Source organism: Lynx canadensis, chromosome D1 (assembly GCF_007474595.2).
Source record: "Lynx canadensis isolate LIC74 chromosome D1, mLynCan4.pri.v2, whole genome shotgun sequence".
NCBI lineage: Eukaryota > Metazoa > Chordata > Mammalia > Carnivora > Felidae > Lynx > Lynx canadensis.
Genome location: NC_044312.2, coordinates 4,879,167 through 5,023,345, shown reverse-complemented (window position 1 = coordinate 5,023,345; position 144,179 = coordinate 4,879,167).

The following is a 144,179-nucleotide window of genomic DNA, read 5'->3' as shown; positions in this document are numbered from 1 at the left end:
GTGCTCTTCATTTACAGATTCTGGGGAGTGATGGGGATTAGCAAGAAGACTATGAAAACATTCACCATTTAGGATTAAAAAGAATCCTGGGATCCAGGAAGGTACCATGGTGAGAGCTTGTTGAACAGAGGGTGGGAGGAAGCAGAGGGTAATGAGTAATGAAGTACCTGAAGAACTTTAGTGGTGACCATAGATGGAGAGGCATAGATGGGAATAACTGGCCTGAGGATCCTGAGTGGAAATTGGGTGGAGAGTTTTATTAGAGGACTTTCTTTCAGTACGCTGTCAACAAGGTGCTAACAGAGCATTGCCTACATCTCAGATGTGTCAGGATGTGGATCGCTACTGTGAAGATGCTAGAAAATAGAAAGGAGATAAAGTATGTAATATTGGGGGAGATTATTTGCATAGCCCAAACACTGCATGTAACTGTTTCACAGGAGTTTGAACTGATGGCTGCTCTTTCTTGAGATACAGGTTTCAAAACAGAGAGAAAGGAAGGAAGGAAGGAAGGAAGGAAGGAAGGAAGGAAGGAAGGAAGGAAGGAAGGAAGGAAGGAAGAAAGAAAAGCTAAATGAAAGTTTGTGCCAAAACCTGCAAAGGTTTTTAAGATCCAGTATCATGCAGCCCCTAATCTCTGCTCTTACTATAATTGGGGTATACATTGGTAACAAGACAAAGATTTAAACCTTCCTGGTTTAGAAATCTCTAAGCACACAACCAACTGACTCAAAGGCCAAGAAGAAATCATAAGGAAATTATAAAATACTTACAACTGAGAGATAACAAAAAACTTTACAGTATAATTTCTGAACTGTAGCTAAATGAATACTAAAGGAAATTTACAACTTATAGGTTTATATGAAAAAAGAAGAAAAAATGGAAGTCAGTAAGCTAAGCATACAATTTGAGCAGTGAGAAAAATATCAACTAAAAAGGACAGGGAGAATTAAATAAAGAAGGTCAATAATTAATGAAAAAGAAAAAAAGTCCCGAACAGAGAAGACCAAGCTACCCAAGTCAATATACTGATAACCTTCATGAAACTTGTCTGACAAACCTCAGGTTAGAATAACTAAGAACAGAAAAGAAAAATGGAGAGAGAAATTACATAAATAATACCATAAATAAATAAATGTAAAAGATTTTTAACAATATTGCAATAAAAAGATTTAAAGAAATTTTAAAAGTCAACACTATGAAAGTCTTTATGTCATAAATTGTTAGACAAAATGAACACATTCTTAGAAAAATGTAAATTTCTAAAGTAGACTCAATATTTAGTAGGAAAAAAAAATTCTTATAGGACATTAAAGAAAACCAGTCATTCAAAAACTGTCCAAAAGGATTTACTATAAAGTTACACCAAACTCTCAAAATAAATTTAACTTACACAAGCCCTTTCTGAGATAAGAAAAACAAAATATTGTACACTATTGTAAGGCTGCTATGTCTAATAACAAAGTTAGTGAGTTACATGAAATATGAAAAAGGAAAGACCATCTCACTTATATATACAAGCACAACAATGCTAACAAAGTATCAATCAATTAAATATGAAACTATATTTTAAAAAGTATAGCTCCTCGGGGCGCCTGGGTGGCGCAGTCGGTTGGGCGTCCGACTTCAGCCAGGTCACGATCTCGCGGTCCGTGAGTTCGAGCCCCGCGTCGGGCTCTGGGCTGATGGCTCAGAGCCTGGAGCCTGTTTCCCATTCTGTGTATCCCTCTCTCTCTGCCCCTCCCCCGTTCATGCTCTGTCCTCTCTGTCCCAAAAATAAATAAACGTTGAAAAAAAAATTTAAAAATAAAAAAAATAAAAAGTATAGCTCCTCATGATTAATGTAAATTCATTCCAGGGATGCAACTGGTTCAACGCCAGAAAATGTTAATTAATTTAATTACATTAACAGATTAGAGAGGACAATTTATATAACTAGATGGTCTGCCTCCTAAGTGGAAAATGCAATTTCTACACAACTTTTTAAGCTAAAATTGCTCACTCTGGACTTGCTCACTCTTTTGTTCTTCCCTGAGCTGGAGTGTCGGCATGATGGTGACCCAAAGGAAGGCAAACCCACACAATGGAAGAAACCTTGATGTTAGAATGGTCTTCTGATGCCTGAACTGCCCACCCATCACTGTAATGTTTTATTTTGGTCTCTTGGAATAACTTCAAATATGCCCTAGTTAACACAGAGAGAGAAGGGCAACTGTATGAAAAGTAGATAAAATCTGACGGACACACTCTCTCTTCCCCATTACAAACGTGGGTACTGAGGAAGAGTAGTGGAAAGGAAATAAACATTAGAGTCATACCCAGTTTTGAATCCAAGAACTACTACATGCTAAAGGTACAACTTTGGGCATGTCAATTTCTCTGATCCTCAATCTCACCAGGATTAACAGGGTAAATGTCTCTCCCCCACACTGTGCAAGTTCTTTTTAGAATGTGAATAACAAAGAAGAGTAATCAGTGCTGCTCTTGGGAAGAAAGTTAGGAATTTAGGAACACTGATTTTTTTTTTTTTTTTTTTTTTTTTTTTTTGCTGAAAAGTTGCCAGATAAAATACGGGAAATCCAGTCAAATTTGAATTTTCAGATAAACAGTGAGTATTTTTTTAAAGTATAGTATGCCTTTTAGTTTTGTTGGTTGTTTCCTTTGCTGTGCAGAAGCTTTTTATCTTCATAAGGTCCCAGTAATTCACTTTTGCTTTTAATTCCCTTGCCTTTGGGGATGTGTCGAGTAAGAGATTGCTACGGCTGAGGTCAGAGAGGTCTTTTCCTGCTTTCTCCTCTAAGGTTCTGATGGTTTCCTGTCTCACATTTAGGTCCTTTATCCATTTTGAGTTTATTTTTGTAAATGGTGTGAGAAAGTGGTCTAGTTTCAACCTTCTGCATGTTGCTGTCCAGTTCTCCCAGCACCATTTGTTAAAGAGGCTGTCTTTTTTCCATTGGATGTTCTTTCCTGCTTTGTCAAAGATGAGTTGGCCATACGTTTGTGGGTCTAGTTCTGGGGTTTCTATTCTATTCCATTGGTCTGTGTGTCTGTTTTTGTGCCAATACCATGCTGTCTTGATGATGACAGCTTTGTAGTAGAGGCTAAAGTCTGGGATTGTGATGCCTCCTGCTTTGGTCTTCTTCTTCAAAATTCCTTTGGCTATTCGGGGCCTTTTGTGGTTCCATATGAATTTTAGGATTGCTTGTTCTAGTTTCGAGAAGAATGCTGGTGCAATTTTGATTGGGATTGCATTGAATGTGTAGATAGCTTTGGGTAGTATTGACATTTTGACAATATTTATTTTTCCAATCCATGAGCAGGGAATGTCTTTCCATTTCTTTAAATCTTCTTCAATTGCCTTCATAAGCTTTCTATAGTTTTCAGTGAAGAAATGGGCAGAAAACATGAATAGACACTTCTCTAAAGAAGACATCCAGATGGCCAACAGGCACATGAAAAGATGTTCAGCGTCGCTCCTTATCAGGGAAATACAAATCAAAACCACACTCAGGTATCACCTCACGCCAGTCAGAGTGGCCAAAATGAACAAATCAGGAGACTATAGATGCTGGAGAGGATGTGGAGAAACGGGAACCCTCTTGCACTGTTGGTGGGAATGCAAATTGGTGCAGCCGCTCTGGAAAGCAGTGTGGAGGTTCCTCAGAAAATTAAAAATAGACCTACCCTATGACCCAGCAATAGCACTGCTAGGAATCTACCCAAGGGATACAGGAGTACTGATGCATAGGGGCACTTGTACCCCAATGTTCATAGCAGCACTCTCAACAATAGCCAAATTATGGAAAGAGCCTAAATGTCCATCAACTGATGAATGGATAAAGAAATTGTGGTTTATATACACAATGGAATACTACGTGGCAATGAGAAAAAATGAAATATGGCCTTTTGTAGCAACGTGGATGGAACTGGAGAGTGTGATGCTAAGTGAAATAAGCCATACAGAGAAAGACAGATACCATATGGTTTCACTCTTATGTGGATCCTGAGAAACTTAACAGGAACCCATGGGGGAGGGGAAGGAAAAAAAAAAAAAAAAAAAAAAGGACGTTAGAGTGGGAGAGAGCCAAAGCATAAGAGACTGTTAAAAACTGAGAACAAACTGAGGGTTGATGGGGGGTGGGAGGGAGGGGCGGGTGGGTGATGGGTATTGAGGAGGGCACCTTTTGGGATGAGCACTGGGTGTTGTATGGAAACCAATTTGTCAATAAACTTCATATAAAAAAAAAAAAAATAAAAAATAAAATAAAAATTCAAAAAAAAAAAAAAAAAAAAAAAAGTATAGTATGTCTTAAGTATTGTATGGGAGAAAGTTAGACTAAAAAGCACATATTGTTTATCTGAAACTCAGTATTTTGTTATTTGTTCTGTTAACTACAAGCAATCATATCTGAAGGAGAGAAGAAAGTAGATTTCTTTGGACTGCCATGAACCATAACTAGAGACAGAACAGTAAGAAATGACTGATTTCCAGCCCCGGGGTGGGGGGTTGGGGGGGCTGGGGGGAATCACCCATTTGGCACCTGCAGCAAGCAAGTGGTCAGTCTACCCAAACAGACAAGAATGGACTCAACACAGTGCCAGGGACTCATGGCTTTGGCATGAGTGATGCACAGAATCACAGTCTGGAAGCTAGCATGCAAGCTTAAGAAAAATGAAAAAAAAAAAAAAGATGTTTGGGAGACATCCAAACATTTCCAAAATTCCTCCATCTGCTTCTGAACCCTGCTCTATGTTGGACAAAAAGGATACGTAGAGAGGAATAAGCAAAATCTTGTCTTCGTCAGAGTCTAGCATTTCACCTTTGTACTTCTGGGAAAACCCGTAAGGATGAGATGGGGACAGAGTATCTTTGCCAGAAAGACAGAGATAATAACGCTCATCTCTCAAAGTCATTGTAAAAATTAAGGCAAGGTAAAGGGTTTAAGGTCTTGGCTTAACATCAGGTCTGAGTATGGACCCCATCACCAACATCAGTACTATTACTCTCCTCTGTTCCTTGTTTTCCTTCTTCTTCCTTCCTGAGGCTCACCATGACCTCAAGTTGTCCTAGATTCAGGGCTTCAACATCTTCACCTTATTCCTGAGGTCAGACCTACCAGGTACTGTGCTTCTCTACCCTATGCACCAGAAGCAGCACTACCTCTTTCTTGCAAACAGCAGATATTTATTTAATTTACATTGTATGTCATGTACTTTGCTGGAGAGAGTGATCATGCAATGAACAAGACAAATGGGCCATCACAATAAAAACCGTGGCCCTCCAACTACTTACTTAAGAATAATTTGAAGACCACGTGAACATTCAGATTTCTGAGCTACACCCTCCAAACATTATTCCAAAGAAAAACCATTTAATGTTCTCTGAACTTTGGGAACTACTGACCTGAGTCCTTATCATACAGGTGCTAATAACGGTGATGTTGCTAACTGCTGATGAGGCTTACAGGTTTTACATTTTGGGGTCCACTGCATGGTGTGTTGCCTACCCCAAACGAAGAAATTTCAAGTAGTGGTAAATCAAACATCAATGACAGGCTGATAAGGCGATATTCCAAGAGGAGCTTGCATAGAACCCTCAACACTAGATCACAGAACCAGATGCCAACTCTACCTATGTGAGAACAAGAAGCTTGGGGAGGCACAGACCTAAAGCAATGCTCCTACTTTCTGGTCTCAGAATTTCTCTGCAATCACAAAAATTGTTGAGGACCCCAAATCTTTTGCTTGTGTGGTAAACGTACTTCAATTTAAAACTGAAAAATAATTTTTTTAAATTTGCTTGACACTAACAATAATGAACATATAATGTATTCAGACAATTTTTTTAAGTTCATTTTTTAATTTATTTTAAGAGAGAGCAAGACGGGAGGGGCAGAGAGAGAGGGAGAGAGAATCCCAAGCAGGCTCCATGCTGTCAGCACAGAAGCCAATGCTGGGCTTAAACTCACTAACCGTGAGATCATGACCTGAACCAAAGTCAAGAGTCAGACACTTAACCAACTGAGACACCCAGGTGCCCTTTTATGCAATATATTTTTATGAATAATTTTATCAAAGCAAAAAAAATACCGTGAGAAGAGAGATATTATTTTACAACAATAAAAGGATTATTAGAGAAGAGTAAAATTCTCATGTCTCTGTATACAGTCTGTTAGTATGTCACACTGGAAAGCTCCACTGTCCACTCATGAGAAAATGAGAAGGAGAAAAAGGGACACAATCGGTTAGTATGATTATTAACATGGTTAGTCTTGTAAGCTTCCTGAATGGGTTTCAGGAATCCTCAAGGTTCTGGGCCATGCTTTAAAGACCACTCACCTAAAGGATGAGGAATTGCCTAGGGATGGCCCCAATGCTTCCACCCAAGTGGTATGCTGTTTGGGAATCAAGATGAAGGTAAGAGAACAACTCTGACACAAAGGCCACCACTTTGCATTTCTCCCCAAGCCTGGTCTTCCTGTGAGTCTCTCTGCCTGCTTTTAGTGACCCTATTACATCCTCAAGGGCAGTTATGCTACTGAGCTTCTAAGACATGACTTGAAGCTGAAATGAACTTCCTGGTGGAAATTTTCCACTCAGAGCTCAAGCCTTGAGACAAAATAAAGAAGAAACTAATCTTCCCAGAACCCTTAAAGCTTCCTCATCTCCCAAGAATGGCCATAGACCCCCTTCAAAAAGGAGCCTTCTGCCTACCATCCATTCTCCAAAACCCACTCACTCTGTCACACTGTCTCTAAACACAGTCCACGGGCCCTTGATCACTTTTCTTCTTTTTTCTTCCCGCCTTTGACTGATGTTTGGTTCAATCTAGTTATTTGGCTCTATATTTGGCTTACTTCTACTCTGGATGCCGCATTTAGTGCCACTCCCTAGAAGCAGGTGACAGACCTACGTACTGGAAGCCCAGCTCAAGTCCAAGTCTTGCCCTTTTCTGCCCCTCCCTTCCCCTTGCCTGGGGAATTTTAATATAATTAGCATCGTGGCAGACTCTGAAGCTCAGAATGTCAGGAAATCACTTCACTCTGAAAAATAAATCAATAAATAAAATAAAACCAACCAGGAAATTCAGTACTGTTTTTAAACTTTCATCTCAACTTCCACAAAATATTTCTCTCCTTCAAAAATAGGCTTTGGATTCGCATTACATTTTGTCAAGTGTGTCTATTTCCTGTCCTCAAGCACAAGGTGGTTTTTGATGGTTGAATAGCCTCTTTCTAATTAAGTCAAAGTCCGCTTTCTTATAACTGCATGTGAGCAAGTGAGTGAGGACTGGATGAGGTGCAATAATCTGACTGTAGCAACATATTTTGATCTTGGCATCTAAAGCTGCATTAGAATCTCAGAGGTTCAGATACAATGACCTGATATGAGTACGACATGGTGCAACAACTGCTGTGGAAGCTGATTTTAATTAGACTGCACAAGTTAGGGAAGAAGATGCTCTGATTAGTGCAAAGTGCCACAGCATGTGGCATCTCTGTCTTATTTTTAACCAGTCATGACAGGTAGTTATTATATTTAAGTTTCAAATTTCCTCAATTCCTGTTATTGCTAGATCACATTTTAATAAAGTCTCTTGGGATGGGTTAGACAGGTGTGATCTAAAGAAATATTCCATGAAAACAAAAGAAGTGAAGCACATTTAGGCTTTGCATCCACATAGAAAATAGAAAAACAATAAAAAGAGCTACAAACTAACCTTACTTCCCCTGCTTTTTTGATCCTGCTTGGTCCCTGTACTTAAGGAACTTGGAGGGCAAAAGGGAGCCACTAGGGGTGGCTGCTGAGTGACTTGGCTTGGGGAGATCTTGAACAGATTCCTAAACAAAATAGCAGCCCCAAGGCTCCAGTTAGATGAATAGGGGATCCATCACTCCCCAGGAGCAGCCATCTCACAAGAGAGCTTTTCTCATGTCACTGACAGCATGGGGCATGGATAAGTTACAGGTTTGGTTACTTCAGCAAGCCAGGAGTCACTTGAAACCCAACAGTCAGTTGTATTTAGACTATATGAAGACTTATCAAGCAGGTTACCAACCCTCCTCTAACTACCCAACCATACTCAGACTTGGTATTAATTTCCTCTAAGTGAGCTATGACATATGGGATAGGAGACTAACTGGGATCATCAGTAAATTTAGAATTGGTACAAAGACCAATTTCAATTGGAATTTTCAAACACTATAGTGATTCAGGAGCTCTTGGTTTAAACCATATTCCCCCTGTTGATTTATTTTCCTAGAAAAGTAGTTGGAAAACCTTCTATGAACAAAAAACTTCTAAAATGATGTGATCAAATAGTAGTTGTTCTGTATATCTCCAAGCATGTATAAGCAAAGGCAGAGCCTGTAGAAGGATTTTGTTGGGAGAAAGAATGCTAGCTGTCTGTGAAGGGTTCCTTGTGAGTGAGTGAATCAGAGTGTGGTAGCCAGGCAGGGGCAGAGGAGGAGGACAAGAAGGGAAGAGAGAGAGAAAAAAAAAAAAAAAAAGAAGGGAAGAGAGAGAAAGGCAGAGTAGGGAGGCAGATGCACAAAGGCCAGGTCTTCAAGAAGAATCCACATCAGAAATGGGAAGGAGTATCAACATTAGGAACTTACATGTATAGGAACCAGACCAGAGGAGTAGTTGGCAGGTCACAGGTAAGTGTTTGCAGTCAAAAAAGAGGCAATTTGCCACAGAAGGAATTAGGACCCAGAGATAGGTGCTCCAGGATAGGGATGACTACGACAGCAACTGTAGGATAAATAGCGACAGTAGCCACTGTTTTCTCTTCAACTCAGACTCATTTCACAAAAATAGTACTGTTTAATTCCCATATAGCAAAGAATGATTTAAAAATACATAAAAAGATTTCTTTAGAAAAAACAAGCTTAGAAAACACAATATTTTATTCCAAAAAAGATAAAGTCTATCTTAGAACCATAAGAATGGCCAAGTAAGATAAAGATGACTCTCTTATGTCAGACCCACAGAGAGACAAATGGTGGATGGTATGCCCCAAGAGCATCACCATGCCATCTTTTCTTGGTCGGATGAAGTACTGGAGGAGCACAAGGAGGTCTACAGCACAGATGGATGGCCTGTGAGAAATTTTTGTAGAAAAGGGTTTCATAAACAGGATTTCCTGCATTTTTAACTTGACTCTTTTTTCTTATTTTGCTCTGATTATTTCATTTGATATCTGAACGTCTTTGCAGTGTTTTTTACTATGAGATTCTTCTGCTGTAATTTTATACTATTTTCTACATTCAAAGACCTAAGAAAGTCTCCAGTGCAAGTGAGAGAGAAATTGGTTTCATTACTTTTTTCTCACCCATCTTGTAAATCACCAGCATAGGTAATTTCAGTAATTTTCAGCTTAGCATGTACTTTCTCTCCATGTAATAGGATTAAATCCCAGCCTGTCATGCTGTCCTGTTATAGTTGATAAATGGAATTTTTTTTCTTTCACTATCTTTATTTGATTAAACACTACTTCCATTTCAGCTCTGACTCTGTTTTCCTTGCTGTCTCACAAGGGATTTTGCAACACATCCCTTTCTCACTGTTTGGGAAGCACAGCCTTACTTCTAGGATGTAGCATGCTACGGAACTCACCGCATTTCTGTGTGATATATATTTCTAGCATTTTTTTATTTATTTTTTTTTTTTTAATTTTTTTTTCAACGTTTATTTATTTTTTTGGGGACAGAGAGAGACAGAGCATGAACGGGGGAGGGGCAGAGAGAGAGGGAGACACAGAATCGGAAACAGGCTCCAGGCTCCGAGCCATCAGCCCAGAGCCCGACGCGGGGCTCGAACTCACGGACCGCGAGATCGTGACCTGGCTGAAGTCGGACGCTTAACCGACTGCGCCACCCAGGCGCCCCACTAGCATTTTTTTAAATTGGACAACTTTCTTATTTTTTATGATGAAAAAATGATTTTCAGAAAAAAGCATAAATGAGAAAAGGATTTATTTGGTGTCCTTAAATCAATTGGAAAGTTTTTAAATTGTGCCAATAAATCTTCCTTTCCTGCTGTTCAGTATCAATCAGCCTGGAAAACAATATATTTCATAAGAAGAAATTTTCAGATTGATCCCTGAGCTAAGGGTATATGAATTTTGTATAACCACACAGACACACACACGCTAATATATATGTATATGTATGTGTATGTATATATATATGTGTATATATATATATGTATGTATATATATATGTATACACATACATATATATATATATTAGCTATCCCAGAGTTACATTAATATATATCAAAGTTTAGATAGCCATTCAAATTAATTGGACCCTCTTTTAAGAACTAAAAATATGTCCCAGTTGGCAATGCTATTAGTGTGGATAACATTATTTCCAAAAAGTAAATAATGACTAAGCAGGTAAATAAAGAATCCTCAGCTTTAGACAGAAAAAACAGGACTGAGCTGAATTCCATTTCCCCTTTTTATGTTTCTCTTGACTCTTTTACACCTTTATAAAATGCTTTTGAAATACACTGTGGGATCAACAGATCTCTCTTGTTGACTATATCCTATTACCAGGCCCAAGTCTCATTTTGAAACCTATCCTTCCCAATATCACCCGCTCTGAACAGCTGAGAATGTGTATGTTACGACAAAGGGAAATTCCCCACATCTCTCTGCTCTACCCTATGCTGTTGTGACTTGCTCATATCCTAGAGACACTTAATATAAGGCTACATAAATTCAAGTGTTCTGGAAAGAGGAAAGAGAGGAAAATTCATGACTATTCTCCAATCTTTAAGTTACATAAGAAGACACTCATTTCTACACAAGTTTCTATTTCCATTAGCCATAAAACTTACCACAAAGTAGAAAAACTGGAAAAGAACTTATGGAGGTATAACCTCACCTTGTTCACCACAAGACTAGTAGAAGCCTTCATGAAAAGTCCTCTAAAATGTTCAAATATTCCTCCAAATAAAATCTGAATAGTCCATGGGGAAAGTCTAAGTTTTCTCATTGTTCCTTAAAGTGCTGAGGGCCTGCTTGTGTGTCCTCCCTCACAGTGGCTCTGCCCCCCTAGAAGCCAATGGCCCAAATCATTGCAAGGTCAACAATTAACAGTTTGGTTTTCTTTCCCTTGCATGGAAGTAATGGTTCCTACTGCTTTTTTCTGTGTGGCAAAAAAAAATATTAATTCATTTATAAACTCACTTATCAAATATTTATTAACATCCGCTATCTGTCAGACAATGTTCTAAACATTGTGTTGCTCTTGGAGAGACTTATGTTCTAGTGGAATATCTAAAGTAATAAACTCTTCCTTGTTTGCCCATGACTTTCCTAGTTTTAAAATTCAAAGTCCCATGTCCTAGGGATCCCCTCAAGTACTGGGTAAATCAAGCTGGTTGGTCACCCTAGAGAGAATCATGGAAAACACAGCTTAAAACTGGAAACATAACTCAGAAAGCCTTTTTAATCAATAGTTCAAGTTGGTTGTTATGGAAGAATCTTGTAAGTATTGGCATATATATTGGATTCCACAGATGGTGGACCTTATTCTCTAAGAAAAACTGGCTTCCTCTAAAAGATAACTTATTATCTGGCACTCAGGGTGGTATTGAGATAGAAGTTTAAATAAGAAACTTTGGGGTGCCTGGGTGGCCCCATTTAACCCAGTTAACCCACTTGGTTAAGCATCCAACTCTTGGTTTCAGCTCAGGTCATGATCTCATGGTTTTGTGAGTTCAAGCCCTGCATATGGCTCTGTGCTGACAGCCTGGAGCCTGCTTGGGATTCTCTCCCTCCCTCTCTCCCTGCCCCTCTTCTGCTCGCGCTCTCTCTCTCTCTCTCTCTCTCTCTCTCTCTCTCAAAAAAAATAAACTTAAGAAATAAAAATAATAATAATAAAAAAGAAACTTTGTCTTTTGGTTCTTCTGCTCCCCCATCTCTTCAGCACATGATGTTCTCATACCCTCCTCCTTCCCAAGGCCCCGCCATCTAAGCATGTAAGTCTACACACTATCCTAAGCATACGTTTCATGCCTCCAAGCCTTTGAACACAAAAGTCCGCTTCTTCCATATGGCATCCTGCTACCAACGTTTCTAGGCTCAGATCAGCCATTGCATTTTCAGTGATGCCTAAAAAATGTCCCCATTTCAGCCCAGTGAAAGGAGCACCTACCTGTGTTCTGTTTGTGTGGCAGTTTTTACTAGCCTTTAACAGAGTGTCGATCACACGTGAACATAATTACGTGTTTCTGGTATCTACCTTAGAATTTGTGTTCCATGAAGCAAGGAAAATATATCATTTATCTGTTTCTCCAGTAACTGATACAGAGAAAGTGTTTGATACATGCTTCTGGACTTTTCGTTTCTAGAAATGTGATAAGCTGAACGCTCTAGAAAGCACCTTTAAAAATACTGGATAGGGGCGCCTGGGTGGCGCAGTCGGTTAAGCGTCCGACTTCAGCCAGGTCACGATCTCGCGGTCTGTGAGTTCGAGCCCCGCGTCGGGCTCTGGGCTGATGGCTCGGAGCCTGGAGCCTGTTTCCGATTCTGTGTCTCCTTCTCTCTCTGTCCCTCCCCCGTTCATGCTCTGTCTCTCTCTGTCCCAAAAATAAATAAACGTTGGAAAAAAAATTAAAAAAAAATAAAATAAAAAATAAAAATACTGGATAAAATATTACAAACATTATTTTAAATTCACAATTCAGATGTCAAGAAAGCAAGAGAGGTCAGGAATTAAAAAGTAACAAATTGGGGTGTTAAGTGCAGACAAACATTGGAGCCACCCTGAGGAAGTTCCAGCCTCAGATACCAAGGAACATAGTTTGTAGTGGCAAGATGAGGAAGGAAAGTAAGCTTTGGTTTTGAGCAAGATTAGGAGTTGGAATTGATGTCTAGAAACTTTCTTACCCCTAGAGGTGGTGTAACTCCACTAAAGAGCAGACAATCTATAACAGCAACAGTTAATATCAGAGAAGTTTGTATATTCAGGGAAGGCAGTTAGTCATAAAAATAACATAAATAAAAGAAATAAAATTAAAAACAAAGAATGAATAAACAAACAAACAAATGGTCTCCCTGAGAAAATCATAGACTTGTTCTCACATGATTTCAAGTATGGATATATACACTACATCCGGTCTCCACGAACCCCTAAACCAATAAGTTAATAAAAAGAAACATTACTTTTCTTTTCCCATCTTTTCTGATCTCTCCCTCACTGACTCCACTTCTGTTCTGCCTTCTTTCCTATTGCCTGTACACATTAGCTGTGTGTCTCACTTTAATTCCTCTTAGGGTCTCTACTCTCCATCTTAAACACTCTTTCCCCATATATGTATACTGAAAAATTTAGTACTCAATCAAACCTTTGCTAAAATGTCAGTTTATCAAGGAGGTCTTCTCTGACCACCCAATTTAAAATATGCTCTCAAACTTCTTAATCTTGACTCACTTTTAACTGTGTTCCACAAGACTTAATATCTTCTAAGGAAAGGAGCCAAGTACTAATTTACTATTTTTCCTCTCCCCCACAGGAGATTGTTAAGTGGCAAGAAGTCAGGAACGTTTGTCATGTTTATTTACTAATATATCTCAGTCAACTGGAAAAGTGCCTTATGTATGGTAGGTTCTTGTTAAAGACATTTTAGTTGATGGGATAAGAGAACTGATGATAAACTGAGTCCAGCAGCACTCAATATAAACCTCTGAGCGATAAAATCTCAATTCTGACCATGTGACATTCACATAAATAAAGCCCCACTGAAGACAAGCTCAAAATAAAACATTACAAGCTACATCATCAAATTCAATGGACACAGCATCAGCCAAATGTTGAGACCACTGAGTACTTCAGATAATAGCATCACTGGATTCAACACTGCAAAACAAATATGGTTATTAATTGCAGATATAAAATTAGGTGTTAAAATGTTAAATAAATATGACAGCTGGAGGAAAAACAAATTGATATACTTATAAAAAACCTAAATGATGATATAGAAAGTGGATAAGAACAGCACCTAAAAAAGCAAAACAGAGACATAAAGAAGACAAAAATACACAAGAGGGTTACAAAGACATAATTGATATAACTAAAAAGCCTAGTATGTGACTAAATGTAATATTAAAAGGATGGGGCAGAGAAAATTTACAAAAAAAGTTTTTATAAAATTAACAATTATTAATTTTTTTCAATCTTGATAAAACCTCAGATTCATGTATCATGAAAAGTGCTAAGCAGGATTAATAGAATTAATCTACACATAGATCCATCGTGCTGATACTGTAGGACACTACTGACAGAAAGATTACAGAAACAACCTAAGAGAAATGTCAGATCACTTGCAGAGCCAAATTTAATGATGGTATTAGTTTCTCTTAATAGTAATAATAGGAACAAAAGACTGAATGTGTATCTTTACGTTATTAAAGTAATTGTCAACCTAGTGTCAAAATAGGAAAACTATAACATATCCAACAACAACAACAAACAACTAACTGCAAGCAAACTTTTTTTTAAATTTATTTATTTAGTTTGAGAGAGACAGAGACAGTGCACGTGGGGGATGGGCAGAGAGAGAATTCCAATCAGGCTTTGTGCCGGCAGCACAGAGCCCCATGAGGGGCTCCAACTTAATGAGCCTAGGAGATCCTGACCTGACCTGGAACCAGAGTGGGAAGCTCAACCAACTGAACCATTCAGGTGCCCTATAAAACAAACTCATTTTATAATGGGGTGCCTGGGTAGCTCAGTCAGTTAAGCCTCAGACTCTTGGTTTCAGCTGAGGTCATGATCTGGCAGTTCCTGAGTTGGAGTCCCACATCTGGCTGTGTGCTGACAGTGTGGAATCTACTTGGGATTCCCTCTCTCTTCTCTCTGCCCCTGCCCTACTTGCTCTCTCTGTGACTCCCAAAATAAATAAATAAACTTAAAAAACAATTTTTTTAAATGAATACTGAGGAGCTCCTGGGTGGCTCAGTTGGTTAAACCTCACACTTCAGCTCAGGTCATGATCTCACAGTTAGTAGGGACCTGATCTCATGGTTTGTGGGTTCAAACCCTGCCTCGGGTTCTTGCTGACAGCTCAGAGACTGGAGTCTTCTTTAGATTCTGTGTCTCCCTCTCTCTGCCCTTCCCCCCATGCTCTCTCTCTTTCAAAAACAATCAATACACATATAAAAAATTTTAATTAAAAAGTAAAATGAATACTGAAAACTACTGCCAGTGGTTTCTGAATAAACCTACCAAAGATATTATTAAAAAAAAAAAAAAAAGGAAATTGAATCTCGAAGTTAGACCTGAGTTACAAAACAAAATCATAAGCTAATCAACAGGTAAATATTTTTAAAAATTTTAACAACCCTGGGGCACCTGGGTGGCTCTGTTAGTTAAGCATCTGACTTCGGCTCAGGTCATGATCTCACAGTTTGTGAGTTCAAACCCCCACATGGAGCTCTGTGCTGACAGCTTGGAGCCTGGAGCCTGCTTCAGATTCTGTGTCTCCCTCTCTCTCTGCCCCTCCCCCGCTCTCATTCTGTCCCTGTCTCTCTCAAAAGTAAATAAAACGTTAAAAATTTTTTAAAAAGATTTTTAACAACCTTGACTTATATAAAATAAAAATTATTATAGGCTGATGTTGATGGCATACAAACAAGGCAGAACTGAAATTCTGGTATTAAAATTTTAGAAAACCTAGGATGATCTCAGTAAATTCAGAAAAGCAAATGCTAAAATTTAGTACTACTCATGAAAAAAAACTCTCAGCAAAATGGGAGTAGCTGGAAATTTTGTTAATCTGATGAAATGCAAACTTCTTAATATCTGTGTTCATTAATATTATACTGAATACAAATAACAAGGTTTCTGGAACAGATCATTATTTACTTTATAACAAATAATTGTACCCATTCCTATAACATCAATTCTTATCCCTGAGATGATGCAGTGAGAGCCTGATAATAAATCCTACACATAATGGGGTCTACTGCAGGCAAGTAATCACACAACTATGAACTTGGGCATTTATATGGGAGAGAGACAACCATCTCTCCTCCTCTGAAAGGAAGGGAGAAAACACTTTGCTCCTGGACAGGAACTTAGGTCCTTATTCTTATTCTCTGCAATGTAAATACATTCCTTTAGTAGAGAGGACCAAGGTCTTTGGCTTTATCACTAAAAGGAGGTCTCCAAGGTCCTGAATCTATCCCCCTCCCCCAGCAACCCCCCCCCCCCGCCCCGGAAAATAAACACATTCACCTGGGGAAGTGAATTTCTCCAGTCTCTCCTATCAAATAATTTATCAATTAACTTCTAAGGTGTATTCTTTTAGTCTAGATCCTAAATTTCAGTGAAATTTTCTCAAAAAGTTCTAATTGTGCCAAAACATAAAAAAATATTTTCTAAACAGCCCACAAAGCAATCAAAAACATGTGGGAGTTATATGCAGTAGTAAAATTTACAAGTAGTCTATGTAAAGTCACACACACACACACAAAGGGATATCCACTATCACTGCTTCTATTTAACACTGTATCACCCAGTGCAGTAATAAAAGTGGTAAAGCATTTTGAAGTGAAAAAGAAATTAAGTTATCACTAACAAAAATATTATCTACATAAAACAATTCAAGTAACTTTTAAAAAATTATTAGATTTTAAGAGATCAGCAAAGATGCTGGTCAATAACGTGAATTTACAAATTCAACTAAGTTCTTTCATGCAATAAACAATTACAAAGTGCATTTTATAAAGATATGATGACAATATCAATAGAAATATGAGGTAGACAAAAATATGCCTATTGAAAGATATTCAAGACCTTTATGTAGAAATATATGACATTGTACAGGAATATCTTTCTTAAGACCTAGGTAAATCAGAGATATAATATAGACATGAATTTTAAGATTTCTAATATAAAGATGTCAGTCTTCTGCATATTATTCTACAAGCCCAATGTAATTCCAATCAAGGCATCAACAGGCAATTTTACTGGAAATTATAAATGGTTTCTGAAAATCACATGTAAGAGAAAATGAACAAAATAACCAAGACAATTTAAAGAACTAGATGGTTGGGACTCCAATAAAGAATTAATATAGTTATAACAAGGAAGAGGTAATTGCTCCAGGGATAGACAAGAGAGCTGTCTACAAATCAGCATGGAAATGATCATCTATTTTATAAATACTCTTATAATAATTTACATATACTTATCGTTAAAACTAGATCCCTACCTCACAAACTAAATAAAACTGAATTCCAGGCATAATAACATTTAAATGTGAAAGCTGAAATTGCCAATAAAGAATGCAAGTAAATGTATTCAGCATCTTGCAACACAGAATTACTTAAATAAGACCCCAAAAGCACACACCATTAAAAAAATATATGGACAAGTTCAACTGAATTAAAATTAAAAACTTATACAGAGCAAAATATACTCTTGGAAAGCTCATTAGAGAAGTTACGTTTTAGTAGAAATTATATGCCATGCCCATGACCAAGAAAGGATGAAATTTAGGATTTGTAAGAAACTCTTTGAAGTAATAAGAAGGCAAACAACCCCACAAAAAATGTGAATGGCCAATACACAAGGAAAAACACAATAAACTGAAAAAAATTCAACATCACTATTAACTAGCAAAATACAACCTCACTATTAACTAGCAAAATATAAAATTAAAATAAATACAATTTAACAAACATTATATTCTCAATAATGAAAAATTTGAGTAATACCAACTATTGGGGAAGACAGAGAGGCTGGTATTGAAAAGTAAGTGTATGCAATCCAGTATCAAACTGCCACTTACTAGGTGAGTGACCTTGAACAAGTTATTTAATTTCTTTGTGCTTCATCTTCTTATACTTAAAATAAGGATAATAAGAATTAATAGTACCCAAACTAAGAATTAATAGTACCCAGTAAGACTGTTACAACCAAAGTGAGCTGATGTGTGCAAAACTAATTAGTACAATTTTAACACATAATGAGCAAATGATAAAGGTTATCTTGTCTAGAGTATAAATAGCTACAACCACATCAGAGTACCATTTGTCAATGTTTACTCAAATTAAAATGTACAAATTCAAAACACAGCATTTGACACCTAAGTATAGGTTTTAAAAATCTTATCACCTACCATCTTTAATTGATTTTGACAAGAGGCCCTCTGGCCGTTGTGTTTTTGACTTCCTGGTCCTCATTGTCACCCTTGTGGACATTTCAAACTAGCCAATGACTAGTCAATATTTACATGGAGTTACCATAAACTTGACTGAACAATGCTCATGGAATGATTACAAATAAAGCACAGAAAAGCAATCTCATTAAAATGAAGCAAAGATGGGTCCAGATCCTGCTATCTATGACAAATATGTGAAGAACCCATTTAATTTGTGAGCATGTCTGGGTTTCAGTTGAGGTTCTACTTTCTAGCTTTTTGTTTTTGTTTTTGCTTTTTTGTTGGTTTGTTTGTTTGTTTGTTTTTTAATCACGGAGAAGTCATTTCACTTCCCGTTAGCTGCACTGCCTCTTCCATTAAATGATAGGTTGGAAATGACTTTAGAAATCCTAAAAATCAATTCTCAAAGGCAGAAAAATGATCTTCTCATAAAGCCAATGGTTGTCAACTGAGCTGGGGAAGGACCGTCCATCAATGTGAATAACCTCAATGTTAACACCTTCAGTGACCTTCCCAAAGGTTCTACACAACAGTCCAGAGATACAGGTTTATCTCCAGGAGCTTGAGCCTTTTAAGGTGTCATTTTCCAATATGGAAAATGGCCTCCCAAGATTCAACAAATCAGCCTATCATGGAAAATGGAAAATTCCATTGCTCTAGTTCCCTTGTGTGTGACAAAGAAAAGAACATTCAAGAATTCTACTTCAAAGATCATCCCCTACAAAACTAGACATCTGGAAACTGAGCAAATGCCTTTCTTCCACAATGGCATAAGAAAAAAAGGTAATTATGAAGATCCTCACAGCAGGTTGTAGAATTTCTATTAGATATGGATACCACCATTAAAATGGCAGATTTAGAGAACACAGACACACAAAACTATCTAGACTCTGAGAAAGACTGTTTTCATACTATTTTGCTCAGATGAAAACTTTTCCATCCATAACAAGCTTTCAGTTTAGGAACTTAAATCGAAAGACAAGAGGGAGCTACAAGTAAAAGTATTCTCTACTGGGTTTATTTTTTAAACAGAAAGTTGTATTAAAAGTTAAGATTCTATTAAGTGACTAAGAACAGATACATTTATTTATTGAAAATAGGAGTGTTTTTTAGCCTTACCTTCTGGTAGCTATCTGGAGAAGTCACGTGACATAGATGATGCTTGATTCCTGCAACTGTCTAAAATTGAAGAACAAGTCACCTAGAAGAAAAATTAATGATTTATGTTTACATTGCATTGATTATATTTGCTATTCACTTATCCCAGTTCTCTCTGGGTTCTCCAACTCTCAACTCTGAAAGAAACTTCGCTGGGCAAGAAAATGTTGCCTCCTGCCTCCGTGAATATTAATGGTAAAGTGCAGGAACTGTGACCTAAGTCTTTCCAATCAAAGCACCCCGACAGTCACAACTTTTCTAGATAAATAATATGCTGTGGCACAGTGTTGGGGTGGCATTTCTCAGGTCAGGAAGGGCTTAATGAAAAAGGAAATTAGAGTACTGAACAACACCAAAGACTCATGTCAATGTTCCAAAATGTATTTCTTCATTCTATCTGCAGGGCCTAGCACAAAGTTGTTCAAGAATTCATTAACATGGGTCATTGGTCATCCTGATGGAATGTATGTTCTCCATCCTATTTTACCAGCTGAGAGGGAATTAGGGTATTTGGCTGCTACTAGGTAGCTGCATAACAACCTGAGCCTTTCAGGAGTCTAATGTGGTCTGAATTTTTCCCATTTCTTACACATAGAAAATGGGGGAAGCCCTTTACTTATTGGCCCCATCCTCAACTACTGCTCAGTTGGTGTCAAGTAATTGAGTATTATCTACATAAATTAAAAAGTCAGGTACAGGGTAGATAATTAAATAATCCAATATTCTGTTATTCCTGCATGGCACCAAATAAGGTCACTTTAAATCGCTTTTTAAAGATAATATAGCTTTGCTCATGCATTCCTGTCCTTAATAAAGAACATATATGAATTACATACACATTTTAAGATTCAACTTTGTGTGAGTACCGCCTAGGAACCAAAATAGGCATGATTCCCACCTTCATGGAGCACACAGACTCATCATTGTGAAAATGAGATTTGGGGGGAAAGAACAGGAGGAACCCGCTCACCTTTGAACCCGGAGGGCCACATGCCACATGACCCTAAGCACAAAATACAGTTTTGAGCTGCACGTGTTCCTAATATTATCATTTCATAAAGGTAGTCTGGTGTCACCTAAAATCTTTTTTGGCCAAGTTGGAACAGTGATTTTCAGGAGGAAAAAAAATCTTTCCATAATCCTTATGCCAAGAAATCAAAGCAAATGATTAGAAATTCTGTTTCCAAATAAACAAATAGGTATTTTTTTAAATCAAGAAGATAACATAGGTGACATGAAGAGTGAAACTAATAAGTATCTAAAGGATTTTTACTAAAAGCAGAAGACTTTTCTTCTTTTTTTCCTTTGTATCATGAACAACTCTGCATTCCAAGTGAAAGGATGCAAAGACAAGAAGAAAATTGGTAGAACACATCACTAAAGACTGTATATTTCAGCTCAAAGCAATTTTGGCTTCAGAGAGTGCAGAGAATACCAATGACGTCTTAATGTGCTCAGTCAAACAGAATTGGATAATACGAGCTGGTAGATTTTTCTGTCTCCTAAAATTCCTCTCTGTAGTCTGTAATAGATGCACAAAGCTTTTCACTTTATTAATTGTTTATTTACAACCGCATATTCCACTTCCAACAAATTTGATTTTTCCACAGGACAAAATATAGCCAGAATGTATCTTTCCTAATAAGTATATTTTGCAACATTATGAATGGATATATTTTACGTTTTAGATTAGATTAGCCTTTTCAATAAGGGGTAATAATTTGTAATTTTATTTTTTTTTATTATTTTTTTTTAATATATGAAATTTATTGTCAAATTGGTTTCCATACAACACCCAATAATTTGTAATTTTAAAATTCACTTCTGTTTTTCTTCTGGAAATAATTTATTTCCAAAGAACTTTGCAAAGCTTGTCTGTCTTATTTGACAGGATAAAGATCAAAATGAAATGGTATTTGTCATTCATATAATGTAGCCCAAAAAAGTGAAAACTGAAAAAATCGTAACACTATTTCTCAAGATTACAGGGAAGCAGAAACTGACACAATACCTCTAGAGAAATACTTGTCCCATGCTAAATTACTTTTGTTTGCTACTGTTGATTTATTACTAAAGAAAAAGAAAAAAAAACAGCTTGAAACATTGTTTATCTCATTTACTTTCTGAATTCACATCTAACTAAAATAGCCTTTTCAATACTTTCTTGCAAAAATTATGATCCCATGCAACTTAGCAGGCATTGTTATAGTTTAAAATATTAAAAAAAAAATTATTCTTTATAACTACAGTACATTGGTTTTTTAATGAATTACAACACACACAGGCACAGGGGGCAGATTAAGAAGGTGAAATCCTTGGGGCGCCTGGGTGGCGCAGTCGGTTAAGCGTCCGACTTCAGCCAGGTCACGATCTCGCGGTCCGTGAGTTCGAGCCCCGCGTCGGGCTCTGGGCTGATGGCTCAGAGCCTGGAGCCTGTTTCCGATTCTGTGTCTCCCTCTCTCTCTGCCCCTCCCCCGTTCATGCTCTGTCTCTCTCTGTCCCAAAAATAAATAAACGTTGAAAAAAAAAAAAATTAAAAAAAAAAAAAAAAAAAAAAAAAAAAGGTGAAATCCATATCCTAGCAGAGGATCCAGAGAAATAATTACACACAACATTTTTAGTGCTTGAATTGTTTCACTATTACAGGCACTTTACATGCTTTGTCTCAAGTAATCCTTATAAACCACCCCTGCCCCCACACTAGATGAGAAAAACACTACTTGGAGAATTTGGTTAAGTTGGCCAAAAGTCACACAGTAAATGACCGTGTTAGCCCCCAGATCTATCAAACTCAAGTCCCCTTCTCTTAACCCTTTCTTCAACTCTCTTGGAAGCATGTTCATTGCAAATTCTCTGCCTCCAGAAGTCCTTTGCAAATCTTCTCTCTGGACTTTGTGCAGGCTGGGAAGGAGAAAATGAGTCAAGCTAAGTGGATTAAGGAATTTTTTACTTCTGCGGATCCTCAAGATAGTTTTACTCTGAATTTCCTTCATTTCTTCTTTCCTCATTAATTTTCCTAAACTCTCCCATGCCTTCCAAACAAACAAACAAAACCTCCAGAATGTTCTATTATGGCATGAAATGTGTCCCCACAAGAGATTTTGGAGTTGTAACCCCCAGTACCTGTGAATGTGACCTTATTGGGAAATGGAGTTTTGTAGATATAATCAAAATGTCATTGGGATGGGCCCTCATCCAGTAGGACTGGTGCCATGGTAAGAGGGAAATGTGGACAATGACACATGCAGAGGAGAAGGGCAAGTAACGTCACAGACATGGATGGCAACATGAAGACGGAAGCAGAGAATGAAGGCATGTCACCACAGACTAAGGACATGTGAGGCTACTGGAATCTGGCTGAGACAAGAAAGGATTCTTTCCCCCTAAAGCAATGGAGGAAGGTTGGTATGAGACCTCTAGCCTCCAGAACTAAACTAAGAATGTGTTTCTGTTGTTTTAAACTGTGCAGTTTCTGGCCATTTGATATGGCAGCCCTCAGAAATGAATACAATCCCTAAGAAAGAAACCCCCCTCCCCTTTCTTCCATTAGGGCTGAACTTCACATTCACATTTAACTGGTGAATTTGGAGCAATATTTGATGGAGATTAATTTTACCTGCAGCTATCATAGCTGAGGAATAGGATTTATATTATTGTTGTTATGTATAATCCAGTCCACTAGAAAAATTTAGGTTACTGATGAACTGTCTTAGTCAATTTGGCCCAGTCTATACCATAGACTGGGTGGCTTATAAACAGGAGGAACTTCTTTCTCACAGTTCTGGAGGTTGGAAGGCCAAGATCAAGGCACCAGCAAATTTGGCAACCAGCAAGGGCCTGCTTCCTAGTTCATAGCCATTTACTTGCTGTGTCACTACACAACAGGAGGGGCCAAGGGAGCTCCGTGGGGTCTCCTCTATAAGGGCATTAATCCCACTCAGGAGGGCTCCACTCTCACGACATAATTACCTCCCAAAGGCCTCACCTGCAAATACCATCAGACTGGGAATTAGGATTCTTTACAGCAATTTGGGGGCAGGTAACAGAAGCATACAGTCTAAAGCAGGAACCTGTAAAGGACATTTTACACATCATCTTAGGTCTGCCTATATTACACACACCTTGACACTTAACCACAAAGAACAAAGGAAAATCGAGAAAATGCATGAATACCTACAATGTTGCCTGTTCTCTTCCTTCTGACATTTTCAGTAATCCCAGCCCTTAGTTAGCAGAGTGAAATTATTTCCTATCAAGTGATTGCATTACCTTGTCACTGGACATCTAATTTTATCACACCACTATGATATGAATTTAAAGCTCTCCAGAAACTCCTGCCTCTTTGAGATTCGCTTACCCAACGCACAGCTGAAGTTAGAGCTAATCTTTCAGATGTTCACAATACCCATCTTGGTACCCACCCCCCCCCATGCACATTGTTCATCCCTTCCCGGCAGGGTTCAAAAGGGAGAACAGGAATCGGAGTGTGGCCAAAGAGGGAATGTATAATAATTTACCTTGCTACTGTGTTATATACCTCAGACTTTTTCTGTTTTATGTACATGGTCTCATTTAGTTCAACAGGGCAAGATTGTTTCAATTTTACAAATGAAAAGGCTGAGCCATGGAGGAGATAATTTCCTAAGATACCAGCATTTGCTAATGCCAGATTGAAGGAGATATGAGGTGTTCTCAGTCCTATTCCAGTATGTATTTCTGCTATTGAGTCTTATGCATATATTCTAACTCCTCAAGAAATACATTTTTTCCTGGATAATATATACTTTTTTTTTTAAGGAAAAGACAAGGAGAGCCCTTTTTATTAAACAAATAAAAACAAACATTCTGACCCTTCCACTCAGCTCTCCCTGTCATTGTTCTCATAGCACAGTGTAGTGGTAAATACGACAGATTTATCCACACCTTGTCTCTGGCACTTACCAGCTGAAGGGACTAGAGCAGGTTGGTGGGGCTCCTGCAACCCAAAGCTAGGGGAAGATCAAATGTGCAGATGTACAGAAAGGGCTTAGCTCGGAGGATGGCACATCATGAACATGCAGTGAGAGAGAGAGGTCGCTGCTCTTCCTCAGTCTACATCCTAGACACTCAGCCTTGCACCTGGCCTCAGCCACACAAGTGAGGAAGCCAGGGTGTACCCACAGAGGTGATGGGTTTTCCCAATATTACACTGGAAGTTATCTGTTAGGATACCTGGAGCAGTATGTGTTTGTTTCCACTAAACTCTAAGTCTATTTAAAGCACTAAGGTGGATACAACACAGAAAAAAAAATTGTTGTGAAAGTTAATGCCATGTAAAAACCATCCTAAGTCACCCCTCCTTTGCCTCTGGTAAACTGAGCTTTTCTCCGTAAACATTACCCACTTTAAAATAATTTTACTCTTGGGGCGCCTGGGTGGCGCAGTCGGTTAAGCGTCCGACTTCAGCCAGGTCACGATCTCGCGGTCCGTGAGTTCGAGCCCCGCGTCAGGCTCTGGGCTGATGGCTCGGAGCCTGGAGCCTGTTTCCGATTCTGTGTCTCCTTCTCTCTCTGCCCCTCCCCCGTTCATGCTCTGTCTCTCTCTGTCCCAAAAATAAATAAACGTTGAAAAAAAAAAATAATAATTTTACTCTTTTATTGTTGGCCTTTCTAATATCATTCCATGCTTGAAGCATTATCTTTGAAGAAGCCTCATAAAGAAAGTCACGATATTCAATTTGAGGCTTCCTTTAATAAGTAGGCATTAGCTTCACAAATAATATTTATTTTAATTAGCAAAAAAAGTTCGGATGAATTAAAAAATAAGACATAAAATGATCTACAACACCAATATGCATTTCTTTAATATCTGCTCGTTCTGGGCATTATATAAGGTGTTAGGTTAGAAGAGCCAGTCTTTGAGTCTCTGTATCACGTATACATAGTATTCAATGCCTCTGAAGCTGCAATAGATTTAATGTTACCTCTAAGAATGTTGAGCAGTCTAGAGGTTCTTAGTAAAAGTCCATGTGTGAGAACGTCTTCCTTTGTGCAGCTTCTAGCCAACACCCTGGCAGCACCTGTACTCAGCTTTTCCCAAGCAGTGTGGCCTTGGGCACAGAGGAGCAGAACCCTGGTCCAGCCCAAAGGGTTTTTTCCAAACCTGGGACACACAGACACTTTCCCTGTCTTCTGTACCTGTAACGGAGCATTAGCAGTACACTGTAAAATGCTTAACCAGTTATCTCCAAGAATATTCTGCCTATCACTACGCACACATAGTTCAGCAAATGTGCTGGAGGCCAACCCCTTGTATGGGGTTGTCATCCAACAATTAGAAAAAGTCATAAAATTTCCCAAGAATATTTTTTTAAGTTTCTTTAAAATTTTTTTTAATGTTTATTTATTTTTGAGAGAAAGAGAGAGCGAGCGAGGGAGGGGCAGAGAGGGAGGGAGACACAGAATCCGAAGCAGGCTCCAGGCTCTGAGCCATCAGTACAGAGCCCAACATGAGGCTCAAACTCACGAACCATGAGATCATGACCTGAGCCAAAGTCGGATGCTCAACTGGCTAAGCCACCCAGGCGCCCCTCCCAAGACTATTTAATAAACACAACACATGCGTAGTATCTCAGGACAGTAACATGCTTTAACTAAGATAGTCTTCTTTAATTTGTTTTATTGTGATAAAAGAACAAGAAAACAAAATGATATGGATGGTTTCTTTTTTCTTTTTTTTTTGGTGGGGGTGGGGGGTGTGAGTGAAGGAGGGGGGTCCTGTCAAAAATATACAGACTGAAAAAAAAGTTCACAATCAGGAGATAGAGGCAGGGAGAAATACTCAATTAAGTAATTTTTAATTGATGATTTTTCATTAGACATAAGTACTAGTTTATTCAAAAGATATCTACTGGGAGTCTGCTATGTCCAAGGCACTGAATTAAGTGTATGACAGATAAATCATATCCTTCCATTCATTGAGCTTATAGTCTAGCAGCATGTATAAGACATGTACATAGAACATAAAATAGGTCAAGCGTTGACAAGGACCAGAGGAGGTGATCTTTGAACTTGAATGATAAGTCAGATTTTGATTTGTGGATAAGGAAGCAAAAAATGATCCAGATAGGAAGAAGAAGAAAAAACAACATACTAAGATACTAAAACTTGACAGGAAAAATAATGTTAATGGAGATAAATAGTATACATGAAAGGGATTGGAGGTCAATGTGTTGAAGGAAGTAGGAACATGTCAGGATGGACCTTACTATGCAAGTCTGGGACAAGGTGCTGAAGTTATCTAAGCAAGGGAGTACTACCATCAGAGCTGAGGCATAACAATTTTCCAAAGACATATTAAGATAACATGTGAGAGACCAAAAGAAGTGAAACCATCAGAGCACCATTGGGATGGCCCGAAAAATGTGGAAATAAAAAGCAAAAAATGAGCTCATGTGTGTTATGGTTCCTAAGGACCTGAATACTGATTACATCTGTGGGATGTGTAAAAGAAGAAGGAGAGTCAAGGAGGACCCTTCCACGTGAAGTCTGGGTAACCAGAGGAGAGTGAGGCCACAAACACAAAGGGGTAACTGAACTTCAGGTTTAACAGAATGGTGACGGACTCCAGATATGAAATGGGATTCTCCAGAGGAAAATCTAGGTGAAGATATTGAAAGAGTTAAAAATATGGAACCAGACCTCAATAGATAGATCATGGTAGAGACAGAAGAACTCTTAAGAAGGGATTAGATGTTCAAAGATGAGAATTAAGGAAAGAGAAGGTGTTCAAGCAAGGCCACTGGTGCATTAGTTTCCTGGGACTGCCTAACAACATACCACAAACGGGGTGATTTAGAACAATAGAAATGTACCCTTTCATCGTTCTGGAGCCTGGAAGTCTGAAATCAAGGTGTCACCAGGGTGATGCTCCCTCTGAAACCTGTAGGCAAGGATTCACCAGCCACTTCCAGTTTCTGGTAGTGGCTGGGAATCCTTGCTGTTCCCTGGCCAAGGAAAACATATTCTGATTCAGTTTCACACGACCTTTTTCCGTATGTTTCTAAGTCCAATTTCTCTCTTATAAAGATACAGATAACTGAATTAGGAACCACCCTAATCAATTATGATCACATCTTGATTTGATTACATCTGCAATGATCCTACTTCCAAATAAAGTCATATTTGCAGACAAGCTATGATCTCCTCTACTTGCATTTTAACACAAATGTTTCACAAATGTCTTATCTCCTGTCCCCCATGAGAAGGGCTGATGTTAACCTTGCTTACATCATTTTGATTTTTGCTAACTGTATTACTCCTCACTAAACAAAATAGAAAACATGTAAAAAAATTCCTAAGGACAATGCCTATATACTATTTAATAGTATCTCATTTTTCATAAGTAAAGCATCTACAGTAGCAAAGAAAATATCCCCAAAACATCCTTGCTTTGTAAGCAATCCTCACAGAAGAGTGGGCTATTGGAGCTTATCTTTTGCTTTACAATTCTGTAAAGAAGGTAGAGCAAATGTCATTATTTCCACTATACAGGTAAATACCTGAGAAGCTTCATCCCAAGTCACACAGAGAAACACAGACAGAACGGAGGCTTAGGGCACTGCTGAGGCACCACAGAATGACTCATTTTTTATAGTCTTCAAAATTTCTATTTCACACTGATCATCACATGCTTCTCATGGGGAAATGATTCATTCTCTAATATAACCTAATGAAGACTAAGCTTGATCAAATTAAAGATCTTGATAATATCAAGTTTATGGAATATTTGAATATACTGGATGCATCTGAAACCTTGTACCCCAAAAGAAGATACACATTCATTTCACAAACACCTGGCACATTAATTAAAAAGTGTGTCTGATCACAAAACAAATCGTCAAGAAATACTAAAGAATATGTGTAATTCTAAGAATTACTAAGAATACTAAGAATACTAAGAATATGTTGTCTGAACAAAATGCACCAAAATTGGTAATCAAAGTCAAAATGAGCACTTTTTGAAACATTTCTGTATTAAGGAAATCGGAATAGAAATTAATGTTTAGAATTCAATGACAATTGGGGTACCTGGGGGGCTCAGTCGGTTAAGCATCTGACTTCAGCTAAGGTCATGATCTCACTGTTCATGAGTTCAAGCCCCGCATTGGGCACCGTGTTGACAGCATGGAGCCTGGAGACTGCATCAGATTCTGTGTTTCCCTCTCTCTCTGTGCCTCCCCACTCATTCATTCATTCTCTCTCTCTCTCTCTCTCTTTCTCTATGTCAAAAATTGAATAAACTTTTTTAAAAATAAAAATAAAAAATGATTAAAATAATTTAATGACTAATTAACACGGAACATCAAAACTTGGAGAACACAGCACAAGTAGTGAAGGAAATATATCACCTTAGGTATTAGAATAAACATATGACTGGAAAGTTATGAGCTAAATCCGAATGTGAATAACATATCACCCCCTCAAAAAAATAGAAGGAAGAAAATAATAAAAGTAGATGTTTTCCCATCTATTCATCTCCTACAGAGAGATACTTGAACATTAGGAATCAGAACTGATTCCAACAATAAGAAACAGATTCACTCTGTGGGGGCAGAGGACTTCTTTATTTTTTTTTCTTTTAATGTTTATTTACTTTTGAAAGAGAGAGAGACAGAGCATGAGTGGGAGAGGGGCAGAGAGAGAGGGAGACACAGAATCCAAAGCAGGCTCCAGGCTCTGAACTGTCAGCACGGAGCCTGATGCAGGGCTCGAACTCATGAGCTGTGAGATCATGACCTGAGCCGAAGTTGGACACTCAACCGACTGAACCACCCAGGCACCCCAGGGCACAGGATTTCTAAGACATCTATTTAAAATACTTTCAGCATGACTTGAAAGAAGAAGAAACCTCAGGCATTAAAACTGGATGGCACAATTAAATGGTCTCTTATCAGGATGGTGTTCCATACTGGTTTTCCTTAAAAAGCCAATTATATCTACTTTCAAAATGTAAAACTATTTAGAGACAGAAATGTGAAATTAAAATGACTTTTCTGACCACATCTAAAATGTAAAATACACAGGAGGGAATGAAATGCATATTAGACTTTTTATAATTTCTAGGACTTGTGAGGATTTATCCTAATTCTCAATTACTCTACATTTTCTGTGCCAGCAGAGTGACAAAAGACACCAGATGCATGGCTTCCTAACTTTAAAACAAACCACCCCCTGAGACCAGTGTACTCACTAATGGGGCTTATGATTTCTGGTAGGCAATAGGCAAGAAAAATAAGGACTAGACTGCAGCTCTATTGCAAACAAATAGTCTAACATCACATCACAATTGCCCAACCACACAAAACTCAGGCAATGAGCCAACTCAGACAATGAGCAAAGCAAAACAGATAAGGCAGACAAAAGAGCTGCTAAAGGCTGTATTTCAATCTGAGAAAAATTTCTTAGTTCTTTACTTAAACCTTTCTGTTCCTATTTGTTGTATTATCTAGACACATTGTCTTCCATAGGCTGCCTTATCACTTGATATGCACTTCCACAAATAATGTATGGTCTTTTAATTCTCTGTTAGGATTCTGTTCCCCCACTAGACTGCCTTTAGAATTAATTAGCTCATAGAATGTTGTATCTTCATTGCCAGTCTGCTCCCTTCCAGACTCTGTGTGGCAGGAGGCAGGAGGCAGGAATGGTGTCCATGCATCAGTGCACCATCAGCACAAGGCGGGGCCCATGCCCAGAGCAGGCACTTAACAACAGTTTCTTGGGGTGCCTGAGTGGCTCAGTCAGTTGAGCTTCCAACTTCGGCTCAGGTCATGATCTCATGGTCTGTGTGTTCGAGCCCCACATCCAGCTCTGTGCTGACAGCTCAGAGCCTGGAGCCTGTTTTGGATTCTATGTCTCCCTCTCTCTCTGACCCTCCCCCATTCATGCTCTGTCTCTCTCTGTTTCAAAAAAATAAATAAAGGTTTAAAAAAAAAAACAGTTTCTTGAAGAAAGAGAAAAGTGAGGGAAGGGGTGGGGGGGGTGGGGGAGAGAGGAGACACACAAAGCAGTAAATCAGAAAAGGCAAGGCAGTAAGAACCAGCAGTAAAAAGCCTGGCAGGAGCAAAAAGTGATGAACAACAGTCTCAGTTAGAAAAAAAACAAAAACAAAACAAAAGAGAAATCAAAGATAGTAACTTGAAATCATAGCATTTGGATTGTTTGGGATTCTTGTTTGTTTGATCACTTTATTATAGGAAAAAACAACTGAACATACCACAACTGTCCCTATCAGATAATATACTCAGAACATGGGAGAACTACAGATGCTGTGGAATATGGAAAATCCACCTTTACCTGAGTTAACTGATTTTCTCCTTCCACAAATTGGCCCCCAAAGGGCTTCATTTCAGATACATGGAAAACATTATGTACAACACAGCCTATTTGCTGATACCTCCAGATAACTGGGCAGCACTATAATAATAAAGGAGAAAGAATGTCTTTTAAGATTAAAAAGTCTTCAGTAAGAACTGAAAAATTCATGGGACACCGGAGAAGGACAGAAAAGGGTAATGTTTATGTCCCATACATATGCACCAGCAGCTTCATTTTGTTTCACGTGCCCTCTGTGCTTGGAAATAAATTATTATTTTCTTAAAAATTGCTTAAAATGACAAATGAGTTCATGTGAATGACATTCTTCTCAATGATGCCTATGATGGATATTGCATATTTATGAGGGGACTGTACAAAGACATATAGCCAGCCCTGTCCTGAATATTTGGTGCTAAATCACCAAACACAGCTCTGTAAATACCTAAGCTGAGAGGTGACTGGCAGCTCCCTCCTCAAAATGACTTTCATGAAGAATTATTAGCTAAAATAATAACCAGCATAAAACACCAGACTATCAGTGGCTTATATCTCCTAGTTATTATCTTAGTTTTTAGAACATGTAACTTTTTGTTTGGGGGAACATTATTTATAGCATAAAATATGTTATTTTTCTGTCACTTAAAAGAAATGTGTGAAATATGGATTGCTAGATCTGTAGAGAAACATTTATCAGATTATAAAACTGCCAAGTGACAAATACAAGAAAGAAAACACCTTGCACTACACATCAGTCCTTTCACAAATGATAGCACTCACCTACCTAGCACTCGCTCTTCATGGGCTAGGTCTTGTGCAAAGGTTAAGTGACTTACTTATCATAGCACAGCTTGTAAATACCAGAGACAGGATCTTAATCCAAGTCTTTCTGACAATAAATATATAGTTTTTAAATATAGACTTATATTTTATTTCAGTTTATCTTTATCCTAGCCCTGAAATTAAGCCAAGCAATCATAACTGAGTAAATTAGCCATTCATCCATACATACATTCACCTGCTTATTCAAAAGATGTTTGTTGAGTGTCTACTATGGGTCAGTCATTGTATCTTAGTGGATAAAGAGAATGACATCTGGAGAAGTTATGTTTTCTGACTGAGATTCCCGTTTCATTCCTTCTATTGTTTATAGTTTTGCAAAGCATCCTATATTGATTACCTATATTTAGTCCAGATTAAGTCAACTTAATTATTAGGCATCTGTACTGTTATAGAATGACTTAATGGAAGATACAATATTTTCCAATTGCACAAACAGAATAATAACAGGACTTGGTAGTTAGAAGCCGGTAGACTGAGGCTGCATACAAATAGTGCTTCCAATCTTACAATATGCAACAGGAGATTGAATATGGTTTGTGAGCTTAAAAAGATGGCATGCAGGGGCATCTGGGTGACTCAGTCAGTCAAGCATCCAATCTTAGTTTCACCTCAGGTCCTGATCCTAGCGTCATGGGCTCAAGCTCTATGCTAAACATGGAGCCTGCCTGAGATTCTTTCTCTCTCCCCTTCTCTCCTTATTCCTCGCTCATGCTCTCTTTCTCTCTCTAAAATTAAAAAACAAAAAACAAACAAACAAAAAAAGATGGAATATACCTTGGTGGCACTCATACTGAAACATGAAAGCTATTTCTTATGTAACTTTCAAAGGCTAAGTTGTAACTTGATTTCCTCCAAATACCTCCCTCTTTCAGAACACTGTTTAATGTAAAAAAAAAAAAATCCAAGGAGTGTAACTATGAATTCCAAGCTCCTACTGATTTTTCAGCCCTGTGCCAAGTACCTCTATGGTACAAAGTTTTAAGCCATTTATGGGCAACAAGTTTTCATGCCCCAGCAATGTGAATTACAGATGAGCAAGGTCAGTGATTGTGGAGGACACTCCTCACTGAATCATCTTAGTGGGGTCTAGGAAGTATGAGGAGAGGCAACCGTGTAGGTGGACAACATATCATCATCAACAACAGAAGTGTCCACTGGGAGCTGTCAGAAGGCAGGCCTACTGAAGCTGGAGACTACTGAGACAGAGAATAGGTAAAGATTGACTAAATCTACGTGAGATATTCTTTATTTGAAAAGAAGGAATTTGCTACCTGAGATGAGTGTCAGCACCCAAGCCACAGCCAGGTATCCTGGGAGAGAGGAGCGCCAATGGTTCCCTTTCTTTGTGCGGTATGAATCTGAATTGCATACTTACCACAACTGCTCACCTTTTGATGTGTTTAAGAATCTCTGGAAAACAGCGTGGAGGTTCCTCAAAAAATTAAAAATAGTTCTATCCTATGACCCGGCAACAGCACTGCTAGGAATTTACCCAAGAGATACAGGAGTGCTGATGCATAGGGGCACTTGTACCCCAATGTTTATAGCAGCACTCTCGACAATAGCCAAATTATGGAAAGAGCCTAAGTGTCCATCAACTGATAAATGGATAAAGAAATTGTGGTTTATATACACAATGGAATACTATGTGGCAATGAGAAAGAATGAAATAAGGCCCTTTGTAGCAACATGGATGGAACTGGAGAGTGTTATGCTAAGTGAAATAAGTCATACAAAGAAAGACAGATACCACATGTTTTCACTCTTATGTGGATCCTGAGAAACTTAACAGAAGTCCATGGGGGAGGGGAAGGAAAAAAAAAAAGAGGTTAGAGAGGGAGGGAGCCAAAACATAAGAGACTCTTAGAAACTGAGAACAAACTGAGGGTTGATGGGGGGTGGGAGGGAGGGGAGGGTGGGGGATGGGTATCGAGTAGGGGCACCTGTTGGGATGAGCACTGGGTGTTGTATGGAAACCAATTTGACTATAAATTTCATATTAAAAAAAAGAACCTCATTTTCCTGCTTTCTGTTTTATTTATGCTAATGCAGCATTTCATGATTATTACAATTATTTTTTCTGGAACTCGGCCTATAGCTTCTGACACTCCATTTACTTACTCTTTGTAAGTATATACCAACATATATTACAATAGGTATAGCCAGTGGGTTTTTAAGTGATCTCCAAGTATTTACGATCATGCCTCTACTTATAAGACATTTCCTAAGCAAAATTTTGAGATAAAAAATAATCAATTGATACGTGGGTTGCAAGGCAGCAAAGGTATAATGAAGTAGATGGTGAACCTGAAGTCAAGAGCCCAGAATTTAAATCTGAGTTTTACCACAAAACATTGAGGACAGTTTGGGCAAGCGCCTTAACTGTAATGACTGCATGTTCAGCTCTAAAACGAAAATATAACTGAAGTGTCCTCTGACGTCACTTGAAAGTACAATTCGTCTGCAGTGGCGAATTATGAAAATTGCATTAATTTTGTCTCCATTTTCTTTTAAGACCTCATCAAAGTCTCATCCAGTTATATGTGGAAGTCCTTGGCTGTGTCTCAAGTACAGTAAAACTTGGATTATGAGTAACTTGTTCCATGAGTGTTCTGCAAAACAAGTAAACATTTCTAATAAATTTTAACTTGATAAATAAGCGATGTCTTGCAATACGAAGTGATGCCGAACATCACATGATCACAACTGAGCCAATTGTTTGTTCTCTCTCGCTCGCTCTCTCTCTCTCTCTCTCTGCAGGATTGTGGGTGATTCTCTCCCATGCTCAGATGCTGCATCTCAGGCCATGGTGTTTGTCAGAAATCAGTGATTTTTCAGAACGTTGGAAGGTGCCCACAACTGGAACTAGTGTGTTTTGTCCCTTCAAAGCATCTATGGACAGTCCTTTGCTTTTCCATACAAGAGTAAGCTTAGGAATGCTTAGCTTTATTCTAGGTCAGGCTGCCTGCATATATAGACCCTTTCCTCTGCTGCCTTATTGCCAGTTACCAGAGTTTATGAATACTGTACTGTAGTCAACATCCATTAGTGATAGTGAAAGTTGTCCACACAATAAGCCTCCTCCGTCTTCTCTCCCTCACACAAGCCACAAAGAGGTTTTTAAAGGGAAATGCAGGTTGATTTGTTCATTTTTCTTTATATTTTGTATTTTCTTTATTATTTTGTATTATATTACAATATTGTAATCATTTTTATATTACTATTTTTGGGCTGTGGAACAAATCATCTGAGTTTTCATCATTTATTATGGAGAAATTCACTTTGATATACAAGTGCTTTGGATTACAAGAATGTTTCCAGAATAAATTGTGCTTGTAAACCAAGGTTTTACTGTCTAACTGAGACCATGTCTTCTGGCCATGGTGCACTAAAAGGTCTCCTGCTCTATCATCTGTGCTCTGTGAAGCCTCCCTGCACGCAGTGCTGCTGGTGAAATCCTGATGTCCAATCCAAAGGTTGTCCCTCCTAACATTTTAAAAACCATGACCTCTCAAGCTGCCAAAGAATCCAAAGTATCAACTGCAAGCCTATCATTCCCTGCATTTGAGTGGTCAAGGTATCAGTACCTCAGGGCATCTCAAAATGAAATTGAGAATAATGTCTTTCCACCCACTTGTTATCACTCTGGACAACACAGTGTAGTTTTCAGTTTCATAGATTCCAACAAGAAATCATTGCACCAGCTTCTGCCACAATCCCTTTCTCCACAGAGTTCACAATGTGTCTTGGGATGGTCCCACCCAAGAGTTGCCACAAACCCTTGGATGTCCTATAAGTTTGGAGCATAAGCAATGCCACATTTCTTTATTTCCCTTAATCACAGAATATCTTCCTCAAGCCTCCTCACTTCCCAGAGCTATCAAGAAATTTGGCTCAGTCCTTTTCATGCTACCTCTGCTTCCCCTAGGTTGTTTCTGAATTAGCAGGCTTCCATACTTCAGGAGAAACAAGGAAAAGCCCTGGTTTTCAGCCCAGAACATCCTAATTCATTGTGTCTTGTTCAGGTCCAATGAATAACCTATCTCGCTGCTTCCCTGTAATAGCTCTTTTCTTGCTAAGCCAATTTCTGCTTTGGAACATTTGCTGTGTTTTCCAAACCAATAGGGTTTTGTACCTAAATCTCTGAAGGTGCCCTTAGAGGTGAGTAGGACTTGGATCAACCACTCACAGAGGCTACCACTTTTTGGTCCTCTGAGTCTTAAGGAGCTTTGTGATTACTACACCCTCCTTGGAAATAACTCCTTCCTGCCTCAGATGATCCAAGTTCACTAAATTGAAGGACACAGACTAGAAGTCCCAGAATCAGTCAGTTAAATACAAAACCATCTGTTTCATCCACAACGTAGGTTATACCATGTGAGAGAATAATTAGAAGTGAATTCACTTTAGAATTCATTATTTGTGACTTCAGTTAGCAAATCAAAAGACCTGACCAATTGGATCCACATTCCTGAATGTTAAGAGTGAACAACAATTGAGAAGCATTTCAGACTGGGGCACACACCCACCACTTTTCTCAGTCCTCAATGCTCCATACTGTTTTACATTCAGCTCTCTTCATTCCTTTATGTTGCCTTGTTGGCCAATGTAGTCCTTACACCCAGGCCTACACCTTACCAACAAAGACAGCATGGCAAAGTTATCTTTTGTAGTCTGGCTATAGCTGGCAATTCAGCTCTTAAACAAAAAGACTCAATGTGTCTCCAGGACAAGAGCACTCAGAAATCCAGACCATGGGACCTAGACAGTTATGTCCCATGGTCTGGATGAGGAAGTGGTAAATCACCTTCCCCTTCTTTGGCTGCTGATTCCAAAGTACTATATCTCATATAACTTACTGAATCTGACTCTGTCTCCCACACTCCTATAATATACATTATTATGCCCCATCTAGTATCAGTATACCCTCTGACAAGTATCAGTCCCTCCATGTGAACCAACACATGCCTCTCCCACCATTCCCCAACTGATACCTATAACAATGTGATCCCAGCAGTTGCTGCTTGACTTCAGCCATAATAATCAAGTCTGTGTCTGAGATGCTGTATGTGTTAGGTGAGATCATATGTGTTATGGGCTCTTTGGGTTCAGTCTTTGCTTTGCCTGAACTCCCCGTTGCTTACCCCATTTCAATTGCTATATCCCATCTGTTCAGATTTTTTAGAGTATAATAAATTGTCTGAAAAACCAGATGGATAATTAAAGCTAAAGAAAAAAATAGGGGCTATTAAGCACCCCCTGGACACATGTCCAAACTCTGTCCTTGGAAAACTGGAGGAGGAAAGGGTATGCCTTTGCAGGCTGTGAGTCATTCTACTGGAAATTTGAAAAGTAAATTCAAGTCATAAGCCTAAGTTTTGAGGGCATCACCCTAGCAGAGTTCACAGAGGCTTGTAATGCACTTTAATCTTTGCTGACTGATATCAACAAAGACACAACCCACCTCTTCAGATTGTATAATAAGGAGAACACAAGTGCAAGTTGTCAAAGGAAGAGCCCGTGACTTGCTGCTATGCAAAAAATTAATCATTTGAAAAGAAAAGTAAAAAGGTGAGCCTGTATCTCACTTCCTTTAAACTTTCTCCAAAAGATAGCAGAAAAATACAGGGTATTTCAAGTTACTAGATATCAAATGATGTTAAACAGCTATCAGTTTATCTGTATTATTCTATAACAGTACCCTTTCATTGGTTTTATATGAAGAAATGTCCCTTCCCCTTTCCAAAGTTAATTCTCCCCCCACCACATATCTCACCATTAGACTCATTCTATCAATATGTTTTTCTTTTTCTTCCTATCCCACCCTGCCTTCAGTACTGTGTGTGAGCCTCTTCACATAAAACAGCTAAAACCTTCTCCTAAATTATAAATATACTCACACATAACTACATTTTGTCTGCTCTGTGGCAGACACTTCCATATCTATCTGTATCACTTCCTCCCACTGCAGCAGGGCTACTTGGAAAACCAGTTCACTAATGACCTCCACCTTCTCATTTCCTACCTGAAAACCCAATATATCACTGAAGCTACTCTTGTCAAGGATATGAATTCATTTTCCTCATTTATACTTTGGTGCTAATTAATATGGACTCAATCTGGTTCTCATTCTGTTTAACATCTTCACATAAATGAAAATGTCCTCTATGAAGCTCTATTTTCTCTTTGAGAGCATTGTTCCACAACATCTGGGTTCTTCTCCCTTATTTGTTGAATCTTTAATCCGTCTTCACTATTGGCTTCTGTTCCTTTCCCTTTCCTTATCAATGGTGGTGGTAACCAAGGTTCTGTCTTCCACTAACTTTTCACTTTAATAATGTCCCCAAGTAATTTTGCCCAGGTGCAGAGGCTCAACTATCAGTTTCACCCAGATAACCTTCCAATCTATGCACTTACCCACCACAGATCTCTTTCCTGTTATGCAGAACTCATATCCAACTATCCAGTACTTATTATCCTTGAGACACTTCAATTCAGTAGAAGAAACTAACCTTAAATATTTTTTCTTTTTATGATCCCTATGCTGGGAACTGATCCCACCATTTAACACCATTCACCTAAGTAAGGAAACTGGGTGTCATCCTGGATTGCTCTCTCTCCCTTATACCATATTGATGATTAAGTTCTTCTAATTCTACTTATCCCCCAAATTGCTATATCAGGCCCTCATGACTGCCCAGTTAGAGTGCAGAACCACTTCTTAAGAGATACTTCTGGCTGGTTTCATTCTTTTCTCTCCTCCCATTTATCCTCCATACCAATACCTTCATACTTAAAACTTTACAATCTCTTTAAGATTAAAAACTGTAGCAAAGTTGTTTTGGACCTCTATGATCTGGATTCTGGTTACCTGTCCAATGCCATTTCCTGCCTTTTCTTCATTGATGCCCAGGAGCTTGTAACATCTGTGAACAAAATATCTTACTGCATGGCTTCACGTCTTCACCAGTGTTCTCTTTGACCATCATCCATCTTTACTCTCCTTCTCATGAAAAGAAATCCAACTCTCTCTTTTCTCATCTTAGACATTCTCCCTGACTACTTCCACTCTGCCCACCATCACCACCAGAAGGTTGAACATTCCCTCTTTGGTGCCCCATCCTAAATCCGTGCCTATCAGACCACCAATCTCAATGAATTTTAAAAATATGTATCCAGGTATCTGCTTCCATTATAAAGCTAAGATACCTCAGAAAGAAGCACTGTGTTTTGTCTTTGAATTTCCAGTGCTTCATGGAGTGCCTGATACTTATCAGGCAGTTAACAAATGTTTGAGGAATAGATGGATCACTTCAAATTACAAATATTCAGTAAGAACTTAATAAGCTTCTTTGAACTGAGGAAATAAGAATCAATTAGCACTTTGTGAAAGTAACAGTCTAGATATACATGTAAATCAGAATACTTATACAAAAGAAAAACACAATAGAAAATGTTGGATGTATTGTCATAGGTAGGATTGGGGAGACGAATTAGAGTGACCTATTGTGATTTTCTGTTATTACAAAAATCCAGATTTGCATAACAGTTAAGATAGGGGACAATATATGCTTTTCACAAAGATGGTTTTTATATATTTACCATGAGATATCTTGAAGTTACCAAAATCTGTGAAATAATGTGTTTTATAGTAAGTCCTTTACATGGAGATTGCATAAAATGTGCGAACCCCTATCTGCTTATAGGCTAGCTCTGTTATTACATCATTTTACAAGACATTCAAGACTGATGCTCAACTTCTCAACAGACTCCAAAAGTAAAATTTGGGTCAGGTCAAAATCAAAGACGGTAAGTCAAGAGGCCATATAAGAAATTACTTTGCAGGATTTAAGGGCTGGCACAATGAAAACATAAAATCAACATCTGTAGAACTTTGAAGCCATCCCTTCACAAAGATTCCAGAAATACACACTATTTTAATCATATTAAATTTCAAATATGTTTCATTCATTACTTAAACAAATGCTTATTAAAGTGATAAAGCTGTGGACAAAATATACATGGGGCTTGCCATCACAAATCACAGTTCCAGGAAATCAAGATCTGTGCCATATAATGGGGCAGGTTGGGGGGGGGGCGGGGACAGGAACTGTGAGAGAACCTAGGAAAGGCATTCAACCAATTTGAAGAGGGAGCAAAGTCCAGGGAGATTTTCCAGGAAGAAATAGTGTCTTAAACTGAACCTTAAGTTTATTCATTCATTTAAGTATGTTCACTGAGAAGCCACTACTTCATGTAAAAAGTCAACTCCACAGAGAACAGATTGGTGGTTGCCAGAGGCAGCGGTCAGGGAGAAGGGTCAAATGAGTGAAGGAAAAGAAAAGGTACAAACTTCTAATTATAAAATAAGTCCTGAGATGTAATATACAACATCAAGACTATACTAAATGCTGTATTGCATATTTGAAAGTTACTAAGAAAGTAGTTTTTTAAACTCATTGCAAGAAAAACAATTTGTAACGATGTATGGTAATGGACATAAATTAGATTTACTGTGGTCATCATTGTGCAACATATAAATATCTAACCACTCTGTTGTATATGTTAAAGTAATATAATGTTGTTTGCCAATTATACATCAATTAAATTTTTTTTAAAAGATTCATTTTAAAAAATGAATTTTGTAGATTGGTATACTATTGCTATAAGGAGTTCCTGGAAAACAAAGTAGATACCTAACAGGTTTGTCCATGAATCAGTAACAAATTTTTGCTAGCTTGCTTCAATGGTATTTACAAACATTTATACCCTAGCCTTTCCCCTGCCATGTCAACACCACCAATTCATAAGCTAAGTAGCGATTTCCAGGAAGGTCTTAGGAGAAATTCTCTAGGTAAGTTGTGCATACATTTTGGAGTCAAGAAAATGCTAAGGGATTTAGAACAACTTTGACACTATTGTCCAGGTAGTATGATTATCAAAAAGATCCTGTTGGCGTGATTTCTTTCCCTTACTCCCCAGAAGTCTTGTTTAACTTCCAAAATGCCTTTTTAATTCATCCAATTAACTTGTTTTCCACTTGCTGTGTACTGACTTGTTTTGATTTTGAGTTCATGTTTTGAAAGTTTGTTTTAGACAAAATTGTAGTTTGAACTTGTTTTGAATAACCTGCTTTTTATAAAATTGTTTTGAAATTGGATATTAGGACTTTCTCATCAAACCCTCTCACCTCTCAAAAATAAATAAACATTTAAAATTAAAAAAAAATAGTGCTAAAGCTGTAGTTTTTATCTTGACTCATTTTCTCAGATGCTCTGATCAAGTCAGTGAGTTCTGGCACCTGCAAATACAGAAACAGTTCTGTTCTGTCCTGTGGGGCACAGCTTTTAGGATGACCTTTTAAATCTGTTCTCTTGTTTTAGCATGTCTGTCCCCTGTCATAAATCACAGCCAATAGTCTTAATTTCATTATTATTAGTTTCCCTTGCTGCTTTCCATGGAGATGTTATAAAGGGTAATATATTAGGTACAAAAAAGTTTGATCAGCAACTTGAGACTGTTTCGTCTGGGCAAGGCTACTCTTTGCTCACCTCAGGAGCTCTCCAGAGATCTTAAGACACCTGTTTCTATGATGGCCAGGCTACTCTTGGTAAACAGTGTTGGTAAACTATGTAGCAGGCTCAGGAAGAGAAGGGACATCTGATCCTGCCTCGGCAAAGCTACTCCTCATAGGCAGCTCTGCAAACCAGGTAACAGTCCTTGGAGTGACAATCTTCAGAGCAGCTCACCTTGAATGTCAACACTGGTGGCCGTGACTCTCTAGCTATGTGCCCCAGCAGTAAGGAACCTAAGCCAGCAGTTAATAGCCAGCTTTTGGTTAGTAGGATGGACTCTACCAAGAACCAGCTTGTAATTTGGACTTTATATCTTTCATCTCCCTTTAGACTAAAACAAAAGTGCAATTAGTCTGTCATTGTTTTGGAGTGTGTTATTTCTTTACTGGCTTATTAAGAGGAGCTATCCTGCTATTGACTTATGAAATATTATAATTCCCACAGTTAACTTGTGTTAAATAAATCATTAACAAAGACAATCTCAGTCTCTGACCATTATTTTCACAGAACAAAACAATTCAACCTGACCCAAAGTAACAATTAAAATTGGTCAGTGCTGGGGGATATACCATTCCACAGTTCATACTTGAAAAAAAAAAAAAACAGGTCGATAAATTATGCTAAATTTACAATTAACCAAAATCTGGTAAAGCTCAAACTGGACTGACAAACTTTAAACTTGAGGTGCCTGGGTGGCTCAGTCGACTGAGCATCTGACTTCAGCTCAGGTTATGATTTCGCGGTTTGAGTTCAAGCCCTGTGTCAGGCTTTGTGCTGACAGCTCAGAGTCTGGAGCCTGCTTTGGATTCTGTGTCTCCCCCTCTCTCTGCCCCTCCCATGCTTATGTTCTGTGTCTCTCTGTCTCTTAACAACAAACAAACGTTAAAAAAACTTTAAACTTAATATACCATTTATCATCTATAGCATCATACTGAAATTATAGCCTATAAATGAGCAAAATTAATAGAGCCGTTATAGTTTGGATTTTAAACCTACTCACAATACTTATCTTAATACTGTCTCACACTATATTATAAACAATTTGGAACATTCTAGTAAGGATGTCTATAATAAAATAGACTTTTTAAACAGTGTCATCAAAGGCAGGAGGACATCAGTGAATATGCTTTATTCAGTGATCTCATCAAAATTACTCAAGAGGTTGTTCAGCGGTATTTTGAATTATTTATTAACTTCTGAGGATCCATGCAGATCTAGTCAAGATTTAGCCCAGATAGACTTAAAATTAAGGAGACTCCAGATGTTGGTCTAGTCATCCAGCCCAGTGACTTGTATCCTATATTAAAAAGAGCAAATATGAAATTGCAGGGCTCTTAGGATTCAGACAACATTGATGCAAACAGAAAAGAAAAACTATAGCCCAAAATGTTATCTCCAGAGTAGGAGAAAACCCAGACCCTCTTTCTCCTTAAAAGGAACTAATCAACACTCTAAAGATGATGGTTATTTTTTCTCTTTTGACTTGGGGAACTTTAATCTACTAGAAATTAAGCCCATGAGAATAGACAAAAATACAACAAATGATAATATGGAACCAAACAGGCTTACTGAACAGAAAGCCTCTACTAGGCAAGAAATGACAAAAACTACAATGGACTTACAACAAACTTATTTAGACACTGAAAACCTGTGGCTTTTGGAATTATGGACCAAAGGAGAACAAAACATGTTCCTCATAGGAGTAGAGACTGTGTAACTCAGACCCATTATCAGTGGTGCTGAATTTACTCAACAACTTAGATTATCTGGAGGAAATTATACTGATACACAAAGATCTCAGTTTGACTGGTAGCAGCAGCCTAAGGATTAAAATGGCCAATAGCTAATATATTACCCTTTGAAACACCTCCATGGAAAGCAGCAGGGGAAACTAATAATAATGAGATTAAGACTACTGGCTATGATTTATGACAGGGGACAGACATGCTAAAACAAGAGAACAAATTTAAAAGGTCATCCTAAAAGCTGTGCCCCACAGGACAGAACAGAACTGTTTCTGTATTTGCAGGTGCCAGAACTCACTGCCTTGACCAGAACAGCTAAGAAAATGAGTCAAGATACAAAATATAGCTTTAGCATTAAATTATATACACAAAACAGGACTACCCCTAATGTCAACAGACATAGCAGAACAAAACCTCTAAAACCCTTTTGGTCAACTATACCATGTAGACCACTACCTTTTAATCCTAACTGTAAAAACAGAAACACAATTAAAAATCCCAGAAAATACTTACAGTGGCAGAGAATCAGAAACAAACAACTTTTTAGACAAAGTAGACTTACAGGGAATAGATCCACTAACCCATTTAGTACGAATAACCCGTTCACAAAACCTAATCCCATTTATAGATGAACCACTGACAAACTAGACAAAGTTAGACAAACCCCCTATAGAGGCTTAGCAGTCTGCCTCCTGGCCAGAGAAAATTGCCCTTATGTACAAGGGTCACTTCAATAGGAACCCTTTTGTAAATAAAAATACTTTATATACCACTATGCTTTTGGACACAGGGTCTCCAGTAACAATGATACAGGGAAAATGCAATAAGAAAAAAATTTAAAAAAATAAGATGAAGCTAATTGAAGGATTAGGAGGAAAATAAACCCCAGGAACATGGGTAGATATATCCTAACAGTTGATGAATTGATGACCATCACCAGGAAAGGCAAAATGCCTCATAGGACCCAATTTAGAAAACATCCCCAAGGTGGATAAGACAACATGTGAACAACAAAGGTAGGGCCATCCCAAAGAATAACTTAGCTACACCAAAATGACTGCAATTGAGCTGCCTGCCCCTCTAAATTAACAAATATACCCCTTAAGGAAGGACCCACTAGTGAAAGAAATGCAGGAACTCCTGAAGGAACAAATTTTTGTGCCTACTGGAGATTTGCAGATTATAGGAATTTACACAAACACTCTCCCAAAATTGAGAGAGAACTTCCAGATATAGGTAGTAGCACAAGCATTATCACTACTGAATCAGAAATTACTATACACTGATAGATTTATCTGGCATGTTCTTTGTTACACACGTTGATGAGAGCCAACCCATGACTGCATTTACACAGGAAGGTAGAAAATATCAGTTTACTAGCTCACCACAAAGATACCTTAACAAACCTGTGATAGCCCACACCCCTTCACAAACAAGGCATCCAGGCCCTTCAAGAAAACACACAACAAACATAAACTCTTATTTCCTATCGTGAGGACATCCTTCTTTATAGTGATAACTTTGAAGAACAGACTAGGGACAAGATAGACTCAACTGAATTTGTTACACTCAAAGGATGATTTACCCAGGTAGGGTCCAAAGACCCCAAACTACAGTAAAATTTCTAGGAATAATTTGGTCTTCTGAAGGTAAGAAAATAACAGACCCAGTCATCAACAAGATAGGTTGCATCTCAACTCCTATCACAACAGAACAATCTCAGAAACTGGTAAGACTGCTTGAATATTGGTAACAGCATATACCACATATGGGGATCATTTTAAAACCCATCCACAAAGTAAATAGGAAGAAGAGGAAATTTAGATGGACAAACTCAAGAGGCAGACTATTTATCTGAAAAATGCTTTCAGAACTTTAAACTCATTCGCACCAGCTAATAAAGACTGTGAATATATACTAGAATGCCTATAACTCATAAGAGTTTGCAACATGGCCATGGTAGACAAAAACACTGAAGAATCCCAAATTTTACCTGACTGCATTTTGGACCAAGAAGTTCCTGTAGTCCAAGTATATACAACCAACTGGAAAGCTAAACTGGCCACTCTTTGAAGCCCTGCAAAATGCAGAGCCACCAACAGAAAATAAGCCAATTATACTTAGACTCCAACATCCTATTCTAAACTGCATACAACAGACCTCTAACAGAGGGGAACTACTATTGACCAGAAAGTCATAACAAGGAAATTATTTACTCCCAGTGAGATATAAACATGGATGGTCGATGCTCTGCCTTAACTGAAGAAATCTCAGCAATGCCAATAGTGGACTAGCTAGAGTTCCGGAGGGGTGAGCCTATCCAAGCTGGAGCAGTCAGGCAATGGGGACCACCTGCATCTACAGCACTCAACAACGTGTCAGCGTAGAGACGGATCATCCCCCGTGATGCCACCCAGAGTATGATAGCAGGCTGTGGCCTTGAGGATTAATTATAGTCTAGCCCCGAGAGAATCAAGTTTGGGACAACCCACACAATATGGTGAACTAATAGACACAAAGTAGGCCATTGAACAATTGACTTAGGAAAATAAGAATGAGGTGTGTCTTTTCTCAGACTCATGGACAGTAGCTAATCTCATACCTATTTGTTCAAGGACATGGAAAGAACAACTGAAAATTAGAAATAAGGGCAGGTGGGGTAAGGACATATAAAATAGCACAGGCTGGTATTTCTATATTTATCACATACATCTTAGCTCACCACAGTGATCACTCTGTGCTAAGTATAGTAATCAGGCAGACAAAGTTACCAGCAATCTCTAGGGATTCACTAAAATTCCTAAAATCAGTCTTAAAAACCATAATGATTCATAATTTATAAAATAGCCTATTCAAAATGTACTTACACATAAATCAAAGGAATAATGGGCAATAAAACAGGAAAGCACAGATATGCCAAATGACAGAATTATTAAATGAGCACATGATCAAACAGGACACGGAGGTATACAGAATGCTAAAATGTGGTTAGAAAACAGAAACATATAATAACAACTCAATATCTACAGTATCATGCTAAACAAAACATTGAGAACTGCAGAAATTTTAAAGCTTAGAAATCTTTTATCAACACTCCAGACAAAGTTGACCTGATAAACCCTTCCAAAGAATTCAGAGTGACTACATAGGACCATTGCCAGCATCACAAAATAATATTCATGCCCCAGAGTAGATATATGATGAGGAATAGAATTACCCTATCCATGCAAGAAGAATGACCAAAGGTCAACAATCCAAGTGCTAAAAATATGCACTGCATGTTATGGCACACTAGTCATCATAGAATCAGATCAGAGCACTCAGTTCACAGGAAACCCATCCCAAGAATGAGGCAAAAACAAGATGTAATTTGGAACTTACTCCTCCTATATAATCCTACCACGTCTAAATCAATTGAAATATACAATGGCTTGCTTGAACAAAAGCATAGCTTGCTTACTCACAATCTGGTCATGAAAGCTTGGACTAAAGCAATATGAGAAGAAGCAATTTTATTAAACCATAGGTTCAGAAATAGTAGCAAAACACATATAGGATCAATACTGCAACTGCTCACAGATATAAAAACTACCACCAATAGCACCCCAAACACTAAGTGAAAGAGGAAAGTGCTAATTAAACAAAACAAAACAAAACAAAACAAAACAAAAAACAAAATGGCACCTGTAAGTGAAATTTTAGCACCAGCTATAAATAACACTTGCTGGGTAACAGAAGGTTAAGTTATACTGCACCAGACAGAAGAATTTCATGCTTCTGTAAAACTTCCAGGCATGAAGAATGTAAACTTCTGTTGCTTACTGATAACACTGGATCTAAGTGCTTGATATCTGCATGTGCACCTCATTACAACCTGAGCTCCCTTGTTGATTACAGGACACTTAACAGAGACACTCATCTAACGCATTGTAACAGGGAGTGAATTTCACATACATTGTGGGTGGTTCCTTTGCTGGGAGGAGTATCAGCAGTGGCAGCCACTCTTGCCATAGACCTTGAACAGCAAGAACAAGGGAGGCACAGAGACTGATAAAAACACCATCTTTAGCATTTGCAGAAATGAACACACTATGCATCTTCAACCCTACAAATATTTTTAAGTGGGTCAGTACAACCTGTTGATCACACCATTTTGCTTATTGCTCACTACTCAGTGCCATACTCTTTGTAGCTATGGACACTTGTCTGACACTTTTAGCAACAGTTTTTCTACAACTTCAAGTTGGAACACTACCTTCTGGTCCAGATACAGCTCCACTGTCTGTGATACCCTCCACTTCATTCACAGAGCAACAACCTGGACAACCAAATTGCAACTCAAGATTCACCCACATCTCCACCTCCCTTATCTTCATCCTCAGTGTCATATGTACTCTGGACAACTTTTGTACTTTTTCTCTCCTCCTTTCTGGAGGAGAGACTGACTCCTGAGGGAAGCTAAAGCAGCAGCCAGGGCCTACATTCCCATCAGGGAAAGAATTAGAGAGAGACACCTAACATCAGCCATTATTAGAATCTGAAGCAGAGGACAAAGGCTGGCCAGTTTTTCTTATGGGCTCTTGGCATTTTAACCCAGCATGTATTCCAAGACATTCAAGTACTGACTTTCATGTCCTTCCCTTCCCTTGTACGTTTGAGTTAGGAGTTCCACTAAACACAATGCAAAGACTCACTAAAAACAACCCAGCTCTGGTTACTGATAGAGTAAGCATATTAACACACTATCACAACAGAGTAGCTACAGAATTACACAATGGGTGCTTGGATACCTGGAGCCAAAGCCTAGGACACAACAGTAGCATTGACACCTTTATTTTACCATCTGCACCCTCAGCACCAAGTTCTAGGGTAGCTACATCTCCCACACATCTATAAGAACTCAGGTTAGCTCTATCAGCACTCCACTGATCCTTACCCAGTAGATCAAAATCTTATGCAATATCAAGGCAAACATTTGGTTTTAGCAATAGACCAAGCATGGCTACAAGAAATTACAAAATTGCCCGCATACACACATACTAATGAGGATGTATTAGAAAAGATGCTTAAACCATATGCAGAGAGATACAGAATGAACAACTTAATACCCCATGCTATGAAAGAATTAAACATGAAGGAGAAATTCTCATCTACCCCATTGGTGAAATATGATGAGATATACTAATTATATACGAGAGAGATTATATGTACTCTCTTAATGTAGATCCCAAGGCCGTATTTATAGATATGTGGCTATGTTTTACACTCACAGGATGCTTGCCAAGTAGATTTTATCATTTTGGAGGGCAAAAAAAATAAGCATGCTGATAACACACACAGAACCACAACCAAAATTTCATAGGACATGTGCCTGGTTCTTAGAGACATCATTCAAAGGACTCTATCACTTAGCTACGTGGCAATGTACGTCTGCATGAGAGAAGGAGGGGAACCATTGATGATGATTTTTATTTTTATTTTCTTAGACTAATAGATTCATTAAAACTAATGTGACAACAATGTGAAATGTATACTATTCACATTGACTGGGAAAATTAAAAAGTAAGTTCACATAGATGATGGGAATTAACGAGTACATTTGCTGTGATGAGCTGGCTGAAGTATTGAAATACTGGATCATTATGTTGTACACCTGAAATGGACACAAATCTATCAGTTATATTGGAATTAAAATTATTAATTGGAATTAAAATGATATAGTCTATCAACTATATTGGAATTAAAATGCAAAAAGAAAATTAAGTTCACTATTTAGTTCAAGAAGAATTGTGTAAGTATAGAATATTCATTCAAAAATATTTATTTGAGCATCACCATATGTCCAGACGAGGTTATTGACATTTCTGCATGGAAAGTTTTCAATCTAGTTGAGAGACTTGGATCATAAACAAAATTATAGTATGAGAGATGTTGATAACTGATTTAGAGAAAAAAATACACTGGAAAAGATGAAAGGAACTGTGTGTATGTTGAGGTGACAATTTTAAATAGGAAAGCCTGGGCTATAAAAGAATGTGCATCCACTATTGAATATTTGGTAAATACAGAAATAGAAAATAATAAAATTATATATAATCTTACAAACAAGATGAGCGTCATGAACATGCTGGTTTTATCTTTTCTGACTTCTTAGAATATAAATAGGAAGATATTTTGTCTATGACTTTTTAAAAAATTAAATACCATTTTTGCAACTACTTGTTTATCTTACTAGTGTTTTACAAATATCTGTCTATGGATGATGATTTTTATTATGAAAATAATGGGGCACTACCACTCACACCATCCAAAGCACATCTACCATGAAATACCCACCATATCAGTTATAATATTTAACAAGACACTTTGAGTGCACCAAAATTTACCTGAAATAAACTACAGACTACCCCCATTCCTATACAAACAACATCTATACCTAGGAATCCCACAGGAATACAACACTGCTGATGGTAAAGAGGTTAGACTTATGTCACAGCAAGGCCTAACATGCTTCATCATGGCAGTCTATCCATACATGAGACACCTACTGCTGCATCCCCATCACCACGAATCCCTGTTTTTTTAACCCTTACACATGATTTTTTTTAACTTTTTAATGTTTTTTTTTTTTGAGAGAGAGAGAAACACACAATGTATGAGCAGGGAAGGGGCAGAGGGAGGGAGACACAGAATCTGAGGTAGGCTCTAAGCTCTGAGCTGTCAGCAGAGAGCCTGGTGTAGGGCTCAAACCCACAGACCATGAGATTATGACCTGAGCTGAAGTCAGACACTTTACTGACTAAGCCACCCAGGTGTCCCAAACCTTTACACATTCTTTAAAACATAATGATTGTCTTGCCTATTCTGAGCTACATTGCCAACATAGGATTTCCCATTAATCTTGATGACCTTAAATTATGAGACCTACAAACATGACCTAATCCAATGAAAATTCTTCAATTACCTATCAGGGTATACAGAGACCAAAGTCACACCAAAATGTAGAATGGAAATATTCTTACTATTTACCAAATTTTACCAAGATGACTGTAGACCTGGAGATTTGATCAAGGGAAAACAGACTGGTAACCCAGGGAGAAGACCAGTAGTATATACACAGACAAAAATTAGCACAGCAATGAAGAATTAAGCTACACCAAGGAAAGTAGAGTGAATTGTTACGTGCAATGTATCTGTGTGCTCTGATGGTATACTAAATGTTTCTGCAAGACCAGACAGTATCAGATCTTTCATGCTCACACTTAAGGGATATAAATTATTTGGTGCTGTAACAAAACACCTATCAATACTCCAGTGACATTCATAGACTATAACTTGATCTTTACCTTACAAAATGATTCTAAATCATCATGTAGGGATACACCAAACAATTCAACTATGAACCAAACATTATGATGGTCCATGAGTAAGCCCATTATTAAACTTTAAATTTTATGAAGAACATGTTCTTGAGTAGAACGTGTAACATGACAAACAGAAATTCCAAGCATCAATCACAGTCAGATGCCTCCTCCAATGATGAGAGAGAAATCTCAGAACATGCATATACATGCACTGGGATGTAAAAGAATAATGAAGATGTAAATATCACTAGATGAAGGGCAGTAACATGGTCATATCAGTGTAAAACTTGTCTTATACTAGTAATACACTAAAAAGTTACCTACTGGAGCATAATTGTGCTCTATTTATTGAACAGAATACATCAAAAATCAAAGATGACTGGTGGAAACCAAGAGTGAGAAGGAATACTAAGTCAAAAAATTTAGGACAACCTAGAAAAACTATTTAAAAAATATACAGAGATGCACGGAATACTAAGTATTTACTTCCCACCATGGGTAGTAATACTTTAGGAAAAGACATTGTCAAATCACATCCACATGATGACAATCAGGCAATCATACCTTTACAAATAAATGGGCCTAATATTGGTCATTTAGTACACCTTCAACTTACACTGTTTAATCCATACTCATCTTTTAGAAAATTATCAATAGATCCATATATATTATGTCCAGACTTTAAAAGAACAGAGACAGGGGCACCTGGATGGCTAGTCAGTTGAGCATCCTATTCTTGATTTTGGTTCAGGTCATAATCCCAGGGTTGTGGGATTGAGTCCTGCATTGGGCTCCATGCTGAGCATGGAGATTGCTTAAGAGCCTCTCCCTCCCTCCCTCCCTCCCTCCCTCCCTCTCTCTCCCTCACTCCCTACCCCCTCTGGTGCTCACTCTAAAATTAAAAAGAATAAAAAAATAACTAAAAGAACATAGACACCTTGAAGGTGTACAGCGGGCATACAGAGAACTAAGCACATAGCACAGATCATTATCTTTGGTGGCATACATCAGGCTTATATATTACACCACAGATTTCTACCCCAAGAATATGGAAACCTATGCTGATAAAACTTACTATGATCATATTGGAACCTACAAGTGTAGCCCATAACTTGAAATTTAATTTGACTTTTCAATCAGACGTAGATCCTCAAATTGTGCTGTTTTCCCCATCTTCGTTTATGTCCAACTTACAACTTATGCCCAAAGTACTTTCAATGAAAGAAAAGAAACCCTGGCGTTCCTGGTGACTCAGTCATTTAAGGCTCCAACTCTTGATCTTGGCTCAGGTCATGATATCCCAGTTCATGATATGGAGTCCCGCATCATGCTCTGTATTGATAGCATGGAACCTGCCTGGGATCTCCTCTCTCTACCCTTCCCCTATTCATGTGTTCTCTCTCCCTCTCCCTCTCTTTCTCCCTCTCCCTCTCGTTCTCCCTCTCCCTTTCTCTCTCTCTCTCTCTCTCTCTCTCTCAAAATAAGTAAACATTAAAAAAAGAAAGGAAACCCTTACAACCCTTTCTTGTTGAACTGGTAGATCTAATTGGAGATGCAATGGCAGCTATATTTTCTCAATTCCAAATTGATCAAATAATATTCTATTTTAAAAACTTTTAAACCAAACCATCTCAGTTTAATACATATGCAATGGCAGCTTTGTCTTCTTTGGGTACAAAGGTGTATAAAATTAGTAGCATATTACAAGACATAAATTTCACATGAAAATAAATAGAGCAGTGGCAATTCTACATGAAGCAGTAGGAGAAAAACTAAATACAGTATAAAGAAATAACATAAAATAACTTTGTCTAAGTGTAGACTGTCACTTAGTGCAGTTAAGATTGGTTGGTATGTGGAATACTCTTAGATCAGCTATAATTTTGGGGTAATACTGGTTGTCTGAGATAACAGACAACTCAACCAGAACTGTAGTAGATACTTTGCATCCTAATGGCTGTGATTCCTTGGACAAATGTAAAATTAAAATATTGACACTTAAAGAAGCAAACAGGACATCGTGTTACCCCATTTCTGCAATTCCCCAATGTCAAAAGGGAGACTGGGGAACCTAGGCCACAGAAAGTTCCCTTATGGTAGAAGGACAATGTGTTCCTAAGGATATACTGGTGGAATGGAACGAATATATCTTTATCACTGGAAGATATGTATATAGACCTATGGTATGAGTAGCCATGACTATGACCTTGATACCTCCACAACTAGTTATATGTAATATGGGAAACTGGACCATGCTCTAAGTCAAACCTTACCCTAACCTATTAGAAGGGGCAAACATGATGGAATGTGAAAAGATAGAACACGTAATGAATGTGACAATAGAAGGGAAAAGATATTATTCAAAGTCGATAGACAATAGAGGAACACATCTAAAATAACTAGAAACCTATTCCATGTTGAACCTCCTAAAACTAATCTAATAAATATAAATCATACATTAAAAAACTTCAGACGAGTAAAAGAACATCTAGACTATGAGATGAATAAAATAAAAATTAATTTGTAGGAAATGAAAAAAAAAAGAGCAAAAACATGCTTCTCTCAAAGTTAGGACAGCTTTTAATTCTGATATAATGGCAAATGAGCCTGTGCTTAGAGATGCTATGGAAGCTTGTAACCATGGAATTTTATTAAAACTATTTGCCTGAAAATCTGTCAAGGAAGTTAACTGGTTTAAGCTACTTAACTTTTGGTCATTTGGTGATTGGATATGGCATCATGTTAAAGTGTTCTCTACTCTGCATATATCCATAATCCCAGGAATACAGTCACTCCAAGTCATGAAAGTGTAAAAGGATGTGCGTCAAAGGAAAACACCCACAAAATATGACTGAAGGTTTGTGATTAACATCATAAATGATTCAACATCATGGGGTGAATTGATACATATGTGAACTTAGATTTGTTGAGAACAGTATGTCTTTAGGATATATATATATATATATAGAGAGAGAGAGAGAGAGAGAGAGAGAGAGAGAGAGAGTGAGAGAGAGAGAGAGAGAGAGAGAGAGAATGTAAGTTATCTGAAATCCCAGGGCAGATTATTGTATACTGAATTATTATTTCAAATCCATGCTTTGGACAAAGTTGCATTTTGAATAACTTGTTTTATGAAATTGTTCTGAATTTGGATATTAAGACTTCCGCATCTAACTCTTGCACCTGAAGTGGAGAGGACCGTTGCATCATGGATATCACAGTAACGGCACTGCTGTCTGTCATGTGGGGTACCTGTAAACTCTAAAAACCAAGATGTCTGACCATCAACTTGAGAGAGTTCAGTCTGACTAAGGTTATTCTTTGCTGCTCTAAGGAGCTCTCCAAAGATCTTTAAACACTTTCTCCTGCAATGGCCAGGCTACTTTGGGTAAACAACAGTCTCAGGAAGAGAAGGGGCATCTGTTTATACTTTGGCAGGGCTACTTCTCATAGGCAGTAGTGTAAGCTATGTAATGGTCCCTGGAGGAATAACCTTCGAAGCAGCTCGTCTTGCCTGTGAACACCAGTGTGGTCACCCACCAGCTCTGTGCCTCGGCAGTTAAGGACCTAAGCCAGCAGCTCATACCCAGCTTTCAGCTGACAGGATGTACTCTACTGAGAACCTACTCATAAAAAGCACCTCAACTAAATTTTTATTTCATTTATTTTATCATCTCGTTGCCTGGAACAACAGTGCAATTAGTCTATCATTGGTTTGGGGTGTGCGATTTCTTTACTGTCTCAAGAGACATTATCTGGCATGCTGCTGGTGTATGAAATATAACTCCTGCAGTGGACCTGTGTTGAATTACTGGCAAAGACAACCTCAGTCTTCGAACATCATTTTTCCCAAACAAAACACCACTGTCACTTCCTTAAAGAAAATTACTCTCAGCTACTGCACAGACTATTGAAAAAATGCCCCGACTGGCTCTTACATCTATTCCTGCCCCTACCAGCAGCCAGCATGAGCACTGTGGAACCATGAATCTGATCCAGTTTTTCTCTTAAAACTCTCCAACGGCTTCCCAAGGAGCTCAAGATCAAGATCAAAATCAAAATCCCATGGGGCACCTGGGTGGTTCAGTCAGTTAAGCGCCAACTTTGGCTCAGGTCATGATCTCACAGTTTGTGAGTTCCAGCCCCACGTTGGGTTCCATATTGACAGCTCTCTCTCTCTCTCTCTCTCTCTCTCAATCTCTCCCAGGAACATAATAAACATTAAGAAATAATTTTCAAATATAAAAATCCTTAATATGACTCAGAAGATGCTATACCATCTGTTCCCGCCAATGCTTCAGCTTCCTATCAACCAAAATTATCTCTAACACCCTCTCCAGCACTCATCACACACTCCCGAACTCTGTGCCCCAATAACACCACTCTGTCTCTTCGAAGGACGATGCATTCGTTTCCTCTTTCTGGATGGCCTTCAGCCTCCTCTGCACTTTGATAATTTGGGGGAGAGTATCAGATTTAACTTTATAAAGGAGGCTTTCTCTGACACCTTGGGCTATTTTAAGTCTGCTTGTTACCTGCTTCTTTAGCACGAGATTCTTTACCTTCATGTCTTTTTCATAGTATTTAGTTATTTATTTATTTGAGTACTTCTAAGTTAATGTTTGTCTCCCTTATTTGACTGTAAACTCTGTGAGGCCAGGGACCATGTTTGTTTGGTTTCACATTAAATCCCAGAATTTAGTATGGGCATTGGAGCGTATTCATTTAATATGAATGTGTCAATATGCAAATAAAACAACATGACCCTCTGTTAACAAAAATTCAGCCATGTCTCTGTAACTGATTTCTTTGCCATTTAATAAGGTCATATTTTGAAGAAAAAATGCTCAGTTGAACTCTACCACTCACCAGTGAGACCAAAAACCAAGTCACATACCTCTCTGATTCTTAATGTATTTATCTGTACTCTATTTTCCCATCTATAATCCTAGGTAACATTTTTTTTCACTCTTATGAATTTTACAAGTCCTTTTAAAATGAATATATTTTGGCCCTTCACTTAATTACCCAAAGGAGAAATCACTTGCTTTTATTTGATATCAAATTAATTGCTGAGCATCATAAAATCTATTTCACAGAAGTCATTCACTTCTTTTCCTTGCTTTTTACTCCCAGCTTCTTTCTGAAGCAAAAAAAAATTAGCTCAAAATGCATATATGTTGGAATAAGTCTGTGTTACCATGGCAATAACCAGAAATAAAAGCAATGTGAAAATGTGGTACACCCTTTCGATTAGAGTAAGGAATGAGATCTAAGGAGAATTATCTTCAAAATTAAAAAGCTTCCCAAAGTAGAAACAAATTTCTAGTACAATATTTTAGCATATAGTCTACCTTTTTCATCCCTACTTTTGACACTCCAGAATTCCAGTAAAGAATCAGAAATCATTCAAAATTATTTTTATATGTGAAACATAAACAAAGTATGCTCTGTGGGTGTGCTTTTCCTGCTTAAATTTGCATGGAGTCTCCCATCCAGAAGAAGGCACTTCTCCTTATTACTGACACTCTGTTCCAGGAAAAGGGAGGCTTGGTATGACTTTCAGCTGCTAAACTCATGCTCAAAGCAACACCAAGTTAGATCGTGTTTTCAGTCTCTTTTGTAGAAATAGCAAGAGTGGAGCCCAAATAAAGGCACAGTGCAAAATCTTAGGTTCTACTGAGGTTTGATGATATGCCAAACACTGTGCTATGAACAGCACATGCTATGAAAATTAAATCATGCCTCTGCCTATAGGAGAAACATTCTTAACAATGTGGGACAGGAAAGGACAGAGGTATGCAGAGAGTTAGTGCAGCACAGGAGGAGGACTAAAGAAAGAAGGTCATGGGATGCTTTGCTGGAACCTTGAATGCCAAGGAGGATCCACCTAGAAAAGAGGTAGAAGCAGGAATAATGGTGATATGTTTAGCAGCTGGGATAGCCCAGACAGTAAGGAATCAGGACTTAACTCAGGAGCAGTTTCTGACAGGTGTGCTGTCAGATGTTGGACTCACTGGGAAAGAGGAGGGAGAAAGGACAATGAGTCTTGGGAAGGACAATAGTGATAATTTATATGTCCCTATGAGAGTATGTGATATCTTAACCAGCACATCCTTGCTACTGCCTATGCACCAAATATCCATCCTGAGTAAGGGAGAACCTTAAAGGCATCTGAACGTATAGAATACTAAGTGACCACAGAGAGCTCTAAGCTGTCCCATTTAAACCTGACAGACTGAGCCCAAAGGAGAGGATGCTGGTTTAACAGGCAGACAGGTAAGTTCCTGAAGCAGTCTTTCCTTGAGACTAGGAGGATTCAACTTCTTCAATGTGATGGTTAGACATAGAAGACTGTCATGCAGGGTAGTGACATGGTTAGATTTTCATTTTAGAAAGATCACTCTGGTCTTCAAATGAGGATTACATCAGCAAGGGGATACGACTGAAAACAATGAAATGGAGAACAGACATTTGTTTCTAGCATCATAGCAGACTAGAGTCTCTGAAAGCCCCTTTTGCTTCAATACAACTGGAAACTGACACATAATAACATTTCTCTTTTTAATACACTACTGGAGCACAAGGGAAATGACCAAAAAGAAAAGAGAAAATAACCAAGTACATGAAGTCACCGTGACAGGGAGCCTTCTGGAAGCAAAGGCTGAAACCTTCCCTGGAGTCCAGAGGCTAAATTCAGGTTCAGTCCTGCCTGAGAGCTGAAGTTAAGACTTGCATTAAGCGGGGAGGAGTACACTGAAATACAGAGTGAACCATATGCCTGATTATCCTGATAATCTATCCATATTTCCCTATAGATGTCGAGGCTAGATCTTTTATACACATTTAGTATTATTTTATCTTCCTGTTGAGTGGAATCCTTCATAATTATGTAGCAATTCTTTCTTGTTTGCTATCTCCTTAAAGTCTATTTTGTCTGATATTAACATAGCAACTAAATCATTTTTTTGGTAATATTTGTCATACATCATTCCCTTTGCTTCAACTTTTCTAAGTATGCATATTTTCCCACTTTTATCAGTAATTCATGCATAGCACTGTGTAAAAATAAGGTACACAGCATAACTTGTCTTACATATGTTGTGAAATGATAACCACAATAATTTTAGTTAACATCCATCATCTCCTATAGGTCCAAAAAAAGTTTTTCCCTATGATGAGAACTCTTCAGATCTACTGTTAAAAATTTTCAATTACACCAGTGACATCAGTGTTAACTATAGTCATCTTCATGTACATTGCATTCCTAGAAGATAAGATAAAAACATAAATTCTAAGTGGAAGTTTCTATCTTCTGACCGCCTTCTTTCAGTTTCCCCCATCTGGTTCTTAGAGCATGGTCACTTGTTTTTCAAATCAATAGACGAATCTAAAGTTGTGAGCTTTCTGCCTTTACATTTACTATAATTAGTGATAGATTTTGTGATGTCTTAACCATCTTAGAGAGCACTTTCTATTTTCCTTATTTATGTTTCTCTCCCCTCCTTTCTTGGCTTTATTGAATTAACTAAAGCATGGTTTTGATTTCCTATTTATTTTTCCTTTACTGATTTGTAAGTTATACGGTTTTTCTGTTATTTTAGTGATTCCCATTCAAATGTTGCCAAGCATAGATAACCAAGTCTGAAGTTGAGAATATCTTAGCCTCCCAGAGGGGAGCCAAGATGGTGGAACAGCATGGAAGATTTTTGTGTGTCTCACATCCATGAAATACAGCCAGAACAACACTAAACCATCCTGCACACCTAGAAAACTGATCTGAGGATTAACATAACAATCTGCACAACCTGAGCCACAGAATTCAGCAGGTACACAACCTGAGCCACAGAATTCAGCAGGTGCAGAGAGGTGAACTTGGGAAGCAAGAAGCCAAGGCGTGCAGGGAGCTGCTTTTGCGGGCAGAGAGAGGACAGAGACTGGGTTGGGGAGAATACAGGAAAAGTACCCGTCCGCAAAAGCAGTTGGAGAGAAAGTGGAAAATTGGAAACAGCTGCAGGGACTAAACTAAAAAGGGAGAAAGGAGAAAGGAACATGTTTAAATTCCATTAAGACTGTAAATAAGGGGAGTGCAGAGTCTGCAACTCCACAGTTCGAAACCTGGTGGTGCTCTGGTGGGAAGGGCAAATCCCCAGAAACAGAGTGGGGTCCAGGAGGTTCTTGGGCCACACGGGGAAAGGCAGTTCCACTGCTGGAAGGACATGTGGTAGGGACTGTTGAGGTCACCTGGTCCCAGCAGACCCCAGAAGGCAGCCACATTCGCTGGTGCTGGAACAAGATCATTAAGGGTGAAGCCTGGTGCCAGATGTGTGTTGTGATTTTCCATAATCCCTGAAAAGCTGCTGCTACACTATCTTGCAAACTTTTTCTGGGGTGGGCTGGCACCTGGCCATAGTCTCAGGGCACCAGCAGCAGCAGGGTCCAGCAAGACTTCCTGGGTGCAGCTGACCTTCGGCCATTGCTCCGTGAGTCCTTCCCGCAGAGGGCTGAACAGGTCAAGGCTGCAGTCCTCTAGAAGTAAGGATCAGGGAAAACTGATGGATCTGAGACAAAACTCAGGAGAGAGGTACTGCCTGGGGCTTGGTCATGGACAGTGAAACAGCAGGGAGTGGATGAAAGCTGAAGACAGAGGATGGGTGTGTGATTGCTGAACAGGGAGAACAGAGTTCCAATACTAGAGACTTGGTAGCTGGGTGATGCCATTTTCACCGATCCCGCGCATGCACATACGCACCTACGAGCGTGGCAACAATCCACCCCAGTAGGCTAACAGTGCCATCTAGTGGAGAACGAAGCTGTTAGCCTAAGCCCTGCCCAACTGGGCCAACCTCGCTCTTGAAGAACACAAGTCTCACCGCCTGCTTAGTTTATGAACAATAAAGCACTTCATACTCTGACTTCTAGGGGAAAATGAAGTAATTTTAGTCTTATTTCAATCTGTTAGCAGGTCCATCTATTCAGTTTTCTTTCTTTTTTTCCCCCCTTTTTTACACCATTCTTTTTCCTGAATACAGAAAGAGAAAAAACTCATTTTTATTTTCAATTTTTATTAAAAATATTTTTCTTCAAATTTTTACTGTATTCTTTCCTTTTATGTAATTTTTTTTCAAATTCTATTTTACTTCCATCATTTTAATTTAGTCTACTACAGTGTATTCACTTTTTCAAATTTTCAAACGATTTCCTTTTTTTCTTTTTCTTTTCTTTCTCTTTAATACAGAAAGAGAAAAATTCATTTTTATTTCTAACTTTTATTAAAAATATTTTTCTTTAAATTTCTCTAAAATATTCTTTACTTTTGTAATTTTTTCAAATTCTATTTTACTTCCAACATTTCATTTCAGTCTACTTCAGTGTATTCATTTTTTCAAATTCTTAAACGATTTCCTTTCCCCCCTGCTTTTTCTCTAATCTATCAAATCACCTTCAACACCCAGACCAAAACACACCTAGGAGCTAGAATCATTTATTTGATTTTTTGTGTGTTTTCAATTTTTTAATTTTAATACTTTTTTCATTTTAAATTTTTTTAATTTTAATTTTCCTACCTCATTAATTCCTTTTCTCCCTTCAAAATGACAAAACAAAGGAATTCACCCCAAAAGAAAGAGCACAAAGAAACAACAGCCAGGGATTTAACCAACACAGACACAAGCAAGATGTCTGAACCAGAATTTAGAATCACAATAATAAGAATATTAGCTGGAGTTGAAAATAGACTAGAAACCCTTTCTGTGGAGATACAAGAAGTCAAAAATAGCCAGAATGAAATTAAAAATTTTATCAGTGAGCTGCAATCATGGATGGATGCCATGGCAGCAAGGATGGATGAGGCAGAACAGAGAATCAACTATATAGAGGACAAACTTAGAATAAGGAAGCAGAATAAAAGAGGGAAACTAAGGCAAAAGAGCATGATTTAAGAATTAGAGAAATCAGTGACAGAGATTAAAAAGGAACAGCATCAGAATCATAGGGAACCCAGAAGAAGAAGAGAGAGAGAAATAGGGGTAGAAGGGTTATGTGAGCAAATCATAGTGGAAATCTTACCTAACCAGGAGAAAGACACAGACATCAAAATCCATGAAGTACAGAGGACCCCCATTAGATTCAACAAAAACCGACCATCAACAAGGCATATCATAGTCAAATTCACAAAATATTCAGGCAGGGAGAGAATCATGAAAGTAGCAAGGGAAAAAAGTCACTAAACTACAAGGGAAGACATATCAAGTTGTAGCAGACCTATTCACAGAAACTTGGCAGGCCAGAAAGGAGTGGCAGGATATATTCAATGTGAAAAATCAGAAAAATATGCAGCCAAGAATTCTTTATCCAGCAAAGCTGTCATTCAAAATAGAAGGAGAGATACAAAGTTTCCCAGACAAACAAAAATTAGAGGAGCTTGTGACCACTAAACCAGCCCTGCAAGAAATTTTAAGGGGGACTCTCTGAGGGGAGAAAATATGAAAACATAAATACATACATACATACATACATACATACATACCAAAAGCAACAAAGATTAGAAAGGACAAGAGAACACCACCACAAATTCCAACTCTACAAGCATCACAATGGCAATAAATTCCTATCTTTCAGTACTCACTCTAAACATCAATGGACCAAATGTTCCAATCAACTGACATAGGGTAACAGAATGGATAAGAAAACAAGATCCATCTATATGTTGTTTACAAGAGACCCACTTTAGAGCTAAAGACACCTTCAGATTGAAAGTAAGGGGATAGAGAACCATCTATCATGCTAATGGTGCAAAAAAGAAAGCCAGAGTAGTCATACTTATGTCAGACAATCTAGACTTTAAAATAAACACTGTAACAAGAGAAGCAGAAGGGCATTATAACATAATCAAGAGGTCTATCCACCAAGAAGACCTAAAAATTGTAAACACTTTTGTGCCAAATGTGGAAGCACCCAAATATATAAACCAATTAATCACAAATATAACGAAACTCATTGAGAGTAATATCATAATAGTAGGAGACTTCAACACCCCACTCACAACAATGGACAGATCATCTAATCAAAAAATCAACAAGGAAACAATGGCTTTGAATGACACGTAGACCAGATGGACTTAACAGATATATTCAGAACATTTCATCCTAAAGCAGCAGAATATACATTCTTCTCCAGTGCACATGGAACGTTCCCCAGAATAGACCAAATACTGGGACACAAATCAGCCCTCAGCAAGTACAAAATGATCGAGATCATACCTTGCATATTTTCAGACTACAATGCTATGAAACTCGAATACAACCACAAGAAAAAATTTAGAAAGGTAACAAATACTTGAAGACTGAAGAACATCCTACTAAAGAATAAATGGGCTAAACAAGATGTTAAAGAGGAAATAAAAAAGTATATGGAAACCAATGAAAATGATGATACCACAACCCAAAACCTTGAGGACACAGCAAAGGCAGTCATAAGACGAAAGTATACAGCACTTGAGGCCTTCCTAAAAAAGGAAGATCTCACAAACACAACCTAACTTTACGCCTTAAGGAGCTGGAAAAAGAACAGCAAATAAAACCGAAAACAGGCAGAATACAGGAAATAATAAAGATTAGAGCAGAAATTAATGCTATTGAAACCAAAAATCCAAAGAACAGATCAATAAAACCAGAAGCTGGTTCTTTGAAAGAATTAACAAAATTGGAATACCACTAGCCAGTTTCATCAAAAAGAAAAAGGAGATGACCCAAATAAATAAAATCAAGAATGAAAGAGGAGAGATTACAACGAACACATCAGAAATAAAAAAAATAATATGATATTATAAGCAATTATATGCCAATAAAATGGGCAATCTGGAAGAAATGGACAAATTCCTAGAAACATATACACTACCAAATATGAAACAGGAAGAAATAGAAAACTTGAACAGACCCATAACCAGTAAGGAAATCGAGTTAGTAATCAAAAATCTGCCAAAAACCAAGAGTTCAGAGTCAGATGGCTTTCCAGGGGAATCCTACCAAATATTTAAGGAAGAGTTAACATCTATTCTCTTGAAGCTCTTCCAAAAAATAGAAATGGAAGGAAAATTTCCACACTCTTTCTATGAAGCCAGCATTACCTTGATTCCAAACCAGACAGATCCCACGAAAAAGGTGAACTATAGGCCAATTTCCCTGATGAACACGGATGCAAAAATCCTCAACAAGATATCAGCCAACCGGATGCAACAATACATTAAATATTTTTTTCATCACAACCAAGTGGGATTTATTCCTAGGATGCAGGGCTGGTTCAATGTCCACAAAACATTTAACGTGATTCATCACATTAATAAAAGAAAGGACAATAACCATATGATCCTCTCAATAGATGCAGAGAAAGCATTTGACAAAATACAGCATCCTTTCTTGATAAAAACTCACAAGAAAGTAGGGATAGAAAAATCATACCTCGAGATCATAAAAGCCATATATGAATGACCCAACGCTAATATCATCCTCAATGTGGACAAACTGAGAGCTTTCCCCCTCAGGTCAGGAACAAAACAGGGATGTCCACTCTCGCCACTGTTATTCAACATAGTATTGGAAGTCTTAGCCTCTGCAATCAGACAACACAAAGAAATAAAACGCATCTAAATCAGCCAGAAGGAGGTCAAATTTCACTCTTCCCACATGACATGATACTCTATATGGAAAACCCTGAAGATTCCACCAAAAAACTGCTAGAACTGATCATGAATTCAGCAAAGTTGCCGAATATAAAATCAATGCACAGTAACCGGTTGCAATACTATACACCAACAATGAAGTAACAGAAAGAGAAATCAAGAAATTGATTCCATTTACAATTGCATCAAAAACCATAAAATACCTATGAATAAATTAACCAAAGAGGTGAAAAAATCTATACACTGAAAACTATAGAAAGCTTATGAAAGAAATTGAAGAAGACACAAAAAAATGGAAAATGATTCCATGCTCCTGTATAGGAAGAAAAAAATGTTGTTAAAATGTCAATACTACCCAAAGCAATCTACATATTCAATGCAATCCCTATCAAAATAACACCTGCATTCTTCAGAGAGCTAAAACAAACAATCCTAAAATTTGTATGGAACCAGAAAAGACCCCAATAGCCAAAGCAATCTTGAAAAAGAAAACCAAAGCAGGAGGCATCACAATCCGTGACTTCAGGATATACACAAAGCGGTAATCATCAAGACAGTATGGTACTGGCACAAGAACAAACACTCAGATAAATGGAACAGAATAGAGAACCCAGAAATGGTACCACAAACATATGGCCAACTAATCTTTGACAAAGCAGGCAAGAATATCCAAGGGAACAAAGACAGTCTCTTCAACAAGTGGTTCTGGGAAAACTGGACAGTAACAAGCAGAAGAATGAACCTGGACCACTTTCTTACACCACACACAAAAATAAACTCAAAATGGATAAAAAGACCTCAGTGTAAGACAGGATGTCATCAAAATCCTCGAGGAGAAAGCGGGCAAAAACCTCTTTGATCTTGGCCTCAGCAACCTGTTACTCAACACGTCTCCAGAGACAAGGGAAACAAAAGTAAAAATGAACTACTGGAACCTCATCAAAATAAAAGCTTCTGCACAGCAAAGGAAACAATCAACAAAACTAAAAGGCAACTGACAGAATGGGAGAAGATATTCGCAAAGACATATCAGATAAAGGACTGATATCCAAAATCTATAAAGAAGTAATCAAACTCGACACCCAAAAACAAAGAATCCAGTGAAGAAATGGGCAAAAGGCATGAATAGACACTTCTCCAGAGAAGACATCCAGATGGCCAACCGACATATGAAAAAATGCTCAAAATCACTCATTATCAGGGAAATACAAATCAAAACCACAATGAGATACCACTTGACACCTGTCAGAATGGCTAACATTAACAACTCAGGCAAGAAGAGATGTTGGCTAGGAAGCAGAGAAAGAGAATCTCTTCTGCATTGTTGGGGGGAATGCAAGCTGGTGCACCCACTCTGGAAAACAGTATGGAGGTTCCTCAAAAAACTAGAAATAGAAATACCCTACGACCCAGAAATTGCAATACTAGGTATTTATCTAAGGGATACAGGTATGCTCTTTGGAAGGGACACACACACCCCAATGTTTATAGCAGCACTATCAACAATAGCCAAAGTATGGAAAGAGCCCAAATGTCCATCGATGGATGAATGGATAAAGAAGATATGGTATATATACAATAGAGTATTACTCAGAAATCAAAAAGAATGAAATCTTGCCATATGCAACTACATGCATGGATCTGGAGGGTATTATGCTGAGTGAAATTAGAGAAAGACAAACATCATATGACTTCACTCATATGAGGACTTTAAGAGACAAAACAGATGGACATAAGGGAAGGGAAACAAAAATAATATAAAAACAAGGAGGGGAAAAAACAGAAAAGACTCTTAAATATGGAGAAAAAACTGAGGGTTATTGGAGTGGTTGTAGAGGGGGATGGGCTAAATGGGTAAGGGGCATTAAGGAATCTACTCCTGAAATCATTGTTGCACTATATGCTAACTAATAATGTAAATTAAAATAATAATAAAATTTTTAAAAATAATAATAGCTTAGCCTCCCCAACATTACAAGGACACTGGAACATAAAATTCTCATCACCACCTTATGATTTACATGGTAACATTGCATAGAATTTTGTCCCAGATTTCTTATCTTTCAAATTATAATTAATTTTCAACGAATGTTTAAATATACATAGAATTACCCATTTTATTGTTCACTATTCCATTTTGTATTTCAGACCTCCTTCTTAGATAATTTCTTTATTTATCAAATATACCACTTCTTAGAATTTTCTTAGTTACACTTTCTGGTAATAAATGTTCTCAATTTTTACTCTGTTATCTTGCTTGATTGACCTTGAATACCATGACAGTCCAGCTATTGATAGACAACAGGATACAAGAAGTCTAAGCCCTCAAGTGGAAAAACAGTTTTTTAATTAGGATCCATGGTCCTGTCCATGAAACGTGTGCTTTAAAAATACTTTAGACAAAATCACCATATGATACATAAATGCTATGGGGCTACAGGGAGGTTGTATTACTTTCCCTAAAAAAAGCCTTTTATTTATTGGAGTTACAGGGCTGATATAACTTTAAAATTAATTCAAGAGTGGGTCCTGAAAGTGCTGAACAATATAAGCAGAATTCCCTGTCTTGATGGTGTTATATGAAAAGGTGGATAGTTTTTGTGAAAGAGTGTGAACCTATGATATGAGTCAATCTGAATATCCTGAACCTTCCAAAACCAGTGAATCCCCTTATCAGCAAAAACTACTCCTTCTCTCCTATGTGAATAGTATAGCCTTATTTTGTTTCCAACTCTGTAACGACCTTGCCTTAATAATTATTTTGTCCAAAAATGTCAACTACTCTTAGATCTAAAAACCACTACCTTCATTTTCTCAAGTCCTATATACCAAGTCAGATCAAGATATGCCCCAGAGGACCAAGTACAGAGCCACTCTTCTAAGGAGAGCACAAACACAACAAAGCATTGTAAAATTTTGCTAATTTATATCAGCAGAAAGTAAGAAAATGTGTGAGGATAGATCTTGAGCATGTTACACAAAGGAGGAAGGTAATTTTACATTTAGCAGAACTGATCAGTACAGAACTGGACACAGATTCTGGGTTCACTATGTTTCCTCAAGCAACTCAAAATCATGTTACAGTCCTTGATGGGTTTTTAAAATTTTGTTTTTATCTCTAAGCCACATACACCGCATTTACTGATAGTGCTTTGACCTATTTACCAAATTACAAATGAGCTGTCAAAGGTGTCAAAGATAAATTTTACAGGATGGAGTTATATAGGCAAGAATATATTTTTTCAAGACTATTACAGGGGCACCTGGGTGGCTCAGTTGTTTAAGTGGCTGACTTCGGCTCAGGTCATAATCTTGCAGTCCATGAGTTCGAGCCCCGCATTGTGCTTTGTGCTGATAGCTCAGAGCCTGGAGCCTGCTTCTGTTTCTGTGTCTCCCTCTCTCTCTGCCCCTCGCCCATTTGCACTCTGTTTATCTCTGCTTTTCAAAAATGAATAAATGTTAAAAAATTTTTTTTCATTAAAAATATTTTTAAAAAAGACTATTACAATATGGGGGAAAGACCCAATGTACTGAAACAAAAAGAGGTCGGTTAAGTCTGTGGGAAAGTACTAAACGACATTAGTGGGGGGTGGGGGGGCTGGCCACTGTGCAATTGCACTACTAGGTATTTATCCAAGGGATACAGGTATACTGTTTCAAAGGGTCACATGCACCCCAATATTTATAGCATCATTATCAACAATAGCCAAAGTATGGAAAGAGCCCAATTGATGGATGAATGGATAAGATGTGATATAAATATACAATGGAGTATTACTCAGCAATCAAAAAGAATGAAATTTGCTATTTCAACTATGTGGATGGAACTGGAGGGTATTGTGCTAAGTGAAATTAGTCAGAAAAAGATAAATATCACAGGACTTCACTCATATTAGGACTTTAAGACAAAACAGATGAACATAAGGGGAGGGAAGCAAAAATAATACAAAAACAAGGAGAGGGACAAATATAAGAGACTCTTAAATAAGGAAAAGAAATAGAGGATTACTGGAGGGGTTGTGGGAGGGGGGATGGGCTAAATGGGTAAGGGGCATTAAGGAATCTACCACTGAAAATCATTGTTGCACTATATGCTAACCACCTTGGATATAAATTTAAAAAATAAATAATTTAAAAATAATAAAATAAAATATATGTATCAGATCAACACATTGTGTATCTTAAACTTACACAATGTTATATGTCAATTGTCTGAAAAAAGAAAAACTAAAAAAAAATCATAAGAGAGCTCGAAGGAACTGGAAAATAATCTACCAAAGGGACAGAGAAAATTTAATAATTTTAAAATTTATAATTATAAGTTTTATCAAGTAAATCCTCTAAGAAAATAGAGGTCAAAGATGTATAGTCATTAAGACACCAGGGCGAAGTTTCATCAAATTGAGGATACCATCGCAGGGTACCATGAGCAAGACGAGTGCTCTTGCTGTTTCAGAGTGTGGGGACAGCCCCACCACTAGGGACTAGACCTAATAGCGCTTCTAGTGTCTGTGGAAGATCTGAATGCTATAGGGAGCTAGTCTCACTAGAATAATCGAAGTATGGTTTCCTAAGAATTCTGTGGCTAAGCTATGCCCTCATGGATGAAAACATTTCTCTCCTCTTGAGGAAAAAACAACAACAACAACAAAAAACTCCTGACCAGTATGTGGTTTGGAAGGAGTCAGTGACCAGCCATAGGCTGAAAAGTGAACAAGCAACCAGATTTCCCTCTTGAACTGGATGTCAACTGATCACAAAGTCATGAAATTGGGCTTGCACAAAAGTGCTTCACCATTAGGGGACCAAGACTGGATACAAGTGTTGGCTTTGTTTAATTAGAAGTTTGGGGATACTTTTGTGGCAAATGATTTATTACTGTTGGACTGTCAGAATGGAATTCTGACCCCAGTGACTGATGGTCCTATTAATAATTAAATCATTATGATCAGTGAATTGTGGAAAACAATTATAACAAAGGCCTTCATATACTAGAATTTTCAAAGTCTGAAAATTAAAAAAAAAGATCTCTTAGAATCAATCTTAAAATCACTTCTCTTTTATTTTTGATATTCATAAACAGTCTAAGTCTACAAGACCCAGGTTGAATGAATGGCTTTTCTTCAAAGATTCTGCCCCTGTTATATTACCATTAGCATAAGTTTCTGAGAGTTGAAGCATCTGTTCTTTATGAAATTTGTATTCTCTCAGATGATGATAGATTCTGCACAGGCCTTTGTACTACTTGCTACCCAATCATGTTTGCCAATAAATATTTTTCAAAGGCGTCCAATCTCCAGGTACTGTTTATATACTGAGGATACAGAGACCCAACAAGGCATGGCTCTTGGCAATGTGGAATCACAGACTAAGCTGGACAAGCAAGCCAATCAATCTTACTTTTGCTCTCTGGACTAGCTAAGGGGATCATGTGCACAATAAACACACTATCTGAAATTTTAGCACCCGCTTTGTTCCTATTTTCCATACACTGTCAGATTAACGACTCTCAACCAAGCACTGATTATACAAAAAAATAGCCATGAAACAACCTCAAAGTAGTTCAATACAGCATACTATGAAATATAGGTCAGAATATAACCACTTATTCTCACAATAAACATTGTAGAGCATCTAGGCTGGGTTGATTTTAAAGAGAAACATGGTCCAGAATTTTCAAGAAAGATTTTCCTTTCTTGCCCCACATGTTTAGTTCAACCATCCCCTTTCTCTGCTCCCTTTTCTGTAAAAATCCATCACCCCCACCCAATGCAAAAACCAAACTCTGGGTCTGTACTCTACATTTATTCTCCAATTCTCTCTTGAACTCTCTCCCAAAAGGAATTAAGCCACTCACTGTGCCCTGCAAACAGTTCTCCTCAAGGTTCTCGATCATCTCTATGTTGCTAAAACCTATGGTCTTAAAGCAGCATTTTACATTGTTCTCTCCTGAAAACACTTTGTTTTTTTTTATTATTATATGAAATTTATTGTCAAATTAGTTTCCATACAACACCCAGTGCTCATCCCAAAAGATGCCCTCTTTAATGCCCATCACCTACCCTCCCTTCCCTCCCACCCCCCCATCAACCCTCAGTTTGTTCTGTTTTTAAGAGTCTCTTATGCTTTGGCTCTCTCTACCACTCTAACCTCTTTTTTTTTTTTCTTTTTTTTTCTTCCCCTCCCCCATGGGTTTCTGTTAAGTTTCTCAGGATCCACATAAGAGTGAAACCATATGGTATCTGTCTTTCTCTGTATGACTTATTTCACTTAGCATAACACTCTCCAGTTCCATCCACGTTGCTACAAAGGGCCATATTTCATTCTTTCTCATTGCCACGTAGTACTCCATTATGTATATAAACCACAATTTCTTTATCCATTCATCAGTTGATGGACATTTAGACTTTTTCCACAATTTGGCTATTGTTGAGAGTGCTGCTATAAACATTGGGGTACAAGTGCTTCTATGCATCAGTACTCCTGTATCCCTTGGGTAAATTCCTAGCAGTGCTACTGCTGGGTCATAGGGTAGATCTATTTTTAATTTTCTGAGGAACCTCCACACTGTTTTCCAGAGTGGCTGCACCAATTTGCATTACCACCAACAGTGCAAGAGGGTTCCCGTTTCTCCACATCCTCTCCAGCATCTATAGTCTCCTGATTTGTTCATTTTGGCCATTCTGACTGGCGTGAGGTGATATCTGAGTGTGGTGAAAACACTTTCTTAACTTGGCTTCTGAGGAAGTTGCTGGCTATTCCTTCCTTTATAAACCCTTTTCTTTGTCTCTTCTCAGCTACTCAGTATTTAAATGCTGTTGTTCACAGCATATGGTCCTTGCACCTCCTCAAGTCTATGTCCATTACCTATATGACATAGACATAGACATTACCTATATGATTTCCAAATTTATATTTTCCCCTAAACTCCACTCCTGGATGTCTAGCTGCCTATTCAACACTTCCATTCATGTGTCTAGATCCAAACTGAATGCCTCAGCCTTTTCACCCCCACTCTCCTACCCCCTCCCTGTTCTGCCATAACTAGGTACTCCCACAGGTTTATTCAAAACAATGAATGCCAATTTACTACATTTACTTAGTAAATAACCATAGGCTCATCTTCAACTTTCCTTCTTGTCACATTCCATATCTGATCCAACAGCAAACCCTGTTGACTGTACCTTCAAGTATTTCCCCAAGTATTCTCTTCTCCTTACCTCCATTTCTTTCACGGTCCAAGCCTCTACCATCTTTCACCCAGAATATTACAAAAGCCCCCTAATTTTTGTCCTTAATCCCTGTGGGCTGTTTTTTGAGGCCAGCATGATCCCGTTAAAATGCACATTTCTCCCTCTTTTTCCACTGCTCAAACCTGCCTGTAGCATCCCTTCTCATTCATGTCCTTAGAAAGGTCTGGAAGACCCAGTGCCTTTCCTTTCTAACCCACTGCCCATCACTTTCTGGTTGTATCTTTTGCTTCTCTCCCTTTATGTTACCTTGTTTCAGTCACAAGGGTCTCCTTGCTTTTCCTAGAATACCCCAAGTGCATTTTCATCTCAGGGTATTTACATATGCTGTTCCCTCTGAATGGAAAACTCACAAGACAGAAATGCTCACATGATGAGCAAGACTCTCCCTTGTCACCCTGAATAAAATAGCATTTCCTTGTCAACTTACATTCCCTATTCCTGCTACCCTGCTTTATTTGTCTCTATGGCATTAACCATCTGGCACCCTATACATTTACCTATTTAATTGTTTGGTGGTTTGGGGGTGGGGGGGCTGGGTGCTTCAGTCGATTAAGCCTCAGACTCTTGATTTAAGCTCAGGTGATGATGGGGCACCTGGGTGGCTCATTTGGTTAAGTGTCCGACTTTGGCTCAGGTCATGATTTCACGGTCTGTGAGTTGGAGCCCCACGTCAGGCTCTGTGCTGACAGTTCAGAGCTCAGAGCCTGCTTCAGATTATGTGTCTCCCTCTCTCTCTATCCCTCCCCCATTTGCTCTCTTTCTGTCTCTCAAAAATAAATAAACATTAAAAAAATTTAAGCTCAGGTGATGATATCACAGTTTGTGGGAATGAGCCCAGCATCGGGCTCTTTGCTAACAAACAGCGCAGAGCTTCCTTGGGATTCTCTTCCTCCCTCCTCTCTCAAAATAAATAAACATTTTTTTAATTGTCTGCTCCCTTAGAATTTCAGCAAAGAATAGGAAGGTATTGTGTTTGTTTTATTCCTGGCTTTTCTGTAAAACAATGGTGGCTCAGACTAGGTGCTCAATTAGCATTAACTGGATAAATGATCGACTTTAAAGAAGCCAAACTTCCCAGCTGTGTCTGGAAAGATGGACAGAATTTACATAGTAATGGAATGTACTACTTAGTCCTCCATGTAAATGTGTGTAAAAGCGATTTGAGAAATGGCAACACCACACCAATGACTCAAGGTTGGATGGGGGAAGGGAGTGAACATGGGGAGGAATATAGCAAGGAAAAGGCAAGCCTGGGGTTCAGAGTGTCTTTCCAATACTTCTTGACAATTTGGTAACAATGAAAACATGAGGGTTAGCTTTGTAGTTCTGAGGAAAATGTTTCCGGATGCATTGGTAAGGCACACTGTTCCAGCAGCACATGAGCCATCAGCACCCAACCACTAGCAGAGACATCTGCTCTACAAATGACCCAGAACCACCACAAAGATAAAGGTTCAAGGCTCCCTCCAGACCAGAGGACACCAAATCCCTGGATGAGTCAAAGGGAATCTGTTGCTCTTCTGCCATGAAACCACTCAACACTGGTTTTCACCTTCCAGAGACACACAAGAGACCCTTAGGAGATGGGACAGGACATTTATTTTGCTAGCCACACATTTACTTTTCTTGTGTGAAAAAAGAACAAGGAATCCTGCACACGACTGGATTAACTAGTTATCTAGTTCCTGGCCGAGATGTCTGGCATCTGGGGCCTCACTGAACAGGGTTTTTGGGTGCTAGATATACCACAATGAGTTTTCCCTGGGACATATCTTCCATATACGGACTAACTGTCCACAACCCACACTTCCATGCTGCCTGCCCTTGACTGAAAGACACTATTCCTCTGCCCTGACCACTCCAGACCACACATTTGGCAACTAGAGAAAATCCCCATACCCTTTCACCCATGACTGAAATTATTCAAACTACCTAATCTTATGCCTGCTTAGTCTGCCTACTGTACCTCACCCATTCTTTCCCAGAAAAGCCACAGTGAAGGCATTTCCACAGTCCTCTTGCTCTTTTTTTCTCTCTTCCTGTGGCCAACCTCATGGCCCTGCATGGCATGACCTGTCCTCTTCCTCTTGGGACCTTCTCAATGGCGTTGAAATAAATGGCACAAGTAATCGACTATCTCCTCAATGGCCTTCATCTCCTTATTTGTTCACCTCATCATACCTGATTAACAAAATCTCAAGTATTCCACCTTTCTAAAAAATCAATCGTCTACTCTTTATGCTTAAAAAGTTAGCTTTCTGCTCAGGCATACAATCATAATTTGATACTTATGTCTAAAAAAATTAAAATCCTTTTTTTCTAATACTGGATTGACTCCAGAGAAGGGATCATAGACTCTGATAAAACTTCTCAGCAGTGCTCCAAGCTGACAATTTGGAGCTTGGCAAAACCCATTTGAGCAGTGTCTCCCTCAACAGCTAGAATACTTTATCATGAATCTGCTCTGCGGTTGTGCTACTGTCTCTCCACACAGTGAACATTCTGTCAGGTAGTCCTCCCTCCTTCTATCACCAGTAGATCCAACTCTAGCTCCCCCTTCCCTCACCTCATCCTCCCACCCTACCCAGTACCAGGGTGCCCTCTATGGTTCCACCTGTGACTGTTCTACTGAGGCAGCAGAGGGTCTGCTGGTCTACCTGCTGAAGTGAATCAGACCCTCAAGGGCATACACTTTCAAGATAAATCAGGAATAGCCAGAAACAACCCCAGGTGATTCGAGAAATCCCTAAATTAACTACACAGCTTCAGTACTGAATCTGCTCAAAAACTCTCTCAGGGGTCACTGAAAATAGAAAGTTATCACCCATCCGAAATTGCTTTCTTTGCATGGAAATGAGCATAGAGAGGGGTTAGACAGCTAGAGCTCGTGTCTCACATGAAGCCAAATACAGTTATGAGTGAAGTCCATTCTCTTTTTAAGCAAAAACTAAGACAGATGTCTTTACAATGTAGAGTTTTGAATTTCAGCATTAATTAGTTTTATAGCATATGTTAATATCAAAAGGTTACTCTCACTAATGATTTCTTCTTAATATAATAACAAAATGCCAAGATCCTTTGAAATCAACCCTGCAACATGGCAACTGCCCTTTTCAAGGCAGGCTTGCCAAGTCTCCAGAGGAGGCCCATCACCTGCCAGGTTATGTTCATGAAAAGCTGGTATTTCAGATGCCCCCTGGAGCCTCTGCCCTCAGTTGCTCTAATTTTGATTGATTTTTCACAATCTGCTGAGATGCCAAACTCCTAGGAAGAAACAAGTTTGACAGGCCAGCTTGGTGAGGCAGGGTCACTTCTAGATAGCCTTGCCATCACCTGAATCATTTGAAACTGGGTCTTAGCAAAATAGCTCTAGCACACGATATTTACAAATGGCATTAGAAAATAGATTTAATATTTCCATCTTTTCTAATTTCCATTTTTATCAGATGATTTTGATTGAGAGTATTTGACTACAATTCGGAAGAACTGACTAGTCTGTTTTGGCTAAGTTGACAAATAGCTTGGAAATTGAATGAAAAATTCATGAAAAGTACTTAAGACACAGCCTAGAGTTTAGTAAGTGTTCAATTAATGGTAACTGTTTAACGTACATGGATTTCTAAAGACCCATTACAAACTTAACAGGCTTCTAAGTTTATTTAAAATAGACCAGGTTCAGAATCATTTAAAATGACCTCAATATTATCAATCATTTGGCCACTGTGTCCTGATGGGTCTCTATATACAAAGCAGGACAGTTTGATAGAGCAGAAAATCTATCAGAAACAAAACCATCTATGCTCAAAACACAAACAAGTTAACTGACAGATAAAACTTTATAAACCTCCAGATCTTAGGTCTGTAACCTTCCCAGTGAAGGAAAGACTGAAGAAACCTGAAATGTCATGGTTTTCCCAGCTTGTAGAAAGTTCTAGTCTCTGTACGATTCTCTCTCTCTCTCTCTCTCTCTCTCTCTCTCTCTCACACACACACACACACACACACACACACACACACACACACTGATGTGTCTTTCTTCCCTTGCAAACTAACAAGCTTACTATCACTAGAAAAAAGATTGTAGACTTTTGAAATTATTGAGACATGGATTTAAATTCCATTACTGCTCTTTTTTCCTTCATGTATAAAATGTGGAAAAGAACTTCCTCAGACTAGTGTCCTGGAAATTTAGAGCAACTGAGTATACTTTAAAAGCCTGGCATAAAATAAGTTACAGACTAGCTGTGTAAAAGTTGTCACTTTTCCATGATTTTTATTTCTCTTCTGTAATTCCTTGTCTATTTTCTAATTTGTTAGTATGCTTCAAGGAGAACTCAAGGTTGAATACTGTAATTATGTTACCTTTGTCTTGGGTTATTCTTCTGTATTCCTCTAACCCAGATATGTTTAAACTGGGACACACAAATGGACTTGTAGGGATCCATGGAACCCATGTGAAGTTTTAACTGTTTGTAGTATGTGTTTTATGCATTATTCTGAAGAGAGGGCCCACAGCCTTCCAAGGTGTCAATGACCCATAGAAGAATAGAATATTCAAAGTATTTTTTGCCCTCAATTTCCAGTATCACTTAATGTTAGTTATTTCAATTTTTTTTACTAGTTTTAGGATTTAGGCAGGGCAAGTATTAATACAATTAACAAAAGGTATAAACGTCATCTGTATTTTTGTTCTACCCACTTCCTGTGTCTACTTAGAAATATCAGGTTGATGTGAAAAACACCCAGGGTTGTTTTCCATTACCTCTGCTTTTGCCACATTAAGTCATCAGGAGCTATTACTTGGAATGTTATTACTGTTGCTGCTACCAATTGTCTTAAACTTTTTCCAAGCTATTTTGTTGTAAGCAGAAGTAGCATGAACTCATCCTGGTGTTCCCTGTAACAAGGCCCAGACCTTAGAGACATTGGGTTAGTTGTTTGATTCTTAGAATCATAACCCATTCCAAACATAGATAGCAAAATAATTTTTTAAAGAGTGGCGTCTGAACTGTTACATAAAAGTTTTATTTGCTGGTTTTTAACAAATTTAATGGCCAAACAATGTGAAAATCACTGGAGATACCACAGTGAAGGAAACATGAAATCATTCCCTCACGAAGCTTGCTTTCCAGGGCAAGAGTACATCAGTAAGTGCATAAATAAGTAAATGCTAAATCATGCCCCGAGGTGATAAGACATCATGAAAAATGAAGCAGAGCACTGGGCAGTGTGTCCAGAGTAAGGGGGTATTATCAGCGTCACAATTTGAAATAGAGTGGTCATAGACGCCTCTGTGAAAAGGAATAGTTGAGCAAAGGTACACAGAAAGGGAGGGATACCTGAAGGAAGAAGTTTCTGGACAAAGAGGACACTGAGTGCAAAGACCTTGAGGAAGAGCACACCTGGGTGGGTTCCGGGAAAAGGGAGGTGGCAAATGTGATGAACCCAGGTGTGGGAGGAGGAGGAATGCAGAGATCAGAGAAGAAATGAAGTGAGCCCAGAGCTCACCTGTCAGCAGGTGAGCCTCCAACATGAGTGTGATGCACAGTCCTGCCTGATGAGCCTAAGGGTGACTTGTCCAGATGTGGCTTTTAAAGAAATTCAGAAAATGCCAAATGTTAGTTCTATAGGATATTTTATACTCTACCTACTTTTACCAAGTATCTGAGATAATTGAAGTAAACTGAAATTGGAGAAAGAGGAAGAACTTCATTCATGATCTCCTACTGCCCTTTGATTTTTAACAATTGTACCTGGAACATAATAGACAGCCAGTAAATATTCATATTCTTACTAAGCTGCCAAAATGTGGACTTCTTAATTTAGTGACTGTTCTTTTCTTTGCTATTATACATGAGAATCTCTCAAGCGTTTTTTCCTCAACAGAATTCAGAAGACCGTGCCCTTTCATTCCTTGAGTAGGACTGTTGACAACAGAACCAAGACTTTCTAATAAACCACAAATTAAGTTGGAGTAATAGAGGTAGTTCAAACCATGGTATACACTGCAGAGGAAATAAATCAGGGGTGATGGGAAAGACAGACAAAGCAAGACAAGCATTTCTCCAAATTCATCTATAAAAGCTTACCTGCAAGGCCAGGGCCCTGGCTGCCTTTGAGTCAACAGTCCCTGCAGCCCAGGAAGCTGCTGCAGGGCACCCTGATGGGCATCTGAGGCAGATCAAGCTGTGTGTCCAAGAATGGAATGGTAAACAGTGACAGACTGATGACAAATAAGCTCCAAAATCTGCAAGTAATAAAATGGAAGCCTACTATAACAGTCCATTCAGTTGAATGTCATTAGTTTTCAAGGCAACTGTTGTTTTTAACTATTGAAGCAATGCATTTAAATTCATTTATTTGCACTGCCACCATTGTGTCTCCCAAGCCTTTGTGCAGAAGGAAGGCAGGAAAGGATAATTTTTTAAGACATTAAAACAAAAATGTTACGACTAAGTGTTTTACGTTTCTCAGTGTGAAAAAACCAAGCAACAAACAATGGGCCCATTTGATTTGGAATCTTCAGAATGTCACTTAGAACCTCCTGGGGAATGTAGTGGAATATAAAACAAAACAGTGGGCACATTTGTGAGATTTATGTCACATTTATAAATCTCTATCCCAGAGAGAGATCATAACTAAAGAAACGTCTGTGTCCTATTTGATGAGACCTATTGCCAAAGATACACTGACTGTGTCTTTCCCTTTTTGAAAGGTCAAAATATTTTAACACTTTGAATAAAGATGCCCTAAATTGACATGGAGTACTGAAGGACATATGAGGGTGCCCCTTCTCCCTGGTCAGATGATTCCAGACATAGAAGAACACTTTTCTAATGTATGCACCTCAACTTTTGGGACTTATCCTCCAAATGGAAGCAAGACAACACAACGTGGAGGAAATTTCCCAGGGCACATCGGGACTAGTTTTCTTGTATGCCTACAAAAATAAGTCATGCCCTTTCAACTATTCTTGGCTGACTACTTTTAGCATCAAAGCTCCATCTAGGACCAGTCTTGGAGATCTGCTTTGGGTCTAAGAAGCACCCAGTCAGAGGTATCTGGGAAAAGCAGGCATTCTATAGCTTTCCCACAAGCATACGCTATTTTCACAGCTCTACTATTTGTTCAGCCATTTTCTTTAAAATAAAGAAAAAAGGAAAGGAGTTATCAAATTCTCCATAAAATATAAAAACAGGCAGCTACTGAAAAGTCATGAAAATTTCAACTTGAAAATTCTTCAAACAACCCTGAAAGTTCCTAAGTCCCTGAAAACAAAACAAAAAAAAAAAATGAAAACCTGTAAGATAGGTTACACATTAGGGAATGATTCTGCAGCATTTCCTAACATGCTTCTTAGACAGTGGTCCTAGGAGATGGTCTGCAGTCTAAAAGCTCATGGGCAGCAGGTACAGTCTCTGCCAAAGGCTCAAACTTGTATTTCAGACATGCACAATTTATTCGCTTATTTTTTCATGGAAAAATGCTCACCGCATTTATCAGAAAGAATGAAGAAAGAACTAAAATAGTTTTAAAAAAGAAATCACAGAGGGATTTACTCAGGTATTCAAAAATACAGCAGAGCTACACTAACAGTGAAACAGCTGCCACAGTGAGGTAGCTCGATGGTAGAGGAGAGAAAGCCCAGCAGCAGATCCAAGGGCATGTATATACTCAGTCTATCACAAAGGCAGCCTTCCAAGGTGAAGGACCATCACCCACTAAGTAGTGCAGTCTCCACGTTGGAGAGAAGTTAGCTCTTTATACCTTACAATGGTCCCACCATGAGTTCTATATTCATTCATTCATTCCTCTCTCTCTCTCTCTCACACACACACACACACAGAACAGCAGGAAGAGGAGGAGAAGTATTTCTAGACAAAACACTAAGCGCCAAAACCATATAGTAATGCATCTAGAAAACTCTATTAAACTTCTCAAACAGTAAAAATAAAAAGTGACCATTTAAAAACTTTTTGCAACATATGATTAGAAGTCATCTCTAATATTGCAAGAGGTCTTACTGATTCATAAATCAAATCTGAATACTCCACTAGAAAAATGTGGGGCGCCTGGGTGGCGCAGTCGGTTAAGCGTCCGACTTCAGCCAGGTCACGATCTCGCGGTCCGTGAGTTCGAGCCCCGCGTCAGGCTCTGGGCTGATGGCTCAGAGCCTGGAGCCTGTTTCCGATTCTGTGTCTCCCTCTCTCTCTGCCCCTCCCCCGTTCATGCTCTGTCTCTCTCTGTCCCAAAAATAAATAAACGTTGAAAAAAAAATTGCTTAAAAGAAAAATGTGTAGAGGTTTATTTATTCCTTCATTCATTCAACATTTTTAAAGCATCTACAATACTCCACCTGGTATCCAAATTTGACAGCACAGGAAAAAGAAACACACATTAAAATGTGTGTGTGTGTGTGTGTGTGTGTGTGTGTGTGTGTGTGTACATACACACATATACACCAGTCAATTAAGTATTATGGAAAATAAAAATATAAGCCGGGCACTGGCATTAAGTTGAGAAACAGTTGTCAAAGGTAGTTAGAGAAGGCCTCTTCTACTACAGTCATTAACTAACAATGAAATCAAATGTTCCATTTATAAACACTTGGCTTGGCAACCTCTATCAAAGTACCAATGATATTTATTTCATAAACCTAAAACAAATAATTCTAAAATTTATGTGGAACCACAAAAGTCCCTGAATAGCCAAAGCAATCTTGTGAAGAACATAGATGAAGCTATCATGCTCTCTAATTTCAAACTGTACTACAGAGCTGTAGCAATCAAAACAGTATGTAACTGGGACAGGAACAGACATGTATATTAGTGGAACAGAATAGACAGCCCAGAAATAAACTCAAGCTCATCCAGTCAATTTATCTGCAACAAAGATGACAAGAATATGAAACAGAGAAAACAAAGTCTCTTCAGTAAATATTGCTGGGAAAACTGGACAACCACATGCAAAAGAATGAAAGTGGACCACTTTCTTGCACCATGCACAGTAATAAAATCAAAATGGATTAAATATCTAAGTGTAATACCTAAAACCATAAGACTCATGAAAGAAAACATAGGCAGTAATCTCATAGATATTGGTATCAGCAATATTTTTTGGACCTGTCTCCTCAGGCAAGGGCAACAAAACCTAAGATAACTGATTAGGACTACATCAAACTAAAACTTTTGTACAGCAAAGGAAATCTTCAAAATGAAAAGGCAGGCTACTGAATGCAAGAATATGTTTTCAAATGATATATCTGATGAAGGGTGAATGTCCAAATTATAAGAAGAAAACTTCTACAAGTGAACACCAAAAGAAAAAACAAACAATCTGATTAAAAATGGGCAGAGGATCTCAATAGGCATTTTGCCAAGAAGACCTGAAGAGAGCCAACACACAGGACAAGATGCTCATCACCCCAAATCAGGGAAATGCAAATCAAAACCACAATAAGACACCACTGCGCACCTGTGAGAATGGCTAGTATCAAAAGACAAAAAGTAGCACATTTTGATGAGGATGTTGAAGAAAGGAAACCCTCATGCACTGATGGTAGGAAGGTAAATTGGTGCAGCCACTATGGAAAACAGTATGGAGGTTCCTCAAAAAGTTAATAGGAATACCATGTGATCCAGCAACTCCACTTCTGGGCATTTATCCAAAGAAAATGAACACACCAATCTGGAAATACATATGCACCCATGTTCCACTGCAGTATTATTTACCAAGGCCAAGATATGGAAGCGACATAATTGTCCATCAAGAGATGAATGGATAAAGACTATGTAGCATATATATATATATATATATGTACGTATATACACGTATAAAGACACATGCACACACATATATATACACAATTACAAAAAGATGAGATATTGCCATTTGCAACAAAGTACAGTGTTGCCATTTGCAAGAAAGCCTAGAGGGTTTTATGCTAAATGAAGTAAGTCAAAGAAAGACAAATGAAATATTGCTCAGTCATAAAAAAGAGTGAAATCTTGCCATTTGTTACACATGGATGGACCTAGCAGGTATTACTCTAAGTCAAATAAGTCAAACAGAGAAAAACAAATAACATATGATTTCACTTATACATGTGGAATATAATCCTGAAGAAACCAAAACAACATAGAAACAGACTCGTAAATACAGTGAACAAACTGATGGTTACCAGAGGGGAGGTGGATGGAGGGAAGGGTGACATAGGTGATGGGGATTAAGAGATATAAACTTAGTTATCAAATAAGTCATGAGATGTTATGTAAAGCATAGAGAATATATTCGATAATATTGTACTAACTATACATGGTGACAGATGGTAACTAGACTTACTGTGATGGTCATTTCATAATGTATATAACCATCAAATCGCCATGTGGTACAGGTAAAGCCTATAATATTTTATATATCAACTATACTTCAATTAAAAAAATAATTTAAGGAAGAATGACCACTAGTATTCAGGGAAATGCATAAAAATATTACAATATAATTACTTTCCCTTCAAATTAATAACTGAAAGCAATTAGGAAATCTATTATTGGTCAGAGTCAAGTGAACACTTCTATATGAAAGTAAGTTAACTTTGACACAGATTCAGAGATTTCCCGAAGAAAAAGAGGCAAATATGACAAAAATACGTTGCCTTAAAATTCTAAATAAAATATAAAGAACTTGACAACTAAGGAAAAAAACAAAACATCTTTAATCCTAACATCCTGGTAGAGTTTTTTTTTAAATATATATTCTTCTCTAGTCTTTTTTACATAGTTCTCATGATGCACATAAAATTTTGCCGATTACTTTTTTGGTAACCTAACACTTAATATTTCACATTTTCCTTTGTACCAGCAGAGCTATTATTTTATTGGGTAAATAAGATGCCAGTGAATGGATATACACTTCCTCCCTGTTGAATTTCTAGATCTGTGGCCAATGGCTAATGGCAAGGCTGACAGTTTTACTCCTAATATAAGCCCTTCATCAGCCACATTTCATATGTAAAAACCAACAATAATCTAGTAAGAGTGGACAAAAATTTTGTTACAAAAGATTTTCCCCCACCAGTGATCATAGTCACACAAAATCCAATTCTATATTAACAAAATTTCATGAAACTTTAAATTTTCAAACCTTCTTTGGGGTATCTTTGTCAATTACAGACAAAATTTACAGACCACTGGAGAAATAGATCTTTTCCTTTTATGTCACGGTTTATAAAAATTATTGACATGAGCAGAAAACAACATAGTCAACATTTCTTTGCCTATTAATTAATGTTTGAAGATTCGCAGACAACACTGCTAACAATTTGAACAAATGTGTATTAGAACATTTACACAGCGTAGGAGGTTTACTATAGACTTGGCTCAAAGTTAAAAATAACGTCTCAGTTTATGGTATTTGCTAGCTTCTGTTTTAAGCATGTAATAGCTTTTTCTGAGCTATTAAAGGAAACCTATACTAGAGAGGATGTATTATCAAAGTAAAAATTGTTTAAAAACTGAGAAAGTGTAATCACTGTTGATATAACATATTTCAGTAATTTTTCTTTCAAAAATTGTCCTCGACCAAATTACAGGTGCAATAGCATATTTGAAATTAATTTACTCTATTATTAGTCCTTTCAGCACACAAGCTGCAACCAGAAATATCAAAAGTGCTACAGGATGTTATCATTGAACTTAATTTTATATTTTTAAATGTCTTAAAATTATTGTAGAGTTCTTATAGTAATAAAAAGGAAACAATCTTTAAAAAACTTTTATAACAAAGAGGTTTTTGGTTATTTTATGTCCAACTACCTAGGAGGTTTGTCAAGCAAAGAGGCACAACTCATTTTCCTTCTATAAAAAGACATAATTTCATTTTTAATTCCCATAATGAAAAGTAAAGTATATAACTTGATACCAAATAATTTCAGAAAACAAACATTAAATATTAAACTTCAAGATGACATTTTAACAATTAAAGAGACAGTAGCTGCTATTCAAAAGAAATTTATAAATTTTTGAAAGGATGTTTACAAATGTTTTAAGCATTAAGTGATTTTAATGCGTAAAACAATGTGTATCTATTCATCTATAAAATGTCTCTCAACTATATGCTGAAAACACTTAGAAGCACAATTTTCTAATCTACTTACAAATCGTTTAGTAGAAACTATCTTTCAATGAAAAGCTTGAGTGGATTTAACATACTCATCACAAATGTAATTATTTAATGACTTACAATTAATTTGTAATACCAACAGACTGACATGAGGGCAGACTGAAATTTCAGCAAAACCAATTATCTATTTGGTGAATAGTTTGGAAAATGAGTAGAACAATTCAACAAATTGAGTCAACATTACATTCCATTTCAGTCATCATGTCTTTTTGTGAGATAACTCTATCAAGTATGGCAAGCATTAAAACTAAATGTGATTCAACTAGTGTTTGGATTAACAATTTATGGTAATGGAATATAACAAACGAATTATTGAAACATGCATCAACATGGATAAATCTCAAAATCACTTATCTGAAGGAAAAGAAACATGCAAAAAAATGAGCAGTACATACTGTGTGATTTAATTTACACAAAATCTAGTCAAACTAATTTATAGTGATAGAAAGCAGGTAATTGGTTGCCTGGAGATGGGATGAAGGAAGGGACGGTAAGCAAAGGGTCAAGAACGAACTTTTTCGTTAAAGACAGTGAGGGAAATATTTATTGTCTTGACTGCGGTGATGGTTTCAAGAGTATGTATGTCACAAAGTATCCAACTGAACAAAGACATCCATCAACTGGTCAATGAATAGTCATTTACCCTACAAGGAACACAATCCTAAGTTAAAAGGAAGTATGGATGTGCGTTCAGCAACCTGGATAATAACAAAAGTAATTTGCTTTTTTGAGAGTAGCTGGACACGAAAGCATAAATGAAAGAAGGCATACAGAAAACAGTACAGTTTATTTGACTCAGAAAAAGGCAAAACTATAGGGACAAAAATTCAAATAGCAATTCCAGGGGCTGAGTGAGAGCAGGGGATTGACTATAAAGAAGCCTGGTATGGGATGTTGGGGCAAGGTACTTATGTGGTTAGGAAAATGTTATGCATCTTGATTGTGGTAATGGTTACAGAACTGCATACATCGGCGGCAACAAACTGTCCTCTTTAAACCAGTGAATTTTACTGTATGCAAATTTTGTTTCTATAGGCTTACCTTTAAAGTCATCTTAAGAGCAGCCCATGGAATGGCCAAAACATCAAGTATTAAACAAGTATTTTTAAAAACTTAAGGTATAGTCAATCACAATGCTCTTATAAAAAATAAGTAGTACTGTCAATAACATCAATTCATCCTTCGATTTCTTTACAAAATTTTTTAATGTTTATTTTTGAGAGAGAAAGAGAGAGAGAATGAGTGAGGGAGGGGCAGAGAAAAAGACACAGAATCCAAAGCAGGCTCCAGGCTCTGAGCTGTCAGCACAGAGCCTGAGATCGGGCTCCAACTCATGAACAGTGACATCATGACCCAAGCCGAAGTTGGACGCGTAACCAACTGAGCCACCCAGGTGCCCCATCCTTCAGTTTCTATTTGTGTATGCCCATATGCTATATATGTTAACATTTGTGTGCATAATTTTTATCTAAATAATTAGATATGTAAAGGAGATGCAAGCTCAAATACCGTTTTACCCTAGAGCATAAATGCTCAAATCGTTTATCACTTATCTTAGTTTGCTTCCAATTTTTCACTATCACAAAAATTAATTCTCAAACTTCCATCTCTGTGCTTAGAGCTTTTATCATTATTTTGTAAGATTTTTTTCCTTAGAAAACAAGAAGAAAAAAATTCAGATTAATGAGTCCAAAAAAAAAGTTGTATCTCATGAGATTTAGATATTCAAATCACTTCCCAAGTTATCAAACCACTTTATATCACCACAATGAATTAAAGTACATTTCTCTCTATTCTTGTGAGAAATGTTTGATTGAATTTTTTAAATCAGCAAATTAACTTTTAGCAAATGTCTCTCAGCAGCTATTAAAGTCTTACAAACATTGGTTTCACCTTTATTATATGCATTGATTTCCTTTTATTAAAGCATTTTACATCCCTGAATAAGACGAACAATTGGAGTTATCTGCTGAAGTTGGCCCAGTGGTTTGTAGATGGTAATGGTTCATCACAGCCCAAAGCAGATTCCCAGGCACCTCTCTTCCCAGAACCTGGTCCTTCAAGTGGATTTGTTTTCTTCTTCTGAATGTGACACACTTTCCCTTCTTTTCTCAGGAAGCTGCTTTTCTTAAATTTTTTTTAACATTTATTCATTTTTTTAATATGAAATTTATTGTCAAATTGGTTTCCATACAACACCCAGTGTTCCTCCCAACAGGTGCCCTCCTCAATGCCCATCACCCACTTCCCCTCCCTCCCACCCCCCATCAACCCTCAGTTTATTTTCAGTTTTTAAGAGTCCCTTATGATAGAGACAGAGTGTGAGTGGGGGAGGGAAAGAGAGGGAGAGAGTGAGAAACAGAATCCAAGCAAGCTCCAGGCTCTGAACTGACAGCACAGAGCCCAACGTGGGGCTTGAACTCACGGACTGTGAGATCATGACCTGAGCTGAAGTCGGATGCTTAACCGACTGAGCCACACAGGCGCCCCTGCTTTTCTTTCTCCATTTTTGTAACAGGCCATTTTCTTCAACTCCTTGAAAATGGTTGCCTGTTCTTCATTTTTTTGACACTGAGTAGGTCCTTACCACACTTATGTCCAATTATTTCCCAGAGCAAAAATGGCTTTCCCTTTGGAGATTTCAGGGCTCTGTACTTAAACTTTGAGATTTTCCACAGATCATTAAGTGATCAACCACACACTAAGTAAGGAAGCCTAGATTCCAGTTTATATCAGGAAGTCCAGAGCTGGCATCTAAGTAGGTTTTATTATCCATCCTGCCCATGTGAGAGCTTTTAAATAAACAAAAGAACCAAATGGAATACATGTTAGAATATGAATCGATCCTGAGCCATCTAAGAGAGTTCAAGTTAACAGAACCACAAGGAATAAACAAACAAACCAATAAAGAAAACAGTCTTTGATACTTAAACCTAGCTAAGTGACTAAGATCCTTCGACTAACATTTCTTCCATCAGTTGTTTGACACCAACCATACCAAACTGTCAATACTAATTCAATAACGCTTACACTTTCCCTGGGGAAAGAAATCTTCAATTCTCAATTCTGATGATACATCAAAATGTTGTATAGAGCTTTACATGTAACATAAAGGCCCCAAAACTCAGATACTCTTTTTAGTGCATTTGGGATGAAGATTGTACATCTATTCTTTAAAAAGCTCTATATAGGGGTGCCTGGGTGGCTCAGTCCATTGAGCATCCAACTCTTGATTTCGGCTCAGGTCATGATCTCGACGTTCATGAGTTCGAGCCTGACATGAAGCTCTGCACTGACAGTACAGAGACTGCTTGGGATTCTCTCTCCTTTCCCTTTGCCTTCCCCCACTTGTGTTCATGTGTGTGCACTCTCTCTCTCTTTAAAAAAATAAACAAATAAACACGAAAAACAAATTTTTAAAGCTACATGTATTATTCTGATGCTGAGCCAACTTTTAAAACCATTGGTTTTAACTCTGGACACCAGATGAGCTTTGGAAAATATTCCTTTCCAGAAAGCTTAACAGAAAGAAAAAAAATGCTAAACTCTAGAAGTGCCTAATCTTTATTTTCAGGGAGTTCATCAATTAGTGCATCAATTAAGACTAATGGACCACATTGCCAAGTATTAACAATCTTGGTACAAGCCCCAGGCTTGCTCTGTATGAGATGAAATTGTGTGTTAGGTAAAATGGGGACTGGAGATCATCTGTAGATTTCATCCATCCTGCCTGTCCATCTCTACCAGCAGAAGCTAAACAATTGACAGCATGTACACTCAGTTTGATAAGGCAACCATTCCCTTATAAGGGGCAACTTGGTTTAATTGTGCAAGGCATACTAATATTTGGAGGGCCCAGAAATAATACAAAATGATTTGGAGATTTTGGAAAATGAAATAATCTCAAGTTTTAGTAAACTCATCTGTTCAGCTGTGTTCTACTTCCCATCAGGGTAAACTAAGCTCTGGAAAACAGCTATGCTCAATGTAAATGGACAGTTGCAGACATGAATAGCCTGGAAAATAGAGAGGAAAGAGTGGCATGGAAAGTTCAACAATTTGGAGAGGCGGGCTATCTGTTCATTGATTACCAGGAGAGGGAGAATCTCTAAGGACACTGTAATCAGAAATGACCCGTCTTTGCCAAAAAAGTGGTTGAAATTTCAGTGCTGTGGCTATGTGAATATGTTAGGATTTAAGAGAAAGATCATGGTGTCTGCAGAAAGAGCCATTTTACCTGGAGAGCATGTCAGTGTTACTGAATAATTAATGTTGTGGGTTCAAATAGCGCAGGTAACTGAACTCAATACAAGTTGGGATAATCCAACCATGAAATAGCCCCTGAGGCAACATCTACCTCACATATCATTTACTGCTATTGTGACTTTCAAGTTGGTCATGTTCCCTTTTCACAACAGGTGTGCAGGATTTTACATATTGTTTTCCAGCTCCAAACCCACGTTTCTTCCTCTACTCAGCAGCGAACTTGCAAACTAAGCTCACCAACTTCAAGGAAGCAAGTTAGCTTATTTCCTACCAGTTTCTGCCAGCATAAACCCTAGAGGGGGCTCAAAGAGGAAGTAGAGAGAATGAACTTCCTCTCTGGTTCTTTCTGTTCCTATCAGTTCAGTTCCAGCCTTTGGCTTCCTTTGGCACTTCCAGACCAACCTCAGCTCACTCTTAGAGCTGTCAGCAACATCCAGGAGTGTCCCTTCCTCAGACATCTTAGTGTCTAGGTTCTAGTAACCCCACCCCATTCCTTATGGATTCCTAAGTCCTACTTGTTTTCTGATGTTATTTTCTCTGCCCTTGTTTGCTGTTCCACTTTTCTCTTTCAGCCTTCCACAGCCTGTGTAACTAACTCCTTGTATCAAATCTCCTCTGTATGAAATGCTTAGTGTATGTATTCTTTTTGTCTCACAGGCAGGACCCTACCCCTTACAGAGGGCAATCGGTGGTTTGTCTAGTATATTCAAAATGGAAGAAGAAAACCATTAATTCCGCTTTTGTTTAAACCTGATTTGTTCAAGCAACAAGCATTTATTAGGCATCTCTGTAAAGAGATGAGGGTCTCAGGTTTAAAATTAATGACATAAGAGTCCTGAAACAAGATGGCAGAACAACATGGAAGTTGTTTGTGTGTCTTGCATCCATGAAATATAGCCAGACCAACACTAAACCATCCTACACACCTAGAAAACTGATTGGAGTGTTAACACAACAATCTGCACAACCTGAACCACAGAATTCCGCATGTACGTGACACAGAGAGGTGAACTTTGGGAGTGAGAGGCCAGCAGCGGGCAGGGAGCCACCTTTGCAGGCAGAGAGAGGACAGAGACTGGGGCAGGGGAGAATATGGGAAAAGCACCCTTCCCCAAAAGCAGCTGGAGAGAAAGTGGAAAATTGGAAACAGCTGCAGGGACTAAACTAAAAATGGAAAAAGGAGAAAGGAGAGGGTTTAAATTCCATTAAGACTGTAAACAAGGGGAACACAAAGACCGCAACTCTGCAGCTAGAAACCTGGCAGTGCTCTGGTGGGAAGGGCGAATCCCTGGGAACAGAGTGGGGTCTGGGACATTCTCAGGCCACATGGGGAAAAGCAGCTCCACTGCTGGAAGGACATTTGGTAGAGACTGTTGAAGACACCTGGTCCCAGCAGACCCCAGAAAATGGCCACATTTGCTCGTATTGGAACAAGGATGTTAAGTGTGAAGCCTGGTGCCAGATGTGTGTTGTGATTTTCCATAATCCCTGAAATAATGCTGCTACACTATCTTGAGAACTTCTTCTGGGATGGGCTGACACCTGGCCACAGTCTCGGGGCACCAGCAACATCAGGGTCCAGTGGGCATTCCTGGGTAGAGCCAACATTTGGCCATTGTTCATTTGGCCATCGCTTGGTGAGACCCTCCCACAGAGGGGTAGGACGGGTCAAAGCCGCAGTCCTTCAGAAGTAAAGGGCTGGGGAAAACAGCCGCATCTGAGACAAAATTCAGGAGAGAGGTACTGCCTGGGGCTTGGTCACTGATAGTGAAGAAGTAGAGAGTGGATAAAAGCTGAAGACGGGATGGGTGCGTGATTGCTGAACAATTCCCATGCTAGAGACTGAGTAGCTGGGTGATGCCATTTTCACCACTCCTGCTCATGTGCATATGCACGTATGAGCCCAGCAACAATCCACCCCAGTAGGCTAGCAGCGCCATCTAGTGAAGAATGGAGCTGTTACACTGAGTCCCACAACTGGCCCAACCTCGCTCTTCAAGAACACAAGTCTAAGAGCCTACTTAGTTTATGGACTCTGAAGCGCTTCATAGTCTGACCTCTAGGGGAAAATGAAGTAATTTTAGTCCTGTTTCAATCTGTTAGCAGGTCCATATATTCAATTTTCTTTCTTTTTTTTCTTTTTTCCCTCTTTTACACTATTCTTTTTCCTGAATACAACAAGAGAAAAAATTCATTTTTATTTTCAATTTTTATTAAAAATATTTTTCTTTATTTTTTTACCATATTTTTTACATTTGTGTAAATTTCTTCAAATTCTATCTTACATCATTCTATTTTAGTCTACTTCAGTGTATTTATCTTTTCCAATTTTCAAATGAATCCCTTGTTTTCTTTTTTATTATTTTTTCTCTGTTTCTTTTCTTTTTCTTGAATGCAGAAAGAGAAAAACTTCATTTTTACTTTCAATTTCTATTAGAAATATTTTTCTTTAATTTTTTACTATATTTTTTCCTTTTATGTAATATTTTCAAATTCTATTTTACTTCTAGCATTTTATTTTAGTCTACTATAGTGTATTCACTTTTTCAAATTTTCAAACGATTTCATTTTTTTCCTATTTTTTCTTTTTTGTTTCTTTTTTCTTGAATACAGAAAGAGAAAAAACTCATTTTTATTATTAATTTTTATTAAAAATATTTTTCTTTATGTTTTTCCTACTATATTCTTTAATTTTGTGTAAATTGTTTCAAATTCTATTTTACTCCCATCATCTCATTTTACTCTATTAGTGTATTCGTTTTTTAAAATTCTCAAATGATATCCTTTTTTTCTCCCTTTTTTTTCCTCTAATCTGTCAACCACTTTCAACACCAAGATGAAAACACACCTAGAATCTAGCACCATTTATTAGATTTTGTGTGTGTGTGTTTAATTTTTTAATTTTAATTTTTTAATTTTAATTTTTACAACTCATTAATTCCTTTTCTCCCTTCAAAATGATGAAACGAAGGAATTCACCCCAAAAGAAAGAGCATGAAGAATCAACAGCCAGGGATTTAACCAACACAGATACAAACAAGATGTCTGAATCAGAATTTAGAATCCCAATAATAAGAATGCTAACTGGACTAAAAAATAGATTAGAATCCCTTTATGCAGAGATAAAAGAAGTAAAAAATAGAATGAAATTAAAAATGCTATAACTGAGCTGCGATCACAGATGGATGCAGCAGCAGCAAGAATGGATGAGGCAGAACAGAGAATCAGTGATACAGAGGACAAACTTACAGAGAATAAGGAAGCAGAAAAAAGCGGGAGATTAAGGCAAAAGAGCACAATTTAAGAATTAGAGAAATCAGTGACTCATTAAAAAGGAACAAAATCAGAATCACAGGGGTCCCAGAAGACGAAGAGAGAGAAATAGGGGTAGAAGGGTTATGTGAGCAAATCATAGCGGAAAACTTTCCTTACCTGGGGAAAGACACAGACATCAAAATCCAGGAAGCACAGAGGACCCCCATTAGATTCAACAAAAACTGACTATCAATAAGGCATATCATAGTCAAATTCACAAAATACTCAGGCAAGGAGAGAATCATGAAAGCAGCAAGGGAAAAAAAGTTCCTAACGTACAAAAGAAGACAGATCAGTTTTGCAGCAGACCTACCCACAGAAACTTGGCAGACCAGAAAGGAGTGGCAGGTTATATTCAATGCGTGGAATCATAAAAATATGCAGCCAAGAATTCTTTACCAGCAAGGCTGTCATTCAAAATGAAGGAGAAACAAAAAGTTTTCAAGACAAACAAAAATTAAAGGAGTTTGTTACCACAAAACCAGTCTTGCAAGAAATTTTAAGGGGGACTCCCTGAGGGAGAAAAGATGAAAATATATATACATATATATAGATATAGATTAGATATAGATATAGATATAGATATATAGATAGATATAGATATAGATATCTATATAGATATAGGTAGATAGATAGATATAGATATATATCTATCTATATCTATATATATCTATAGATATATATCTATATCAATATCTATATCTATCTATATCTATCTATAGATCTATCTCTATCTATATCTATAGATAGATCTATCTATATCTATCTATATCTATAGATAGATCTATCTATATCTATCTATATATATCTATCTATCTATAGATAGATCTATCTACAGATAGATATAGATAGATAGACAGATAGATAGATAGATATAGATAGATATAGATATAGCTAGATATAGATAAATAGATATATATAGACAGATATAGATAGATATAGATATAGATAGATATAGATAGATATCTATATAGATATAGATATCTATATAGATATAGATATATAGATATATACAGATCTATATAGATATATAGATATAGATATAGATATATAGATAGATAAATACCAAAAGAGACAAAGATTAGAAAGGACCAGAGAACACCACCAGAAACTCCAACTCCACAAGCATCATAATGGCAATAAATTCCTATCTTTCAGTACTCACTCCAAACGTCAATGGACTCAATGCTCTAATCAAAAGACATAGGGTAACAATATGGATAAGTAAACATGATCTATCTATATGCTGTTTATAAGAGACCCACTTTAGACCTAAAGACACCTTCAGATTGAAAACAAGGGGATGGAACACCATCTATCATGCTAATGGTCGACAAGAGAAAGCTGGAGTAGCCATACTTATATCAGACAATCTAGACTTTAAAATAAAGACTGTATCAAGAGATGCAGAAGGGCATTATGTCATAATCAAGGGATGTATCCACTAAGACCTAACAATTATAAACATTTATGTGCCAAATATGAGAGCACCCAAATATATAAATCAATTAATCACAAACGTAAAGAAACTCATTGATAGTAATACCATCATAGTAGGAGACTTCAACACCCCACTCACAGCAATGGACAGATCATCTAATCAAAAAATCAACAAGCAAACAATGGCTTTGAATGACACGTAGACCAGATGGACTTAACAGATATATTCAGAACATTTCATCCTAAAGCAGCAGAATATACATTCTTCTCCAGTGCACATGGAACGTTCTCCAGAATAGACCATATACTGGGACACAAATTAGCCCTAAGTAAGTACAAAAATATAGAGATCATATCGTGCATATTTTCAGACCACAATGTTATGAAACTTGAAATCAACCACAAGAAAAAATTGGAAAGATAAGAAACTTCTGGAGACTGAAGAACATCCTACTAAGAATAAGGGGATAACCAAGCAGTTAAGGAGGAAATTAAAAATTATAGGGAAGTCAATGGAAATGATAACACCACAAACCAAAACCTCTGGGACGCAGCAAAAGTGGTCATAAGAGGAAAGCATATAGCACTCCAGGCCTTTCTAAACAAGGAACAAAGATCTCAGATACACAACCTAACCTTAGGCCTTAAGGGGCTGGAAAAAGAACAGGAAATAAAACCCAAAACCAAAAGAAATAGGAAATAATAAAGATTAGAGCAGAAATCAATGCTATGGAAAACCAAAAAAAACCAAAAAACAAAAAAAACAAAAAAACAAAAACAAAACAAAACAAAACTACCAAAAAAAAAAAAAAAAAAAAAAAAACTAAACACAAAAACAGTAGAACAGATCAATGAAACCAGAAGCTGGTTCTTTGAAAGACTTAACAAAATTGATAAACCACTAGCCAGTCTGATCAAAAAGAAAAAGGAAAGGACCCAAATAAATAAAATCAAGAATGAAAGAGGAGAGATCACAACCAACACAGCAGAAATAAAAACAATACTAAGATAATATTATGAGCAATTATATGCCAATAAATGGGCAATATGGAAGAAATGGACAAATTCCTAGAATCATATACACTACCAAATCTGAAACAGGAAGAAATAGAAAATTTGAGCACACCCATAACCACTAAGGAAATCGAATAAGTAATCAAAAATCTGCCAAAAAACAAGAGTCCAGGGCAAGATGGCTTTCCAGAGGAATTCTACCAAACATTTAAGGAGGAGTTAACACCTATTCTCTTCAAGCTGTTCCAAAAAATAGAAATGGAAGGAAAACTTCCACCTCTTTCTATGAAGCCAGCATTACCTTGATTCCAAAACCAGACAGAGACCCCACTAAAAAAGGTGAACTATAAACCAATTTCCCTGATGAACATGGATGCAAAAATCCTCAACAAGATATTAGCCAACCAGATCTAACAATACATTAAAAAAAATTATTCACCACGACCAAGTGAAATTCATACCTAAGATGCAGGGCTTGTTCAATATCTGCAAAACAATTAATGTGATTCATCACATCAATAAAAGAAAGGACAAGAACTATATGGTCTTCTCAATAGATGCAGAGAAAGCATTTGACAAAATACAATATCCTTTCTTGATAAAAACCCTCAAGAAAGTAGGGATAGAAGGAGCATACTTCGAGATCATAAAAGCCATATATGAACAACCCAATGCTAATATCATCCTCAATGGGGAAAAACTGGGAGCTTTCCCCCTAAGTCAGGAACAAGTCAGGGATGTCTACTCTAGCCATTTATTCAACAATGTATTGGAAGTCTTAACCTCTACAATCAGACAACACAAAGAAATAAAAGGCATCCAGATTGGCCAGGAGGAGGTCAAACTTTCACTCTTCTCAGATGACATGATACTCTATATGGAAAACCCAAAAAATTGAACCAAAAGACTGCTAGAATTGATTCATAAATTCAGCAAAGTTGCAGGATATAAAATCAACACACAGAAATCGGTTGTATTCCTATACGCCAACAATGAAGTGACAGAAAGAGAAATCAAGGAATCGATCCCTTTTACAGTTGCACAAAAAAACCATAAAATACCTAGAAATAAATCTAACCAAAGAGATGAAAAATCTATACACTGAAAACTGTATAAAGCTTATGAAAGAAATTGAAGAAGACACAAAAAAAAAAATGGAAAAAGATTCCATGCTCCTGGATAGGAAGAAGAAATATTGTTAAAATGTCGATACTACCCAAAGCAATCTACACATTCAAAGCAATCCCTATCAAATTAACACCAGAATTCTTCACAGAGCTAGAACAAATAATCCTAAAATTTGTATGGAACCAGAAAAGACCCCGAATAGCCCAAGCAATCTTGAAAAAGAAAACCAAAGCAGGAGGCATCACAATCCCTGACTTCAAGCTATACTACAAAGCTGTAATCACCAAGATAGTATGGTACTGAATAAGAACAGACAGTCAGATCAATGGAACAGAATAGAGAACCCAGAAATGGACCCACAAACGTATGGCCAACTAATCTTTGACAAAGCAGGAAAGAATATCCAATGGAATAGAGAGAGCTTTTCAGCAAGTGGTGCTGGGAAAACTGGACAGCGACATGCAGAATGAACCTGGACCACTTTCTTACACCATCCATAAAAATAAACTCAAAATGGATGAAAGACCTCAATGTAATACAGGAAGCCATCAAAACCCTTGAGGAGAAAGCAGGCACAAACCTCTTAAATCTTGGCCTCAGCAACCTCTTACTCAACACGTCTCCATAGGCAAGGGAAACAAAAGCAAAAATGAACTATTGGGACATCATCAAAATAAAAAGCTTTTGCACAGCGAAGGAAACAATCAGCAAAACTAAAAAGCAACTGACAGAATGACAAAAGGTATTTGTAAATGGCATATCAGATAAAGGGTTAGTATCCAAAATCTATAAAGAACTTATTAAACTCAACACCAAAAAACAAATAATCCAGTGAAGAAATGGGCAAAAGGCATGAATAGACACTTCTCCAAAGAAGACATCCAGATGGCCAACCAACACATGAAAACATGCTCAACATCACTCATCATTAGGAAAATACAAATCAAAACCACAATGAGATACCACCTGACACCTGTCAGAATGGCTAACAATAACAACTCAGGCAAGAAGAGATGTTGGCGAGGATGCAGAGAAAGAGGATCTCTTTTGCACTGCTGGTGGGAATGCAAGCTGGTGCAGCCACTCTGGAAAACAGTATGGAGGTTCCTCAAAAAACTAAAAATAGAACTACCCTACGACCCAGCAATTGCACTACTAGGCATTTATCCACAGGATACAGGTGTGCTGTTTCAAAGGGTCACATGCACCCTCATGTTTATAGCAGCACTATCAACAATAGCCAAAGTATGGAAAGAGCCCAAATGTCCATTGATGGATGAATGAAAAAAGAAGTGGTATGTGGTATACACACACACACACACACACACAGACACGTACACAATGGAGTATTACTCGGCAATCAAAAAGAATGAGATCTTGCCATTTGCAACTACATGGATGGAACTGGAGGGTATTATGCTAAGTGAAAGTAGTCAGAGAAACACAAAATTCATATGACTTCACTCATATGAGGACTTTAAAAGACAAAACAGAGGAACATAAGGAAAGGGAAACAAAATTAATATAAAAACAGGGAGGGGGACAAAACAGAAGAGACTCATAAATATGGAGAACAAACTGAGGGTTACTGGAGGGGTTTTCGGATGGGGGATGGGCTAAATGGGTAAGGGGTACTAAGGAATCTACTCCTGATGTCACTGTGGCACTATATGCTAACTAATTTGGATATAAATTTAAAAAAATAAAAAATAAAACAAGTTAATAAAAAAAAGAAAAAAAAAAGAAATGTCTGCCAACCTAAAATATATGACAGCTCAGATTCCTTGAACTGGCATATTTTTATTTAGTAATTTGACCTTCAGAATCAGAAGATTCAATTGATACCATATGACATTTAGATAACATAAAAAGATTTTTAAAAATCTTTATTCAATTAAAAAAATAAAATTAATGATTTAGTTCAAACACACAAGTAAAATTCAATAGTAAAATTTATTGAGAGTATAAAATAAGGTAAAAGTTATACTTATTATTTACTTCCTCAGACCTATTTAAGGTAACTGCTGAGATTTTCAACTGTTAACTCTGCTTCTGAATCATCATCCAAAGTCTACTCATGTTTTTGTAATATTAGCCTCTCAAGATTACACTGTCCTGAGTCCCATTTTCTACCTATTTCTGACGCAAGCCCACAGCCTCCTTGCATCCATGTACTTAACGAAAGTGGTCAAGTGACAGGGATGCTCAGTTCCTGGGTACCAAGAGCTGGGGTGGGCCAACTACCAAACCCTTCAGATGACTCAGAGTACTCCTGTGTAAATTTTTATGTTTGTACTCTGGCAATTTTAATAGGTCTCAGGTAAGAAATGGCTGGATGACTTTCTCATGTTCCATGGAGTGCTCAGTGTGACATACATCCCTAAATTTGAGTTTACGGTAATAATGCAACTTTGCTCACAGTCCAAGTTTAACATTGCATGATAGGATATAAGTATTTTATGCATAAAACCTACACTCTCAACTCAGCAAAGTCTCATTCACATGGTTTGATATTCTCTCTCTCTCTCTCTCTCTCTCTCTCTCTCTCTCTCTTTTATTCTTATTTGTCTATCCAGCTTCCCACAGTTTCCTTCAATGCTTAGAGCCCCTGGGTCTTCCAACACTCCATGTAGAAGGAATTTACACCCTACTATGTCTCTTTTCTCAAGATTTATTTTGAATTTTTTAAGCAACTAGGCACTATTGTATCCATCAGAGTTCATAAGATGTCAACTTTAAAAGCTGTGCACTTTTTGAAACTAAGCAGTTATTATGGGTGCTGCAAAGAGCTTTTTATTTAGACGTCTAGAAAGAGCACAATACTCAGGAAATTCTAGAGTATAGTTTGACTTAAGAGAAGAATATATCTATTCTTTCTGATCATTTATTTGAGATATCTTTGAAGCAGTGTTAGAAGTCTGCATGGTAGCTATGTGTTTCCAATTACATTCTCAGATTTTCTTGAGAATATTAAAATATATTCATTTACTTTACAGTAAGTGTGTATATGAAAGGGGAGTGTATGTATATGTGTAAGTGTGTATACAGTAAGTGTGTATATGAAAGGGGAGGGGAGGGAATCTAACAAGTAACATAAAATCTGCTCATCTCTTAAGAAGATAGTGAAAAAAAAACATTATCAGAAACGTCCTTCAGAAATCAAAAGTAGACTGTATAGGTTCTATGTCATTTAAAAAGTATATTAATGTAAATAACAGAAAGGTTTCCATTATATACATGCAAAGATCTTTCTCGTGTCCTAATTCAGGCCCTCTTACTACCGTGACCTCTTTACTAAGTAACTTTTTTCCCCTAAACCCTTATTCCAAACTATTCTTCACACAATTACATCCTTATTGCTCAAAATTCAAGTAAGTCATTCCATGTTTTAAATTTTCTTTGGTTCTCCATTGATACAAAGATTTTAAAAATTTTGCTTTACTTTATTATTCATTCAAACTATACTACAGTCTTTATTCATAAGTATACATCTTTCCTATTTCTGTACTATTATCCTCTACTATTATCCCCCTGCAATTTAAAAGGCACATAGAAGGTAGCCTGATAAATATTTATAAGTTATTTTACTCTGATATCTCATAACAAAAGAAAACACATGGAGAGGTACCTGGGTGACTCAGTAGGTTAAGCATCCAACTTCAGCTCAGGTCATGATCTCATGGTCCATGGGTTCGAGCCCTGTGTCAGGCTCTGTGCTGACAGCTCAGAGCCTGGAGCCTGCTTTGGAGTCTGTGTCTCCCTCTCTTTCTGCTCTCCCCTGCTTGCTCTCTGTTTCCTTTTCTGTCTCCCAAAAATAAATAACACTAATAAATAATTAAAAAAAGAAAACACATGGAAAATAGGTAATTATCTTTGTCCTTTTTTATTTCAGACAAAGCAATAGACAAATTCAGGAGCCTTTGTGGCTGACTGCATGGAAGGGGTGAATAAAGAAGAGACTGCAAGATGCCCACATTATGGACTAGAACAACTAATTGGATTGTGGGGTCCTTCTTCAAGTAGTGACAAGAGAAGGAGAGACAAAGTGAGGGAGAAAATACAGATTTAGAGACCTCCAGTTAATAGATCATTCTTCAAGTCATTTTCTGTCCAAGGAGAATGTGTGGAATGAGAAAATAGAGTCTGAGGAACAGGACATATGAGGAAGAGAAACCCTACAAAGGCTGGGTAGAAGAATCAGAGAGGAAGGGTGACAAGGAAGCAAAGAGGTGTTTTTTGGAGAGAAAGATTCCAAAACTGAGGCAATTAAGTTAGATAAGCACCAAAAAGTTTAGCATGAAACTTGAGCATTCAAATTAGCAACAATTAATTCTGGTGCTTTGTGAGGGACTGAAGCTCGAAGACTGTGGAATCAAGTAAAGAAGGTGGCGAAAAAACGGAAACTGCAGTGTAATCTAGTCTTTTGAGAAGTTGTACCTCTTTTTTGAACATAAAAGAAAGTTGCATAGGGTAAATTCTGGTACATAGTTGCCTCAAGAGAAAGAGGTTGAATGTAGACAAGAGCGGGAAACCTAAGGAAAAAAGGCGGGGAGTACAAACGCAAGTAACTTGGTACATTTGGAGGCAGACACTAAAGGAAGCTTCCGTCTTAGGGCTTCTCCTTTCTCTGGGATTGGAATGAGTTGTGGATGGATATCTTGGATTTACAGTGACCATTAGCAATGATAAGCCAAAGAGGGATGTGATTATATTCATAAACAGAAAAGTGAATATGTAAGAATAGAGGGTAAGTATGAAGACACAACTGAAAAGCATGGAGGCCAATTACACAAGACCTTGACCATATTCAGAAAAGAATATGGTCCTGTAGAGAAAAGAGCAATTTGCACCATCAAGCAATCAGCCCTTTGCTGATTCACTGATGCTCAGTACTCCCCAACTCCTCTTTATCTACTCAGTCAGAGGTGAATTTTCCAATTAGTCTTCACCACTTGCCCACTGTTTCCTACAAACTTAGGCCAACTGCATTCCTGATGACATCACTGACAATGCAGTAGAGAGGAGTAACAGGGAGAATATGGATAGATTCATGCAAACAAAAGCTGGAAAACATAATTATTATATTCTTTGAGACAGAGGAGGTCATCCCTTAATCTGAGTGCTTGCACATGAGTAAAACCCAGCAAGAATAACTAACTGTTCCTCTGTATCCAAGAGAGAGGACATCTCTAGATCACTTTAACTGGGAAATGCTGTCAAGACCATCCTACTAAGGAGCATGTGTGCTACTTGCTGCTGTAGGTGCTAATGGGCATATGGTGTGCAAATAATTTGTATTTGGCATCCTCCAAGAGTGGTACTTTCAAAATAGGAAACAAAGAAGAGACAATGTGTGCCAAGGTATCTCCTCTGAGCAAATGTATTTATGGAAACCTCCGTTGTGCAGGAGGCAGAAGACCTATTATCCCATCTAAAAAACTGGAGTAAACAGCTCATTAAATTCATACAGCACACTTATGTGAGAGAGCAAGTATGGAAATCAAAAAAAAATAAACAAAGAGATTGTATGTTTCCAGTGGAAATCTGTTTAAAACATATCAGGAAGAGGCCAAGTTAGGTTTAGGTTTCCTGTACATAGTAACTAAATCTGGTCACTTATAGAATGGTTTTCATTAACAGTCATGAAACATCATCATAAAGGAAGCCTTGACTGGAAGACAGGAATGGTCCATGGAAATATGGACAAATGATGGCGAAGATCAAGAGTAAGTTTAGGGACACTGTTTTTCTTTTTTAAGTTATGTTCCAACCAGCTAAAACAGAAATCCTTTCAAAATGTGAATCATGATATGCACTATGAAATCACTCTAAGAAATCATGGGTGCTACAAGATACAATCCTGTTCAAGTTTTTTTTTTTTAAGGTTTGTAATTGTTCTGTCATTGAGTTACAATTCTTTATGTAATTAAATTATCTGAACATCAACCAATGTACCTTTCCTTTGATAAGACAAAAAAAATCCATTTGGTTAATACTTTTACTTATTTTACCAATGAATTCCAAGCTTTCAACTAGGTGTTACTTTTCAGGTCATGCCTTCCTTTTTTAAAATATAGTGTTTGATAAACCAATCTATTCATTTCTGGACAAGCTCTTCTTTCTCATCTCCCATGATGAAACATTAATTCTTTACCCTTTCCTGACATTTTTTGCCTTAAGTTCTTAAAATCTCAGAGATCCTATTCCAGGACCTCATCTCTTTTCCCTCTGCACATTAATGCTTGCACAGAACCTGGAATATAGTTGAGTGAATCATCTTGAATTAAGAAACCTAATCAATCAGGGTACCTGAGTGGCTCAGTCAGTTGAGCATCCAACTCTTGATTTCAGCTCAGGTCATGATCCCAGGGTGGTGGGATGGAGCCCCACATTGGGCTCCATATTGAGCATGGAACCTGATCAGGATTCTCTCTTTCTCTCCCTCTACTCTTCTACCCTTCTTCCCCACTTGCAATCTCTAAAATAAAATTTGAAAAAATTAAAACAAAATAAATCCAATTAATCAAGGTCTATGGACTTCTGCTTTCAAATCCAAAATACATGCATAAAACTTAATCTTACATTCATTTGGCTGGGGCTCACCAATTTATGAGAACATGGTAATTTTTTAATGTTATAGTTGTAAATTTACATTTATTGCAACATATTCAACTGCTCATGACTCCAGGAACACTGAAAGCTTCATGAGGATAGAGAAGATGTCTATTTTTATTTCCTATTCTTTTTCCAACACTAGTGTATCTAAGTCTGTGTATGCTCTATGAACATTTGTAGAACTTGTAGAATCATGACAATAATGTATCTCATTTTGCACAATGCTTGCCTGAAAGGCTCAATGTTGGGCAAACTGACAGAAGTAACCAATCCCAAGGCCTGCGATTTGCAGAGCCGTGCTCCCAGTTAAGGGGTGATCACATTGGAGAGGGTGATGGAAGGTAAGCTTGGGGCTGACCACTGGATAAACTTCCTGTGTGGAGTAGTAGCAAGATGAGGGGACAGGAAAGCAATCACATCCACATCAAAGGGATTTCTGTACTCAGGAGTGGAGGACAGAATCAAGAACCATGGAAAAGTACATAATTAACGACTATAATAGCATGGCAGGTCACAAGAACGAATTTAAAAATGTCCAATTGTGGGGAAGAGGGGCCAAAGTAGTAACATAGCTTTATTCTGGAAGGAATGTTCCTATGCCTGTATGATATTTCCAGTGCTGGACACAGGGGAGCTGACCTCTGGAAGGTCTGGGACCCAAAAGCAGTTTATGAAAAATAAAATTAAAACTGTTCTGAAAGAGACATTTAAAAACTGAGAATAATCTGAGGGTTGATGAGGGGTGGAGGGAGGGGAAAGTGGGTGATGGGCATTGAGGAGGGCACCTGCTAGGATGAGCACTGGGTGTTGTATGGAAACCAGTTTGACACTAAATTTCATATTAAAAAAATGAAATAAAATGAAATAAAAACATCACCTTTCTGGTCTTTACATGTGCCTGGGCCACTGGAGGCTGCTTATGGGCTGTGTCAGATTATTTTTTCTTACACTTTCTTTTGTTAATGTAGTGTCCCTGATAAACATTGTTACTGATGACCAAGACAAAGTTCTTCCAAACTTCTTCAAATCTGATTTTCCATTTCCAGCTACCAGACTAACTTATTCACTCTACCTAGAACATACATTTCCCTGCTTTGCTTGTTTTTTTAAATTCTTTTAACAACATTTGAGCAAGGGTCAGAAAGTTCTGTGGGACTACAGATACAGCGGAGAACAAGATAATGGCTGAGTGTTTATTTTGGACCGGAGTATTGCATAAGTACTCTGCACAGATTTACTAATCGCAGTAGCACCATGACGCTCATTTATTATTATCCTTAGTTACAAATGAGCATTCAGAGAAACAGAGCTTAAATTTCCCAAGATCCTGCAGACTTAGGAAAGAATATGTGTATGAGGCACATAGTTACTCAATAAACACATAATGAGGGCTCACCATGTGCCTCCTACATAAGTGTACATCTTGCTGCTCTGCATTGGCTACACCAATCCTCAAACCAGTCAACCAGTCTACCACGTGCTTTGGAACATTCTTATTTCCAGTTCTGTATATCCTTATGCCTGAGAATTCCTTTTTTCTTTTGGAAAAGATTCCTTTGAAACCACCCTGATTCATGAAGCGTTTCTCCTTTGCTTCAGAAGATGGTCACTTCTCTAGTCTCTACTGACTACTGCATGTAATTTCTCTAAAATCCAACCCAATTCCATCCAGCATTACTTTTTAATTATTTCCTCGTGTATGTCAACATACCCTAAGCCAGATAATGGCAGGAATTCTATCACATATCCTTTGTATTGTCCATGGGGTTTAGCAGTGCCAGACTCCTGGAAGCTTCTACAAAGTTCTAGATTAGAACTCCCCTCTATTTAATGGATCTTGATGAAGATATTCTATAGTTCACCTAATGTTTAAAGGGTACTTTCTTGTGGCACCTGGGATGCTCAGTCGGTTAAGCATCTGACTCTTGATTTGGGCTCAGATCATGACCTCACGGTTTGTGGGTTCAAGCCCTGCTGCCGGATCTGCACTGACAGCATGGAGAGTGTTTAGGATTTCCTCTCCCTCTCAAAATAAACTTTAAAAAAAAAAAACGGTGTTTTCTCTCCTTGCCTATACTTCTTTATATTTAGAGAGACAAAGTTTTTTTTAATATTTTAATTCATCATTTTCAAAACAGTCATTAAAGATGCAGAAAAGCTACTGGGAAGGTATATTTGAAATGAAGGAGAGCCTTGAAACTTGATCATCTTTTTCTTTTTCATGATCCGTGACATTGTTAGGATTGAAAGGAAGCTAAAAGGTATTATTTAGTTTCTGTACCTAAATTAATTTAATGCCATGCTCCAAAGAATGACATTTCAAATGCCTTTGTAGCAAAAGATGTATTTTACTATTATTATTGAACTCAAAATGCAGTCATCCTCCAAAATGGGCCTGCTTCTCATTAAACTGATTTCAAAGTAGCTTTGTTTTTTCTTTTTTTTTTTTAAATTATACATGTCCATCTATTCTCCAAATCCTTTTGCCTGACTTAAAACATGCCCATTTTCTGACAGGTCTCTAATCTCTTAGAAGCTCATTTGAGAACTTTAGTGACACTCTCTGTGACACAGTTTCACATGTCCATAGCCTTAACATCCCTGAATGTAGGAAGCTGCGGATTCTCTGGTCTGTGTCAGACCCTAGCACCTAAATTTCCCTTTTCCAGGCTGCTGACAGCTAATTTCAAGTGCCTTCCCTCTCACTTTTCTTTCCAGACATCCAGGTCAACTGGGGTTCAGTAGCTGGCAAGATCTCTCCATTCTCCTTCCTCACAGCCAAGGTCATATCCTGTAAGACTGACAACCAAAGCAAGAAGCAGATGGAGGTCTTTTGTTGGTGGATGTGGATTTATGATGAACAATTGTAACAAAGGCTGTGATTCACAAAGAGCCTCAGACTCTAACAGTAACGGGAGCTGTGTGTGTACCTCCCTCTTGCTCCTTAGCATTTATGCAGCCAGTGGGCATATCCACACAGCCCTCAGGGCCTCAGTTTCATCTCCTGGGAAATACGCGTGATCATATCTATGTAGCAAGATTGCTGCAATAATTACACAAAGTCATAAATGCAAACAAAAAGTAGAAATGGAAGCAGGAAAAATATAAACTGGACTTCTAAATGTGAGGACTTTGCCATTTTCTTTTAGTTTACCATTGAAATAGAAATAGGTCAACACATTTCCTCACAGCTAGAATCATCTGGAACTAACTACAACCATTCAGAAGTTAAACCACTCAGGGTAGCCTAAAAATTCAAAGACACTGAACTTTTGTGAACTCCACAAACATAAATGACCTTAACTAAAAACTTGTGCCAGAAAAATGGCTTTATTTATTTTACCACACAGGCTTCACATCTTTTCTGTCCATCATTGCAGTTATGACCTAAGGAGGGAAAGAGATGAATAGGGGCAGGATAAGGCTGTGATAGCAAGAAGGAACTAGTAATAACTCAGTGTCACCATTAAATGGACCACAACTTAATCTTATAGATTTGTAAGCCACCTTGTTTCCTGTGCAGCACTTTATTATAGTTTCTGCTCATAGGAGTAATTTCATATGGTTGTGTCCAGGCTATGTGCCCAGTTGATCCCTGGCATTGCCAATTCTGATCCTCTAGAACTCAGGCTGGAAACCCAAAGTCCAAACTATCAGCTCCCACTCTTCTATTATTGGTTAGGTGTCCCCAAGGACAGTCACATGCAATCTCAACATGTCAGCCCACTGGCCACTACTGAGGGGCACAGATTTCTAGAAGCCCATGCAGGCGCATCATGTCCAATGCAGGAACATGGGCAAAATCCCCTTTGAGTAGTGATGACAGATGTGAGGGTGACCGCATTCCTCACAGTACAACTTTTCAAGGCAGAAGTGGCCAACTCCAGTGTTCTGTTCATGGTACAGTTTTCCCTGTCCAGGGATGTTCAGGTTAAAGTTATTTTATTTTGTGCTGCCTCCCAGTCATAAGACAGAGTACATGTAACTCAGATTGCTGCTCCTTGGGCAAAAGATGTACAGGAATATAGAAACAGTTAAGTCTGAGAAGATGCAGGCTTCCTGATAATGTTTGAGGTCAGGCTCACAGCAGAGCAAGAGAAGATTGATCCTCTGCACTGGCTCTGCATGAATTCTAAAACTCCACTCTTTCCTTCCCCAGCAAGTACTAGATGTCTATTATTAATGGGATACTCCAGTGAACAATCAACATAAACAAGAGTCAGTAAAACAAATCAAGTCCCTACCTCAAGAAATCTGTGTATGTGATTGAGAAAACCATGCTTCTTAAAAGGAGGGGAAAAGACTCAATAACTTACTTAGTTACATGACCCCCAAGCACTAACAGAGCCAGATACAGTGCTTTTTAACTTAGCAAGCCCTTATTTAATTCCTGCACAGCTGCATGTTTTGATTCCCAAATATCTGTAAGTTTATCCTGAAAGCCTCGTGTTAGTCAACTGTCTGGTAGGGCAGCCCATATCTCATTTCAACCCTGTTTACAGATCAGAACACTAACATTCAGAGAGACTGTGTTATTGTGTCAATAAAATATCTGTATACCACAGTATCCCTGACTCCCAGAACAGAGTGTGTGTCAAAACAAAAAATACCAAGCGCATCGGGGCGCCTGGGTGGCTCAGTCGGTTGAGTGTCTGACTTCAGCTCAGGTCATGATCTCATGGCTTGTGAGTTCGAGCCCCGTGTTGGGGTCTGTGCTGACAGCTCAGAGCCTGGAGCCTGCTTCTGCTTCTGCTTCTGTGTCTCCCTTTGTCTATGCCCCTAACCCACTCGCATTCTGTCTGTCTCTCTCTCCCTCAAAAATAAGTAAACATTAAAAAAAAATTAAAAAATACCAAGGGCATGAATTTAGCCAAGATTAGAATGACAATTAGAAGACTTGGGGGGTGAGCTCTTGTCTTCTGATTCTGATATGCATTCCAAATTCATAGAGTAGCTTCCCGCTTGAATAAATTAGTGTGTAGAATCCAGAAATCTTAGAGCTCATTTAGTCTCTACATCCACCTTAGTATAGACAATAAAATATTCTGTACAGGGCTATCTTGTGTATACACAAAGTTTCATAGCTATTTTCTAGTGAAAAAATGTTACCAGAAATGCTATCTTTGGAATAAACTTGTTTATAACAGAATAAAAAAAAAAAAAAACCTAGTACTTGCTTATTCTCAGAATGGTATTTTTTGAGTTGGGGGAGCTGTTCCATATTAGAAGGTCTTTTTTTATGTTGTGTAACATAAGTTATGAAAATTCCAAAATCAGAAGAAATGTTTTCAGTAGATCATCTAAATTCCAGTCATGTTTATGTACTAAAAATATTTGCCTAAAAATGTTTGACTCCTGTAAGATGCATGCAGTTCGTTAATGTGTCCTACCTGTGCAGTTCTTGAGATTGATTTAAGCTATCATATATTCCCTAAATGTCTTATGTACTCTGAGATAGACACTGGGAAGGTATATCAAGGTAAATAAGACAAAGTAACAGTCATTTAAAACAGTAAGAATAAAAGGAATAGCATACAAATGATGTAAACACTTAAGAATTCTACATAATTATCACATAAGGTTGTGGGAAGGGGAATTGTAGTAAATGTTTACACATTAGACTTTTACAACAAACTGTTAGGATGGTTGTGACTCACTGAAATTGGAAAGCATTCTTTCATTCACTCACTCACCAAGTACTTAAAGAACACCAATCAGCAGCCAGAAATTGTAGATACAGTGATAAACACAACATCCATACCTCCCTGCCCTAATAAAGTTAATGATCTAAGTGACAAAGACCAATAATGAATGTGGAATTATGATAAAAATATGCCAATAGGGAAATAATGGTATTTTGAGAAAATATGGAAAGAGGACCAAATTAGTTTCAGAGCATAAGGCAAGGGCAACTTGGGTTCCTAATGATTAAGCTAAAACATAAAAATTCAGTAGTTACCCAAGTGAAGAAAAGCAGGCCAAGTATTCCATACAGGTGAAACAGTATATTCTAAGATCAGGAAGTGAAAGACATGTGACTTCCAGGAACAGAACTGAATTCAAAATGCTAGTCTAAGAGCATGAACAAGTACCAAGAGATGTGATTGGAGACTCACCTTGGATGGAATGGTCAGCTTGATTTCCAGAAAGCAATGGAGCCAAGCTAAACAGGGATGTAACACCATTAAAGGTGCATTTGGGAAGGAGCATTTCAGCTTTAGGAAGCCAAGAGACATGAGGTTTAGGACATCACCCAAGTGTCTATATGGCACGTCATGGGGTCCAGAACCATGGAGATACCAGTGGTAGTGCAGAGAAGTGGACAGATTCAGGAGCTACCAGTGGTAGTAAAATCAACAGAATATGGTAATTAACAGAACCAAGGGGTATGAGAGATGTAAAAGTGCTTAAAATAACTCCATTTTCTCCAGTTCCTGACAAAGATGAAGAAGACTGGGAGAGACCTAAGACTGGAAAGGGAGAATCCATGGTGAGTTTTGTTTTGAATAGGTTGACTTTGAGTGCTCTGAAAAAAAACTTCTATTGGTTTCCAGGGAGACAGAGGGTCATCAGAAAATAGTGGAGGTTGGAAAAGATGGAGGCCTCTTTCAAGAGAATGTGGCAAGGGGGTAAGGCTTCAAGAACTGATGTGCAAGAAAGGCCAGAAACAGATGCTAGAAGGTTTGGAATTCCAGGTGAGAGCAGGGCATACATTCATTTAAATAAGAACAAATAATTCCAACCACCCTACCCTCTATATAGAAAATGAATGAACATATCAGTTTCCTACAGAAATTAGGGTCTATATGGAAAAGAACCTCAGGAACTAATCAAGCCTCTCAAAAAGTTATTTTTTTCCTCCCACTGTTTGATTAGAGAAAACTTAGAGTATTTTAGTAGGGCTAAATTCTTTATACTGACACTCAATCATGATTCAGTCCCTTCTTGGAGAAGCCTGCACTTCAGATCAACTTTGGAAAACATGGATACCTCCAATAGAAATTCCAAGTATTATCTTCCTGCCTTCAATCTGAGCTCCTTTCCTCTCCTTCTGGGATTGGTGATTTCCCAGATTTCAATTACAAAAAAATGACTCCTACACTTAAAACATACAACCTCAGGTACTACCTATTTTTAATCATCACAGGTATCATCTCAAGTAGGAAGAGCAGCAATCACTAGTCCATTTTAAATTGTCAAGAAATTGGGTGTCTGGGTGGCTCAGTTGGTTGAGCCAACTCTTGATCTCAGTTCAGGTCATGATCTCTTGGTTCATGAGTTCTAGCCCCAACTCAAGTTCTGTGCTGACAGTGTGAAACCTGCTTGGTATTCTGTCTCTCTTCCTCTCTCTCTCTCTGTCCTCCCATGAGCACTTGCTCTCTCTCTCTCTCTCAAAATAAATAAACTTTAAAAAAAATAATAATAAAATAAGGCATCAGGTTACTAAGGTTTAGAGGCATTGAGTGGTTCATTCAAGGACACAGACCCATCAGGACATAAGAGCAGGTCTTCTGATGCTACGGCTAGAGTTTCCACACTCCTGATAATGAACTGGGGAGTTTTTCATCCCACATGGCACTCTTTCCCACTGATTCAAGATCCAACCTCCATATCATTGCCAATCCAATAATTCAAAAATTCTAATAATTCAAATGAATCTGAGTGGGCATATGAGGAAATCTGTTTTCAATGCTTCTCTTAAGTACTTGTATTTTTCATCAGGACCCTGACATCCCTAAAAGCTTTATTATGCATTCAGCTATGACTTCTTGTTTCTACACTAAGTTCTTATGCCATCTTGAGATGTCACTTTGCAGACATGAGCCTAGCTTCCTCACTTATGAAACAGATGATATGTGAGGTCTGTCCTAGCTCTGACAGTCGATTTTATGAAATTCCCAGGTGTGGTAACGGTGTGGGGGAGGGGGACTGTTATGAAGCAAGAGTGACTCAATTACATACCACAGAATTCCACTTTCATTATTTTCTTCTTGGTTCAACCCTGCTCATCATCACGCTTCACAGCTCATTCTGTCCCATAAAACGATGGGAACTATTAATTCCTTAAAATACAATACAAGAAACTGTAGAATTTCTCTTGTTCTTTTAACATTGGGATTATACATAAAGCATGCAGTTTATAAGAGTCAGAGTACTTTAGTATAAGAAAGCAGGGACCTTGGATCCAAGAGAACAGAGTTCAAATCCTGAATCTATTTTTGATGGGTAATAGAAACCCTTGGCCAAAGTAACATTCCTAAACCTTGTATTCTTCATATTTTAAACAGATATACGTACTTTGTGATGTGCTGTGGTTTGAATTAGAAATACACATGTGAACTGTTCTACTACTAAGTCTAGCACATGGAAGATGTCATTAAATATTATTTTTGTGTCTCTAATGCTAGCTTGGGACACCACACATTTGGTGTCCCTGTCAAATTAAAGTGATGTCTTTTGACTCTAGACGTACTCCTCTGATGACCTGTAAACACTTAGTATTATCAAATCCCCTTTTCCAAAACCTCTGCTGTGAAAACAGTTTTGTGGTACATACAACTAGGGCTATCATCTTTGACATTAACTCAAGGTCTGTGATCCCTGCACAAAACACACACCCTACTATAGCCGCTTGTACTCTGCTCCAGTACTACTACAAGAAGGTTCATGTTTTAAGACCATGTCTTCATACTGGGAGGAGGCTTTGTCTAAAAACGAATAGAATGTGGGATATTTATAGATACTAGATACACTGAACAGTCTCTGTACGTTTTAAAAGCAATTATAATTTGTGAGGACACAATACCTTCCAATCATAGTGTGATGTGCTAACTTCTGGAAAGCAGACAGATGAGAAAAAAATCGGTTTTTGACAGAAGTAGGGAGAAAAACAGGGCAGCTCTGTGGGCTAAGGATCAGGGAGGGGCAGCTGTGGTGCTGCAAGCAGGAATCCTTTATCCTAGCCCTGCCTGTAACTTTCCAAGAGCCTGAGTGCAAATTGTCCCTTCTGCAGGTCTTTGATTTTTTTATAGCTGTCAAACGTGGACAACTCTTCAGAGTTACTGTGAGCCACAAAAAAATAAGTGAGGGCACCAAAGATTTAGAATGTCCAATGAATATGAGTTGATGGAATAAAATACATTGATGTATTTATACAATCAGGACTGGCCCTGACTTGGTGACTGCCATCCAAGGGCTCTCTGCCCAAGCATTTCATGCTCCCCAACGACAGGGCTTCTCTGGTACTCCCAATTCTAATAATTTGGGATTTTGGAATTATGTCTCCAGAAGTCCCATGTTTATAATGGAATTAGCTTACATGAAGAGTAAGGTATTAAGCAAAACTTGTATCTTAGTATATGTGTGAATGATGTAATAAGCTAATAATGAGGGACATAAGTTAGATGGGTCCTGATGGATATGGTGGAGGAAGGCGGGTCAGGAGTAGGAGGCATTGTATCTAAAGGTAAGCTTAGGTGACCTAAGTAGGTGACAGAGAGAAAAGGCAGAAAAGTTCTAAAAAGCAGGAGTCTAAGAAGTAGGGAAATAGCTAAGCAGAGAAAGATGACTTCAAAGGTTACAGTGGCTAGCATTTCCACCATGAAGTCGAAGAATCAAACTAGAACACAGATCAAAATTATCCTACACCTTCAGTGACACAGTACTAGGGTACTGAGATTGAGATGAAGCTCTTCCCTTCTGTCAGTCTTGGTTCCCTCATTCACATAATAAGGAGATTAAATGATCACTGGTACCCATCCCAATTCTCACATGCTAGGTTGCTATTTGTCAGCAATACCCATACACTGCTGGTATCTTAGGTCTTCCTCCACATACAGCTCAGACATCAAGTATCCATTAGGATAAACTTCTGGTGAGCTCAGACAAAACCTTGGGATCCTTTTCAAGGAGGTAACCACTAATCGTCTATCCGATACAGCGAGAGGTTGAAATCTATTTGCCATGGTGGATAAATATATTTCAATTCAAAGTGGCATACAAGATTTGCGCAAGTGATATGAATGGCTCCAAAATGCTGATTACCTTCTGCCTGAGGAACTGAAGAGATCCTATGGAGATGATATGGCTAGAGCCAGCCACAGGAGAAGAGCTGAGAAGAGTTCTTCTCCCATTGCCCCTTGATTTTTGAAAGCTACTGCCTCATTCCAAGGCTCAATGTCTCCTCTGGAATGAAAACCACTCTGAAAGTAGTCCAAAGAGGGAGACAGCATAGAATTCACACACTTGGGTTACATTTGACAACGTGATCTTGGGTAAATCACCTCGAAGCATTAGCTGCCAGATCTTTAAATTGCAGATGAAAATACATTATCTTATTTACTTTTTGAAAGAATCCTATAAAGTGCAAGTGCTTTGAAAAATTACCCTACCATCACATTTTTGTGTATTGATAAGCCCTCCATCAGCTACCACCATTGGGGATTTGACAACCAATTAGGATTTATTTTTTAATATAATTTATTTTCAAATTGGTTTCCACACAACACCCAGTGCTCATCCCAACAAGTGCCCTCCTCAGTGCCCATCACCAATTAACGTTTAAAAATGAGCCACAGGGCAGATATTCTGGTGCCAAAGAAAGAAAAGGGCTGTGACAACTTAGAAGGGTACCAAACCTACATTTTATCAAGGTGACTTTCTCCTGTCATCCTCAGTGGATTACTTCTTCAACAAGTGCCTCTGACATTCTTCATCAAAGAAATGTCTAGACTCTGAGGTACTGAGATCCGGTGTTTTTCATTCATTCTGCTACACATGTTTCCTAGTCCCCTCTACTTCAAGGTGTTCTTGAAATTGATGGAAAACACACAAACTTCAGCCTACCTGCTACAATGTGAAAAGTTCAGTGGCACAGTGTAAATGAACAATGTTTGAAATTTTGGGCATTAACAAACTCTGAATTTTGTGCAGGTCTTAAAAGTTCTGTTCCTTTTGCTATTCAGCAAAATGTTGGCAGTGAAGTAGTTCCTCAGTCTTTCTCTCCATGTACCTGGGACATTGGCTCAGTCCAAAACACATCAATAGAACCTGGGAAATCATGTTCCAATCATGTCCAAAAGTTAATCCCTAGAGCTGTCTTGAGGTCAGGAAAGATATCACGACCTAGAATTATCACTAACTCACTTACTGTATCCTATGTATGTCTGATGTGAGAGCAGTGCTCTGCAAAACTTTTAGTCAAAACAAAAGATAACTTGAAAAGGTGGGGAGGAAAGTCAGAGACAAAAAAAAAGGAGGTAAATCCAAGCCCACAGAGCACAGTCGAAACATAACAGAGACTTAAGTGAAAAATTCTCAAGAATGTTTTATGAATGCAAGAAGATACTTGCGAATGACATATCCAACAAGGGGTTAATAGCCAATATATAAGAACTTATACAACTCAACACCCCAACAACAAGAAAATCCAATTGGAAAATGGGAAGAAGAGATGACTAGTCATTTCTCTAAAGACAACATCCAAATGGACAACAGACACATGAAAAGATGTTCAACATCACTCATCATTAGAGAAATGCAAATCAAAACAATGAGATGTTACCTCACACCTGTCCAAATGGAAAAAAATCAAAAGCACAAGAAATAAAAAGTGTTGTTGAGGATGTGATGTAAAAGGAACCCTCACACACTGTTGGTGAGAATGCAAACTAGTGCAGCCACTGTGGATAATAGTATGGAGGTTCCTCAAAAACTTGAAAATAAAATTACCATGTGATCCAATAATTCCACTGCTGGGTATTTACTCAAAGAACATAAAAACACTAAATCAAAATGATATTTGCACCCCTATGTTTATTGCAGCATTATTTACTGTAACTGAATTATGGAAACAGCCCAAGTGTCCACCGACTACTGAATGGATACAAAAGATGTAGTATATATACAATGGAGTATTACTCAGCCATTAAAAATGAAATATTGCCATTTGCAACAACATGAATAGAGCTAGTAAGTATAATGTTAAGTGAAATGAATCAGTCAGATAAAGACAAATAACTTATGATCTCATTCATATTTAAGAAACAAACAAAGGAAAAAAGAGGCAGACTCTTAACTATAGAGAAATAACTGATGACTACCACAGCAGGGTGGGGGAAATGTGGGAAATAAGTGAAATGGATTAAGTATACTTGTTATGATGACCACTGAGTATGTATTCAACTATTGAATCACTATATAGCACACCTGAAACTATTATGGCACTATGTTAATTACACTGATTTTTTAAAATACAATTTATTGTCAAATTAGTTTCCATACAACACCCAGTGCTCTCATTTTTTAAAAATGTTTTATGGAGTAAAATAGGAAAAAGATCAGGATAAGGGATGTTGCATCAAAAATGTTCATTATCTGTCAATTTTAAGAATATTTGGATAGAATAGGATTCCTTATCACCTGACCCCAAACCTTATTTTATTATTCCTTTTCATAATTGTAACTACAGAATCCCAGAGTGGTAAAGCAGTCAACTGATACTAGAAGGCACCAATTTTCCTCTATACCCTGCCACTACATCAAAAATTAAGAGACCAACATGTTGGGGTGCCTGGGTGGCTCAGTCAGTTGAGCATCTAACTTTTGATTTCAGCTCAGATCATGATCTCACAGTTTGTGGGATCAAGCCCCTTGTCAGGCTTCTTGCTGACTGTGGAGCCTTCTTAGGATCCTCTCTCAAAATAAATGAATAAACTTTAGAAGAAGAAAAAGAAGAAGAAGAAGAAGAAGAAGAAGAAGCAGCAGCAGCAGCAGCAGCAGCAGCAGAGGAGTAGACCAACAGATTGCATGACTTCATATAAGTCAAAAGTAGAGAGAAGCAGGCTTGGAGTGAGACAATGTTAGATACAGGGTCTCCAATATACATAAACTTAAGAGCAAATGTGGAAAAGAATGTATGCCCAATTCTATTTAGAACACTGTAGAATACTTAGGGCACTAGACAGTTCTTAGCTCCTATGATGTTTTCGTTGTTGACAACAAAACTTTTTACAGCAACAATTTCAGTGTTATCCTCAAACAATCCAATGGGTCCTTCTACATGGCAGCATCATACATTTGATCCTTTTCATCCTGCAACCATGTGGATGGAACACAGTAAGAGATGTGTAATGACATATTCAAGGTCATAATGAGAATTAATGACAGGTCTCAAATAGACAGTAGGGAAGAATTTATAAAGAGGCATAATTTTACCTCAAACAGAACATAGATACTAATAGGTTAAATGTAAACATGTGAAGACAACCGAGAGAACAAGAATAAAGTGGGGAGTAAGAAGATAATCTCCAGGAAATGCTGAAACGAATTCAACTCTATATTCATCCCTGTGCCTGGCACAATGCTTAGTAGATACAAAAGTAGCATTTTTTAACTTGTTTTATTATTTTTTTAAAATTTACATCCAAATTACATATAGTGCAACAATGATTTCAGGAGTAGATTCCTTAGTGTCCCATACCCATTTAGGCCATGGCCCTCTCACAATCCTTCCCGTAACCCTCAGTTTGTTCTCCATATTTATGAGTCTCTTCTGTTTTGTCCCCCTCCCTGTTTTTATATTATTTTTTTTCCCTTCCCTTCTGTTCATTTGTTTTGTCTCTTAAAGTCCTCATATGTGTGAAGTCATATGATTTTTGTCTTTCTGACTAATTTCACTTAGCATAATACCCTCCAGTTCCATCCATGTAGTTGCAAATGGCAAGATCTCATTCTTTTTGATTGCTGAGTAACAATCCATTGTATGTATGTATGTATATGTGTATATATATATATATATATATATATATATACCACATCTTCTTTTTTTTTTTAATTTTTTTTCAACGTTTATTTATTTTTGGGACAGAGAGAGACAGAGCATGAACGGGGGAGGGGCAGAGAGAGAGGGAGACACAGAATCGGAAACAGGCTCCAGGCTCTGAGCCATCAGCCCAGAGCCTGACGCGGGGCTCGAACTCCCGGACCGTGAGATCGTGACCTGGCTGAAGTCGGACGCTTAACCGACTGCGCCACCCAGGCACCCCAATACCACATCTTCTTTATCCATTCATCCATTGATGGACATTTGGACTCTTTCCATACTTTGGCTATTGTGGATAGTGCTGCTATAAACATGGGGGTGCATGTGTCCCTTTGAAACAGAACACCTGTATCCCTTGGATAAATGCCTAGTAGTGCAATTGCTGGGTCGTAGGGTAGTTCTACTTTTAGTTTTTTGAGGAACTTCCATACTGTTTTCCAGAGTGGCTGTACCAGCTTGCATTCCCACCAACAATACAAAAGAGATTCTCTGCATCCTCGCCAACATCTCTTGTTGCCTGAGTTGTTAATGTTAGCCATTCTGACAGGTGTCAGGTGGTATCTCATTGTGGTTTTGATTTGTATTTCCCTGATGATGAGTGATGTTGAGCATTTTTTCATGTGTCAGTTGGCCATCTGGATGTCTTCTTTGGAGAAGTGTCTATTCATGTCTTTGCCCCATTTCTTCACTGGATTATTTGTTTTTTTGTGTGTTGAGGTTGTTAAGTTCTTTATAGATTTTGGATACTAACCCTTTATCTGATATGTCATTTGCAAATATGTCCCATTCTGTCAGTCAAAAGTAGCAATTTTTTATTTGACTTTAATTTGATCAACTAAGTTCAGAAAGGGTTTTCTGATGGCTCCACCATAGCTGTTATTAAAATAAAAACTCCCAATAGGAAATATTAGAACCCCCAAGGCAATTAAAAAAAAAAACAAAACTAAACAAAACACCATAGGACTTTCAAAAGCATAGTAACCCAGTAAATTTTCCAAAGAAACAAGAACAAAAATAAGAATAGTGTATGAAGAGACTGTGCGATCACAAAGAAGTTAACCTTTTAGGAATTAAGTTTTGACTTTGGGTTAAGAAGGTCATGATTAAACCTAAAAACTCTACGATTCCAGATAATTTGGGTGTGAGTAGGTATTTTTAAACACTGACAGCAGAATATTTCTTGGACTTCTATGCTTTGGAGACATGGAGATCAGCTTGGGTGTATTTTGAGAATATACCACATTGATAACCCTGATCTCTTCTGGATGTGGAATTCAGATATGAGATAATTTAAACTCTTGGGGGAGAGTTACACTGTAGCTTGAACATGATCTCAGTATTGCTTCTCTGAGTGTCTATAAGAAAAGTATTCACAACATCTGTTCAACACTGTGACCCCAGCCATTAATTCAGTTTCCAAATAGTGGATCCTAGTAGTTTCTATTTGTGTCCCAAATAAGACTCAATCATCATCCTTTGCCTCCAGTAGAGATCAAATTCAAGTGAGACATTTGGACATCCAAATAACAATAATGTAAAATACGAGATTTCTTAATAAAACCATTTGATTTTATATAAAGTGCTCAAGTAGGAACACCTGGGTGACTCAGTCTGGTAAGTATCTAACTCTTGATTTCAGCTCTGGTCATGATCTCAGGGTTCATCAGATTGAACCCCACAATGGGCTCCGTGCTGACAGTGCAGAGTCTGCTTGGGATTCACTCTCTCCTTCTCTCTGTCCCTCCCTTGCTCATTCTCATTCTCATTCTCTCTCTCTCTCTCTCTCAAAATAAATGAACATTTTTTTTAAAAACGTTCTCAGTGGCACAGAGAAAGAAGTCTCTCTTCCTCAAGGGGCCATCCATTCATTTAAGTGTCAGACATGGACACCTAGAGCCAAAGGAAGAAAATGGGTAATATGGCAAAGCTTAATATTTTAAGTGAGTAAGCTTAAAACCTGTGTGACCTGAGAAGAAAGTTGAGAAGTCAATGTCAAGAGTTTGTACAATACAATGGATGACATTATCATTTGTAGCAAACCTTGAGTGGATTTGAATCCTCCCTCTGTCACATACTTGATGTAGCTTAAGGTGGGTAATTACTCTAAGGCTTTGTTTCCTGCCTACCTTAAAACAAAGAGAAATATCTATTTGACTTGGTTGCTATGTGGTCAAATGAGCCTGTTAAGTAGACCACGTATAAAATATAATTTTGGGGACACATTAATGAGAATTAGAACACAAATCCCACTTTTCCCTCCTATTTTTGATGACTCCCACATAAACCCTCTCTTGGTTTTCTGTGCTCAATCTCCTAGTCTAGGCTTCTCCCCACAAAGACAGACAGATCGTATCAGAAACAAGGAGCAGATCCCTAACAGATACTGCATCACACACTTTTCTAAACTTTAAATGGCAACATTTAGAGGGACTTAAACTGGCTTCATAGGTAGATCTCTGCCCAAATGACCTAAAAAGAAAAACAAGTAACAAGGAAAAAATATCTAACAAGTGTTGGTTTGATCATCAAGCTTGGGGACTGAACAATTGTGAATAAAGGTCAAATTGTGGAGAATGTATCTAAAATGTTATTCAGTGAAACGTTATATGGAAAAAGATGAACTAGGACCAATTCTGTTTAGAGTATGATGCTATATAAAAAAATATACAAATACACTTAAAATGCTTTCAAATCTCTTGAGGCTCACATCAAAGTAAAAATATAAGGAAGGTGGTCCTTACAGTGACACTTCATAGTGTCAGGCTGTATTATCTGGCTATAGACCAACAAACTCGGGGAAAACTTGACCCATAAAAAGCTGGTTTCCTAAAATAAATCTAAACCTTAATGAGCATCCAAAGGGTGCAGTGATAAGGGTGCAGATCTTCACTCTTACTGTAGATTTTAAAATCCCAATATCTTTGAAAAAAAAAATTTAGAAAAATAAAAAATAAAAAAAAAATAAAATAAAATCCCAATATCTAAAGCTAATGAAGCCAGTGGAATTCATAGCCTAGGGTAAAAGGCCTCAGATCTGGGAGAATTCTATATTTAGTTTATTTGAAGTAAAAATTTTAAGGCTATAAACCTCATGTGCTATCTCCTCGTCTCCTTCCAAAATTTATTTCAACAAATCATTTGACATAAGGTATTATATAACCTAGAAGAGTAATCTTTTATGGATTAGGACTAATGGGCTGTCAATTAGATTTTGCTATGCAACCGATGGTGTAGCTACCAGTAGGGAACGGGCTATTTTTGATTACAAACACAAAGAAAATCCATTGACAAAATTGACAGATAATCTTTAAACAAACTTATCTTAAAATTTTTTTAATTTTTTTTTTTTTATATATATAACAGCATCTGATGTTAACTTCAGAAGTGGAGTCTTGTCAAAAAACAGGAAAGACATCATCCTTGGATGATTAAACTTCAGTCCAGGAAGTAGGAGGTTTAACCAGCAAGTTGGCTTTGAGAAGGTCCCTTTTCTTCTCTTGCTTAGATTTTTACACTTTAAAATGAGGTGTCCCTAAAAAATATAAAATTTCATCTGGCTCCAAATTAAACTATTACTTAAGGTATTGGGAATCCTAATGACTTCATCTCTCCATCTCTGAAGGATGTTTATCCATTCTTTTACAAACATATTCAGAGTTATTATATATTTTACAAACATTTATTGAACACTTTTTATGCATTATGTACATAGTTACCTGGTGTTTAGCCATGTATGACCCAAATAGCAATAAACTTATGCTGCCCTGAAGTTGACATTCTTCCTTGGGGAAAAAATAAAGTCAAAGGGTGTTAAGCAAAGAAATTTAAAACAAGGAAGCAAAGATATTGACTTGAATGGAGTAACGTGTGACAATTTAAATAGAAACCTCACTGAAAGGTGACATTTAACCCAAGATCTGAAGGAGATAAGCAAGAGAGGCAGATGGAAACCTGGGGGCAGAACACTCTAGGGTAAGGCAACTGGAAGTGAAAATGACTTCAGACAACAGCCAAGTGTGTGTATGTTCCAGAAAGACTAACAGCCCAGTATGAGTAGAATGGAATAAACAAAGAGATCGGTAGAAGATGAGATTAGAGAGGTAAAAGGGGAGCCGAGGTTTTAAAGCATGGCAGGTCATCATACAGATGCAGCCGTCTGTTCTGAGTGCCATAGAAAACCATTGCAGAAGATATAATGGGATCTGCCTCTGTCTCCTATATTGAGATAGACACAAGTTAGAGAAGTATTTTTAATAATCCAGGCAAGAAGGAATAATGACTGAGACCAAGACTGTGGCAGTGGCAGTGCTGAATGGTCAGATTCTGGATGTATTATCAAAGTATTACTTACAGAATTTGCTGTTGGATCAGAAGTAGACATACAAGAGAAACTACAGATGATTTCAAAGTGTTTCACTTCAGGCACTGGAAGGACACTAGAGCACAGACTAGTATCAGGCTCTGCCACCTCTTCCACTCTGTGACACAGGGCAAAGTAATAGTTGTCTCCATTTTTTACTATAAAATGGTGTAATAATATTAATTACTTCATATGAAGTTTTTGATGATGATTAGTGTCAATACAAAGTTCTTCCAACATTGCCTGACACATACTAAGTCCTATGTAAATGTTTGCTACTGCTATTGCCATTATGTTGAGAAAAAACTGGGGACCAGATTGGGGGAAGGAAGTTCAAGATTTAGATTTGGGACATGTGAAGTCTGAGTTGAGAGATCAGTGATTCAAGGAGAGATGTTGAGGAGTTATATATATACATATATATACACATCCACAAAAGTATAGATCAAGAGATTAAATTTAAATGTCACCAATGTATAGGGGATGCTTAAAAGTCTACTAGTGCAGGAGATCACCAATAAAGGGATGAGTTCTGAAGACATAGCCCTAGAACACCCCAACACAAAGGAGAAGGAGACGTAAGAATATCCAAGAAGCCAAATCAATCATTTCAAAGATGAGGGAGGAATCAACTCAAATACTTCTGGTTTGTTAAGAAAAAGACTGAGAATTTGTTGTTGGATATGGCCATGTGGAGGTCATCAATCAAGAGCTTTTTGGTAGAATGGTAGGGATGAGAGCTTGATAGGGATCCATGGTGAAGGAAAAAAAGAATGGGGTACAATGAATAAAGCCAAGTCTTTCCAAAAGTTTTGGTGTTAAATGCAATAAATAGATATGGTGGCAAATGAAAAAAAAGCAAAAGCAACAAACATTAATGTGGGAGAAATAACAGCGTGTTTGTGTGCTGACAGGAAGGATCCAATTGAAAGGGAAAAATTAATGATGGAGAAGAAGAGACAGAGATGAAGTATTTCCATCTCATCCCTGCAATGGGGGAGAACAGAAAGTGGGTCCAGGAAAAACCACAGTGTGATTTACGATACTCAAGGCTGGAAGATACCAGGCCCCCCTGGATGCATACATTTGAGTGTGGATTTTCCGGCCACTTCAGGAAGAATTGTTCATTACTTTTGCTTCCTAGGTAATAGGGAAAATATCCTACAATAGCAGAGAGTCCATTACTCTCTGGTTTAGAAAAAAAATAATAATAACCCAGCCGAGAACTGAGGTATTGGGCCTCTAAACATCTCACTTCAAATTGTCCCAGCCCCAATCTCACTTCTGTAGGAATACTGGACTTTCCGTAGCAGAAACTCAGTAACAGTCCCAGCCAAGTGCCAGGGACTTCATCAGGATTAGCTAATTGAATCCACAGAATCCACGAAGTACTAATGACAGGACTATTACAATTTATTCTATTTTAGAGAAAAGGGAACTGAGGTCCTTTGTGGGTAAATAAATTGCTCAGGAGATTTGAACTGAGATCTAGTCATCCATTGAGCCCAAGTGTTTCCTCTACAAGACTCATTCACACGCACCCCTTCCCTAAAGGTAAATGATATGCACACAGATTTCCTTGAATGAAAAGAATGATTGTTGAAGTCAATTGATGTGTTTATGTAAGACTGGGACCCAATTTTATTGTGTAATTAGTTGGCAAACACTGATGAATTCAAATTTCATGGTACCTTCAAAAAGACATTTGTGTGCCTTACTGGTGTCACAGAAACTTGAAAGTCAAATTTTAATTAATGTTAAAACCATCAGGGCACCTTGCAGCTATACAACATTTTGAAAGGAAGACTCGCAAAGCCTAGGTTTGGAACTGACATCAGTAAGTTTGATATCAGCCTGGGTATATGGGAGTCTGGTGGGGAAAATCACATACTCTCAGACAATGTAGAAGCCAGGAGCACTGATTCTTTCTGATAGCAGTACCACATCTGTCACCAGATCCTAGAGCTCCCTCAAGAGAAACATACAGCTGCATCCATCAACACTTATTTGATGCCCTACTATATGCCACGTACTGTTCTGACATGCACAATCTGCCTTTTGTATAAATTTAGCTAGTAGAATCTACCAGATTTGTTTCTCCTTTTGCAATATGAGGACTACAGGATTTGACTGGAAGGGTGTTAAGTAATTCCAAGCCAGGCTGTTTGAGATTCGTTTTATAACTGTCACATTAGTTAGCACAGAGTAAGCACACAAAAGCTCCTCCTTACTTACTAGTTGCTGTGTATGGTTGGACACAGAAGGTTGAGTGACCTCAGTTGAGTTATTTCCACTCTTATCTATCATTTCCATGTCCTATTTGAATGCTAATAGTCCCTACTTCAAAAGATTGCTGAGGATTCTACCACATGAATAATGTATATCACCTGGTTTAAGGCTCAGCATCTTTAATGAGTTATTAATACAAAGTGCTTTGAGCTCCTCAAATTAAGCATGTATTAAATGCATATTATTCTTAAATCCTCCCTTTCCAGTTTCTTAGAGTCTACCATGTTCTAATGGGGCCAATGGAGTCAGATTTCTTAGTCACACCTAACCTCTTGGGAATTCCCAGATCCTGCTCATAAGCTCCCCAAACAAGGAAATGTTCATTAAGCATTTGGTTACATTTTTCTTCACATTCTCAAAAAGGTTAAGAGACAGCTTGATACATTTATATTATTCATTTGAAGTCACTTAAATGGTCTGACTCAGATTTGGCATACAAATAATTCCTGTTAGAAACAAAATGCAAAAAAAGAAAAAAAATCACTATTTCCAACACTTTCTCAGCTTTGACAGTCTCACCACAGGGCAAAGTTTGAATACTGTAAAATATACTTTCTGAAACTATGCTTATTTTATTTCATCTTGAAGGACACTGAATTTTGTCATGACATTATCAGTGCTTTATATGGCAGCTTTCAGGATATTTACTCATTTCTTCTCCTTTAGTTTTAAGAAAGGGAAAAATATTGTGATTTCTATTTTAGTACCATGTAAGTAGAAATTCAGACAAATGGCCCCACATGTTCAGAGTCACAGAACTAGATTATTGCTGAGCACAGATTCAAACCCTTGACGTCTAACTCTTGCTGGTCTTTTTATCACACCTGGTAACCAACTTATGAAGACTTCTGATATACTCATCACCTCATCCACCATGTCCATGGTAGCTTTTATCTAGCAATATTACTTTAAAAATTATTGGGGCGCCTGGGTGGCGCAGTCGGTTAAGCGTCCGACTTCAGCCAGGTCACGATCTCGCGGTCCGCGAGTTCGAGCCCCGCGTCGGGCTCTGGGCTGATGGCTCAGAGCCTGGAGCCTGTTTCCGATTCTGTGTCTCCCTCTCTCTCTGCCCCTCCCCCGTTCATGCTCTGTCTCTCTCTGTCCCAAAAATAAATAAACGTTGAAAAAAAAAATTATTTATTTTTCTTCTCTTATTAGGTGTGGTGCTAGGACTGGATGTTAATAATATCCACAAACAGACAGAATTGCAAACATACATTGAAGATTAGAACAGGGATATGTGTTTTGAAGAACTCTGTGATGTCATGAAAATAGATCATGAGAGCATTTTATCTAGTCTGGGGATAGGAGGCCAGAAAAGTCTTCCTGAAGAAATCTGAAAGGTAAGTGACAGCTACACCAGCAAAAGGAGAAGATATTCCTGGCAGAGGAAGGCCACAAGCAAAGGATAGTGAAGGAAGGACAGACAATGTCTCAATTTTCATTGAGAAAATGAACAGGAAAACAGATGTGAGAGGAGACATCCCACAAAATGGATTTCCATCACCTTCCTAGGAAAATATACTTACCTTTTTCTCCTGCTGATTCGACACATATTGACAGAGCACTCATCATATACCAGTCGTAATATAGCAAGAGCTAGGGGAGCCTGTGAACAGATAATGGTCCCTGCTTGAGGGGACTTCAAGTCTTCACCACAACACAACAGACAGGTAATTAAGATTCAATTCTATGATAGACAAATGTAGGATGCTAGAGGTAGACCTACAAGAGACACCTAACCCAAACTGAGCAATCAGGAAAGCACCAGCCAGGATTTTAAGTAGAGAAGTGTTAGCCATGTGAAGGGCGGGGGGGGGGGGGGGGTTTATAATCAACGTAACACATGAGAAAGTGCAAGATAAAAAACGGAGGATGAATAAAGTATATAGTGGAAGAAAAGGAAGTTAGAGATGAAGTTGGGGATTTCAGGATACCAAGTATAGGTCTCACAAGTCATGTTAGACCATGTTAGATTTATCCTAAGTGACCAGGACCTTTTAGTACAGAAAAAAAATCAGACTCTCTTATGTATTGGAAAGTTCTCTCTGGCTGCAAAATTGAAAATGGATTAAATGGAACAGCACAGAAGGTGGCTGTGTACACAGGAAGCTATAGCTGTCATCAATACAAGAGGTGATGGTGATTTCAACTATAGCAGTGACAGTGGGGATAGAGAGGTGACAGATACATGTCCTACTTTCAAGGTAGCGTCTTACATTGACTTCCTTTTTTTTAAAGCACATTTTCTGCCATCCTCAGCCCCTTCTGATGGAAATAATTTCATTCATGACCTCTGCTGAAGACACCACCATATTTTGCCCTATGTAATCCCACCACCCAATAGGCCCAGGCTACTGGAGAAGAGACATCTTCTTAGCTGAGGACTGAGTATCTGGCCCAAAGCTGGGATGAAGTCTATCTTTAAGAAATTTATGTTGCCACTCATGGGAATACAAGTTAAATACAAAGAGAAAAGTAAAATGGAAAGTAAAATGTAAGATAATGAGAAAGCCAAGACACATGGGGGCATAACATTAAGTTGGAGTCCTAGAATGAAAAGCCATTGATCCCAATTGCTGGGGTACTTAAGCCACTCGGACCCAGAACCACCCTCAGGTTCCTGCTCTTTTCAGTTCGTTTGGGTCTTTCTGAAGTCCCATGTCCATATACTCATATAACAAGTTCTCTGGCTGAGAAAATTTGAGTTAGTCTCAATTCCTTAAAACTCAATTTGTCTAACTAGTACCACCTACTATAAGTCTTTTAAGATGGATCATACATCAAACATCCTCAAAAGTACTGGGAGAATAGTGGTGTTCTTTTTCCACAAGTCATTCCCAGAGAGTAAGTTCTGTTTAACTGGTAGTTATCTTCAAGAGCATTAGATCTAATGACAGTGACTGGTTATTCTGTATTTTCAGTGAGAAATGAATGATGATTAAAAAAAAGGTAGGGGAGGGCTCCCATTGTAATAGGAGGAATTTCAATAAAATTTCCTTTAAAGTAATGGCTTTTTTTATGCTGGAAAGACAGCAGAAGGAGTCCTCTCTGGATGAAAAAGACAACAAGTCATTTTAGAGAAGCAGGACTTTTTTTTTCTAATATGAAATTTATTGTCAAATTGCTTTCCATACAACACCCAGTGCTCATCCCAAAAGGTGCCCTCCTCAATACCGATCACCCCCCCTCCCCTCCCTCCCACCCCCATCTACCCTCAGTTTGTTCTCAGTTTTTAAGAGTCTCTTATGCTTTGGCTCTCTCCCTCTCTAACCTCTTTTTTTTTTCTTCCCCTCCCCCATGGACTTCTGTTAAGTTTCTCAGGATCCACATAACAGTGAAAACATAGGGTATCTGTCTTTCTCTGTATGGCTTATTTCACTTAGCATCACACTCTCCAGTTCCATCCACATTGCTACAAAAGGCCATATTTCATTCTTCCTCATTGCCACATAGTATTCCATTGTGTATACAAACCACAATTTCTTCATCCATTCATCAGGTGATGGACATTTAGGCTCTTTCCATAATTTGGCTATTGTTGAGAGTGCTGCTATAAACATTGGGGTACAAGTGCCCCAAAGCATCAGTACTCCTGTATCCCTTGGGTAAATTCCTAGCAGTGCTATTGCTGGGTCATAGGGGAGATCTGTTTTTAATTTTTTGAGGAACCTCCACACTGTTTTACAGAGCGACTGCACCTTCCCACCAACAGGGCAAGAGGGTTCCCCTTTCTCCACATGCTCTCCAGCATCTATAGTCTCCTGATTTGTTCATTTTAGCCACTCTGACTGGCGTGAGGTGATATCTGAGTGTGGTTTTGATTTGTATTTCCCTGATGAGGAGCGACGTTGAGCATCTTTTCATGTGCGTGTTGGCCATCCGGATGTCTTCTTTAGAGAAGTGTCTATTCATGTTTTCTGCCCATTTCTTCACTGGATTATTTGTTTTTCGGGTGTGGAGTTTGGTGAGTTTTTTATAGATTTTGGATACTAGCCCTTTGTCTGATATGTCATTTGAAAATATCTTTTCCCATTCCATGGGTTGCCTTTTAGTTTTGTTGATTGTTTCCTTTGCTGTGCAGAAGCTTTTTATCTTCAGGAGGTCCCAATAGTTCATTTTTCCTTTTAATTCCCTTGCCTTTGGAGATGTGTCAAGTAAGAAATTGCTGTGGCTGAGGTCAGAGAGGTCTTTTCCTGCTTTCTCCTCTAGGGTTTTGATGGTTTCCTGTCTCACATTCAGGTCCTTTATCCATTTTGAGATTGTTTTTGTGAATGGTGTAACAAAGTGGTCTAGTTTCATCCTCCTGCATGTTGCTGTCCTGTTCTCCCAGCACCATTTGTTAAAGAGACTGTCATTTTTCCATTGGCTATTCTTTCCTGCCTTGTCAAAGATTAGTTGGCCATACTTTTGTGGGTCTAGTTCTGGGGTTTCTATTCTATTCCATTGGTCTATGTGTCTGTTTTTGTGTCAATACCATGCTGTCTTGATGATGACAGCTTTGTAGTAGAGGCTAAAGTCTGGGATTGTGATGCCTCCTGCTTTGGTCTTCTTCAAAATTACTTTGGCTATTTGGGGTCTTTTGTGGTTCCATACAAATTTTAGGATTTCTTGTTCTACCTTCGAGAAGAATGTTGGTGCAATTGGGATTGGGATTGCATTGAATGTGTAGATTGCTTTGGGTAGTATTGACAATTTAACAAGGTTTATTTTTCCAATCCATGAGCAGGGAATGTTTTTCCATTTCTTTCTATCTTCTTCAATTTCCTTCATAAGCTTTCTATAGTTTTCAGCATACAGATCTTTTACATCTTTGGTTAGGTTTATTTCTAGGTATTTTATGCTTCCTGGTGCAATTGTCAATGGGATCAGTTTCTTTATTTGTCTTTCTGTTGCTTCATTATTAGTGTATAAGCATGCAGCTGATTTCTGTACATTGATAGTGTAACCTGCGAGTTTGCTGAATTCATGTATCAGTTCTAGCAGACTTTTGGTGGAGTCTATCGGATTTTCCATGTATTATATCATGTCATCTGCAAAAAGTGAAAGCTTGACTTCATTTTTGCCAATTTTGATGCCTTTGATTTCCTTTTGTTGTCTGATTGCTGATGCTAGAACTTCCAACACTATGTTAAACAACAGCGGTAAGAGTGGACATCCCTGTCGTGTTCCTCACGAAAGCTCTCAGTTTTTCCCCATTGAGGATGATATTAGCTGTGGGCTTTTCATAAATGGCTTTTATGATGTTTAAGTATGTTCCTTCTATCCTGACCTTTCTCGAGGGTTTTTATTAAGAAAGGATGCTGAATTTTGTCAAATGCTTTTTCTGCATCGATTGACAGGATCATGTGGTTCTTATCTTTTCTTTTATTAATGTGATATATCACTTTGATTGATTTGTGAATGTTGAACCAGACCTGCGTCCCAGGAATGAATCCCACTTGATCATGGTGAATAATTCTTTTTATATGCTGTTGAATTCGATTTGCTAGTATCTTATTGAGAATTTTTGCATCCATATTCATCAGGGATATTGGCCTCTAGTTCTCTTTTTTTACTGGGTCTCTGTCTGGTTTAGGAACCAAAGTAATGCTGGCTTCATAGAATGAGTCTGGAAGTTTTCCTTCCCTTTATATTTTTTGGAATAGCTTGAGAAGGATAGGTATTATTTCTGCCTTAAATGTCTGGTAGAATTCTCCTGGGAAGCCATCTGGTCCTGGACTCTTGTTTGTTGGGAGATTTTTGATAACTGATTCCATTTCTTCGCTGGTTATGGATCTGTACAAGCTTTCTATTTCTTCCTGTTTGAGTTTTGGAAGTGTGTGGGTGCTTAGGAATATGTCCATTTCTTCCAGGTTGTCCAGTCTGTTGGCATATAATTTTACATAGTATTCCCTGATAATTGCTTGTATTTCTGAGGGATTGGTTGTAATAATTCCATTTTCATTCATGATTTTATCTATTTGGATCATCTCCCCTTTCTTTTTGAGAAGTCTGGTTAGAGGTTTATCAATTTTGTTTATTTTTTAAAAAAACAACTCTTGGTTTCATTGATCTGCTCTACAGATTTTTTTAGATTCTATATTGTTTACTTCTGCTCTGATCTTTATTATCTCTCTTCTGCTTCTGTGTTTGTGGTGTCTTCTCTGTTCTGCTTCTATTTCCTTTAGGTGTGCTGTTAGATTTTTTATTTTGGATTTTTCTTGTTTCTTGAGATAGGCCTGGATTGCAATGTATTTTCCTCTCAGGACTGCCTTCGCTGCATCCCAAAGCATTTGGATTGTTGTATTTTCATTTTCATTTGTTTCCACATGTTTTTTACTTTCTTCTCTAATTGCCTGGTTTACCCATTCATTCTTTTGTTGGGTGTTCTTTAACCTCCATGCTTTTGGATGTTTTCCAGACTTTTTCCTGTGGTTGACTTCAAGCTTCATAGCATTGTGGTCTGAAAGTGTTCCTGGTATGATCTCAATTCTTATATGATTATGAAGGAAGAAGCAGGACTTTTTTAAAATTCGAATTCAATGCACAGGTCCCTCTTCCAGTCTCCCTGTGACATGATGGCTGTACCACAGTAACCAAGAACCAGCTCATCAGCTCTGGCAGCCCCAGGGTCCCAGGGAGCCATTTGGAAGAGATGGGAGCCTGCAGGTCTTTATTGCACATTGTGGGAAGGAGCTTCATGAAAATTCCCAACATCAGCATTTAGTCTGAATACCTCAATTCAAAGTTTAACTCTACCTATTCTAAATTTCCGTGTTAGGGTCTGTAAAGTGGAGATAATAATATTTTTCTCAGATATTTTGAGAATTAATAACCATTACTTTTACTTTGCAGAAAAGTATCGTGGAAGCTGTACATTCCTATAAATTCTTAATATTTGTGGTAAGAAGAGATTTATTACAGAATAAGAAAAAACTAGTATTGAAATTCACTTAGGCATTAAGAACGTGGACTCTAGGATCAGACAGACCTAACCTTGAGAGATAACCTTCTAGATCACTAACCAGGTAATATTGGACAAGTTATTTCAACTTCCAAATCTCAGTTCCAGTAGCTGTAAAACGGGGTTAAATAGCACCTCACCTCATGAGCTGGTGTGATTTTAAGTTACAGAAGATCATGAGTATAAAGCATCAAGCCCTAGGATTCACACTCATTGTGTACTGCAAATGTTAATAGTAGTAGCAGCCACATTAAGTGGTATTTCCAACACTATTTATAAACAGAACATCATCCCAGATACAGAAACACCTTGGAATGCCCATTCCCAAGAAGTAGCTAAAGAGCAGGAAACCTTGAATGTGACGCTCATTTTTATACCAACTAGCAAGTGGCTTCACTTAGAGAGCACAATAGTTTTCTGTGTTAACTCCTCATGCTAATAACAAAAGGAAATTCCATGTAGCTTCTCCAGCCGCAAATACACAGTTGTCCTTTAGGGAGAATTCAGGACTGGTGAACCATAATGAGGAAATATATTCTCCTAACATCAATGTTCAATTTATTGTTTCAAGGCTTCAGATATAACCTACAGACAAGGCTGAGATCTGGCAGGAAGAAAACACTTTTGCTCTAATAAGCTAACACTAACATCCTTAGAGCTGTCATTTTGACTCCTACTTAAAATACTCTTTCATTTATCCAATCATTTAACATATATTCAATGACATAGGATCACACATTGGCTAGGCTATTTAACAGTAAGCAAGGCACATACAGTCCCTATCCTTTACAGCTAATTTAATAAATTATGACTCTCAACGAGAGAATTCAGCTTGCTCATCATTAGTTTCTCCATAGAACCAGAACTATTACTTTCCACAAGTACTTGCCTGGCCCGTGTCCAGCTGACTGGCTCACTCAACATCTATTCCAACCTCCCTGTACTTTTCTGCAAGACTGCAAAGTAAAAACATCCCCCAGCCTCCCTTGTTTATCTGGATATCAATGTGACTTTGTTTTGCATGTAATTGGCATAACCGAAGAGTTGTTTTAGAAATGTGTTAAATGGAGACAAAAGTAGTCCTAGAACCATCGCTTAATGGTGTAGACTTCAGCAAACACATGGGGCTGAAGCCAACAAATTAAGCAGTGACTTGCTGGATTATGGCCAAGATGGGATTAAACTGGGGCCAGAATTTTGAATAGCAGCCTCCTAATCTCCTGGTATTGTAACTGTGACAGGGCTAACAGCAATTTTAGTGGGATTCTTATTCTGCAGTCCTTCCCAGAGGCCCAGCCTAACCAGTGTTTCTGCAGCATTTTAAACAATGTTATAGCCAACTAATTCCCTATATGAAGTCCCTTTCTGCCCAAACTAGCTGGAACCATTTCTGTTATCTGTAACTAAACCCCCATCTTCTGAACCAAATGGAATTTGTCAGAAACATATAGAGGCTCCACCTTCAGTAATATGAAGCACTATAATGTAAGATGAAGCCACACATGGTATGTAAGAATAGTAAAAAGGAGCGCACCATGTCCAGACCTAACTAGTTAAATAATTCTGCTTCAGATGGTTTGTGAATGTGGTGGTCTGTCAGTAATCTAAAGCCAGTCAAGACCAATCAATGTGCCTCTGTTGCAGGCTTAAACTGGTATGCAACCAAGTGGACAATCTAACATATTTAAGGATGTGTTGTGGTCTGCACAAAGGCCTGGAAAGAAGGAAGTCAATGAGCAGGAACATTGTAAAGAAGATGGGGACTTGACCAGCAGACAGGACAAGCTTCCCTTGGAAAGCTTGATTCTGTTGATTATAAAAACAGTGAAAGTCACCATGTAGGCTCTCTACCTAATTCCTTTGGGTCTGCTTACAGATTCATTACAGATTTTTAAAAATACCTAGTTAGTTGCCAGTCATGTGGTGATTACTTTGCACCCACTTATTCATTTTCTTCTCTCACCCTACTCTTTCTAGACCCATTTTATAGGCAAAAGGCTGAAGCTCATGAAGGTAATTGATATACCCCAAGTCTTGTAGCTACTGGTTGGCAAAGTGGAGATTCTCTGGCTCTGGGACACCAAGAACAAATTCCTGAATGGCAAGTTAAATTATGCTGCCTCCTACAAAGAAATTCCTTCTATGGAGAGAATGCGTTGACCAATTGCCATTAGTATTTATGTCCTCTGTTCAAGCATCGTCTCTGTAAGATAAACAATTGTATCTGGTTGTACAACAGTCTCTATTGAGTTGAGATAACCTGATTTTTCAGACCCCATTGATTCCTTCAAATCTGATACACCAAGGAGGCAAATTTGAGGAAACGACCAACTCAAGAACAGGCTCAGAACATGCTGGACCCACCAAAATGCTGCCATCCTTGGGCTCCCAACATGGATAGCCTCTTTTGTAGCCACACACTGAAGAAAAAGTTCTCACTTAGACTGAGCAGATGAGCAGGGCTGCCTCTGCCGGCAAAATAGCAGCAGGAGCAAACCTTCCATGGTCTTTATTTCATGTTCACCAGGTATAAATATGAAAGAATGTTAGAGCACGGGAGGAAAACACAAGGAGCCTCCAGACATAGACCAAACACACATCTGGTGTTTACGTGAAAGCATGCAGGGAAGATGTGCAGTTTCAAGGGCTGCTAGGCAATGACGGTGGGTCTGTTCCCTAACTGGCCCCTGGGAGATCATGAGATTCTGGAGCTCACAGTGCTAATGCATTTGATAGCCTTGAGACCAGAACGTCACTTACGTTTCAGCAATTACCCTAATCGCTTTCCCATGGCTTACAATATGTTCTCTAGAAATAACTTCACACCCTTTGTATATCCTTTCTTTTCAAAGGCCATAACCCCTATTTCTCTTCCTCCTCTATCTGTCCTCAGGAGACTGCTGGGGTTTATGCAGAGGGCTCTTGGGTGTTCACTGTAACAGCATGACACAGATTTCTGAGCTATTTTGGTAAGAGGTTTGTCCCACGTTGTCCTCACATGAAAGATTTTTCAAAGGTTGTATAATTCCATAGCTCAGTCTTATCTTGACTAGTCCCTAAAGTGCAGGCTCCAACAACAACAGGGAGTCTTAGCGGCTGTTTTCATGATGTAATTTCAGGGTCAACAAGAAGCCCTCTCCCACCCTCATAAAATTATGTCTCCATCTGCCTAATGAGCCCTAAAAATGCACAGATTTATTCTTTTAAGCTGTGGCTTCCTTCCTTTCCCACATTTCAAATGCCCCTAGGAAACCAGTATATTAAGCTTTTCCAGTGATTAACATCCTACTGAGCTGAGTTTATCAGATGCTCCACCTACAGGAAGGTTTTAAAAAGTAGGACCAGAGAGGGAAGCCTCAGAATATGAGACTTTAAGACACAGAAGGGATGAGGGTAGGAGGTACGGAATGGTCTCTGCCTTTCTGGAGCCCAGCTCTAGAAGGGGTGGGAAGGGGAAGACTCAAATGCATGGTTTACAGTCACTCCCTCCACAATCTCCCCCCACCTCCCTGGGTTCTATATGCTATCTGAATCACCTATGTTGTATTTTTCAAACTAAAACAAGGAGTTCAAATTGAGCTTCCATTGTCTACTTAGTACCAGACTGCAGTGTGGAAATTCAGCTCTGAAATCCAAATGCCAGTTCTACCTCTTCTTAGCTTTGTCAACTAGTATTCTCTAATTTCATTCAGTTCTCTGCAATCTTGCACCTGTTGTCACCCTCGTAGTCTTATCACACAACACTGAGCTCCCCAAGAGCAGGAATCTGGCTCACCATTGTGTCTCAGACATCCAGAACTGGGACTGGCAGAGTCAGTGCTCAATGAATATTTGTTGAAAAAAAATGTTTTTGTGCAACAATGACCTTCCAATGGACATTATACAGTTCTTATCCAGTTAGCCTCTCTGCAACATGTGTTCACCACTTCTCCATTCCTGGAAATCTTTCTCCCTTCATATCCATGTTCTCATAACTTTATGGCGACGTCGGGGTGAAGGGACAGCAAGAGTTCACTGACGAGGAGACTAGACTCTGGAGTCTGACAAGGCTCAAGTTCAAGATCTTTTACTAACTGTGCGATTCTGATAATTACTTACCTCTCCAGTCTTATTTCTTTGTGAAAAATACATGGATCTGAACAAGTTTCTTCATCAGATTATGAGTGCTGTGTAATCATTGTTAATACTGCAAAGTGTCATATACTTAATATACAATCAATACTTAATTACATTTTAATACCTTTAAACCATTTGGTTTCTACGTGTGTTTCTCCTTGTTCACATGCCACCTAAATATTTACTGAGAAAACTCAATCTAACTGAGTCCTATGTCCTGTTTTTCATTGTATCCACTCTTTATAAATTCTCATATACTTTATAGCCTCAATCACCTGTTCTGATTCCTAATTCTATACCCCTTGTCCAGATCTCGTTTCTGAACCATAAACCCCTATTGGCAGATTCAGCTGTAAGACTACCCCCAGACCCATTGATACACTGCTCAACTTCCTTTCCCATATTCCCTTACAGCTTCATAGAGCATCGGGGGTGAATTCTCTCAATGAAATGTAGAGCAAGTAACATAAGCCAACTTCAGGACTGGCCCATCCAACACGTTCCAGGGGTTCTTCCATTCCTTCTCTCCTCCCATCTGCTGGCTTATGCAGATAATCTAAGAGGTAGTGTGGTATCTAAACGAAAGAAGCCAGTGTCCCTGAATGACCACGAGGAAGGCTGCCTGGTGATCAGAAACATCTTCAGTGGTCTTCACAGGAGCAAGAAATACATTTCTCCTGAGTTAAGATGTCAAGGTTGGGGTGGGGGGTGGTTGTTTATTACAGTACCTAGTGTTACTTACCCCAACTAACACACCCTTTATCTAGTGGCCTGGTAGACCTTTTTATTAAGCAGCTCCTCCTGCAACTTGAACTCAGCATCCCTAAAACTGGACTTGTACCTTTTGAAATGTTTGCAACACTTCACTAGGCGAATAATGACAGTAGGAGTCTCTTCCAGGGACATCTCACCTCTCAGAATAGCACAAGTTTGGTGGGTTCATCTCAGTGCTCGGTCCATCTTAGTAGCACAAGTTCTGTTACTTTCAGCATACCAAGAAAGGCTAAGTTTCTCATGAGCAATGTCGCATTAGACCATGTTATAAGGCAGATTCATTATGCCAGAATAAGAATTAATTTGCACTAAGAACTGCCAAGTACAATGACTATTTGAATCACTCTTACTAGCATGTTGTCTCCCTTTAGGAATACTACAAGTAGTTCAGAATTAACCCAAGATGCATCCGGAATTAAAGCAAGAGGAAGTTATGGGATTGAGGAGAATTAATAATGTTTACCTCTGGTAGTTTGATTTATACCATCTAGTAACATTAATATGTATTACCCATCACTCATTCCTTACCAGTACTTTATTCTTTCTGGACTCCTTGATCTTCTCTCTGTTCCCAATATTAGTATCTTAAATCAGACTCTCATCATTTAAACCTTGACCCCAACAACTTAATCTCCTTACCTGCCCTTTTATTCCATTTTAATCAGTGTTCTACCAGTCTAATACTCACCATTTTAAAATGGATTTTAAATGTGTTTCACATGCATCAATATTTCTCATTAATATAAAATTCAAAGACCATATGTGATTTTCAAGCTCTTTCAGGAACTGTCTCCTGCCTACCTCTCCAATCTAACTTACTGCCAATTTCCCTGTGCTCCAGTTGGGCTAAAATTTATTCATTTCTTTCTGAATAGGACAGGCTCTTTCTTATTTTGTGTACAGCAGTGCACTGGACACAGACCTTCTAATTTCTTCCTTTCTCACTCCTTCCCATATTGGCTGAGGCACTCTTCCAAGATGCCTCCTAGTATCCTATGTATCCATCTATTATACGGATCCTAGATTGTAAATTTCTAATACATCATTGATCTAACCTAGATCCATCTAATTTAGCTTATTAAGTGTTAAGCTCTGAAGGAAAGGATGTTTCTATTTTAAGTTTGTATCACCAGCTCTTCATATAATACGTAGCACTTAGTTACCTGACAAGTATTTATGGAATGAATAAATGAATGCATGAATGAAACGGATCAATCCTTTTTGGTCAGTAACCCTTCTGGGTACCTCAAATATGTTATTATTTAATTCCTACAGAAAATCAAGTTTTTCCCCCCAAATAATTTTTATTATCCCTATTTTGTACTTGAAGAAATAATCATAAGAGTTAATTCCCCCACGAGATCCACATCTAATAAATTCAAAGCCAAGATTTGAATACAGATCAGACTCTAGAAGTACATCATCTGCTGGACCATTCTTTGTGCAACTGACTATAGGTTCAAAAGGAGTTAAGCTGATCATCAATTGGCCTGGAATCAGACAGTTTCATGTAAGAAACACCTTTGGGGTTTTTGTTTGTTTGTTTGTTTGTTTTCTTTTTTTAATTTGAGAGAGAGAACAAATGCAAACAGGGGAAAGAGAGGGAGAGGGATGGAAAGAGAGAGAGAGGGAGGGAGAATCCCAAGCAGGATCCGTGCTGTCAGTGCACAGCCTGAGTTGGGGCTCCATCTCATAACCCTGGGATCATGACCTGAGCTGAAATCAAGAGTCAGACACTTAAACTGAGCCACTCATGTGCCCCAAAACAAATTCTTAATTAGGATTGGAAAATTGGAAAGGTTTACATACACTGATAGTTGAAGATGGAGTCTTTCAGACAAGGAAGGCTTACCCTGAGAAGACCATTCTGAAGTAAAGCCATGTGAGATCACTATGATGTTTTCTTACTTTTTTGAGAAACAGAACTTAATCTTAGCCCTCCCTATGTGAAATTAATCTCTGGTTCTATACAGAATGTTTTCAATTCTCTAGTTAGAAAGACAATCTAATTGAGGTTGCAGAGAAAATGATAGTATTTTTATTGCAAAGAAATTACTTCTGAACTATTCATTTCTAGATAAAGAGCAAAAAGATTCAATGCTTACAACAAATCAGTTATTACATCAGCTTTCAGTGACTTTCCAGTTCAAACAGAGTGAAGATTTTAACCAACATATCATCATATTCATCTATTGTGATAATTTAAGCACTGAATTACCCTAGGAAACTTGGGGATACAAATAATAAAATGTTTTAAGATGTCAGAAACTTGAAATTGAGTTCAATTTTATATTTTAGAAGTAATTTTGGGCTGTTACTGGTGTCTCAGATTATTTTGCCTCTTATGTACCTGGCAGTACAGACAGGCCTGAAATATTTCTCTTTTTCCAGCTGCTTAGTCATAAATACAAGGAGAAATCTGAAAAACCGAGCCCCCTCAGCAAAAGGCTAGATGGGTGGATCCACTATGAAAGAGCTGAAGGGAACATAAGCTAGAGGGAGGCCAAGATTTATGAACACCTAGGAGCTGCTACCTGGGATGACCATTTTCACCTACATTGTGCCGTTTTTTCAGTAAAGGAACATTACCTATGGAAGTAACTTGTCCAAAATTTCACAGAGAGCATGGGCAGAATAAAGGTTACAAGTTTGTATTTTTTTTTTTTGGAGGTTCAGGGAACACACATTAATCCATCACTCCTTCCTTCCATCTAGATGCTAACCAGGAGCAGATAAACCCAAGGAACCAAGTGAGTGGGTCAAAACACATTTAGAGGTATTGGCTACTAACAAGCTAAACTGAACAACACAGTGGGGCCTTCTCCCCTCCATAAACTTAGCCTTGTAATGCATAGGATGTAGAAGTCTCCACCCAATGCAAAGTGGGGGAAAAAACAAGGAGAACAGAGCTGACCAACCAGAAATTAGGCCATCTCAACCAACAAGAAGAACACACACCATCCCAGGTAAAGGCAGGACTGACAAAGCAAGAGATATGGCTCATGTTGCCCACATTACAGTAGAATGGCCCTACTTCCTGGCTTGCATGATCTATCCAGTACCAGCCATTCCTCCCAAGGGGAGAAACAAGTGGGAGCCAAAAGTCACTGTTCACACCTCACAGAGGAGGAAAAGTTCTTCATGAAAATGAACAACAAAGGTAGAGATGACCCCTAACACTTTTCATGGTATTCACCTCATATTCAGCTTCTGCAGATTATTTTAAGTCTGTACAAGTTCTGTGGACTATTTCAAGTGTACATTATAAGACTCTTTCATGTCTTATGATTATGATCCAAAGATGATAGAAGCGGCATAGAAGCACCATAGCGTAAGGAAAGCAATTTCCAGGAACAGTTTTAATTGTGGTATTCACACTCATTATTGTGTGTGTATGTGTATTTATAAATTACACATACTATAATTATATATACAATATATATTATGTAATATGTATTATACAAATATAAAGTGATAGTTACTTTTAATTTGAGGATTAAGTGCTCTTCCTCTCAAATATTACAAAAACAAAATAATTTCACCTTAGATGTGGCTAAATCAATTCCTGCCTTGATTGTCCCCATTGCTTTTCTCTCCAAGGATATTGGAAACAGGTTTTTTATTTATCCTTCCCACAAAACACAAAACCTAGTTGGTGTTGTACCATTCACAAAATGTGGAACAGAAGTAAACTACTTTAAAGTTAATACACCTGTATTCTGACTTTTTTTTTTTTTTTTTGAGACAGAAAGAGACAGAGTGCCAGCAGGGGAGGGGCAGAGAGAAGGAGACACAGAATCTGAAACAGGCTCTGAGCTGTCAGCACAGAGCCCGATGCAGGGCTCGAACCCACGAACCATGAAATCATGACCTGAGCCCAAGTCAGAAGGTAAACTACTGAGCCACTCAGGCGCTCCTGACCACATTTTTCTTAAAGTAAGCCCACATCCAACATGGCGGCCTGAACTCATGACCATGAGGCCAAGAGTTGCATGCTCCACAAACGGAGACAGCCAGGAGCCCCCAATATATTTGTATTCTACTTCACCAATATCCCCACACTATCTAGCAGTGAATATTTAGTGGGAAATGAATGAATTCTTTATTTACTAAGAGACATAGAACCTAGAAAAAGATTTTCTTCTTCAGAAAGCCTGTTCTGTCCTCAAGGATTTGTTGCCATTCTGGCATATACTTTAAATGTTACATAGGGGAAACATCCCCCTCATGCCAAGTGTTTAGATTATGTTCCTTAATAGTCTTAACTCACCTGATCTAAATCTTAGTCTTTCCTCAAATCCTCTAGCTACCTACCTTCTTGCCTTTTTACTGTCTATAATCTCCTGTTCCAGCTTGATACACAATGCACTTTTTTTCAGTAACTCTGGTTTTCATTCACCTCCTTAACTGGAGTATTCAAAGGTATCCTTTAAAATAATGCACGGACTACTTCTGCCAGGTCTTTGGGATCACCCCCATCTCCCTGAGCTACTCACTAGAAACAGTCTGACCAAGCTTTGTGGTCAGAGTATAAAATGGGTCCCCTGTGCTGAAGAAACCAAACACTAGCTCTAGAAAACATGTGCTCGTTCTTTCTTTACCAGTAACCATATAATCCAGTGCTGGCCAGTTTGCCATTTTGCTAGAAGAGCTCACAGCTGCACTCAGTGCTTGCCCATACAACCATTAAATGTCCAGTAATATTGCTCTACTTTTTAGATTTTTGTGCAATTTAGCTGTCAATGTCAGTCCCTCTGATCCGCTAATAGTCATTATAATAATCCACATAACCATAGTAGATCACTATCACTTTACTAAGCTGTGTGGCTGTGTGTGTGTGTGTGTGTGTGTGTGTGTTGTTGTCGTTTTTGTGGTGCTGTTATTCCTTTTTTTATATATGTAATTAAACTGGATTGGATAAAGTTTAAGCAATTTGACCAAGATCTGATTAAAATTTGCCTCAAACCCTCACTTCCATATGTTTCAATTTCCGAAATTCTCCCTGACAGTCTCTCAGAATTCCTGAGTGCTTCATAATCCTAAGTCCCTGTCAAGTCCTTGTCAAGTCACTGAGTTCTTGCTTTCTTCTTTGATATATTTGACAGTGCCTCCCGTTGAGTCCTTATCAAACCAGTAACAGACCTCCTCTTTTCTTCCTTGGTTGGAACAAGAAATGAAACTTGATAGCTAGAGAAGATAGAGGTCCAAAAGTCAGTTACATTATTAATAAATCTGATGGGAGAAAGGGTCTTTACACCTACAGGCAAATGCATGTACTAATGATCTCCTCTAAAATCCCATGGGTCCACCCACCCTGTCAATTTCACAAATCAAAAGCCACCATCCTTCCCAGCTTTTCTCTGTGAGTTTCCTACATGAAGGATCAGGAAGATAAGTTCTCAAGAAAAGTAAGAAGAGCACAACAAGACTCTAAATTCATTTCTTCTCACCAATCAGGTGGGTCCCTCTCATGCCCCTAGAGAGAGCCAAAATGTTATTCCAATACGAGTCTTTCCTCCTGGACATGGGACACAAGGGAAATGAAGGTTCTCTCTAAAAGCCAGACATGAAACTTGACACATTGTCCATTTCCATGCATTTGGTAGGTTTTATTAAACTGTTGGCAGTGGGGGAAGGGTGATAAATAAAAATGGGGTTACATCACAGCAATGTTCCGGCTCCTATTACCAATTTTTAAATATCTGTACAACAAATAAAAATTAGATGCCAAGTTTGGTTTTAAAACTACAGCAATGATTCCTACTATATGCGTATCCAACTTCTATTTTTAAGAGTTGGTTGTTATGATGGGTTCCACTGGACAAAATTATTTTTAGTAAGTTTTGGAGTAGGCATAATAAAATTCAAAATTAAAGCCTTGAACTACTGACCAAGTATACTTGTACATTTTACCAATTGCAGGAGAACCAGGTCAAATCTAATGATTCCCTCTAAGTGATGCCCCATGCAAATGGTGGACAGAGCCAATGAAAATGAGCTAAGACAAGACCAAATCTACACTGTTCATGTTTGAATTTCTTCTGTTTTTACTTAAAAGTAATTCTTTCGAGTAAAAATAGTATTTATTCAGTATGTTCATTCAAATTGTTCAATACACAGAAAAGTAGACTGAATCAAAATTTTATCTTAGAGGATTTTGTCAGGCAAGAAATTAACTAGTCCTGTAGTCTTGGAGGGGGGGGGAGGGAATCTAGTGAGTTAGCTAAAGAAGGTACCTGATCCCCAATCTCATAAATTCACATAAATTTACAGAAATTTCATTAAAATTTCTTTTGGAATGTTTATGGCAAATGAATCTTCAAAGCACCCCTGAGAGCTGAGTGAGCGTTACTAATATTCTCCTTTGGGCTCTCAGTCACAAATGTCCATGGTGTAGGGGAAGGAAAATGGTCATAAAATGAAACAGAAATGTATTATCAATATTCTGGAAATGATTTCATTGAGAGTAAATCAGGGGACTCCATGGGTAAAAGTCTAGTTACTAGAATGAAGTTTAAAAATATGTATAGTTATAAGAACTACAACACTATTTTAACTGGTTATGGAGGGCTGATAATATGCTCTACTCCCCCAAAAGATGTTCATACTCTAATACTCCAGACACTTTGAATAGGTACTCACAATGCAAGAAACATGTTTCTATTGTAATAAAGGTTAGAGACCCTAAAATAGAGAGACTCTTCTAAATTGTCTAGGTGGGTACAATCTAATTATATGACTTTTAAAATCAGAGAACAATCTTTGACTGGAGTCAGAGGTGCATTGAATGATGGCAGAAACATGTGGCAGATAGAAAATTTGGATAGTTCAGACACAAGAGGAACCCAGAAGAGAAATTTGGAGCATGATAAGGGCAAAGTCAACAAATGCTAGCTTTGAAGATGTCGGGAGAGAACCAGGAGCAAAGGAACACAAGTAGCCTTTAGAAACTAAAAAAGACTCCCAGCCAACAACAATCAAGAAAATGGGGCTTCATTCGACCAACCACGGTGAGTGATTCCTGCCAACCACCCCAATAATCATGGAAATGGAATCTCCCTGCAATATCTGATAACTGCTGAATTCAGCAAATCCTTTAACTTCTGTTTTAGGAGACTTGAAGCAGACAAACTAGGCATGTTTTGAAAAAAATAAAATCAATTTAAGGATATTGAACTCAATTTCTCTTAGCATTTCCTTTGTAGTGGGTTTAATACTGTCTGCCCAAAATTTATGTCCACCTGTAACCTCAGAATGGGATGTTATTTGCAAATAGAATCTTTGTAGATGTAATGGTAAGGATACAGATGAAATCATACTAAATTAGGGTAGTCCCTGAATCCAACAAGAGCATCCTTATAAAAGGCAGTAAAGGACACACAGAGACGCCATGTGACAACACAAGCAGAGATTGGAGTCAAGCTGACACAAGCCCTGGATTGCCAAGCGACACCACAAGTGGGAAGATGCAAGGAAACACTCTGCCCTACATCCTTCAGAGGGAGCATGTCCTGCCAACACCTGAATTTCAGACTTTGGACCTCTGGAACAGTAAGAATCAATTCTTGATGTTTCCTATAATCAAGCTTGCAGTAATTTAAAACATCAGACTTAGGAAAATAATATACCCCTAAAAAAACAGAACAAAAAAGTAACAACAAAAAATTATCCTAATAAAATTTGTTCCACACCCCTGTAGTTTTCTGTGGCTCCATGGTCAGCCTCCCTGATATGGAAATACTGGGTGTCAGTTGTATACTTGTCTACATTTCTGTTTCATACAAGTTGCTCAATGGAATTAAACACCTGAATCATGGCAGTTGATCATTTTTCCTCCTCTGCTCTTTTTTTGGCAAATTGCTGACAAAGACTGACTAAGGAGTAACTCTTTCCCATTCTCTACTGTTTATGGCCCTGTGGGGAGTCATCTTCAGTTTCTACGTAGTTCTGCATTTCCAGGGTAACACCACTGACTGGGCAGGCTGAGCTCATGCTGTCCTTGAAAACCTATCTAAGCAACATGGTGGGGAGCTGAACAAGGGTTGCTGAGGTCTTGGGTTTATCAGCAGCTCTGTCTCAAGAATTCATCTGGCACTATTTTCATCATTTCTAGGTCTTAATAAAATTTAATTTTGTTTATAGGTTGTTTTCCTAATTTTGCTGAATTATCTTTCTGTATTTTCCTGCAGTCTATTGAGTTTATTTAGAACAGCTATTTTCAATTCATTGGATAAATCACCCATCTTGATGTCCTTGGGTTCAGTTGCTGGAGGATAATCATAATCTTTTGGTGATGTCATATTCCTTTCAATTTTCATGTTCCTCTAAGTTGTGTTGGCATCTGTGCATTTCAAACAGTCACTTCCTTTAGTTTTTACTAACTGCTTTTGGAAGAGAGATAATTTCCATCAGCCATGCCAGGATTCTGAGGCTATCTCAGATCGTCTATGAAGACATATGCTCCACACTTCCCTGCTTCTTTGTGGGGCAGAGTTGTTAAGCCTCTATGCCTTCCATGGAGGCTATAATGCATCAATCCATATTCCAATAGAGCCTCTCTTTTCTTTTCCAAAAGATGGTCTGAAGTTGTTTGCATTCTTGCCCTGGCCCAGACTCAGGTGGGCTTTCTGTGTATGCTCAACAGCCACATGCAAAAGCTTACTCTCACCACTGCCCTTGGGACCATGCACAGGAAAGCCATCACAGAATGGGGGTAAAGCACATGCTGAGGCTCATTGGCAACTTCTTGGTAAAGGCTGGCATGCAGTTGCTAGGATCTTAATGCCCTCTGAGGATCCCATCTGCCACTCTCCCAGTCCCTTCCTTAACCACCGCCCCCCCCCCCCAGTCACATAGCTCATGCTGGAGTACTCTGAATCTAAGGGAAGAGACATGACTTCCTTTAGCAGCATTCTGTACAGATGGGGAATCTGGGTACTCAACTTACATACTTCTTTCCCCTGTGCAAGAAATCATGGGCAGAGGAAGAACTCTCATGGCCCTAAGCTGTGCTGCATTGGGGGAGGGGTGTGGACCAAATCAGACTGTTCCTCTCACTGCAATGCACCCCAACTCCTATCTTTTGCTCTCATGGGGTGCTGGAACTTCTCTGGAAACAAACTCTACAAGGCTCTCTTGTCCATGTGTGATTGTTTTAAGATGAGGTTTTCCAGGGGCACCTGCACTGCAGACAACAGTGCCTGGAACTGACTCATAGGCCACTGCAGTGTCAATATCTAGGACCAAGATCTGTCTGCCTATTATCCAAATGTCCAAATGTTCCAGCAGTCAAGAATCGTCCTGTTTGGTGCTGAATCCCACAACTCCTTCAAAATCACAGCTGTCCAGGGACAGATGCCAAATTTTTGTTCAGTTTTAAAAAATGATGTCTGTCTTATGCTGCCATGATACCAACACTCTTTCATAAATATTTTATACACCAACTTACAAATCTAATCCTGACCTAAGTTTTTTTTTTTTTTTTAATTTTTTTTTCAATGTTTATTTATTTTTGGGACAGAGAGAGACAGAGCATGAACGGGGGAGGGGCAGAGGGAGAGGGAGACACAGAATCTGAAACAGGCTCCAGGCTCCGAGCCATCAGCCCGGAGCCTGACGCGGGGCTCGAACTCACGGACCGCGAGATCGTGACCTGGCTGAAGTCGGACGCTTAACCGACTGCGCCACCCAGGCGCCCCCTGACCTAAGTTTTTAAAGTTACCTTTAACCACCTAATTAGTGTCATTCATGAAATTTAAAAGATCAGTTTTAGAAAATCTTTTTCCGGGGCGCCTGGGTGGCTCAGTTGGTTGAGAGTCCGACTTCGGCTTGGGTCATGATCTCATGGTTCATGAGTTCAAGCCCCATGTCGGGCTCTGTGTTGATGGCTCAGAGCCTGGAACCTGCTTCGGATTCTATGTCTCCCTCTCTCTCTGCCCCTCTGCCCCTCCACCTCTCACACTCTGACGCTCTCTCTCAAAAATAAATAAACATTAAAAATATTTTTTTAAATAGAAAATCTTTCTCCTGTCAAAAGGGAATGGAGAAGAATGGTATCATCAGCTTGTTTGTGGTCTAAAGGCATTTAGAAAAAACAATGACCACTGATGAACTCTATAGAGCAACAGAGGTGGGAATGCCCTATGGCTGACACCACTGCCTGTCAACAGTCGTTCTTCCCTATGCCCTTTGGTCTGTAATGGGTTCAACACTAATTTGGTTCAGTTCTTCACCCTTGTATTTGCTCAGAGAACATGACCACACCATCCCTAGTTTCAGAAAGTAAATCATGATTAGCTTAATATCTATCAGAGTGGTTGCTTTTCCTTTACTGTGCCTAAGTTTGTATGTGAACACCTAACAGCCTCCTGGATAATTATACATAATCCAGTGTAGATTTAGGGAAAGATTTTCCTCATTAACTAAAAATTTATGTGGGAGAAAAAACCCACTCTTATTACCAGAGGTACTTGAGCCTTTATATGATAACTGACATTAAAATAGCCATCTTGCCACCATCAGGCATGAAATCCCAACAAACTGAAGATGACAGAACAGACTATACATGTACATGTGATGACAGAGTTGAATCACCAAATTCACTCTAGAACTCTACCTTTCAATGTATTATGTGAAAGGATAGCTTTTCCCCATTTTTCATGACAATTTTAGTGAGACTTTTGTATTGTTAGTTATGCTGTCATAACTAATACAGTCTCTTAATACAGTTCAGGATAAAAACAAAAGGCAAAATATTAAAAAGCATTCCTATTAAATTTGGAAGCAACATAAGCCTACCTACTATTTAATTTCATCTCACAATGGTTTTTTTTAAGAATTAAACAAAAGAATTAAAAAACAAACAAACAAACAAAGAAGAATTAAGCAATAGAAATCAGATCTACCCTATGACTCAGCAATAGCACTGCTATGAATTTACCCAAAAGATACAGGAATATTGATGCATAGGGGCACTTGTACCCCAATGTTTATAGCAGCACTTTCAACAATAGCAAAATTATGGATAGAGCCTAAATGTCCATCAACTGATGAATGGATAAAAAATATGTGGTTTATATATACAATGGAATACTACTTGGCTATGAGAAAGAATGAAATCTGCCCATTTGTAGAAACATGGATGGAACTGGAGAGTATTATGCTAAGTGAAATAAGTCAGGCAGAGAAAGACAGATACCATAAGTTTCTCAGGATCCACATATGAGTGAAAACATAACAGAAGACCAGGAGGGAGGGGAAGGGGAAAAAAAATTACAGAGAGGGAAGGAGGCAAACCATAAGAGACTCTTAAATACTGAGAGCAAACTGAGGGTTGATGGGGTAGGGGGAGAGGTAAAGAGAGTGATGGATCTTGAGGAGGGCACCTGTTGGGATGAGTACTGGGTGTTGAATAAATCATAAATATATATAAATATATATATATATGTATATATGTAGACAACTAGGAAATTTTTAAATACTGAGCTGTGAAACAATTAGAAATTGTTTTATTATAAATATATAAGTAGACAACTAGGAAATTTTTAAATATTGAGCTGTGAAACAATTAGAAAAAAGAATGTTATACTATATTTAGCTACATACCAATGTAAATAAATGACAAATTATTTGGATAATTTAAGACAAAAATCTTATTTCCAAATCAACTAAAACAACCAAAATTCCTAGAAATCAACTCTATGTCTGAAGAAAACTACCAAATTATTCTAAGGTCACAAGAGATTTGATTAGAAGGATTCA